Source organism: Magnolia sinica, chromosome 6, assembly GCF_029962835.1.
Source record: "Magnolia sinica isolate HGM2019 chromosome 6, MsV1, whole genome shotgun sequence".
Taxonomy (NCBI): domain Eukaryota; kingdom Viridiplantae; phylum Streptophyta; class Magnoliopsida; order Magnoliales; family Magnoliaceae; genus Magnolia; species Magnolia sinica.
This window is the reverse complement of record NC_080578.1, coordinates 80,108,721-80,252,899: the sequence shown is the minus strand read 5'-3', so window position 1 is coordinate 80,252,899 and position 144,179 is coordinate 80,108,721. Positions and strand designations below refer to the sequence as shown.

Sequence of the window (144,179 nt, the reverse complement as noted above, 5' to 3'; positions counted from 1 at the left end):
ATCTGCGATGGCTCTAAGCATGTTCTATTCATTTTATGGATTATGAATGTGGGAGCCCTGTTGTTCACCATCGTCTCACGGGCATAGTTGGATGACGGAACCCTTCCCTATGTTCATAACTCTCTCAGGTTGAATGTGGATTGGTTAAATTCTGTTGTTTGCTTTGTCTCATGGGCATGGACTTGTGATGGAATCAATTCTAATTCTCATACATCTTATCCATTGATAACTAGATCAAAGGAAATTCAGATTTAGATTTTAATGAATTATTTTCCAACTGGATGAAGATGGGACTCTAAATCCAGTTGTGTTTAATCAAGCATAGATCTACCTGATCTCTACAAGTGGATCCTTGGCACCCTAGTTTCCCACCTTTGAATTTCACAAGCTTTAGTTTAATATTTCACCATTATCCTCTTAAAAATCCTTTGATTTAGATTACATCTTCGTCTAGTTCTAGTTCTAGTTCTAGTTACTTTCAGACTGTACAAGGTTCAGTCCCAATGGATTCGACCTCGATCTTACTGAGATTATTACAACATCATAACCCTATACTTAGGGTGTGAACACAATTTGACATAACAAGTTAACTCGTTGGGTTAACTCAAAAGAAGCTTCTCCTTCATTTCTTCTTCTTTCTTTTCCTTCCTTTTTCTTCTTCTTTCTTCTGATGAAGGAAAGAGTGCTTTTGGTAGACCCATATATGGGCTTCAAAACTGACAAGGCAAGCCTCCTTGATTGTGTGTATATAATTTTTTGGTGATGGCCCAAATATGGGTACTTGGAAGAGATATGCAGAAAAACTATGTAGAAATGGTTTTTGGCCATTTTGGGTGCATCCCCACAATCAAATGGGGCCACCTTTTGGTGTGTCGTTACGTACCCTTGTGTGGCCTTCAAAATTTATAAAGAGAGGTCCACTAGATGCGCTCATACAATTTTTAGCATGAGGCCAAACATAGGCATTTCAATTTTCTACACAACAATACATGGCTCCATTTTAAGATCCACTACCCGATCATGTTGGGTCTACTTTGGCCCAAGTAAAGTACTATTTATCCATTAATTGGTATAGGATAGAAGGTCTAGGTGGTGGCCCCCACATATCTTGTATGTGTGGCCCACCACAGACGCCCAAAGGTGGCCCAAAACCTCCAAAATTAGACTTGCTCATTCTCTCACATCCCATCATCTCTCTTAGATCTCTCTCGGCACTCTCTTGGAGGTGGCATTGGGTGTAAGAAGAAAAAAGGAAGAATAGAAGAAGGGGGAAGAAAGTTAGGACAGCTGGGGGGTTAGGCATCCGTGGGGGGCGTCCCTCTCATCTCTCTCTACCTTCTTTTTTTTCCTTCTTTTTTCAAGGGAGAAAATGTAGGGGAGAGAAGTGGAAGGAGAGTAGGGAGTTGGGCTGGCCATTAAGGCCATATGGGTTTTTAAGGAAAATGAAATGAATGTTAGGTGGAGTTCTCAAAGGAGAAATCAACGCTTTGCTTTGAAAATTCATAAATGAAATGAATGCTTACATGGGAGAAGGAAAGTGTAATAATGGCACTTGGGAGAGGGGAAAAACGTAATAAATGAAGGATGATGCCTGAGAGAACGTATTGGGCATGGCCCACTTAGGTGGGCCCCACAATAGGTGGGTCACGCACAAATTGCAGATTTCTAGAGTATTGATCAAATTGTCATAATTTTCTGCTCAGGTATTGGATCGATTGTTTTTGCCATTGCGACTATAGCAACTATATAGTCGACATGATAGAGGTTTCGAAGGCATCCAACTCAAATCACTTAGGTGTGTGTGCTGGGTGCACAAGTGTGAGGCCCATATCTTAGCCTGTACTGTTTTGTAGATTCCCGCAGTCCTCACGATCGAATTTCGGCGACCCGCGATCTGTTACCATTGGTTGCATGCGATTTTGAGTTATGTCTCATATATCAGAGTTGACTCGACTCAAAACTTGTACCAGTGCGACCGCGCCGTCGCCGCGGTTCCGATGCCGCGTCTCTCGTGCCGAGGCGATACCCGTGCCAGGAGATGTGGGCCCGCGTTCAATTCGAGAAAAAATGCCGCTCGTTGCAATCCCTAGAAAACATCACATTAATCCCATCAATCAAGTACACATCACTCCCATCACTCACACCCATCCCCAAGTACAACCACCCTCCCCAAAGTCAACTTTCTCTTACAATAAAGTACACCCATCCATCCCTCTCTCCCATCACTCCTCTCCTATCATCTCTCTCTCTCTCATTCTCTCTCTCCATTTTTCAAGCAACCCCATGAGAGGTGGACGTCTAGGCTTCCCATGAGAGCTAGTGTGGCCCACCTTCCTGCCTCCCATCTCCACCATCCAAAGTTCATCTCGATCATTGAATCCTACCCCTTGGAGCTCTAGATCGCATTGCCGGAAGAAGGAAGAGGAGATCAAAGGTGGATGTTTTCTAGGATTTAAATTGTTTCTTTTGCTTAGATTTGATGATTTAAGGGCCCGCTTGTGGTGGGAGCCATTTGATGTACAGTTTGTATCGTCTAGAGGGGCCCATAGTGGCGAGGTCCCTCCTCCATCCATCCTCTTTTTTTTGTCTTTCCCCTCTTTCTTCTCCCTATTTTGATGGCCCACCTTGATGATATATTACATCCATACCATCTAGCAGTTTGGTGTGTGTGAGACCCACCTAATGGATGTGTTGGATGGTGCCATGTGGGCCCTACCTTAATGGTGTTGGGAAAACACAAATGTTAGATTAATCTAAATCAGGTAGGCCATGTCTACGTGGGACCCACCAGCCATGACCCCCATACATAGGACCCACTAGCCATGGCCCCCACACGTGGGACCCACATGCATATCCATACTGTCCAGCGTCGTGCCTATACAGTGAAGTGTGAACTGGCAGTGGGGTGTACTAAAAAGCTAACAAAAAAATAATAAAATAAAATAAAATAATTTATATATTAGGGTATATGGTGGTGAGCCTTACGTGAGACCCACCTATACCTTCAGCAGCAGCTGACGCTGCATCTTACGCAGCGCAATAGCCGATGTATTGACGTCAGGTGTAGTGGGCCCACCTGTTGTGAGACCCACCATGATGTATGTAGATATCCACACCATCTATCGATTCTTCTAGACTGGTGGGCCACACATGTGGACCCACCTTGGAAAGAAGATTGGTCACACCAGCCATATAGCTGTTGTGCTGACGGTAGCAAGTTCTGTGGGTCCCACCTGTTTCATCCACGCCGTCCATCTATGGGACCCACCATGTTGCATGTGTTGTATCCATACAGTCCAACTATTTTGAGAAATAGTGGGGGACAGTGACATCCACCGTTAAAACTTCTAATGGCCACAGCAATTTCCACCAAGCTGATATATTGTGTTTTTCACTTCATCTATCTCTATGTTAACTTATGTATAGGTTGGAACTCAGATACATCATAGCGGGCCACACCATGATGTGTCCAGCCATTGATCAGGTGGACCACATCGCAAAAACAGTGGGGAATGAACGCCTACTATTGAAACCCCTTTTGGGAGTACAGAAGTTTTGGATAAGTATGAAATTTATTTTCCTCTTTATCCAGGTCCTTGTGACCTTGTGAACAGATTGGATGGAAAATAAACGTTATGGTAGGGTCCACCTTGATGTATGTGTTGTACATCCATGTTGTTCATTTGGTGGGCCCATTTGGGAGGTGCAGGCCCACCTACTGTGTGGCTCAGTGTGGTGTATGTGAGGCCCAGATGGAGAGGCCTATTGTGATGTACTTGAGGCCCATGGGATAGGGCCCATTATGATGGAATTGCGGCCCAGTTGGAGAGGCTCATTGTGATGTATATTGGGCCCATGAGTGAGGCCCGATGTGATGTATACAAGGCCCACATGATGGGGCCCACCTGCTTGAATCTGAGGCCCATGAGCAAGGCCCATTGTGATGTATTCATGGCCTATGGGCAAGGCCCATTGTGATATGTATTAGGCCCATTAGTGTGGCCCATTGATGCAGCCCAATTGATGTATATGAAGCCCACTGGTGTGGTCCGTAGATGTGGCCCACTTGATATATGAGGCCTAGTATTGAGGCCCATAGGCGTGGCCCATTGTGAAACATTTGTGGCCCATGAGTGAGGCCCAATGTAATGAATGTACGGCCCTAAAGTGAGGCCCATGGCGATGTATATTAGGCCCTTGTGTGAGACCGTGGGCCCACTGTATGTTTGGCCCTATGTAGGCCCCTCCTTGGGAGCAATGTTGGTTAAATGTCCACATTGATGGGAAATAATGGTTAGATGCAAACATTGTAACCTTCCCTTAAGCCTTGTTAGGTCCACTCTTACCATTCTGATTGTCGAGGCTGATTCCGTTTGTCGATACCAATTCTGATTGTCGAATCCGACTCTAATTGTCGAGAACGATTCTGATTGTCGATATCGATTCTGATTGTCGAGGCTGATTATTGAGGCCAATTCTGATTGTTGAGGCTGATTATTGAGGCCGATTCTGATTGTCGAGGCCGATTGTTGAGGCCGATTCCGATTGTCGAGGCTGATTATCAAGGTCAATTCCAATTGTCGATACCGATTCCTATTGTTGATTCTGACTCCGATTGTCGAGGCTAATTGTTGAGGCCAATTCTGATTTCAAGTGTCGATTCCGATTGTCGAGGCCGATTCTAATTCCGATTGTCGAGGTCGAGTATCGAGGCTGGTTCCAATTGTCGATTTCGACTCCAATTGTCGAGGCCGATTGTTGGGGTCGATTCTGATTTTGAGTGTCGAGGCCGATTGTTGAGGCCGATTCCGATTCCGATTGTCGAGGCCAATTTTGATTGTCGATTCTGACTCCGATTGTCGAGGCCGATTCTGATTTCGATTGTCGAGGCCGAATCTAATTGTCAATACCGATTCCGATTATCGAGGCCGATTCCAATTGTTAAGGCCGATTGTATAAGCCAAATATCGAAGCCGATTCTGATTATCAAGGCCAATTCTGATTGTCGAGGCCGATTCTGATTGTCAAGGCCAATTCCGATTATCAAAGCCGATTGTTGAGGCCGATTATCGAGGCCGATTCTGATTGTCGAAGCCGATTCTGATTATCGAGGCCGATTCCAATTGTTAAGGATGACTGTATAGGCCGATTGTCGAGGCTGAATCCGATTGTCGAGGCCGATTATTGAGGCCGATTCTGATTGTCGAAGCCGATTCTGATTATCGAGGCCGATTCCAATTGTTAAGGATGACTGTATAGGCCGATTATCGAGGCTGAATCCGATTGTCGAGGCCTAATGTGATGTATATGCGGTCCGTATTTGAGGTCTATTGTGATGTGTATTCAGCTCATGTTTAAGGCCCAATGTGATGTATATGAGGCCTATGTGATGAGGCACATTGTGATATATTTGAGGCCCAGGCGATGAAGCCCATTGTGATGTATATTAGGCCCATGTGAGAGGCCCATCATGATGTGTATTAAGCCCCTGAGTAAAGCCCATGATGTTGTATATTAGACCCTTGTGTGAGGCCATGGGTCCACTATATATTAGGCTCTATGTGGGTCATTCCTTGGGGGCAATGTTGGTTAAATGTCCACATTATCGAGGCCGATTGTTGATGCCGGTTATTGATACCGATTATGATTATATAACAGCATAGCATCATGATACATGCCCATACGCATCATCTGCATGTTAGTTATAAAATATGATTGACCATTGCATACGTCATAGTGTCGGTGGTTTATGGGACTCCCTGATAGGGAGAGTTATCCCACATAAGCATACGGTATGCGAAGGATTGATGCATGACTGGATTGTATGACTCATGCACCATGCATTGTGTGTTGTGATTACTGTGCGCCCTAGCGACATCAAGGCCGTAGCCTCCACAGGCATATCATGGATGGCTAGATGGGACACTGAAAATCTGTTACTAGCATCGGGCTGCCATAAATAGCCCTAGGTGAAAAGCCCTGAACCCTCTTGATAATAGAGGACGCCCCAATGTCGAGACCAAGTGGATATATATGAGCGTATGAGGGTCGTATATCAGTAAGCCGCGTCTCCCACTGTGTCGTGTTCGGTTGGGAGGGGGTGTGCCTTTACCCGCCTGAGGGAATAGGCAGATAGTGAAGTCTCTTCCACTTACCCAGTTGTGAATGGGTCCACTATCGACATGCTGAGTTTTACCAGCTCGTGAATGGGTCCACTATCGACGTGCTGGGTAGATATTGGCTAACTACTAGCCAGGCAAATAGTGAAGTCTCTTCCACTTACCCAGTTGTGCACTTGATGGGGCGGCAAGCTGGTGTAGAGTGTACTAGACCCCGATGATGATCCCAGAGATGAACAGTACTGATATGTGGACTTATTGGGCAGGAGTTTCATACTCATTCATTTATTCATTCACTATCCACTAAGGCTGGTGGTGCACAACTATTTATTACGTGTGCCTTCGCAATGGCCAGGATTTTGGTTAGGGCGCGCGACTAACCTAAGACCAGGAGTTTACCACATTGAGTTTGACTATCCAAATTTAGGTATGGGACTGGTTTGGATAGAAGTCCCTTATGGTGGACCCCGTAGCCTGCGATACCATGTATTATCATCCCGACTTCACACTCCAGCATGGTCATTCCATTCGCACCGCATATTACATTACATCCGCGACATATAGCATTTTGGGTTACTGTGTTTCTGCATTTATATGATCTAGATATGGCTAACGGTATTCATAAACTCATCAGGAATTATAATTACATTGCATCCTCGGCATCTGATATTTAGCTCTTTATGACTCCTCATTTGCATAACTGATCTGTATTGCGTACTCTAATATTGTTTGACTCATAGACTTGTCAGTATTTTCGCTTACTCTGATATCGTATGATTCATGATCTTACTAGTATTTCTGATATTGTATGATTATGGCATTGTATTGAATACTTGACATTTACCTTGTGCACACATTTACACTACCCTCTAAGCTTTCTATAAGCTTATGCATGATAGATGCGTGCAAGTGATGTTAGGTTGCAGCAACGTGGAGCTTGGAGTATGTAGCTGACTTCTGGAGCTTTGATTTTAACATATGTATTTCCCTTTTAGCATTGTATTCAAATGTTTATATTAGTGGATATGTGATGATGATGATGCCTTTGTGATTTTGGTAAACTTGTGGTTATGCTCATTATGAGTAAATGTACATTGGAAAATCCTCCTTGTAGGATCCCAAGATCGGAATCTAGCGTATAGACACTAGGAGCCGAGAATGGGGTACTACGGAAGCTGTCGACACCGGATTCGGCAATCGGGAATTTTGTGAGCCCGGTTTCCAAGTTTGGAGCTTGACAACAAGGGTGCGGCGTGCAGTCTGTTAATGATGCAGACCAGGACACACGAGCACTCAAGTCAAATTATAAAGGATCGGGGTCCCACATTCGATAAATAGCCATTACTTGAGTTAGTTTAGAGGATCAACACCATTGAATTTGAACAACACCTCAATTATTGCACTTACAAGTCCAAAGTCTTGAAATTAAACCCTCGTAACCACCGTACCATCACTAATATACTCACTAATACCTCTTGAGACTATGTTTCTCCATCACCCCTAGAATGATCGTTGTAATGTGGTATATATAGACGAACAAAGGTGGCTATTGAAGGACCACTTATAAGCTTATAGGCTATCATTATAGTTGTTGTTGAGATAAAATGTCAAAGTGCAGGCCTATGGGAGCATGGATTTTAGAAAACATGCAATTATTCAATGATCACATGTTAGTTGTTATTATTTTTAGGCCCCAACTATCATGTAAATAATTCCAAGATCATGGTCATTATGCTGTACGACTGAGATCTACTCTGCTTGGCCCAGTTTTAGGCTGATTAGACCCAGTAGTTGTAATTAGCAGGTGTCGAGGACCTGCCTAGATTAAATTTGGATGGGCCCCTGTTACTATTGGAACTGGGAGATGTGCCCCAATTAAGCATGCTTACTATCAACCCTTTCATATTGTCAGTTGTAAATCATTTTTGGACCCAAGTCAAGGACTCATTCTTGTCAAGGCATCTGGGCTTCTGGACCCCAAGCCTTGTATAGTTTTGATATTTGTAGGGTTGACGTTAGATAATTTTTGAAAAACCTTTTGATTGGATGGTTGAGCTTAGAGCAGTTTTGAAAAACCTTTCGATTGGATGATCCGGTCTGCTCGGTGTTCCCTTAATGGTCCAATCTTATGGAAGTGTTGTCAAGATGGGGAGTAGATGTATCTCATATCAAGTAGGGCATCTAAACCACACAAAACAATGATTATTAAACATTAAAAACCATTTGTAGGGAAAAAAAAAAAAACATTGATTATTAAACAGTGAAAGCCATTTGTGGGCTACAAAAGTTTTGGATCAAGCTAATATTTGTTTTTTTCTTTAATCCGGGACTATGTGGCCTCATGAACATTTTTTATGGCAAATAAATATTAAGGTAGTCCCTAAAAAGTTTTTAATTATGGGCGTTTAATGACCATTCTTTCCTATGGTGTGGTCCACCTGAAATTTTTATTTATTTCATTTTTTAAGAACATACCTAAAATGATCTACAAAAATAGATAGACGGTGTGGATATACAATGCATACATCGAGGTGGGCCCTACAGTTAGGGTCTCACTTACATCTCTGGTTCCGGGTCTCCAAAATAAGGCTGAAATGTGTCTCAATTTCCATCTCCTTTCTTAAAGGCAGGGCAGATCTGTAAAAAAAAAAATCTATCTCCCGGCGAAAGCTGAAGGTATGTTATGGGAAATCTCACAATTCGAGGTAATTTTCAAGGGAAAATCCCTTATCTGTTTAGATGCCTGAAAGTTATTTTAAGTTGTAAATGACTTGTCAGTTACAGGTAACCTGTTTGGATATAAGTTGTAAGTCACTTACAGGTAAGTTAGTTTTTTTGTTTGGGTAACTTACAACTTATAGGTAAAAAGTTATATATTCACACCAAGTAGAGCTTGGATTAGGGAATTATTCCAAAATAATATAATCATATAAGAATGCATGGGATCAAATATGTCATTTTATTAAGCCCATCAAGATGAATATTTAAGCTAATTCTTAAGCCAAACTAATCATCAAGTGGACTATAAAAGTGGGCCCACATAATCAAAATATATATAATATGAAGCAATAACTCAATTTTGAAATTGCTATGTTGGAAACCATAAGTTTAGTTAAATTTTGGTGTGCCAAACCAATTCGAGTTTGTGTCATGCTTATGTGTTTTATATATCAAGCTTGTTCTTTGATTTTCTTTGAATCTTCGACGATCGTGCTGAATCAATCTTGCTAATATCTACGTCAAACTTGCCGAGATCTTCAGGCTGAAGAAAGTGTATGAGTTTCAAGTGTTGGTTAAGGACTCAAATTTCAAGAACTCAATCGCAATATTGCGGTTCAAGTTTTGTAATCAAAAACATCCAAGAACTCAAGTCTTAATTGAAGACTAAGATCAATACGTTGAGTTCAAGCTTTGAATATCGCAAGAATTAAAGTTGTTGATGTGATCAATAGTCTGATGGTTCACACGTTCTATCTCACAAGTAAGGTATGAATGACCTAGATTGACCTTAGGGCATGTTACGTTCATTTTGTACTTGGTATCGGTCATTTTATAGGTTAAAATGTTATTTTTTTTTACTAGCCTTAGCACTAGCTCGACCAATCCAAGTATCTTCTCGACCAGTCCAGGATTTGTTACAATTTTTCAAATTTTTTCTGTTGGTCCTCGACCAGTCCTGGAATCTGCTCGACCAGTCGAGTGAACAGCGCTCGACCGGTCATGTAGGGCTCGACTCAAATTATAGCAAGCATTCTGACCCCACTCGACCAGTCGTGTGGAGTTCACGACCAGTCGAGCAGGCCACTCGACTAGTTGTGGGACCCATAAGGCCAGTTGAGCACTTGCCAAATCTTATCGCACCAGAATTTTTGAAAATCTGTTGGACCTAAGGCCAGTTGAAGCGAACCTAAGGCCAGTCAAGTGAACAAATTTTTCACCTATAAATAGCATTCGAATTTCAGAGTTTTTCATTCAATTCTAATTATTTTTAAGCAATCACTCTGAGATAATTTTGTGTTCATTCTAAGCTATTTTGTGCCTATTTTAGATTCTTTATAAGTAGCTCTTGTTATTTGATTTTAGATCTCTATTCCAATTTGATTTTGAAAAGGGACATTTGATTTACCCTTTCTTGAGATCGAAATCAAATCAAGCTAGCCCAGGTTGATTTAAATTAAAAATCATCTAGGCCTAGAACCCTATACACTTGTGGGACTGAACGTTGAACATCTACGTCGTCATCAAGTTGGTTCTACTAGGCTACTTCAAAATCTTCATACAGATAAGTGTTTCCTTTTCTGTAATTCCAGTTTGTTTGGTTTGTGAGATAAACCAGAAAATCTCATTTGGTTTTTCTGAGATCAACCAGAAAATCTCGGAGTGTGAGGTTGTGATTGTGTGAGCCCACTTAAAATACAATTGTGAAGGTTTTAGGTGAACCTTGAAAAACCTATTTGATTAGTGAACGCTAATATCCCGAGGGAGTGGATATTAGGAGTGGAGTAGTTGTGTGGCTGTTTTCAGACAGTTGGTGTGCACACACGAACCATTAAAATTCTCAGGTGTTTGATGGGTGTTTGATTTATTTCTTTATCATTTTATGGTTTAAGATCATAGGATGCATTTGTGGATGTGAATGTTGTAATCTTTATTTTTCAAGCATTGTGTCGTGAATGTTGTAATATATTAGTTCTTATTTCTTTCACCTCCATTTGAGTTTAAGTTTTTGATACTTACTCACGTTCTAGTAAGGTTGTCCTGCCATAAACCATAGGTTTTTGGTGTCAGGTTGTCCTTAGAACCAAGTTTGTATCAACCTCTCAATACTTATTTTTAGAGGTTTCTTTCTATTGTGCTATCAACTGCTTATTAAGTCTTTATTTTTGCACTTTATTTTTAAATTTGGTATTGTCCTATTCACCCCCCCCCCCTCCTCTAGGACATTTTGCTTGGCCTTTTCAAGTGGTATTAAAGCCTAATAGCTCGTTTTATTTTTATTATTTGGATTAAATTCCTGAGTTAATCGATCTGAGTTTTTTAAGATGTGAAATGTTGATAGCCTCTCAATCACTAAGCCTCCACCATTTGATGGCTCCAATTATGCCAATTAGAAAGCCAGAATGAGGATATTTTTAAAGTCCATGGATAAGAGCGTGTGGCAAGCCATAGTGACCAATTGGACCCCTCCTACCATTGAAGTGACTAGTACTGATGGATCTATAACTGTAAAAGTTTCACCTTATTTTTCTTGGACCACTCTTTAGAAAAGTGAGAGTAGTGCCAATGTAAAGGCTTTATATGCTATTACTTACTATCACCGGATGAATTCAAGAAAATTATATCCTGTGATACTGCAACACAAGCCTGGGATATTTTGGAAATGACACACGAGGGTACAACAATTGTCAAGAAATCTAAAGTTCAAATCCTCACAACCAAATTTGAAGAAATACATATGAAAGAAAGTGAAACTCTCATGGACTTCTATATAAGATTGAATGACATTGTCAACTCTATGTGGGGTCTTGGTGATAGGATCCCAAAAAGTAAAGTCTGTGCAAAGATATTGCACTCGTTGCCTGATCGGTTTAATTCAAAAGTGACCGTGATCCAGGAACTTTGTGATACAGATAATATGAGGGTAAAAGAGTTAGTTGGGTCTCTTCAAACCTATGAGTTAAATTTTAAGGCTCCCAAAGGTAAGTCAATCGCCCTTAAGTCTTCTAAAATTATTTCTCATGAAAATAGTAATAATTCTTATTTGGAAACTTCTGAAGATGATATGGCTCTTTTAGCAAAAAAGTTTTACAAGATTTTTAAGAGTAAAAAGAGGGTTGATTTGCAAAAATCTATTGAAAAGAAAAGACCTAGATCTAAAAATTGAAAATCTCTAAAAGACCGCCAATGCTACAATTGCCATGAATATGCGCATCTAGCATAAAAATGTCCTAAGAAGGACAAGTCTAAAAAGAAAGGTATGTTGGTTACATGGGATGAGTCTTCCTGCTCTGAAGTCTCTTCTAAGTTAGAAGATTCTGAAACCGAGTCAGCTAATGATGTTAAAGCCCTAATGACTCTAGCCAAGTTCACTTTCTCAGATAATGATTCAACTAGTGAAGAAAATCTGGGTAGTGACCATGAAAATGAAGAAAACCTTCAAGATGCTTATGATGCCCTATACAGGGAAAGTTACAAAATAGTTGTAAAGTTAAAACTTTAGAAAGAAAATTTTTCAAAACTAAAAGAGAATTTTGATTATCTAGTCTTAGAAAAATCACACTTTTCAGATTGTTTTGAAAAAACTAAGTGCGACTTAGATTTCAAAATATCCTAAGTTAAAAATTTAAAATCTAAAAATGAAAAGTTAAAACTAGAAGTCTCTTCGCTTTTGAGTTTGAAGGACACATGGAGGTATGCCTAAGGTGATCCTAAATTAGAAAAACTTTTATCCGGATCCAGAAAATGGGGCGATCGATCTGAATTGCTCTATGATAAAAGTATTCCTCCTAAATATAAGAATACTCCACCTAAATTTGTTAAAGGAGAGTCTTCTAACTCAAAAGGGAAAAGTCTGAATCAAAATAATTCTAAAAATACTAAAACTTTTCAAACTTTAAAACCTAAACGCAACCATATCAACTATAAAAATCAGAATCACTATCCTTTAGCTGAGAAAAGTGTAGACTTGCTTAAGGAGCTCTTAAAATCTAACTCAGTGGGTAGGACTTACAACAACTATAAACATAAGAAGACCAAATATGCTCCTAAACCAAAAACTGTAATGAAATGGGTCCCTAAGGTTGCTTGTTTGGTTGCCCACACCGCTTTTAAGGCTTCAAGCCATTCAAAGTGGTACCTAGATAGTGGTTGCTCCAGACATATGATAAGTGACAAAGGTCTGTTCACCAGTCTTAATGACATGACTGATGGTTCAGTCACACTCGGTGATAGTAGCAACTGCAGAATTGTTAGCCAAGGTACAGTTCAACTCTTTAACCTCCCTCTATTTGAGAATGTTTTGTATGTGAAAGGTTTAAAACATAATCTATTAAGCATCTCTCAAATATGCGATAATAATCATAATGTAAAATTTACCAATCAATAGTGTGAAATTTTAAATAAGAATGGTTCTGTATTATTAACTGGTCGCATAACTTCTGAGAACTACTACATAGTCAGTGATTCAAGCTCATCTAAGCTATCGTGTTACATGGTCTAAACCGATGAGACTGAATTATGGCATAAGCACCTAGGACATGTACACTACTGCAACTTGCATAGATTAAGCAAAAGTGAATTGGTAAAAGGTCTACCCAAAATAAAGAAAGTGGATAAAATATGTGGCGAGTGACAAATTGATAAACAAACTAGGAGTGCTCACAAAAAGGTGAACTCCAATGTCACATCTAAACCACTTAAACTTCTCCATATGGATCTCATTGGACCAACTAGAACGAAGAGTCAAGGTGGCAAGAAGTATATTATAGTCATTGTAGATGACTTTACCAGGTATACTTGGGTAGTCTTCTTAAGAGAGAAATCAGAAACTCTCGACGAAGTAAAAAGGGTACTTAAACGTATCCAAACTGAAAAATAATCACAAGTCACTAAAATCCGTAGTGATTATAGTTCTGAGTTTGAAAATAGCAGTTTTGAGAAACTTTGCAGTGACCAGAGAATATCACATGAATATTCTGTGCCCAAAACACCACAACAAAATGGGATAGTAGAAAGGAAAAATAGAGTGCTTCAATAAATGGCAAATGTAATGCTAAATAGTATGAAGCTTCCTAAAAATCTTTAGCCTGAAGCCGTAAATACTGCTTATTATATGATTAACCGCGTTTATACTAGAAAATCAAATAGTAAAACAGTTATGAAATGTGGTTTGATAAGAAGCCTACTGTCAAATACTCTCAAGTTTTTTACAGCAAGTGCTACATCTTGTGTGACCAAGAAAATCTGGGTAAATTTGACACCAAAAGTGATGAAGGGATATTTTTAGGGTATGCTCTGAATAGTCGAGCGTATCGGGTTCTTAACAAGAGGACTGGTGTAATTCAAGAGTCCATTAATGTGATTATAAATGATCACTTGAATACACCTGTCTTAAGTTTAGAAGATGATGAGGTCATTTTGTTTGATAAACCAGACTCTTCATCTAGTCAAAAGAATACTGAACTGCGGACAGTTAAAGACCATCCATCTGATCGAATCCTTATAAACTCTCTCACTGGTGTGTGCACTCGTAAACAACTAGAAGATATGTGCAACTATGTGTGTTTTACATCTCAGATGAAACCAGCTAATGTAAAAGAAGCCCTTACTGACGAAAACTGGATTGTAGCAATGCAAGAAGAGCTCAATCAGTTTGTTAGAAATTATGTTTGGTACTTAGTTCCAAGACCAAAAGATAAACACATGATCGGAACAAAATAGATTTTTAAAAATAAATCTGATGAACTTGGTAATATTATTAGAAACAAGGCTAGGCTGGTTGTATAAGGGTACACTCAAATTGAAGGCATTGATTATGATGAGCTCTTTGCTCCAGTAGCTCGTCTTGAATCAATCAGACTATTTATATCCATAGCGTGCTTTAAAAAATTCAAAATTTATCAAATGGATGTAAAGAGTGTGTTCTTAAATGGCGATTTGCATGAAGAAGTGTACATTGAATAACCAAAGGGTTGTGAAGACCCTAAGCATGTTAATCATGTCTATCGCCTGAAAAAGGTACTATGGTTGGAAACAGGCTCCCAGGGTATGGTACGAGAAATTGACTAAATTCTTGTTAAGTCATTACTTTGTTATGGAGAGTGTAGATAAAACATTATTTGTTAAAAAATATAATGATCATATACTAATAGTACAAATCTATGTTGATGACATTATCTATGGATCTACCTGTGCTAACATGACTGTTAAGTTTGCAAATCTTATGAAATTTAAATTTGAAATGAGCATGGTTAGAGAACTAAACTATTTCCTAGGGTTGCAAGTTAAACAGCTCCCTAATGGATTCTTTATCTCTCAAATCAAATATACTCTGAACTTAGTTAAAAAGTTTGAATTTCAGAGTGGAAAAATTTTTGATACTCCAATGAGTACTATTCTAAAACTCTCTAAGGATTTAACAGGTAAGAGTGTGGATCCAAAGTTGTATAGCAATATGATAGGTAGTTTACTTTATTTAACTGCGAGCTGACCCGATATTGCTTTTAGCGTAGGGATTTGTGCTAGATATCAATCGGACCCTAAAGAGTCCCACCTGATTGCTGTTAAGCGCATTTTGCAATATGTCGCTAGTTCAAATAATCTTGGTCTCCGGTATCCACAAAATACTATTGTGCAATTAGCTAGTTACACTGATGCTAATTGGGCTGGTAACATTGAGGATCGTAAATCAACCAGCGATGGTTGTTTCTATGTCGGGAACTGTTTGGTTTCTTGGCTAAGTAAGAAACAAAGTTCTGTATCGCTCTCCACAGCTGAGGCTAAATATATTGCTACTGGTAATGCATGCACTCAGTTAGTGTGGATGAAGAGAATGCTAAGCGATTACGGAATTACGCAAGAATCTATGGTTTTATATTGTGACAATTCAAGTGCAATTAATATTTTTAAAAATCCAATTCGGCATTCACGAACTAAACATATTGACATTAGATATCATTATATTTGTGAATTGGTGGAAGAAAAGATAATTTCATTGGAATATATTGAAAATGAGAATCAACTTGCAGACATATTCACAAAACCGCTCGACAAGAACAAGTTTGCAAAATTGAAATTTGATCTTGGTATGTATAATATAAACTGATAATTTGTGCCTATTTATATCATGATGTATATATTTATTATTTTAAAATTTTTAAAATTTAATTTAATGCAAAATTACAAATTTTCAATGATGCACGACCAGTCGAGTATGTACATGACCAGTTGTGAAACTCAAGTTTTGCCTTTTATTTGAGAAAAATACTTTTTTCTTCACTTGGTTCTTCTTCTCCAGCAAGCCCTACCAGAACCGGTCAAACCCATCTTCTATCCCTCTTTGATTAGTGTTTCATTTTCAAATTCCTTATAGATTTGAGTTCATTGATTCTCCTTTAACTTTATTTTACAACTTATTTCAAGTTTTATGGTGGTTTAAAAGGGTTTCTACATAAAAATCTGATTTCCTTGGAATCCTTTTTCTCCTTTTTGCAATCCTTATTTTCCTTAAGTTATTATTGCTATGGAAGGGCGAAGTAGGAAGAGAATCGTTCGTGGTCCCTCTTCATCTCGTTCTGCACCCATTTCTATGCGTCATCTTCGGTCACCCGAAGAGGACCCCGAGTATATGCGGGATATCCGACATATGAATGTCATTGTTGAGCGTGCTGCTAATGTTGATCATATTGAACGCTTCAACATCGTCACACTCCTTTAAGCCGTAAGATGGGAGAACATATTATCTTGGGGCGGTTGGGTATACCGGTCCATTACGCAAGCTATGTATGCATGTATTACTGACTTTTCTCTAAAAAATTTGACATTTTTTGTATCAACTAGAGAAGGTCCAATCGAAGTAGACCGTCATTTGATTTCTTCTATCATGAATATACCTGTTGTTGACAACGGAGTTCCCATATCTACTTTGACCACTAGGCCTTCTGCTAATGTAAAACGTTTGATTACAAGAGTTATTTGCAACATGGATGCAGAGTGGAACGATGGTGTGCTCGGTTCTAAATTTATGTTACCCAGATACAAGTTCCTTCATCGCATTTTCATTTCAAATGTATATCCTCGCTTTGGTAACAAGACCGAGTTGACTTCTTTCATGGCCTGTATTATACATTCTGTTGTGTCTGGTATCCATATATGTCTTCCTTTTCTTATCTGTCATCTTATCATTCAGTTTCTTCTCCATCCCGGTCATAGCGATATTCCTTTGACTTATCTTATGACTGCCCTAGCTACCCATACTTTGGTAGCTATGCCTGTTGAAGAAGGTTCCATTATTCTCCGTCCCTTCAATAATTCAAATATCAACAAGATGAACTTGGACCTGTTACCCAGTCAAGTTGTTGGGGATGCCGGAGAGGTGAAGAAGCTGAAGAAGGTAATGCTTTGCAACAAGAAGATGTAAACATGAATGATTTGTTTAATGAGCTAGATTCAGATTCTGAGGCTGATTCTGATTATTAGTCTTCTGATTTTGATGAGAGACTGCGTGGTCTTGAGGAACAGGTGGCTCAGATTCATATAACCCAACAATCGCATTTCAAATATATGTGTATATATATGAGGCGCATCAATAGGGGTTTACATAAGATTGATCCATCTATTCCTGCTCCTTCATCAAGATCTGACTAGTTGTTCTATTTGCTTTAGTTCTGTATTAATTACTTTTAACTATCTTTACCGTCTGTGAGTTTGGATGACAACTACTTGAACTACTTACCTCTTGTGACATGATACTTGATAGTTATCTGATATTTATCTTTTTATCATGTTCTTTTCTATCTTATTTACTCTCTTATTTTCTACATTCATCATTGATCATCTATTTCTTTCCTTTGTCATGTTGTAACAAAAAGGGAGAGAATATTATGGAGAATATTACTTGATTTGATATGATGATGTGGTAAATTTTTACCAATTTGCTTCTCCTAGTTTAAAGGGAATAATGGATTAAGGGGGAGAGTTTCATGGTTGCACAGATGGTGCATGATTCTTTATTGATCGTATGTTGTTGATCAATTGTTGACTAAATTGTGCATGATTCTTTAATGAGCATGTGTTCTTATTGAATATCTATTGCATGAGCATGTGTTCTTATTGAATATCTATTGCATGACTCGTATTTTTGTTTTGTCACAAATTTGACAAAGGGGGAGATTGAAATTGCTATGTTGGAAACCCTAAATTTAGTCAAATTTTGGTGTGCCAAACCAATTTGAGTTTGTGTCATGCTTATGTGTTTTATGTATCAAGCTTGTGCTTTGATTTGATTTGAATCTTCGACGATCGTGCTGAATCAATCTTATCGATATTTACAACGAACTTGCTGAGATCTTCAAGCTAAAGAAAGTGTATGAGTTTCAAGTGTTGGTTGAAGACTCAAATTTCAAGAACTCAATCGCAATATTGCGGTTCAAGTTCTGTAACCGGAAACGTCCAAGAACTCAAGTCCTAATCAAAGACTAAGTTCGATACGTTGAGTTCAAGCTTCGAATATTGCAAGAATTAAAGTTGCCGATGTGATCGATAGTCTGATGCTTCACACGTTCTATCTCATAAACCTAGATTGACCTTAGGACATGTTACGTTCATTTCGTACTTGGTATCGGTCACTTTATAGGTTAAAATGTTAATTTTTTCGATTAGCCCTAGCACTGGCTCGACCAATCCTAGTATCTTCTCGACCAGTCCAGGATTTGTTATAATTTTTTAAAAAAATATTGTTGGTCCTCGACCAATCCTGAAATCTGCTCGACCAGTCGAGTGAACAGTACTCGACTAATCATGCAGAGCTTGACTCAAATTACAGCAAGTATTCTGGCCCCACTCGACCAATCGTGTGGAGTCCACGACCAGTTGAGCAGGCTACTCGATGTGGGACCCACAAGGCAAGTCGAGCACTTGCCAAATCTTATCGCAATAGAATTTTCAAAAATCTGTTGGACCTAAAGCCAGTTGAAGTGAACCTAAGGCCAGTTGAGTGAACAGATTTTTCACCTATAAATAGCACTCAAATTTCAGAGTTTTCCATTCAATTCTAATTATTTTTAAGCAATCACTTTGAGATAATTTTGTGTTCATTCTAAGCTATTTTGTGCCTATTTTAGATTCTTTATAAGTAGCTCTTGTTATTTGATTTTAGATCTCTATTCCAATCTGATTTTGAAAAGGGACATTTGATTTACCCTTTCTTGAGATCGAAATCAAATCAAGCTAGTCCAGGTTGATTTAAATTAAAAATCATCTAGACCTAGAACCCTATATACTTGTGGGACTGAACGTTGAACATATACGTTGTCATCAGGTTGGTTCTACCGGGCTACTTCAGAATCTTCATACAGATAAGTATTTCCTTTTTTGTAATTCCAGTTTGTTTGATTTATGAGATAAACTAGAAAATCTCATTTGATTTTTTCTGAGATCAACCAGAAAATCTTGGAGTTTGGGGTTGTGATTGTGTGAGCCCACTTAAAATACAATTGTGAAGGTTTTAGGTGAACCTTGAAAAACATATTTGATTAGTGAACGCTAGTATCCCAAGGGAGTGGATATTAGGAGTGGAGTAGTTGTATGGCTGTTTTCAAACAGTTGGTGTACACACACGAACCACTATAATTCGCAGGTGTTTGATGGGTGTTTGATTTATTTCTTTATCATTTTATGGTTTAAGTTCATGGGATGTTTAAGTTTTTGATACTCACCCACGTTCTAGTAAGGTTGTTCTATCATAAACCGTAAGTTTTTGGTGTCAAGTTGTCCTTAGAACCAAGTTTGTATCAACCTCTCAATACTTGTTTTTAGAGGTTGCTTTCTATTGTGCTATCAACTGCTTATTGAGTCTTTATTTCCACACGTTATTTTTAAATTTGGCATTGTCCTATTCACCCCTCCCCCCCCCCCCCCCCCTTAAAAACATTAATAATCATAGTACATTAATAGTGTCTTATTTAATTATAAAAAGTACATTTAAAACTTATCACTTGGGAATCATCCTCTCTAACCATTCATTCATTTGGATAAGACTTACATGATCAAGGAACGTAGAAGCAAAATGCAGTCTTTCAGCAAGGAATGTGTAGGCTATGTACATCATGTCAGAATCAATGGTTGTCATATTCTCCAACTCATCCCACAAGCTCCCTGCCGTTTTAGTTTTGAATGAAACATATTCATCCATTATTTTCTTAATGCTTTTGAACTTTTCAATAATAGTTGATACAAGATAGACATTCTTCTTTTAATTATTTGGTGCCCTTTAAGTGGAGGTTCTTAAATTCCTTTGACTACTTCCTCCATCATATTGATATAAAAGTTGTATTTCGTCGAAATATGTATCATCGAGTGGTGCAAATGGTGTATATGATGTAGAGGGGTATGGGGATAATGTGATGTCATCCATGTAATGAGATGGATGGAAGACTTCTTCCTCAAGATCAGTTGTAGTTCATGCTGCATTCCTTGTAGCAGAATCGTCACCGCATATTCTATCAAACTGAGCTAGCAGTGGGAATAGCTTGTTTCTGATATGAACAATTTCAGGTTTTGCCTATAAAACAAAAATAATTTAGTCAGTTTTCACTGTATATGAATGGCTTCAAATTTTGAATGAACTTCACCTTAATAAATTCATCCCAAACGTCTAGTTCAGTAGTAACACATTTACTTTCTTCATCCTAATCGAAGTCACTTTTGCTAAGTACAAGCTTTATTAAGTTATATTTATTTTTAAGCATTCGTAACTGATTCCTACACTTATTGTCATCCACTTGCATACAAAATGTCTTCACCACTATTTTTGTTACTTTATTCGTACTAGTTTTTCTAAAAGCGTTGTCACATTTTTTTCCCAATGATACTTCCTCAAATAAAGTGTTTGTCATACATTCGTCCATGTATTAAGTCCAATTAACTTGTGCATTTCGACTGTTATTGCTGCTTGGCTTCTCATTTTGTGACATACCTTAAAACATTGTACATTTAAACATTATAAATTTGTAAAGCCAGATAAGATATATTAGAAGTAAGTGCGAATAGATGTAGACATATTATTTAAATTGCATTAATAAAATAGTGCATTCATATGTTAAGCAATAATATTTTTATCAGTATCTACATTCTCAAGTCGTATAGTTGATACAATTAATGATTTGTTCTGACTTATATGATTCCTACATTGCTGAGGCAAGTCTAAGTTGAAATTCCCTTCATCTTTGTTTTTCCCTCCTAGCAGCCACAAATTTATTTCACAAGTCGCATTCATTCTCCTCCTCACTACTCTCGATTTCCCTCTCAGTACCTTCATCTTCACCCATCTCACTTTCATCTTCATCATCACCATTATCATTAGTATTCTCGAAATTAGCTTCGTGATCGCGTATCTTATTGATAATATGATTATGTAGGATACAACATGTGACACTATATTGACTTGTGTATTTAAAGGGTAACCTGAAACAATCTTCAATATGGGAAATCGTGCCTTTAATACTCTAAAAGTGTGTTCTATAGCATTTCGCAATGAGGAATGACGAAGATTAAACAACTCTTCTTTTATTCTAAGTTGACAACCATGCTTATATTCTTTTAGATGATACCGTATGCCGCGGAATGGTGCTAAAAAACTAGACGCATTCATAAAACCAGCATCTAATAAGTAATATTTTCCTATAAAAAAATACAGCTTGAAAGTCATTTAAATTTAATTTACTTATCAATAAATAAATACATATCTATAGGTATACTTAGATTAGTATCTGTCGGAATAATCAATTTGTGCTGTCAGTTAAGAGCGTTTGCTAGTATTCGTGAATCTGATGTTGATCTCTCCCACCTCGCTAGTACATATTGAAATGTTAAATTAAAAGAGTAGCTTGCTAACATATTTTTTAAATAAATCCTTTTCGATTACACCACTTGGCTTGCTCATTTATACTGATCATCACTAGAATATGTGGTAGTATATGACTCCAACACAATCTTTAAAGTTGGGGAAAAACCTCGTACTATTCATTATTTCGGGTGATACCATTTTTGGGTGGTTTTATAATATTATGTTGTAGAAGTAAAATTGCATTAAGCATTCTGTTAAAGTGACGACTAATTGTTTCTCCGGAATGATTAAAATGATGCTGCATAAGACGGTTCTTAATATTATGGATAATTATATGAAGAAAAATTATTAACTCTTCTTTTACTAATACGCTAAATGTGTCTCGTGGGTTACTCCTTTCTTATATCATGTTGTAAAGGCAAAAGAAAGCATCTTTTTCCATGCGAATGTAGTTGAAGCACGTTGGCCCCGATCCATTAATAATTGCATTCGCAACCTGTGCGCCGATCAAATTTCGTTTATGCTATTGTGATTCTTCTAACATGTTATTTTTATTAAGCCAAATAATCATTAATACACAAGCTGTAGTCATCGTAGACATCATATGAAAATCCATCTCGAAATCCAAATCCATTTTGCAAATAAATCTAAAAATCAAGGAATTATTAAATTAATAAATATAAAAACTAAATAAAATAGCACAATTTCATCAAGTAATAAAAAGTACTGGACCTAATTGAGTAATATCACAATTTCTGATAGGTGCAATTATTGATGGTCCACATAGATCATTAGATCTCAAGGCAGCCTATGTAAAATGCATTGGATCTAATTGACGGTCCACATAGATAATATGGATGGATAGTTACCATACATTTATAAGCTGATCTGTTCCCATACAATTATTATGTATGTCCATCACGACATTTCGTAAAAGCTTATTCATCAAGTTTCCATATTATATAGGTGGGCCATATTTCATGATATTTATTGACAATCACATGGCCTATGTTGGTTATCACATGTTTCTCTAATTTTTCCCGGAGCCAAGAAGCTCTTATCATTAAACTGAAAAAAAAAAAACATAAGGAAAATGACAAAGGCCATGTTATAGGGTGGATGAGATGTTTATATACAATAGGAATGTTGTTGAGACTTAAATAATTCTTAATTTTCCCCATTTATATCTTGGTTTTATGAACATGAATCAGCTTAATGTTCTATTTTACTCATGTTTATGTTGCAGGTGAATTTAAGAGCTTTAATTGAAAAAGGGTGCTAAAAGCATGGATTTGATGCTCAAGAATCACCAAGGCAAGGGATGGATCTTAGGAGACCAAGATTGAAGAATTCACATGCCAAAGATCTAAGAAAACCAAGTGAAGAATCCTAAAATCGGCCTAAAAAAATGTATTCTGAAACTTTGAAGTCTATTTTGGAAAACTGCGCAGAGTGAAGTCTATTTTAATAAACTGTATAAATTTGAGGCGGTTTCTAAAGTTTTCCAACTTTGTGTGAAAGTTGGAGTTTCCCACTTATAAATAGGGCTTTCCTTAGTATTCTTAAGCATCATTCAAGGCATCTCAAAGCAAGATCTAGGGTTTTTATAGAGTTTTATAGTTTTAATTTGTTATTCGTTACAAGCTTTTAAATATTTATTCTTTCTTATTACTTTCTTTCTCTATTCTAGTTATGTTTTTTTAAGTTTCCTCTAACCCAAGATAGAAGAGAAGCACATTGGTTTAATGTTTTCATAGTTATAATGATTGATTATTTTAATGATGATAAGAATGGTGTATGCATGTTATCTAGTGTTTAGGTTTAGTTTTTTATCCTAATGAGATTCATATTTTTCCATCATATGAGATCCATATTGATGGATAGGCTTACCTTGAATCAATTAGATTTTCTAGATAAGAGAGATTCTCAACCTGCTACATTTCTTTGATATTCATTATCTTATAAATATGAATTCTTAAAATCACTGGCGCTTGAGAATATATATCAATGGTGTAAATCCATGATTTTTTAATCTTTTATATCATTTATTTAAAATGTTTAAATTATTTTATTTTCTGATTAGGCCGACTATAGTGCTCGGATCTTAGTTGTATTATCTAAGTCATCATAATTTTGGAACATTAACCTTTGTGTGGAACTTTAAAGCTTGGGTGTTGTTTTAATTCAGTTGAATTACATCCATTCAAAACTCCCAAAATCAAATCATCAGTTTAATTTTTATTAGTTGTTTGTTTTGCATTTGATTTTCTCCTTCTTGCAATTCATCTCCCTGTGGGATCGACCCTGTATTCACGGGATATTACTACAAACATCTTTTTGGCGTTGTTGCCGAGGAGAGACTGAGATAAATTAGATCTGTGCAAGATAGTTAAAGTAAGTTCTTTTCTAAGGTAAGTTTTCTTCTAAACCCTCTAAAATTTCTGTAGATTTTCTGTTTTTCTTTGAAAGTAAATTTAGTTGGGTCTTTCAAGCACTAACTGTGACATAAGGTTTCCCTGCTTAGGATTTTATCACCCAAGTGCTATGGTTGTCCTACAGTTGCTGTTTGATCACAAAAATCATCCGCTGAATGTATTTTTCAGATTAGCATAATTAAATTTCTGCATTAGTTTTACTTTTGTTGATTTATTTTTTATTTTTGCTTTATAGTTTGAACCCTTATGGTCAGTTTTACTGCCTAGGTTATTGATTTATTTTTTATTTGTGGATGAACCCTCATTGTCGGCCCTACCGCCTGGGTTGTTAATTTATTTTTGCATTGTAGATTGAACCCTCATGGTTGGCCCTGCCGCTTGGGTTGTTGGTTAAGTTTTTATTTTTATTTTAAGTATCATACTTGCTAATTGAATTAGTGGTATTCATTGTGTGGTGTAGATGGTTTATGTCCCGTTGGAGTAGAGATCAAAACAATCGACTCTCCTCTGAAGGCGGACTAATTCCAGGCCTTGATCATTCACTCAGAAGAGGACTCAACATCACTTGGATTCCATGGAAGACCCAGTTGATAATCCAAATCCAAATCTGTTAAATCCAACTATAAATCAAAACAGAGCAAATCAACGTAATCCTCCTCTTAAGGATGAAAATGAAGTTCATAGGAATGTGTTAAACCAACCACGAACTTTACATGAACGTCTACACTTTAAGAGATCAACTTTACCATCTTCCATAGTGTTCCCTGTTCACACAGGGAACATTGATTTTAAACCAGGTGTGATTCAATTGATTCCTAAATTTCATAGCTTGGATTCTGAAAGCCCCTATTTACACTCAAGGACTTTGAGAAAGTAATTGCAACATTACAAGTAAACAATGGCAATAGGGATGCACCTAAGCTTAGGTTATTCTTATTTTCTCTAAAGGATAGGGCCAAAGCATGGCTCAACTCTCTAAGACCTAACATCATCACTACATGGCAAGCCTTAAGTAGAGACTTTTTAAAAAAATTCTTTCCCGAGCACAAAACAAATGCAGTTAAATAGGAAATTATGTCGTTCTCCCAAAAGGGGAATGAACTATTTTTCTAAGCTTGGGATCGCTTTAAAGACCTTATACTTGTCCACATCATGGTTATGAACTATGACATGTGATTGATGCGTTCCGAAAAGGGCTGACCATAGATACCCGTCATTTCATAGAGATGATGTGTGGTGGAACCTTTCTTGATAATAATCATAATAAGGCTTGGGATTTTCTAGACATGTTACCAAAGAATAGGCAGACATGGGATGTCTCTGCTATACCAGACCAAACTAGACCCATTCCTAGAGAGAAAGTGGGGATGTATTTCCTAAGAGAGAAAGACGACCTTAATGTAAAATTCGCTGCATTGGTTAGAAAGGTCGAAGCCTTGAAAATTAAGAAGGTTGATATGGTTAAAGAAAACACTTAGATAATTTTTGTAGCATTTGTGGTGGTGCAGGCTATGACACAAAGGATTGTCCAATAATCCTAGTTATACAAAATATCACGATGAGTATGAACTAGCAAATGCTATAAATAACTACTAAAGGTCAGTTATGCAACCAATGAGAAACACGTATAATCCAAATTGGTGTAACCATCCTAATCTTAATTGGAGGAATGGACCATAAATTAATGTGCTCAATGCATCTCAAATGCCTCCACAAAACTTCTTTAGGGCATCTAACAATGTACCATATGTGCCCCCATCAAAGTGATCATCTGTGGAGGATACATTAACCGCATTCATGAACTCTCAAGCTCAAATGAATCAGTCTCTAATCCATTCAAATCAGGAATTAAAGATGGCCATGGCTAGGATTGAGACTTAACTAAATGCTAGGGAAAAAGGCACCCTTCCTTCTCAACCTGTGCCAAATCCTAGAAACACGCATTTCATTAGAAACTCAAATCCAAGTGAGCTACATCATAAACAAGTTAAGGCCATCATTACCTTGAGAAGTGGAAAATAGGTCAATAACAAGATAATGCAACTGGTAAAAATATCAGATGATGAGCCACCATCTCAAAAGAATGATGAATCGGTTATGGTTCAAGAGCCGTAAAAACAAAAGGATAAAGAGACTAACTTATATGAACCTCCAGTTCCGTTCCCATCTAGGCTTCGGAACCTAATTGGCCCCATGAAATATCAAAAGGTGTTGGGTCTGCTTCAAAAGGTTACTGTTAATATTCCTCTGCTTGATGTTATTAGACAAATTCCATCATATGTTAAATATCTCAAGGACTTGTGCACTGTAAAGAAGAAATTAAATGTGCACAAAAAGGCCTTCCTTACTGAGAAAGTGAGCCCTATCATTCAACAAAGGGCCATACCCAAACAAAAGGACGTACCCAAATATAAAGACCTAGAAAGTCCCACTATTCCTTGTATTATTAGGAATTTCTAAATTGAGTGTGTTTTACTAGATTTGGGTCTAAGTGTCAATTTAGTACCTTATTCGGTTTACCAACAAATGGGGTTAGGCGAGTTTAAACCAACCAAGATTACACTCTAACTCGTTGACCGCACCATTAAGGTACCAAGGGGAATTTTAGAGGACGTGTTAGTTTAAGTGGAGAAATTCTACTTTCCCGTGGATTTTATTGTACTAGACACTGAACCATGTGTAAATGCAAGCGCTCAAGTTCCCATCATTTTAAGCCGCCCATTCCTAACAACTTTAAATGCAATCATAAATTGCATGAATTAAATAATGAACTTATCTTTTGGTAACATGACTCTAGAGCTAAATATTTTCAATCTATGTAAGCAGCCCATTGGCAATAATGAGATCCATGAGCTGAGTTTCATGAACTGCTTGATAGAAGAAGAGGAATCGGAACCTAGTCTGACTAAGGAATTGATTCAAGTCTTTGAGGACTTAAAAAATTCTGATTTAAAAAAGTGCTTGCTGAAATTTGTGATGATAATGAGAACACTACCACCCAGGACATTGGTATGTACTAATGGATACTGCGCACTCAAATCCTATCTATCGAGGTCCGCGACCTCTGTCATCACCAACCAATGTTCAAAAGCTTGATCTAAAACCACTACCAAATGAGCTAAAGTATGTATACTTATGTGAAAATAAAACTTATCCTATGGTGATCTCTTTATTTTTAGACAAGGATCAAGAGATTAAATTGTTTAATGTTCTAAGGGATCACAAAGGAGCCTTGGGTTGGACCATTTCTGACATCAAGGGTATAAGCCCTTCCATATGTACCCATCGAATCCACCTCGATGAGGACGCTAAACCAATTAGACAACCTCAAAGGTGTCTCAATCCAAACACGATGGAAGTTGTAAAAAATGAGGTGATTAAATTGTTAGATGTGGGAATCATCTACCTAATATCCGATAGTGTTTGGATGAATACAACTCAAGTAGTCCCAAAGAAATCTTGAATGATTATCGTGTAAAATTCTAATAATAAACTCATACCAACACGTGTCACCACAGGTTAGCGTGTTTGCATTGACTATAGAAAATTGAACTAGGTCACAAAAAAGGATCATTTCTCTCTATCATTCATTGATCAAGTTTTAGAGAGGGTAGCAGGTCACTCCTTTTATAGTTTTCTTGATGGATATTCCGGATATAACCAAATAGAGATAGCCCTGGAAGACCAAGAGAAAACCACATTCACTTGACCATTTGACACGTTTGCTTTCAAACGGATGCCATTTGAATTGTGTAATGCCCTAGCAACTTTCCAACGGTGTATGTTAAATATTTTTTTCAAATATGGTTGGGCAGTTTCTTGAAGTTTTCATGGACAACTTCTCTGTATTTGGGAGTAGTTTTGCGGAATGCCTTAACAATTTATCTCTTATCTTGTCTAGGTGTGAAGAGAAGCACATTGTCTTAAATTGGGAGAAATGTCATTTCATGGTTCAAAAAGAAATTATTTTGGGCCATGTTATCTCCAAAAATGGAATCGAGGTAGATCGCTCAAAACTCGACATTATTGCTAATCTAACTATCCTCTGAACTGTTAGAGATATTAAATCACTTCTAGGGCACACCAGTTTCTATAGAAGATTCATCAAAGACTTTAGTGCCATTACTAGACCCTTGATTGATCTTCTCCAAAAAGATGTCCCATTTAAGTGGACAAATGAGTTTGCAAGTGCCTTTAATAAAATTAAATCATCCCTTACCACTGCACCTATCATGTGTCCACTAGGTTGGACACTTCATTTTGAACTAATGTGCGATGCAAGTGATTATGTCATAGGGGCTGTTTTAGGCCAAAGGAAAGATAAACGGCCCTACGTTATTCACTATGCGAGTAGAACTCTAAACTCGGCCCAAGTAAACTACTCAACAATCGAAAAAGAGTTACTTGCATTAGTTTTTACTTTGGATAAGTTTATATCGTACTTGCTGGGATCCAAAGTGGTTATTTTCACGTACCACTCGGCTCTGAAATATTAGTTATCTAAGAAGGATGACAAGCCGATACTTTTTAGATGGATCCTCCTACTCCAAGAATTTGACTTAGAGATAAAAGAAGAAAACGTAGTGGCTGATCACCTTTCTAGATTGGTGTTAGATGATTCTACTGAGGAGATGCATATCTAGGACACTTTCCCTTATGAACAATTATTTGCGATCTCTAAATTGACATGGTATGCGGATATAATGAACTATCTTGTAATGGAAAAAATGTCATATCATTGGAAGTCACAAGATAGGAAACGTTTTGAAACCGAGGTTAGGAACTTCTTCTGGAATGACCCGTATTTATATAAATATGGGACTGATCAGATTTCTAGACGTTGTGTCTTAGAGGATGAAGCTTAGAGTATTATTTCCTTTTGCCACATGGAAGTATGTGGTGGCCATTTTTCTGCTAAGAAAACCACTGCAAAAATCCTACAGCGTGGTTTTTACTGGCCCACCATGTTTAAAGACACTCATGCTTTCTGTGTTGTTTGTGATAGATGTCCAAGGTTGGGAAGAGTGTCCCAACACAACATGATGCCTTTATCCCCAATTTTACCATTGGAGATATTTGATTATTGGGTTATTGATTTTATGGGCTCATTTCTATCTTCTTTTAGATTTCTTTATATATTGGTTAGTATAGACTATGTTTCAAAGTAGATTGAGGCAGTTCCAAGTAGGACCAATGTCAACAAAGTGGTCATATGATTCCTCAAGGAATATATTTTTTCTACATTTAGAACTTCAAAGGCCATCATTAATGATGACGGATCTCACTTTTGCAATAGGACATTTGAGGCTTTGATGAATAAATATGGCATCAAGCATAAAGTGAGCACCCCATACTACTCACAAACAAGTGGGTAAGTTGAGATTTCTAATCAAGAAATCAAACACATTTTAGAGAAAACTATAAGGTCAGATAGGAAGATTGGTCCCTCAGATTATCCGATGCTTGATGGGCTTATAGGACTACTTATAAGACCCCAATTGGAATATCCCCATACAGATTAGTGTATGGGAAGGCTTGTCACTTGCCTGCGGAATTGGAACATAGAATCTACTGGGCAATAAAGAAATTAAACTTTGATATAAACCAAGTAAGTGGACAAATGAAATTAGAGTTAAATGAATTAGGGGAGCTGAGGAGAGACTCTTATGAAAATTCTAAAATCTACAAAGAGAGGACTAAAGCTTTTCATGACAAAAACATCCTGAGGAAAAGTTTTGAACCTCAACAAAAGGTCCTATTATACAATTTTCGTCTCCAGTTCTTTTCAAGAAAATTAAGATTAAGATGGACAGGCCCCTTCATTGTGAAGAATATTTATACTCATGGGGCTGTTGAAATTGAGAATTCACGTAGTGGCAATGTGTACAAGGTTAATAGTTAGAGATTGAAGCCTTATGTGGAAAACTTTCGTTTAAGAGAGGAATTCATCCCTCTTCATGAGCCAAAATATTCATATTGATGGTCCTAGTCTGATAGAGCATTTATGTAGGACTTGTATCATATTCAATTTTTTTAGTGTCATCTAGTAGGTGAGTGTTTCATGGTAGATACTATCCACCATTTCTTTTATTTTTATTGTTCTCTGCATTACATTATCATTATATTGGAGACAACATAGATTTTAAGTTGGGGGGTGTGGATAGTCGTCCATGTGAATTTTATTTATTTATTTAGGTTTCAATTTATTTTTTTAGGTTTAAGTTTATTTTTTAGGTTTCTGAGGAAATTTTTTTCAACATTTTCAAAATAATATGTTTATATACAAGAATGTGAACATGATATTATGCGAATTCCAAAGGTAAAGTTAATACTTAGTATAAGTAGATAGTAGTCAGAATTATGATAAATGAAAATTATAGACTTGAGTTTGATTATCTAATCACTAGTTTAAAGTGAGTTGTAATTTGACATATTGAATTCACAATACACCCTAGCTAACTAAGTGAGGAATATGATATGTGAACTAGAATAACAAATTTTAATTCAAACAAGGTTGAATGAACTAGTACCATTGATATATGTTTAAAAGAGAACATATTGAAGGAAAAAAGTGATGGAAAAAGAAATTTTTATTATAAAGCATGAATGTAATAAACATAACAATCGTGTCAGTAATCCGAACTAAGGATATTTAAATATCCATTACTGTTACCATTACAAGTACAATACCTTAGGTTATAAAGCAAACTCAATAGGAATCTTCATTTAAGGGTGGTCTATAATAATGAGGATATGATAATAAAAGAAGAAATGACATGAAGAAAATGAGATAACTAGAGATTTCATATTCTTGGAATGATTGAATGGAGTTAGGATATGGAACATGCATATTTCTTAAAATCAGACTAGTGTCACTGAGCACTTGAGTATATTGGATCATAATTATTCTAAATTTTGATTGGGTCTCTGAACTTAAGGATGTAATGGATTAGGATATTGAGATTCTAACTAATTTCAGACTTAGGGTAAGTTATGTTTTGTTTTAGAATTCATATGATAAATGGAGACATAATTGTATACATTTCTAAGTGTTGAACTACTTTTCATGTTTTCAATGTTTGTAGGTAACATTTCTAGAAACCCTCATGAGACTATAACTCGTCCACTAAGAGAAATCTAGGAGTTTAAAGGCTTGTTGCATATGCTAAATGTAATTGAGATTACCTGCGAAAGTGATGTACTTAGAATTTTTTTTGTTTTAATTTTGCTTTTAGAATTAATTTTTATTTTTATTTTTATTTTTATTTTTATTTGCTTATTTTGCTTGGGACTAGCAAAATGCTGGTTGGGGGGTGTGTTGAGACTCAAATAATGCATAATTTCTCCCATTTATATCTTGGTTTTATGAACATGAATCAACTTAATGTTCTATTTTACTCATGTTTGTGTTGCAAGGTGAATTTAAGAGCTTTGATTGAAAAAGGGTGCTAAAAGCATGAATTCAATGCTCAAGAATCATCAAGGCAAGGGATGCATCTTAGGAGACTAAGATTGAAGAATTCACATGCCAAAGATCCAAGAAAACGAAATGAGGAATGAAGAGAATCAAAGATTTGAAGTGAAAAATCCTGAAATCATCCTAAAAAGCGTATTTTGAAACTTTGAAGTCTATTTTAGGAAACTACACAGAGTGAAGTCTATTTTAGTAAACTGCGTAAATTTTAGGCGGTTTCTAGAGTTTTTCAACTTGGTGCAAAAGTTGGAGTTCCCTACTTATAAATAGGGCTTCCCAGGACATTCATAAGCTTCATTTAAGGCATTTCAAAGCAAGATTTAGGATTTTTAGTGATTTTTATAATTTTAATTTGTTATTCTTTAGAAGCTTTTAAATATTTATTCTTTCTTATTGCTTTCTTTTTTTATTCTAGTTATGTTTTTCTAAGTTCCCTCTAGCCCAAGATAAAAGGGAAGAATATTGGTTTAATGTTTTCATAATTATGATGATTGATTATTTTAATGATGAGAAGAATGGTATATACATGCTATCTAGTGTTTAGATTTAGTTTTTTATCCTAATGAGATTCATATGTTTTCATCATATGAGATCCACATTGATGGATAGGCTTACCTTAAATCAATTAGATTTCCTAGATATGAGAGATTCTCAACCTATTATATTTCTTTAATATTCATTATCTTATAAATATGAATTCTTAAAGTCACTGGCGCTTGAGAATATATATCAATGGTGCAAATTCATGATTTTCTAATCTTTTATATTATTTATTTAAAATGTTTAAATTGTTTTATTTTCCGATTAGGCCGACCATAGTGCTCAGATCCTAGTTGTGTTATTCAAGTCATCCTGATTTTGGAACATTAATGTAACGCCCTGACTTTTCAGGACCCGAGTATATGAATCGTTTCCCAAAAACCCAGGTGTTAACCTTAGAGGATGGTCAAATTCGAGGATATTTTTTTCTTTCATTCATCAGAGTAAGCAGATGATCGTAGAATGGACAAATCATACATAATGGAAAATTTCATTTATGTTTAGGATATACAAGAGGTTGCCCATAATGACTTATACAAACTAATGTCTCGATATAACAAATACAAGAATTCAGATAATTTAATACATGAAAAATAACAGAAGAATGTAAACATAAGTCGCAAGACCTCGCAGCTCCTCTTAGTAATACAGTCATGCATCCCTGGCACTTGTGCCCGGCTCCTCATCAGTCTGAACCTGAAAATCACTTAAACCACCTGTGTTACCTGTACGGTTATATATTTGATGAATGAGTGACCAACTCAGTGTGAATTTCCCTCAAGATTATACACCGCCGTATTAGGTAAGCATAGTTATAAAAGAAACAAGGCAAGAATCCAAAACAGACAAAATGCAGTCTTATTAAATGCATGGATGTATGAATGCAATCATCGCCCTAGGGATACTTATCCATGCGGACAGTGGGCTCGTCACCCATGCAAATCATCGACCTGTGAAAATCATTCAGTAGGAACAATAGATCGATAGTTGGTGGTCTGGGAGCTAGCGAAACGATACCCCGATGATCCTAAGGGCACATGCTTTAGCATCCAGAATTAGCCACCCATCATCACTAATATGCTATGGATGCATGATTAGCCAAACCATTATTAGTCCAGTTACAATCAGTCAATTTAAATAAGCTCAAGGTCACTACGGGGGCTCGTCACTAACGTAGGCCGACAACTCGAGCATAAGCCCCATATCACCATCCCCAGCTCATGAGACTACCATCTTAGGATGTTTAATGGAATCCCATCGACTAGTGGCCAGTCATATTACAATATATGGGGCTTACCATCGCACGGTTGCATAGTATAGAACATCGAACCCATATAGGAAAAATACCCAAAACAAAACCACATAAGGCGATATTAAAACAAGCCACATAGGGCAAATATCAAAATAGCCCACATAGGGCAAATATTAAAACCATGCGATAAAAGACCATCCTTGAAAAGCACTTAGACACAACAACCCCGGATGGTAGGCCCACATCAATAATCCATCTAGACCAACCACTCAATAACCACTAGATCAAAGGTCCATTGCAATCACCATCAATCGAGTTACATCTCAAGATGGGTGTACATTTATAAGTGGGGCTTTTCCACTAATGTACCAGTTTAAGTTCCATAAGCGATCTACAAATAATCCACAAGCATGAACAAATATACAGGATGAATATTAAGCATGTAATATAGCAATTCAATTTCCACCAGCTAACACATGTGATTATGAAAGGGAGATATCAATTATAAATTAAAATAACAACTATAACTTAAGCTAATAGGAAGATAGAAAGCTCAAGGGGAAGAATTATCACCTTATTTGTCGACTTGCCTTCTAATGTTATTAGGAAGTGTGCACGCCCTTAGATTTGGATCCTATCATAAGTTATGAAATTGTATTGTTAGATTAACTTCACCATTTGTGTTCAAAGTATTGTCCTAGGGTTTAGGTTACTTAGGGTCTTGATGTAGAATTAGAGTTTCATTCTAGAGTCTAGTCCCATACTTAGATTTTAGGATTTAAATCCTAAATTATTATTAATACTGTTATTATTATTATTATTATTATTATTATTATTGTACAATGGGTCGAATAATATCCATAAGGGCCCATTTGGACGGGTGGATTGGAAGCGATTGGATGGTATAGGAAGGGATTGGAAGTTAAATCCTGGGATTGGCCGCGCGTGCCAAACAGACTGGGTGATCTGATCCCGGGATATAGCAATCCCATGGATCTTAAGACAATCCACTGACAACACCATCATTACCTTTAAATCCCATCCAATCCACCCTAATCCGTTCAAATTTGCCTAGGACGTGTTTGGTTCGAGGGATTGGAAGGGATGGGAAGGTTTAATCCCAGGATTGGTCGGGCGTGCCAAACAGACTCGATATAACAATCCAGGGATATAGCAATCCCATGGATCTTAAGACAATCCACTTACAACACCATCATTACCTTGAAATCCATGCCATCCACCCTAATACCATTCAATCCCGTCCAATCCACCCGTCCAAACGGGCCCTAATGAGAGTATTAACCCATCAATATTAATAATGATGGTTTATAAGTTCATACCTGAATGTGCTAACATTATCTAATATTTTTACAATGACTAATAATCTCTTAGATAATAAAAGTAATAATAGTAGGATATTTACTAATGATAATATAATAAGGACTAATACTAGTGAGTATATTCATAAGTGTTATACTAATCCCATGGTAACTATTTTCTAATGTTAATAGTCATAACTATCAATGGTGAATCTCGCCATCATACTAGATACTATGATCCACCATGAATTATGAAATTCTATACTTAGATCCAAACCCAACACGCCATCTAAAATATTGACCTACCATTAATGATAACAAAACACTAATAGTTAACAATGAAAATTTTGTTTTATATGAAACTCTAATATCGATATAAATAATTTACTAACTGTTATTTATTCCTAATATTCATCATCCTAATAATGATAGAATAACAAAAATGAAGATTGCGGTCGAAAGAATTTCAATATGGAGGAGAGATGTGGGCTCACCTTAGCCGACTCGGTTGAGTCAACTCGACTCACCGTTGCTTGCCTCTTACTTCTTTCTCTTCTTCTCCTTTTTTCCTCTTTTTTCTTCTTCTTCTATTGTCTTCTACATGCTGGAAATCTAGCAATGTATGGACCAGGCCCAGACCCAACTTGGCCGAGTCAAACTCGATTTTAGCCGAGTTGACTCGGCAGCAACCCTTTCTCAACCTCCCTCTCTCTCCTTTGTGTCTCTCTTCTTTCTTTTTCTACTTCACTCAGGCCTACACACCAGCAAGTTTGCTGGGTTAAACCAGACCCAACCCAACTTGACCGAGTCAAACTCAGTTTTAGCTGAGTTGAGTTCAATGCAACTCTCCTCTCTCCTTTCCTCCTCCCTGCTACTGCTTTCTCCCTACATTTCTTTTCTTTTTTTCTTACTCTCCTCATCTCCTTTCTCATAACCTAGCAACCCAACGCCTAACGACCAGCAATGGGGCCAGGCTTGGCCTAGCTCTGCCCGAACTCAGTTCGGTTTGAACAGTTGTCGCAGAGTGCAGCCACACCACCCGCACTCTCTCTCACTCTCCAATTCTTTCTTTCTTCTCATTTTCTCTTTCTGCTTCTCTGCCCCTCTTTCTCTTTCTTCCAGCTTCTTTCTTTTAGCTGGGAAGAACAGTCATGGACGCTCAGTTTGGATAGACTCGATCCAATCGGCGGGGAAGATGATGGCCATTAATGGCGTCCTTGGACATGGAGCTCCTTTCTCTGAAATGAAGGCATTAGAGGGCCTGAACCGATGTGAGAGAGCTAGAGGACGCTAGGTTTCGAAGCTTAGATGAGGTTTGAGTGGTGGGTTCGGAGTGAGGAAGAAACGGCTGCTCCCTCACTCACACTCTTTCTTTCTCTAAAAACTTAGCTGGGACGGTCAGGATCTCTCTGTTTGGGATGGTTTAGATCGGATCTAGCTGGCTCACACGGAGTGCCAAGCTGTCAAATGAAAGGAGAAACGGAAGCTTTCTGTTTTTAGAAAGTATGTGTTTATAGGACTGTTTTGTGCTGGTTCTCGTGTGCATGTGGGTGCACTCTATCAGGTGAAACCACTTAGGGTTTGTTCAGACGTGGACCCCCTTTCAGATGGACAATTAAGATCTCCTAGTTGGGCGATCACAATGGGCCATGGACGTTTCAAATGTCCGTCCATCTGTCCGCTGTTGGAAGACAAAAACTGATAGGTGTTTCTCTGTTTTGGGAAATTTTCGTGCTAGTGCAGACTGGCCGAGCCTCTTAGCTCCATGCATTGCGAGTGCACGCCCCTGGTGCGCACACACTCCATTAAGTGGGGCCAACAGGGCAGGTCTTAATAGATCCGAGTCGTTCGTCGAGTTCTATGGGTCCTATTAGGACATTAAGTCAAGGATGAGGCAGACCCAAGGCTTAGGTGAGCCATACCAATCGAATCAAGGTCTTTAGGTGTCGATTACATCGACCCGACGGTCGGATCACCCTGAAATTGAACGTCAACGGTTGGAAAGGTCCAAGGGACCATTTTAGCTATAAATCAATGCCTAGCTTATGCATTATATGACCTATTATGCTCTTATAATATTAAATATTATGTTATAATGCTTTGAATAATCTCATTTATTATTATTATTATTATTATTATTATATTTTGTCATGTTGTGGAACACTTAAGCAAGGATGGGGCATATCTAAACCACAAGTGGGCCATGCAACAAGGACTTTAGTGCTTAGTTGATGGCAACGGAAAATTCAACGGTCAGTTTTAGGATCTGATAGTTTGATCATTTCCTACTTACTCCTTCACGGTCCTACGCATTGTTTGAGTGATCGGGACGCTTTATGGTCCACCATGGATGGTCAGATGGTCATGCTTGTGATCAAGTAGGTCCATAATTTGAACCATTGGATGACCTCAAGAGTCAATGACTGATTTTAAGGTTCAAATTATCGATCAACGACCTTGGATCGGTTCACACGATTAACTACTCGACGATATCGGCCCCAAGGTGGATCATGTGGATAAGTGGGCCATAAATGATTCTAGTTTTAATCCTTAGTAGTTGATTATAAGTTTTAGAATTCGACGGTCCCATAGGTTTCAATTTGTTAATCCACACCTACCCCATGGTTGGATAACTTTCACTGTTAGTTACGGATTAGTTGATTAGTAGATTTATGGGTTTGGTCCGATTCTGGTGCGTTGCATTCTAGCTTAGGTATGGCATGATGGTCCGTCCTGAGAGTCAATGGTCAGATGACTTAATATTTAAATGAGATTGTGTAAGTGCTATAGTTTTATGCTCCTTTGGTTGTCAAATTTTGTGGTGCCAAAACATCAATATATGTCTTGTGTAGCTCATTGGTATATATGATCAAGACAATGCATCACCTCTCTAAATACTTTACTTCAAGTTAAGAACGAAGAACTATTCAAACCATTTCAAGAAATGCAAGTACAAGCTACAACGAAAGAAGTGATCTTGTTCAAAGACTCAAGTTAGTGTACAATGCAAGATGAAGTGTAATTCAAGCTCTAGAAGATCTCAAGCTCAATGTTACATCAAGTAGAGAGATCTCAAGCTTCACAATCTTCAAAGGTCAACTATCATCTGAAGAAATGAAGTCTCAATGTTCATACCTCACTTTCAAGGTATGATTGACCTTAGATTGACCTTAGGGTAGGTCATTTTATATACATAATTCAAATTGAATTACTTTATATGTATTTGGACTATTCTAAGACTAGTCCTGAACTCTGTTCAACTAGTCCTACCTCTGGCTCGACCAGTCCAAGAAATTCCTAGACCAGTCCTAAGTTGTTGCAATTTTTCAGAATTTTTTGGTTGAGCTACGACCAGTCCTGGAGACTGCTCGACCGGTCGTAGGAACAGTGACGACTCATTCCAGGACCAGTCGTGCACCTTCAACTCAAACTCTAGCAACAAAATCTGGTGCCTCACGACCAGTCGTGGAGGGCTCACGACCAGTCGTAGACACCCTATGACCAGTCGTGAAACGGTTTTATCCGATCGCGCTTAAAATTTCAAAAATATGTTCAGTCTACGACCAGTTATAGTGTCCTCAGGACCAGTCATAGATGCAATTTCTACAACTATAAATAGAACACGAATTTCAGAGTTTCATATCGAATTTCAAGTAAAATCAAGGCATCACTCTGAGATAAGTTTGTGTTCATTTTTAAGTTACATTGTGCATATTTAATATTCTCTTTTGTTAGCTTTATTAATTTGATTTTGTTTCTATATTCCAATCTGAATTGAAAAGAGGAATTGTTATATTCATTCTTCTTGGAGTCAAAATCAAATATAGTTAGCCCAACTGGTTTAATTTAAAATCAATTAGAATCTAGAACCATTTCAAAGTGAGTATTGGACATTGAACTTCCACATTCAAACTTCTACTCCGATTGGTTCTTCCAGGCTGCTAGAAAAGGAGAAATCCAGGTATTTTACTATATTGTAAATTTTCTTCATTTTGATTTTTGTTTGAGTTAAGCTAGAAAAATCACAATCTATTAGTTATTTGAGGAGAGCCAGGAAAACTCAGAAAGTGGGGTTTTTGAATTGTGTAAACCCATTGAAAGACACAATTATGAAGGTTTTAGGTGAACCTGTGAAACCTATTTTCATAGTGAATGCTGATATCCCCTGTGTGAAGATATTATGAGTGGAGTAACAATCTGTATGGCTATTGTTTAACAGTTGGTGAACACACAAGCAAACCACTATAATTCTTTATGTATTGTAGTTTGAATGTTTACTTAATTCCTATATCATTTATCATTCAAAATTGTGGGATGTATGTGTACGGATGTGAATGTTGTAATATTTACATTTCAAGCACTGTGGGGAATGTTGTAATAGTTTAGATTTCAATTCTTACTATTTCCTTTCTGTTCCTTTACAGTTTTAGCTTTTATTTCTCTAATTGTTCTAGTAAGGTTGTCCTGCCATAAACCCTTGATTTTTATGATGAAAGGTTGTCCTTAGAATAACTAGATTTTGTGATTGCTTTACATTCTGTATTGTGAATTATTATCTTTCATTTTCTTGGCTATCTTATTGTTTTATTCCGCTGTTATTATTTTAAATTTAGCATAGCCCTATTCACTCCCCCTCTAGGACATATAACTAGGCCTTTTCAAGTGGTATCAGAGCCTAATAGCTCGTTCTAATTCTTTATATTTGGATTTATTTCCTAAGTTAATCGATCTAAGCTATTGATAAGATGTCAAATTTTGATAGCCTCTCAGTCACTAGGCCTCCACCATTTGATGGCTCCAATTATACCTATTGGAAAGCCAGGATGAGGATTTTCCTTAAATCCATAGATGAGAGCATGTGGCAAACCACAGTAACTGAGTGGAACCCCCTACCACTGAAGTAATTGGTATCGATGGTTCAAAATCAATAAAAGTTTCACCATATTTCACTTGGACCACAGTTCAGAAAAGTAAGAGTAGTGCCAATGCAAAAGTACTAAATGCAATCACTTGCGCACTATCACCGGATGAATTCAAAAGAATTATATCCCGTGATACTGCAAAGCAAGCTTGGGATATTTTTAAAATGACACACGAGGGTACTTTAATTGTCAAGAAATCTAAAGTCCAACTCCTCACAACCAAATTTGAGGAAATTCATATAGAAAAAAATGAAATGTTTATGGACTTTTATATAAGATTAAATGACATTGTAAACTCTATGTAGAGTCTTGGCGATAAAATCCCAGAAAATAAAGTGTGTGCAAAAATACTACGCTCACTTCCTGAACGGTTCAATTCTAAGGTAACCGCGATCCAGGAACTTCGTGATACGGACAATATGAGGGTAGAAGAACTAGTTGGTTCTTTACAAACCTATGAGTTAAACTTTAAAGTTCCTAAAGGTAAATCTATTGCTGTTAAATCTTCTAAATGTATTTCTCAAGAAAATTCTGATTTAGAAAATTCTGAAGACGATATGGCTCTTTTAGCGAAAAAGTTTTACAAGATTTTTAAAAGTAAAAAGAGGGTTGACTTTCAAAAATCAAATGATAAGAAAAGATCTAAAACCATGAAAATCTTTAAAAGATAGTCAATGTTACAACTGTCAACAATATGGGCATTTAGCAAACAAGTGTCCTAAAAAGGACAAACCCAAAAAGAAGAGTATGTTGCCTACTTGGGAAGAATCCTGTGATTATGAAGCCTCGTCTGAATCAGAAGATTCTGAAACTAAGTCGGGCAATGAAGTTAAAGCCCTTATGACTCTAACCAAATTCACTTTTTCAAATAACGATGATTCAACAAGTGAAGAAAATCTAAACAGTGATTGTGAAAATGAAGAAGATCTTCAAGATGCTTACAATACCCTATACAAGGAAAGTTGTAAAATTGCCGTAAAACTAAAACTTTAAAAAGAAAAGTTTTTAAAACTTAAAGAAAATTTTGAATCACTTGTTTTAGAAAAATCCCATATTTCAGATTATTTTGAAAAATCGAAATGTAATTTAGAGTTCAAAACTTCCCTGATTGAAAACCTAAAATCTGAAAATGAAAAACTTAAACTCGAAGTCTCTTCACTTTTGAGGTTAAAGGATACATGAAGATATACCCAAGGTGATCCAAAGTTAGAAAAACTTTTGTCTGGATTAAGAAAATGTGGCAACTGATCTTGTTTGGGCTACGATAAAAGTGTTCCTCCTAAACAGAAGAATACTTTTCCTAAGTTTGTGAAAGGAGAATCTTCAAACTCAAAAGGAAATGCTTCAAATCAAAAGTTTTCTAAAAATGTTAAAACTTTTTAATCTTTCAAACCTAAAAGTAATTATATCAACTATAAAAATCAAAATCAAAATCAAAACCCTTTGGCTAAAAAGATAGTTGATTTGCTTGAAGAGCTCTTAAAATCTAACTCAGTGGGTCATTCCTACAACAATTACAAATACATGAAGACCAACTATACTCCTAAACCCAAAACAGTTATGAAATGGGTTCCTAAGGTTACTTGTTTGGTTGCTCACATGGCTTTCAAAGCTTCAAGCCATTAAAAGTGGTACTTAGACAGTGGATGTTTAAGGCACATGACTGGTGATAAAGGTCTATTCACCAATCTTAAAGACATGACTGATAGTTCAGTCACATTCGGTGATGGCAGCAACTGTAGGATTATTGGCAAAGGTACGGTTCAACTTTCTAACCTCCCCTTATTTGAGAACGTTTTGTACGTTGAAGGGTTAAAACATTTAGGCATTTCTCAAATATGTGATAAAAATCATAGTGTTAAATTTTATAACCTAGGGTGTGAAATTTTAAACAAAAATGGTTCAGTAATATTAACTGGTCGTAGAACGTCTGAAAACGGCTACATCATAAGTGATTCTAACTCATCTAATCAATTGTGTTACATGGTCCATACCGATGAGACTGAATTATGGCATAAACGCCTTGGACATGTACACTACCGTAATATATATAGATTGAGTAAAGGAGAACTAATAAGAGGTCTACCTAAAATACAGAAAGGAGAAAAAATATGTGGCGAATGTCAGATTGGCAAACAAACTAGGAGTACTCACAAAAAGGTAAACTCTAATGTCACATCAAAACCACTCGAGCTTCTTCATATGGATCTAGTAGGACCAACGAGGATGGAGAGTCGAGGTGGTAAAAAATACATACTGGTGATCGTATATGATTATACCAGATTCACTTGGGTAGCTTTCTTAAGGGATAAATTAGAAACCCTTGATGAAGTAAAAAGGATTCTTAAATGGATCCAAACTGAAAAAGGTTCTCATGCTAATAAGATCCGTAGTGATCATGGGTCAGAATTCAAAAATAGTAGTTTTGAAAAGTTCTGTAGCGATTAGGGGATATTACATGAATTCTCTGCACCTAAAACTCTACAACAAAATGAAATTGTAGAAAGAAAAAATAGAGTGCTTCAAGAAATGGCTAATGTAATGTTGAATAATATGAAGTTATCTAAAGTTCTTTGGGCTGAAGCCATAAATATGGCCTGCTATATAATCAACCGGGTTTATATTAGTAAATCTAATAATAAAACTAATAATAAAACAGCGTATGAAATGTGGTTCGATAAGAAGCCTACTATCAAACACTTTCGAGTTTTTGGTAGCAAGTGTTATATTTTACTTGACTGTGAAAATCTGAAAAAGTTTGACACTAAAAGTGATGAAGGAATCTTTTTAAGATATTCTTTAACCGGTCGCGCATATTGTGTACTGAATAAAAGGACTGGTGTTATTCAAGAATCTTTTAATGTGGTCATAGACGATCACTTGAATACACCTGCCCTAAGTTCAGATAATGATGGAGTTCTTTTAATTGACAAACCAGATACTTCATTAAATCAAACTGTCTCTGAACTGAGGACTGTTAAAGATCATCCAACCACTCAGATTCTTGGAAACCCTCTCACTAGTGTACGCACTCGTAGACAACTAGAAGATATATGTAATTACATATGTTTTACATCCCAGATTGAACCGGCAAACGTAAAACAAGCTCTTACTGACGAAAACTGGATTGTTGCAATGCAAGAAGAGCTTAACCAATTTGTGAGAAATGATGTTTGGTATCTTATTCCTAGACCTAAAGATAAACATATTATCGGAACAAAGTGGATTTTCAAAAATAAGTTTGATGAACTTGGTAATATAATTCGCAGCAAGGCTAGACTGGTTGTACAAGGGTACACTCAAATTAAGGATATTGATTATGATGAAACCTTTGCCCCAGTAGCTCGTCTTAAGTTAATCAGACTATTTATATCCATTGCTTGCTTTAGAAAATTCAACATTAATCAAATGGATGTGAAGAGTGCCTTCTTAAATGATGATCTACATGAAGAAGTATATGTTGAACAACCAATGGGTTTTGAAGACCTTAAGAACACTGATCATGTCTATCACCTTAAAAAGGCTCTCTACAGGTTAAAACAAGCTCCCTGACCATGGTACGAGAAATTGACTAAGTTTTTATTAAGTCATGATTTTCAAATGGAAAGTGTAGATAAGACTCTCTTTGTTAAGAAACTTAATGATCACATCTTAATAGTGTAGATTTATGTTGATGATATTATTTATGGATCTACCTGTTCTAACATGACTGTTGAGTTTGCAGATTTAATGAAATCTAAGTTTGAAATGAGCATGGTTGGGGAATTGAATTATTTCCTAGGATTGCAAGTGAAACAACAATCTGATGGCATTTTTATTTCTCAAACCAAATATGCTCTGAACTTAATCAAAAAGTTCAGATTTGAGAACGGTAAGAATTTTAATACTCCTATGAGTACAACTTTAAGACTCTCAAAGGACTCTACAGGTAAAAATGTGGATCCTAAATTATATCGTAATATAATTGACAGTTTACTTTATTTAACTGCAAGTAGACCTGATATTGCTTTAAGTATTGGTATTTGTGCTAGATATCAATCTAACCCTAAAGAGTCACATCTATCTGCTGTTAAGCGGATAATGCGATATGTTGCAAGTACTGCTAAATTGGGTCTCTGGTATCCATATGAAACTAGTGTTCAATTGGCTAGGTACTTATATGCTGATTGGGCTGGTAATATTGATGACAGAAAATCAACCAATAGTGGTTGTTTCTATATTGAAAATTGTTTAGTTTCTTGGTTTAGTAAGAAATAAAGTTCTATATCACTCTCAACTGCTGAGGCTGAATATATTACAGTAGGAAATGCATGTACTCAACTTGTTTGGATAAATCGTATGTTAAGCGATTATGGAATTACACAAGAATCAATGATATTATATAGTGATAATTTTAGTGCTATAAATATTTCAAAAAACCCAATCCAGCATTCATATACCAAGCACATTGACATTAGGTATCATTACATTCGTGAATTAGTGGAAGAAAAGCTGATATCTTTGGAATAAATTCCTACCGAGACTCAACTTGCTGACATTTTCACTAAACCGCTCGACAAAAGCAGGTTTAATAAATTAAAATTTAATCTTGGTATGTGCAATCTAAATTGAATATTCATGCTTATTTATGTCATAATGTATATATATTTGATAATTTATTAATTTAAATTTCAAATTTTTATGAAAATTGCATGTTTATGTTGATACATGACCAGTCGAGGGCGTGCTTGACCAGTTGTGATACGACTGGTCGAGGACGGTCCAAGACTGGTCGTGGAGCGTGCTGATCTCTTTAATTTGGGGAAAACCATCATCTTCCTTATTTCTTCTTTTCTCTCCAACAAGTCGTGGCACGACTAGTCGAACCCTACTGTTTGATTCATCAAGGTTAGTGCATTTTTTCAGTCAATCTTGTACATTCATGTTTTATTCTCTTCATTTTTGTTATTGGAGTACTTGATTTCAAGCTTTGTTGAGATTTTAGGGTTTTTCTTCTCCATTTGCTGATATAGAAAAACCCATCTCTACTTCCTTTGTGATTTCTTGTTGCTTTGAGTAAATGGATGCTAGAGGGAAAAAGAAAACATCCTGTGGTCCATCTTCTTCTCGATTAACTCCTATTATTCAGCGCCATCTTCGGTCACCAGAAGATGATCCCTCATATGTGCAAGATTTGCGATTGCGCAATGTCATTGTTGAACGACTTGTTGATCTTGACCACATCGCTCCTTTTGGTATTCTTTCTCTTCTCAAAACTGTAGGTGTAACGTCTCGAAAAAATCCGTATAAAGACCCAAGTACCACCTCAGGCAGAAATCGCACAAGACCAGATCCTTTAGAAATTAGGCAGAAATTAATTAGTGCTAAACTAGTTTATCTGTGAAATTAGTACTAACTACTTTAAATATGACCTGCAGGACCCAAACCGTGCAGTATCATTGACGCTACATTACCCTGAAATCTAGAATCTATCCATAAACCCGGTTGCTCTCGGGAGTACACCGAAACTCCATATCGGACCTGGACCGTACGTCGAAAGTCCGATAATCGCAAAACTATACACTAATAACCGTATTACTGGACTTGACAACCCCCTCGTAAATCAAGTCTAAATTGCGTCTAGAAATGTAGAACTTGAGCCCGAAGAAAAGTGTGTGAGAAACGTGAATATCTTTATAAATGAAATCCGAATTTAAGTAATCTGAGTCGTGTTACTTGCGGGCCAAATATAAGGATTCAGACCGTCAGAATCTGACCCAAATACACCCTCAGATCAAGGGAAATGTCTCATACATGGCCATGTACTTGTGGCCCTGATCGAGTGATCGTGACCATTGAACTGAAACTGGTCCGCCACGGCTGATCTGTAAACCCAATCGGAACGAAAACTCAGCCTGACCTAAATCCAATGTTAGGGAACTTAAGTTCGACCGCACATGGAAAAGGGGCAACCAGAAGTGCTCTGATGGGCTGAAACAGACGCCTTTTGGATACAGCTTAAGTATACCTTGGCCCTAGGGCCATTCCCATTAGTTCTGGGCCTATATAAGGGCCTTAAACTCTCTCTCTTATATTCCATACGAATTCTAAAATCCTAAGAAAGAGAGAAGAGGAAAAGGAAAGGAAAGAGAGAGAAAGTGAGAGAGTGAATTGGAGATTCCTCCTCGGATTCGATCACATTGCTCCTCGGGTTTAACTACCGCTTCTACATCGCTATTCTGGCGATTCTGACTCCGACTTGGGTAAGAAAACCTAACCCTAACTTGTCTTAGGGTTTCCGACTAGCGTAATAGATGAAGTAGCTAACATATTCCCTGTTATAGGTTATTGTGGTGTCGTAGACAAAGATTTAGCTTTTAAAACTGAGTTCGCTACGAGTCTACCGGCGAAAGGTGCGGACTATAAACGTATATGTTATGGTTTTCAAGGCTTTTAATGTTGGCTAATGATTTATTATTGACATGGGTGTCATGTCATATGCCTAATGCGTTGTCTGTTTCGCCTTACATGTACATATGAACTATGTCGAAGTAGTGCAATTCATGTGTTTGTTAAAATGTTTGTGAGTATGGAATCTAGAGTTGGGTTTACCATGATTAACTGTTGTAGACATATGGTTGAGGTATACGTGATAATTCCTTAATGAAAGGATTTGCCCTAATACGTGCTATCACCAACATACGTCATGTATGTTAGAATATGTAGTCTAAGTGTTTGTAGAAATGTCTGAATGAACAAGTGTATAGTAAATTATACTTTATATGGACGTTGAGATGAGATTCTCAACTACCTTAACGATGTGTATGATTTCCTCCATGTAACTTATATTCTTAATCTGTTTTACTTAGGGACTGCATTTGTGTGAATTCATGTTTAAGTTGAAATCCATCAAATGCTCACATGCTTGTATGATTGAAATTGTTGATCCATTACTGCTTTGATTATCTTATATGATTATCTGTTATAATTGAATGTGTTTAGGACTACGGAATAGTCCAGGCAATCAGTAACAGGTACTGAATAGGTGGTTGAGGTTGTTTCGCCACATAGGACGTGATCGATGAATCTGAGCCGTACTTGAGATGTCGGTAGTGGTTAGGCCACATGGAGTACTTACGCGCTTCATGTCGATCAACTCAACGTGCGCTCATACTAGTCGAGCTCGTCAAGTAACCCGTTTGACCCGATGTATGTTCACCATGTATGGATGCTACTGCTTGAATCTAAGGTACCAAACTTACCAGTGAAAATCCCTTTAACCATGGTACCTCAATTCGCTAAGACTTATGAGCCGGGCATGGTGGTATGGGACACCATGGTCAAGCTGTCGGCTTACGTTGGGGTGACGAGTCTCCCCGTAGTGTCCAGTGAGCAACACAACCTCGTGAGCCGAATACAGTGGTATGGGACACTATATTCGAGCTGTCGGCCTACACTGATAAGGTAACGAGCCCTTTGTAGTGACCTCGAGCATACGCTAAGACTCCGTAGAGGCGACGAGCCTTTCCTTAGCAACAAGAGTACAAACTAGGCCTACACTGATAAGGTGACGAGCCTTTTGTAGCGACCTATAACCGTAACATCGTATGAGATTTACTAGGATTGACGACCGTAGAATGGATCATCGTTTGAGAATTGATATAAGAGAGGTACCTTAGCTTCTCAATCCTGCTATATGAAACGGACTAATAAGAACTTGATAATCACATTCATGCACCACACTGCATGTGCCGTTTGGCGTTGGGCAGAGCACTGAGGAAGTGACTGACATGCATGACTGTTAGATGAAGATCGTAGAGGGAGTGCAGGCGAGGGCATGCATCATTTATACATACCATTCTTGTATTAATCAAAGTACTTAGGGATGTTTGATTGTATTACTGCTTGACTGAATTGAGAACATGTTAACCTTTGCTTTATTGTTCCACTGAGTTGATCACTAACTCCCACGTTACGGGACGGTGTTTTAAACACCAACCAGACTGTCTTAGTTGCAGATGGAGACCCGACCGATGAGGTAGAGGCGGACTTCGCAGACGATGAGGATGCTTTCTCATATATGCAGTATTCATGAGGGTTTATATAGGTCGTTCTGATCGGCGGGGCTTCAGGGTCATACTTGTAGTGGACTATTACATTTTTGTCATTTTGTATTTTGAAACAATACATGTAATTATTGACCTGACAATGCATACATACTTTGGGGACCTATACTGATTTATAAAACTATACATATTTGAGTCAGTCTTCCGCTTGTGTATTACAACTGTCCCTGGATTATGTTTTGCTAATTTGGCTTAATCTCATTCATATTTTATGCACTAATACAGACAATATTTAACCATAATTAAATATGTTGCATAAGTAATGCGTTGGAACTCGGGAATTGGACTTCTATTCGACCCCCAATTTTCAAGGCGTTACAGTAGGATCGGCTAACATCTTACAATGGGGTGGGCTTGCATACCAATCTATTGTACAGGCTATGTTTGTGTGTATCTCTGAATTTTCATCTAAGAATTTAACATTTAAAATTGATACTAGAGAAGGTCCATTTGATGTAGACCGCCATCTAATTTCGAGTCTTATGGACATACCTGTCAACGATGAGGGTATTCTTATTCATAATTTAGTTGAAAAACCCCTCAGAATAGAAAAAATGCATGCTTACTAGAGATCTATGTAATATGAATGTGCAATGGACTCATAAAGGGAATGCGCTCCCCTCAAAGTATTTGTTACCCAGATACAGAGTTCTCAAGAGAATCTTTATTTCAAATCTGTATCCTCATTTAGGTAACAAAACTGAACTGACTAAATTTATGGTTTGAGTTTTGCATTCTGTTATCTCTGGTATTAAAGTTTGTCTTCCTTCATTGATATGTCATTCTGTCATTCAGTTTCGTCTCCATCTAGGTCATAGTGATATTCCATTTGCCTATCTTATGACTATGTTAGCTAATCACATGTTAGTTGCTATGCCGGTTGGAGAGGCTCCTATCCATCATCTTATTTTTAACAATTCGAATATTAACAAGATAAAGTTGGAATTGGCTCTTGGCTAAGTGTATGATGATGTTGGAGGAGCTGAAGCAGGGAATGAAGATGATGCTGGCGATCTTCTTGATGATATTAATATGAATGATATCTTTGATGAACTTAAATCTGATTCTACTAATGTGCCCGTGATCTTCGGTTTAAATATATACGCAAGTATCTTAGGCGCTTAAAAAAGGGCTTTCATCAATTTGATCCTACCATACCTGCTCATTCATCTGAATCTGATTAAGTGTTTTATCCTTTGGTCTGTATTAACTCTAACACTATTTTACCTTTGTTGGTGTATGAACTTTGTTTTTACTTCAGTTTGGTTGACTGACCTATTTTGTGGAATTTGAACTGGTTAATGGTTTGTGGACTTTAATTTGCTTAAATCTTGACTAGTTAATCCTTTTCTTACTCTGTTTATTATCATTTTTCATTTATTTTTTTGCTTCCTTTGTCATATTGTGACAAAAAGGGGGAGAAGATTTCAAGTAGTTTGGATTGATTGGAATGGATATGGTTTGAAGGGTAATAACATTAAATTTTAAGTTATATATGTGTGTGCTACTCAGGGGGAGTAAATAAGTAAGGAATAATTTGTGCTAGTTAATGACAACTGGTGCATGATTCTTTAACCAAGCTATAACTGGTTCTCTTATATATATCTGGTGCATGATTCTTTATTGAGCATGTTGTGCTTCTCTTATTTTTTTTTGGAGTGTGTTTTGTCACAAATTTGACAAAGGGGGAGATTGTAAGTGCTATAGTTTTGTGCTCCTTTGGTTGTCAAATTTTGTGATGCAAAAACATCAATCTATATCTTATGTAGCTCAATAGTATATATGATCAAGACATTGCATCACCTCTCTAAACACTTTGCTTCAAGTTAAGAATGAAGAACTACTTCAAACCATTTCAAGAAATGCAAGAACAAGCGACAACGAAAGAAGTGATCTTGTTGAAAGACTCAAGTTAGTGTATAACGTAAGATGAAGTGTAATTCAAACTCTAAAAGATCTCAAGCTCAATGTTACATCAAGTAGAGAGATCTCAAGCTTCACAATCTTTAAAGGTCAACTATCATCTGAAGAAATGAAGTCTCAATGTTCATACTTCACTTTCAAGGTATGATTGACCTTCAATTGACCTTAGGGTAAGTCATTTTGTATACATAATTCTAATTGAATTACTTTACATGCATTTGGACTGTTCTAAGACTAGTCCTAAACTCTGTTCGACTAGTCCTACCTCTGGCACGACAAGTCCAAGAAATTCATAAACCAGTCCTAAGTTGTTACAGTTTTTCGAAATTTTTTCGTTGAACTACGACCAGTCCTGGAGACTGCTTGACCGGTCGTAAGAACAGTGATGACTCGTTCTAGGACCAGTCGTGCACCTTAGACTCAAACTCCAACAACTAAATCTGGTGCCTTACGACCAGTCGTAGGATGCTCACGACCAGTCATGGAGGGCTCACGACCGGTCGTGGACACCCTACGACCAGTCGTGAAACAGTTTTATCCGATCGCGCTTAAAATTTCAAAAATCTGTTCGGTTTACGACCAGTCGTAATGTCCTTAGGACCAGTCGTAGATGCGACTTCTAAAACTATAAATAGAACACGAATTTCAGAGTTTCATATCGAATTTCAAGTAAAATCAAGGCATCACTCTGAGATAAGTTTGTGTTCATTTTTAAGCTACATTGTACATATTTAATATTCTTTTTTGTTAACTTTATTAGTTTGATTTTGTTTCTATATTTCAATCTGAATTGAAAAGATGAATTGTTATATTCATTCTTCTTGGAATCAAAATCAAATATAGCTAGCTCAACTGGTTTAATTTAAAATCAATTAGAACCTAAAACCATTTCAAAGTGAGTATTGGACATTGAACTTCCACATTCGAACTTTTACTCCGATTGGTTCTTCCGGGCTGCTACAAAAGGAGAAATCCAGGTATTTTACTGTATTGTAAATTTCCTTCATTTTGGTTTTTATTTGAGATTAAGCTAGAAAAATCTCAATCTATTAGTTATCTGAGAAGACCTAGAAAAACTTAGAAGTGAGGTTTTTGAATTGTGAAAGTCCATTGAAAGACACAATTGTGAAGGTTTTAGGTGAACCTGTGAAACCTATTTTCATAATGAACGCTGATATTCCCTGTGTAAGGATATTAGGAGTGGAGTAGCAATCTGTGTGGCTGTTGTTTAACAGTTGGTGAACATACAGGCGAATCATTATCATTTTTTGTGTATTGTAGTTTGAATGTTTGCTTAATTTCTATATCATTTATTATTCAAAATTATGGGATGTATGTGTGGATGTAAATGTTGTAATATTTACATTTCAAGCACTGTGGGGAATGTTATAATAGCTTAGATTTCAATTCTTGCTATTTCCTTTCTATTCCTTTGCAGTTTTAGCTTTTATTTCTCTAATTGTTCTAGTAAAGTTGTCCTGCCATAAACCCTTGGTTTTTATGGTGAAAGGTTATCCTTAGAACAACTAGATTTTGTGATTGCTTTACATTCTGTATTGTGAATTATTATCTTTCCTTTTCTTGGTTATCTTATTGTTTTATTCCGTTGTTATTATCTTAAATTTGGCATAGTCCTATTCACCCCCCTCTAGGACATATAGCTAGGCCTTTTCAGATTGTATCAGATGGTCGAGATGGATAGACTGAGGACCACTAGATGACTGATGTGTAAGGTAAGTTACGTGTGTTCCCACACTTTTTAGTAAATTTATTTCTTCTTGACAATTGCCTGAGCACTAAAAGTACAGGGTGTTACAATTAACTTATGTGTGGAACTTTGAAGCTTGGGTGTTAGTTTAATTTAGTTAAATTACATCCATTCAAAACTCCCAAAATCAAATCATCAGTTTAGTTTTTATTACTTATTTGTTTTACATTTGGTTTTCTTCTTTTCACAATTCATCTCTTTGTGGGATCGACCCTTTATTCACGAAATATTACTTACGAACCTATATACTTGGAGGCAAGCAATCAATTGTATATAATAAAAAATTGCATGCTAACATGCATGAGTATGAAGAAGAACAATATTATATTTTTCAACTAAAAGCTACTTCAAGAATCCATAGGTGGCCCACCTTAATATTATTATTTTTATACCCAGGCCAACTATCTATTTTTCCACCTCATTTAGGATGAAATCCTAAAACTCGAGCAGAACCAAATCTTAGGTGAACCACACTATTAGAAACAGGCAACACAGCCAATGACTCCATTACATTTGTTACAACTGTTTGCTGTAGTGGGGTCCACATTAGATTCGGATGTGCTTAATTTTTGGGACTACGTCCTAGATGAGCAGGAGAAACGGTCGTACAGAGTGAATGTATAACACATCATCAAGGTGAGGGGTAACACTCACTGAAGAATGGGCCGGTAACGAAATCAGAATGCCTGCCTGGCTACACTTTTATTGTACTGACTAAACTCATTTAGCCCATTGGAAATGTGTGCGGTTTATCCAATTCGTTCACGTGACGTAAAATCCAATGAAATCCCGTAACCCAACTTTTACTTTGATACAAAACTTAGGTGGGCCATGGAAAAAGTTATGGTTTACTCCCTTGATTTGCATCTCTTCTCTAAGGCCCACTAGAGTTTTGGATCAGGGTGAACATCGGTCTTCGAGGGTTTCATGGTACGCTGGATCACATGGACCGTTCGGATTAGAGTCCATCATACTCGCGTAAAGTTGCACCTGCGCAGGCTTGCATGCGTCCACATTTGTAACGCCTAATCTACTCCCGTTTTTAAAGCAAAAAAAAAAATAGCTTGCGATGAAAACCCTACCGTTTTGGGGTGGAGCAGAGACGGAGGGCGGTAGTTGCAGAGGGAGAGGGATTGCAGAGAGGGAGAGAGAGAGAGAAATTGCAGAGAGGGAGAGAGGGATTGGGATGGAGAGACGAAAGCTTCAATCCCCTCTTATAGACGCTTATCAATGGTGGTCGTTGGTGTAGTAAATGGCGGTCGTTGGTGCGGTAAATGAAGCTCTGATGCGGTAATAGTGTTCTAGTATGTGGATTGGCTGCACTGCTGCAAGGAGTGCTGGAGTTCCTTCAATGGCTGGTGCTCCTTCTTCATTGGCTGGAGCTTAATGGTGGTTGGTGAGTTGGTGCGTTTCTCCCTCTTCCCCTCTTTTTAAAAATCCGACCGTTGAGCCTGTAAGTGACTTACAGGGAAGTGACTTCTACCCCATCCCCCTGCACTTTTTTGGTAGATTTGCCTGTAAGTGACTTACAGGCTGTAAGTTACTTACAGGTGAATTTTCTCCCCCAAACACCACCTGTAAGTGACTTCCCACTTACCCAACTTACAGGCATCCAAACAGGCCCAACTTACAAGCAAAAACATACCTAAAATGATCTGCAAAAACATATGGACGGCGTGGATATACAATGCATACATCGAGGTGGGCCCTACGGTTAGGGTCCCACCTGCATCTCTGGTTCCGGGTCTCCAAAATAAGTCTGAAATGTGTCCCGATTTCCATCGCCAGGGCAGATCTGAATAAAATTCTGTATCCCGGCAAAAGCTGAAGGTATGTTCTGGGAAATCTCGCAATTCGGGGTAATTTTCGGGGGGAAAATCCCTTATCTAAGAAAAGATATAATTTTCTTTTGGGATTTTTTTTCTTCATATTTTCCAATTCCGGCCCAACTGAGCTTCAATCGCAGATTTTGGCCCAAAATTTTTGCTCGAATCCACTAATTTTGGAAAGTAGTTTCTGATTTTGTCTTTTCAACTTAGATCTGAAGAGCGATTTTGGAAATTCTTTGTTTTCTTTTTTCTTTTTTATTTGAATTTTGAGTATTTACGCAAGCTGCGATATCCACTGAGTTTAGAAAATTTCGGTGATAGTTTAGAATATCGACTTTTTCGGGCGATATCTTGGTGATTTCCGTAAGAGAAACGATACCAGAGCATTGATTGGGGCCTAGTCCACATCTAATCCACATTTAATCCCTTTAGATGAATGGTGTTGATTGAGGCCTGACTTGCTGAAAATTATAACAGTTGCAAGTAGCCACATTTTATCTTTGGTTGACATTTGACAATAATGAGAAATTTATTAATGGACTGCTCAAGTAATGCAATTCTCTTTCACTTTCTAATGCTAAATTATTATATATTATGTTATGAAAAGTCAATTATTTATACTTGTTACACAAAAATATTACTTGTTATAACTTTGCTAATGATTATTTTGGTTTTATGTCTTGTGATTCTCTTTCACTTTCTAATGCTAAATTATTATAGATTATGTTATGAAAATTCAATTATTTATGCTTGATTCGTTCCACAGCCTTTTCTCTGTGTCCTGACACCGATAGACTCCTTTTGCTTGTAAGCTGGACCTGTTTGGATGCCTGTAGGAAGCATGTGCTGGATAATGTTTATATCTGATTTGTGAATTCATGAAATTTGTTTTCTGTACCCAAGAGCTATAATTTGGAAAGATATTGGAGCTTTTCTTGTTGAGGTTGTGGAATTTTCACTGTAAATTTGCAGATACTTTTGTGAGGAACGATGAATTTTCTGCTGCGGACTGCACATTCTGCAGCTCCAGATCAGCCAATTATTCAAGAACTCCCTTCAGACACCCAATTGTTACCCAAACCAGCAACTACTCTAGAGGGTCTTATTGCTGAAGATCCATTTCCAAAGTCTGGTACAGAGGAAGATGATGATAGAGACATTGATGGAGTCGGAGTTTCAAATGGGAGTGTTGCTGCTCCAGTTGCAAAGAACTATGTTCCAATTGAAAACCACTCTGATGTTACTGAAGATGAAGGATGGATAACCATTCCATACAGTATTATCCTCTACCCTCTACCCTCTACCCAATTTTATTATCTCTAAATTAGATTATGAACACATTTTAGAGGAAATATACAATGATCTAGTAAAGAAATCTGTGTTTTTAATTTGGCCAGCAAACATTCAGGTGGCCCTCACTTTTTGATGTTCCAGACTTTTCTTTTGGTTGGAGTCCTTGGATACATCGTGGAATGATCCTGACCGAAAATATCTATCATATAAGAAATCTTATCTAAGCTTATCCTAAATAGAAGGTACACGGCTATGGTGATGACAGTGACAATTATGATGAGAATCTTACCCATACAATCTTTGGAATTTTTCCTTGTTAATGTGGACCGATGGCTCAACACTGCGCTTGTATGCCATTTGTTAGACAGTTAACATCTTTTGATGGAGGGTTTATTTGCATTGCTGGTAAGAGTAGAGGCTACCCAAAGAATCGTGTGGATCACTGAAATGTGTCCATTGAGCTGCTGGGTCAAACAAAAAAATGCTATTTGTTTCAACCAATCTGAATGGTCTTTGTATGCATTGGAGCGAAAAGATATATTCCCATTTGAATGTGAACTAGAGCATGCATTTTAGAAAGTGAACTGATCGCCTGCAACCATTTGTATGGTACAAACCATTTTTATGCCTTCAGAATGTTGCTGTCCAATTTTCCCTTGAAACCATCATACATTTCAAGGCCAAAATGCTTGTTGAGAAGGCTGCAAGTTACCTATGAGTGGGTGTAGGTGGTCAGTTCTCTAAGAGAAATGAGGATGGTGTGCTTTGTCAGTGAGTATTTTACTGGCAAAAGAATTGTACAAAGATTAAACAACCTAGCAGAATTACAAAATCAGGAATTGACCTGATCACCAAGATTTAGCAGCTTCATCTTTGGTAAGTGAATCTCTCCATGTTAAAATTATGATGAGTGGCAGGTGATCTATAGCTAATATGAACCATATTATGCTGAGCAATTTACATTTTGGACTCAGTTGATCATTGATCTGGGCTGTTCATTTGATGGGTCTAATTCCTGATGGATCACCGTTGAAAGTTACAGAAGTTGGATGATCCTAAAGATTTTCCTGCAAACAGTTGATTGCCAGCTGTTACAGCTGTCCATCTTCAAGCTACCAATTGAGTGGCTAGGATTGTCAAACCCGTGCAAATTTTAAGCCTTAAACATTCTAACATGGTTTCTGCTGGATTGTTGATTATGCCAAAAATGTGTTCAGGAGCTTGAGTTGCTCCAAACAGTGCAAGTTTCCATTGCTCCATTATGGGTTTTATTTTTTTTCTCTCTACTACTGATTGGTTTTGCTCAATAATGATTATTTCTGCACAATGTTTTGAGACCTGGCCTGGACCTTGACCTGTGTTTGTGGGTTGTTTGGTCAAATCACCATTCCAACTGGTCAGACCTGCTCTGGCCTGTCTCTTCCTGGAAGTCTATTTAGTTGAAAATTGGAAAGAATGAGCAATTTACTAGTCTTTTTATCCTAACTTATTGTTTAGAGCATTTAATTTTCATATAGAAGTTGTGGGGTGGAGTTTCAGCTGATGTAGTCACATTTCTTTTACAAAATATGACTGGGTTTTACAGTGACCTGGCTGTTTTGGTGACCTGCTCCATTCCAAACCAGTCCAACCACCCAGTCCGGTCCGGGTTTTAAAACACTGTATCTGCAGAAAGGGTTGCTGTTCTTGGCATAAACATCTGCTTTCCAGGATTTGAACTTGATTACTATGGCAGGTATATATTTGAGAGGTTTTAAGACATAGGTGTAGAATTTGACTTACCAGTCAAATAGCGGATGATACTAAAATCTGGTTTTCCATGTTGAAAACAATTTCATCAGATCCAGAAAATTTATAGACATATCTAAGTTTTCTCATGGATGACACTATCTGGTCTTTGTTTGATCTTCAAGTTCGAACTTCTAGCTACTAATTTCTTTGAAGGTTCGATGACTGAATTCAGTGATACTTCTAGCAATCTGACCATTTATTTTGGTTTTCAATTTATGCATCTTGATGATGCACATGCAGAGGAGCTTCCTGAAAATTGGAGCGATGCTGAAGATATATGGTCATTTTGCCACTTGGACCGTTCCTTCATTTTTCCTGGTAACCATATCTATATTGAATATTTTGGTTCTGCTTTCAGTTTGACATGTACCTATGGCAGTACATTCGGAGTTATTGCTTTCATTGCTAGTGAACTTACTTGTTTCTCCTCTCAGGTGAACAGCTTCATATACTAGCATGTCTGTCAGCATCCAAACAGGATACAGAAGTTATAACTCCATTTAGGATTGCTGCAGTGTTGAGTAAAAATGGCATTCTCGGACACAATGCCAAGCAGCCAAAGGAAATTGTGGGAAGTGAGTCGAAATCTATTGCAGAAAGAGGGGACTTGAATGGCATGCGTCAAGGTCCCGCTTGTCAAAGTGTAGAAGATGATGGTGAAACTTTATTAGCTACAGATAAAGTTGATCCAAAGAAGGATATTTCTGTGAGTGAATCTCTTCTTCAGATGGAAGACCACAAACAACAGACAGAGTCACTGTTGCAAAGATTTAAGAACTCACATTTCTTTGTTAGAATTGCGGAGTCTGGTGAGCCACTTTGGTCAAAAAGAAATGCAGCAGAATCATCATTGCTTAATCCTGAGGTTGTGGGAGAAAAGTTTACTGCCAGTGATGCTGGAAAGAGACAGACTTCAAGAATGGATTCTCATCTCAGTGCAGTTATTGATAGAGGACATTTTGATGCCAATGCATCTGGTGGAATTGCTAGAAATACTGTCAGATGCTGCTCTCTACGTAATGGAGATGTAGTGGTATGTTTCAGAAGACTTATTACTGCCTATGGAATTAGCCTTTCCATTTGAGTTGAAAGATATTTCATGAGTGTTGGGAAATTTCCTTTGGACTTGTTTGATTATGATTTCAATTTAATGGAATTAATTTTGGAGTATGCAGGAGCTTCTTTGGCATTGCATGCTTTATTTTGTGATATTTATTTTCTTATAAACGATGGCTGGAAGCACCAGTTATCCATGACACTGATTCTCACCTGATTTCTGTTGTTGCTAGGATGCAGGTACTTTTACAAGTAAATGTTGGGAATAATTTCATGAAAGATGCTGTTCTAGAGGTTCTTCAATTTGAGAAGTATGAGTCCAGTAATAGAGCTTCTGAGAAACATGAAAACCTAGTTGATTCAAATTACGAGGATCCATGCGGGGAGCTTCTTAAGTGGTTGCTTCCTTTGGATCATACCTTGCCCCCTCCAACTCGTCCACTATCTCCCCCTACTTTGAGTTCAAGTTTAGGTGTAGGAAGTACATCTCACAGATATACTGCCCCTTCCTTGTCGGGTTCCCAGCTCTTCTCTTTTGGTCATTTTAGAAGTTACTCTATGTCTTCACTTCCTCCAAATAATGCACCACCAACCTCTGTTGTTGCTTCCTCCCCTGCTAAACCCACCTTTGAACTTGAAGATTGGGATCGCTTCTCATCGCAGAAACCTGTAAAGAGTCAAGAAATAGGGAGTGAGGGGTTGCTATCTTTTCGAGGCGTCTCACTTGAGCCAGAGAGATATTCTGTTCATTGTGGGTTGGAAGGCATCTATATACCTGGAAAGAGGTGGAGAAGGAAACTTGAAATTATCCAACCTGTAGAAATCCATTCTTTTGCTGCTGACTGCAACACAGAGGACCTCCTTTGTGTTCAGATAAAGGTATCACTTCTGCTTTTCCACATTATGAGCTCCATGTGAGTTGTGAATAGTTTTTCAGTACTATAACATGTTATTGGAGGTGGTGTCTGGTTTTAGTGCCTGTTTGTTTTGACAAGTTCCACGGTAAAGTAGTGTAATGCATGGTAAATGAGTAATAATTATCATTACCTCGGTATTTGGAAGTAAACAAGTTTTACTACCGTACGTAATATGCCTCTCACAGTTTCCCATCCAGACATGTAAAGTAATTTTTTCTGATTAGATGCGCTTAGATATAATTTCATCAATACATGTTATATCTACACCGTCTGTCCATTTTGTAATATCATTTTAGGGCATGTCCCGAAAAATGAGGAAGATCCAAAGCTCACGTGAACCACACCACAAAAAACGTTGGGATAATAATGCCCATCGTTGAAACCTTCCTATGGGCCACATCCTGGGATGTTTATTTTCCATCCAACTTGTTCATAAGGTCAAACAAACCTGGATGAAGGGAAAACACAAATATCAGCTTATTCCAACATTTCTGTGGACCCCAAAATTTTTTCAATGGCAGGTGTTCAATCCCCACTGCTAGCTGTGGTGTGGTCCATTTCCGCTTTGGATCTACCTCATTTTTTGTCTCATACCATACAATAATCGCGCAAGATGGATGGACGGTGTGGATATAACACATGCATCATGGTGGCCCCCACAAAACTATGCCAGGTAAAATGTCTTTCCACCTATCCATGTCCACTGGGATTCGGAAGGATTATAGTGATGGGACAGTTGGCAATGTCCAACCACAGTGAAGATGTAATGTTCTGAATTTTACTATACATTACCGTGGTAGTTCACAGAAACAAACTGGCCCTTAAGTACATGGTTCTTTATTCAAATTCTTTCATAGATGCCAACAATGATATCACCTTGTTTTGCAGAATGTATCTCCTTCACATATACCGGATATTGTGATATTTTTAGATGCTATAACCATTGTCTTTGAGAAGGCTCCAAAAGGTGGACCACCCCTATCTTTACCAGTTGCGTGCATTGAAGCTGGAAATGATCACAGCTTGCCAAATCTTGCCCTCAGGTTATTGCCGGGTCTCCTCCCCACCATTTACAGTTTTCGGTTGTTACCCTGGATATATGTAGTGGCATTACTGTTGCTTCTGTGGCCTGTCGGTTTTCATCGTGATCTTAAAAGGCTGTTGAATTGCAAGAACTGTTATTCACTTTTTAATTATTCTACTTTGAATAGTGTTGGCTGTTGATCTATTTCTCTGGCGTAATGCGTAAAAAGTCCTGTAGTAGGCTTATCTTGAATACTATTCATTAAGAAAGTAGCGAATCCCAAGTTTTGTACATAAGGATGCATGTGGATGGACTACTGAATTCAATTCCAAGTTTGCAACCACTAGTCCAATAAAGTTTTAATAATCAAATTTATCAAACAAAGGTATACATGGCCAAACTGTGATTTCCTATTGTGGATATGGGACATAGCCAAACTGTGATTTCCTATGTGGATATGGGACATAGCTAAACTGTCATTTCCTATTGTGGATATGGGCTCCAACTCCAAATTGCTGTTGGATTAATCTCAAATTGGACTAGGAAGAAAGAGTCACTTCCACTGTTGTTAAATGAGACCGCATATTCGCATATGCGAATTCTCCCATGCATTTCGCATATGCCATGATGGCATATGCAATTGCAGTGCATATGTGATCGCATATGCCAAAAATGCGAGAATATGCGATCGAATATGCGATGTATGATCGCATACAACATATGCGATCGCATATTGGCATCCACAAATTATTTTATTATTATTATTTTGCAAAAAAAAAAGACCTTTTGCCTATTAAAAGACATCCAAACCTCCTTCATTTGCAACATTCTCATTTCAAAACTCTCTTCCTCATTTTTTCTCTTACATTCTTACTTCCAAGTGCAATCAATCTCTCTTACATAGTTCCTATCCTACTTCCAACCAAGTTCCAATTTCCTAGTTCCTACTTCTTTACAAGATTAAAGCAAGGAGATCATTTATTCATTTAAGAAGATAAGTTTACCTCTCTTGGAAGATCCAGATTCAAGCTTCAAGCACTCTCGAGGAAGATTCAACTTTCAAGATTCAAGCACTCTCATTCTACAATTTACATTTCCCTCTCTTACACAATAATCCCAATTCTTGAATGTTAATGACTTGATGTATACTCAATTCATTGTTTAATTGATTTTAGTTCTCTTAAATGTATTTTAAATATGTAAAATTAAATATCTATTTACTCAAGAAAGTTCCCCTAATTTCTTATAGCTTTTCACATTTTTTTCTCCTATTTTTTTGATTTTTTTAAATTTTTCAAAAAAAAAAAAAAAAAAAAAAAAAATGCAGTCGCATATGCGATCGCACATGATCGCATATGCGATTTAACAACATTGGCCACTTCCCTTTATGAATGCTAGGAAATGCCATTGATCTTTTGCATTTCCTCTTGATTGTCATATTGTTTGGTTTCATGTTGGAAGTTATGGCATAAGTTTGACGCTGCCTGCCAATCGGATGCAACCCTCCTTTATCTGGGCTGGGAACTAGCAATGACAGCATAAAACTCCCACATGTGCTATGTAATAGATTATTACATGGGTAGATTACAATCAAGCGTTATCTAATAGTCTATTAGTTGGGATAGAATTAGAAATGAATGCACTTGAGGGCAGTGTTCAAAATATTGGTATCGTGTTACGTATCGCATCCTTGGGATACAAAAAGGTATCGGTTATCGCATGGGATATATCGTTTATATTAGGTAATTTATCGCACTTTTTGAGAAACATGGGGAAACATTGGGAAAATGGTTGAATTTTTCAATGAAACTTCAAGGATTGTTAAAAAAGACCTTAATATACATTTTTAAATCATAACATCTCTAAAAAGAAGTGCACATAATAGGTTTCTTTAGTATAGGGTCCTAAGCTTTTCACTGTCTAACTAAACTAATGCAACTATATTCAAATTGAATGCATACAATTTAGAGTGTATGTGATGATCATTTCATCAAACACTCCTAAATACTTCGAAATTAGTCTCAATTGACAGCTAGTAGAAGGGAAATTTCGAAAAAAAATAATATTTTAATAAATTTTAATTAAAAAATAAATTTTATTTCTCAAAAATTGACAAAGACTTAACAAATCAGTTGATCAACCCTCATACATGCTTGATTTCATGTTTGGAGTAACATTGCAAGCAATTTGGGAGGAATTTGAATTTTTTTTAATTTCCTCAATTTTCCCCAAATCAGACCACCTACACTCAAATTTTGAAATGAGAATATATGTGATGATCATTTCATGAAATACTCCTAAATACTTCAAAATTAGTCTCAATTGACAGTTGGTTGAAGGAAAATTTCAAAAAATAATGGAGAACATGAAGAACCAATGGGTATTGAAATCGAAGCTCCCACTCCATGATTTTTCATGCAAAACATGAAGAACTAATGGATTTATAACAAATTGACACTAATTTAACATAATTTCAACAAAAAAGGGATTGAAAATTGAAAATGCTCACCGGATCGAATGTGGGATATATTGGCACTACCTATGCATTTCATATCGCACATGTGGGATACAAGATATATCATGGGATATATCGGCCGATATCGTCGATATTTGAAACATTGCATGAGGGTACTTAGGAGTAGGTATTATGAGTAGGTAATGAGATGAGGGAAAGTACATTAGATGGTTTGGTCTTGTGCAATGAAGACAAAACTTTTCTGGTCAGGAGCGAGTTGTTACAAGTTGAAGGCTCTAAAAAGGCAAGGGGAAGTCCCAAAAGGATGTGGGTGGAACTAGTAAAAAAAGACTTGACCTATTGTTTAACTGAACTTATGGCCCATGATAGAGTGGAATAGCGGGAAATGATTCATGTATTCGGCCCCATTTAGTTGGGATGAGGCTTAGATGATGATGATGATTTCCTCTTGATTTCACTGTATTTTTGCAATTCAAAATTATATTCCTCTAAGTAGAAGATACTCTTTCCCATAAGCAGAAGATCATACTTGTCATAGTCATCATCATCTAAGCCTTATCACAATTAATTTTCGTTGGCTACAATAGAGCATACTTGTGCTAGATTTAATCACATCATAGTGGGCCTTGCAGCTTTTGTTGTTCTTACTCCCGACAGCTTCACGGTGTGGATTAGTTAAAGAACCATGCTGTCGTACCTTGCGTAGCTGTGGATCTCATGAAAGTTCCACCTACGTGGCACTCAATTAGTGGTAGGTACCTAAGCGAGATTACCCCTAGGTACCTCTGCGAGGTACGTAAGCACGATTCTTTAACTAATCCTCCATGTTAATTTCCTACCATACTCGCTATAGGGAGCTAGAACAACAAAAGCTACGAGGCCCACCATGGTGTATTTGTGACATCAATGTGGTCTATCAATTGTGCCAGCTCAACTTAAGTTGTGACCTAGAAATGAGGCTAATCCAAAGCCTAAGTGGGCCACACCACATGGAACAATAGGAATGGGAATTTCCACCATCGGAACCTATCTGGGCACACCGTGATTTTTATATTCCATCATGCACACTATCCTTCGTTTGGTCATGGGCCAAAAAATCAGGCCAATCAATGAACTTGGTGAGCTGTATGCCACACCATAAAAGAACACTTGAAAGGGGGACTCGCACCTTTGATTCTTGTAGAGGGCCCACCATGTTGTGTATACACCACCAAATACATTGGTATGAAACATCTACGATAGATGATGGCATACCTTATAGATCAAGCCATTCTGAAACTTGCGTGGGCCCCAATGCAAATCAACAGTTGGCATCCCCCTTCCAACTGTTCCTACTTGCGTGTCTCACCTGAGTCATGGATTGGCTTGACTATAATGGGGTGATGTATCTGATGGTGGGAGTAGATGTCACATGCACTATACAATGGGGCCCATGAAAAATCAAGGGTGGATGTCCCCCTTCCAATTGTTTCCTATCATGTCTCCACTGGAATCATGGCTCAGGCTGATTTTTGGGATGTAGGCCTAACATGGGTGATGCATTTGATTTTTGGACCCAAGTAGATGACACGAATGCTTGCTTGCAAGTGAACATTTCACCACAGAGAGAGAGAGAGAGAGAGAGAGAAGTGGGAGCAGGAGCACGAGTCCGAACCGTGATTGATGCAGGAGCAACATGTAGCAAGAAGGAACTTGTGACTAAGATTCATACTATTGGTGCCAATGGTGAAAAAAATCATGCCAATTGGATGAGCCTAACCTTCTCAATGTGGGCCATTTTTTTAATAGCCATATGTTTTTTTTTTTTTTTTTTAAATGAGCCATAGATTGGATGGTTAGAATCATCAAATCAAAGTGCTTCTTTGGAATAATAAGCAATTCAAGGTGGGGCCTAGGAATTGACATTTCAACATGATGATTGGAAATATTTTGTTTCTCCATTGAATCTTGAGTGTCCATTTCTAATGCTATTGATTGGATGGTTAGGCTCATTGGATTGGCATGATTTTTGCCCCCTATTGGATGAAGGATTGGACGGTCAACATTGATGATTGACCTTGTGGTATAGGACGGCTTAATCCAACCCTAAACGAATGTGGTATTTAAAAGGAACAGATTTAGGCAAAGCATTAACAATAAAAATTTAGCATTACATATCATAAAACAAGAAGGAACTAAGGAAAATTCAACAATGATCATGTCTATCCATCACAAACACGTTGTGTTGAACTTTAAAATCTGAATTTAGTTGGATCCGGCGAAAGATAGGATTTTTGTCTTGCAATAGGTCCATCTGACGAACCAAGTAGATATTCTAATCTAAGAAATAGGAATTTTCTGGATTGTGAAATCTGGAAAATTCAGAAAAATTGATGGTTCTTTGATTTTAGTTCAAATCTAGGGCCTTAGGTGATGGGATTTGAAGAAGATCAAAATATGTATGTGGTAATAAAGATCTTCTAAGATCTAATGATTTGGATTGAAAAGAAAAGGGTTCGACTTTTAGATCTAGAGAATTTAGAAGAAAAAGGAAAAAAAAAGAGGTTTAAAGAAGAGAATACCTTGATAAAAGAAAGAAGGAGAGAATGAGAAGATGAGAAATCGCTTCCCTATGCTGCACGCCATCTTTCAATCTCTGGAAGTCGAAGACGGAATTGTCCGGTCTTGAAGAAGCAAGAACTCTTTTTTTTTTTTTCATAAATATAATATAGCATTCCTCCTGATGTTTAGGGCAAAATACTCTTATAAATTCGGAATTACATTAAATGACCAAAATACCCCTACTAAAAAAGTTTTTTTAAAAAAAGAAATTTGCATAAAAAATTATGTGTGCACTATCTTAAAACTCAAATAAATGAAATATTCATAAAATAAATTCAAATCTAAGATGCCTGATGGGCTCTAATGATAGCGCAATGAAGGTGGGCTGCGACAATCCAACGGTCCAATTATACCATCCTCACAATCTAACGGTCTAAATATCTCATTCAAGCAAGTTACATGTCGCGAACGCATGTGTAAGGTCTTCAACCTCGTGAGACCTGACTCGTACCCATAATCTAACTATATTGACACAAGTAACGCACGCCTCCCGCGTTGATATACTTTGAATGGTTTGATGTCCGCATCACCTTGCCTCATGTGATTTAAAAGTTTTACATTAGAATTTTCCATATGCGTGTGTGGGTGGGTGCGTGCATATGTCTAGGTAATGATCTCCTTTGAATTGGTCTGTACCATGACATCCAACTTGTTTATTAGATTCATCCCCTGATGATGCGTATCTGGCCCAGAAATCAACCTGATCCAAAACTTAAATGGGCCACAACAAAGGGAACAAAGTGCGAGGGGACGCCCACCCTTGTTTTCGTTGGGGCCCACTAAAGTTGCAAAACAACTTGATTTTTTGCATGACCCTTCATCCAAGCCTGGATTGTATGGCCTGGATTTCATATGCGCAACACGGGGGGATAAGTTTTGAAGCCGCACACACACACACACACAAAAAACCTATGCTCCACATCTCAAGAGTACTATTAATTTTAGTGCTCCTAGTAGCATTTTGTTCACTGGGACAATCCAATCAATTGATTTGAACTGCCCATTAAGTTTAGGACACATTTTGTGGTCTACCCTTTTAAAGCGTATGGTGTGAGCTACACATCTACTTCTAGATTTTTAATTAAGTTGTGGTTGGTTGCATCAAATATCATGAAATTTTATGATATTTTGCACCAAATTAGACTGACTAATAATGAAATTTCATGATACTTGGTGGCTGGTGCAACCAAACATGATATAAAATAATAGGAAAAATAGGGTGAAGATTAACTATAAAGATAAAGGAAGAGCAACAACATTGGTTTAATACTGTTACTTTTATTGATTTTTCTAAGATCATTGAAAAGATAAACTAATTTTTATTGAAAAAAAAATGTAACAAATCATTGAATACGTAAATTGATTTTTGTTTCAATGAAAAATAGTGTAGTGTGAGCTACATAGCATGATATCTAGTGGCCGGTGCAACCAAACATGATATAAAATAATAGGAAAAATAGGGTGAAGATTAACTGTAAAGATAAAGGAAGAGCAACAACATTGGTTTAATATTGTTACTTTTATTGATTTTTCTAAGATCACTTAAAAGATAAACTAATTTTTATTGAAAAAAAAACATAACAAATCATTGAATACGTAAATTGATTTTTGTTTCAATGAAAAATAGTATAGTGTGAGCTACATAGCATGTAGCGTGAGCTATGTAGCATGTAGCATAGGTTATATGCGACTTAAGCTATTTTCATGAGTTGTGTAGCGTTAAGTCTAAGCTACGCTATGTAGCATAAGCTACATGCTACGTAGTGTATCTATTTAAAACACTAATTGGATGATCCAATGCGTTCATTATTTGGCCTTATTTTCTATAGCCATCCTTTTTCTAGGCCATGGATGGGATGGTCATGATTGCCATACAAAGTGATTCTTTAGAATTAGAAGCAGGGTATTTAAAATCGGTTACGTATCGGCCGATACGTAATGGTAGCGGTTGATACCGTTATGCGATACGGCCTCGAAACAGGGTACCTTCATTTTTTGGGTTTGTAACAGCCGTTACGGTACCGTAACAATTGTTATGGGCCATAACCCTAAAGAAAACAAGAAAAAATGAAAAAAAATATACCTTTTCTTTCCTTCTTCTTCTTCTTGGGCTGCTGCAGCTGTTGCGGTTGCGGGGTTGCTGCGGCTGTGGCGGTAGCAGTTGTTGTTGCCCTTCTTCTTCTTCCTCCTGTTCCTCTCTCTCTCTCTCTCTCTCTTTTTCCGTTCCCTCTCTTCTTTCCCACTTTTCTTTTCGGTTTTCCTCTCTCTTTTCTTTTCATTTCCGATCTTGGAAAAACGAATGGACTACGTGGCTATTTCACAGCCACATACTTCAATTTTTTTTTTAATGCTCTGCGGTGCACGCAACACTGTTTTGTTATGTGGGGCCCACCTTGATTTATGTGTAGTATATCCATGCCGTCCATCAATTTTTCAGGTTCATTTTAGGGCACGATCCTTGAAATGAAGGGATCTAAATTTCAATTGGACCACACAGTTGGGATTGAATGCCCACTGTTAAAATCTTCATAGGGCCCACTATAATGTTTATTTTACATCGAACCTATTGATAAGGTCACATAGACCTTGACCTTGATGAAGGGAGAACACAAATAACAGCTTGATCCCCAAAAAAAAAGTCTTAAGAAATTTTTAATGTTGGGAATTAAATCCTTATTTTGTGGTCCACCTAAGATTTGGATCAGCCTCATTTTTTGGACCATGCCCTAAAATAAGTTGGCAAAAAGGATGGACTACATGGATATAGAACAAATGCATTGAGGTGGGCCACACTTTGATAGGGATACTCAATAATGGTGCACCAAAGATTTAGATCTACTTGAATTTTTGGATCATGCCTTAAAATGAGTTGGCAAAACAGATTGATGGCATGGATATACAATACATTGAGGTGGCCCGCCTGGCCCACTAGTGGTCCACTTGAGATATGGATTTTCCTTATTTTTTTCCAATGCCCTTAAATGAGTTGCCAAAACGGATGGATGACATGGATATATAATACATAATCGAGTGGACCCCAATACATGGCCCTAAAAATTTATACATGAGGTATATATCAACTCAAAATTAACCAATTAAATTTTAGGACCATTGTTGCTAAGTCACAATCCCAAAATTAAATAACTCCTATAATTTTCACCATTAGCTTGTAGACATTTGTTTTTTGAAATAGGACCATTTGATATTTTTCATTTTTCACTGTCTAATAAATGTCCACCAATCCATTAGTGGGATAAGTGAATAGATTGCATTAATTTGAGGCTAGTTTGGGGCATCAAATGGTCCCCAAATCAGCCCCGAATCGACAACACTATTTACCTCAATTTAATTTTATTTTTTAAAAGATCTATGGGGGAAAATGATATCAAATTGTTAGGTATATGAATTACATAATAGAATACAAAAGTTCCTAAACTCTATATATTGAAATGAAATGTATATGAGTCATGAAGTATGCAATGCATTAGCACTATAAATAAAAGGAAAACTTGAAAATATAAGATGTTTTGGTATTACATTTATTATAGTAAATTTATATAGATATTATATAGTTAGAAAACTAAATATAAAAGGTTTGCAATTAATTCTAGGTTGTCAGGTTCATAAATCCATCAGACAGCCTGATATAACATTCTCACCAAAGATTGGACCGTTACACCACCATAAACATGTTCAAAATTATAAATGAATGCATATTTGGAATATTTAGAATATTCCGGATTTAATGAATATTTTTCCAGATTTTTTTGACAAAAAAAAATTTCAACCGTTACACACCCCGTATCAGCCGATACGGGGCGTATCCATATCGGTAACGGTGGGGACCGTTATGCCCACCGTTACTGTAATGGAACACCTTGATCATAAGCCATATGTAATGGTCTCTAACAAATAGATGGATCAAGTTGTTGCTTAGACCTATTATTTTGCAACTTCTATTGATTTTTCTAAGATCACTGAAAAGGTAAACTAATTTTTATTGGAAAAAAAATGTATCAAATCATTGAATACGTAAATTGATTTTTGTTTCAATGAAAAATAGTGCAGTGTGAGCAAAGTAGCATGTAGCGTGAGCTATGTAGCATGTAGCATAGGTTATATGTGACTTAAGCTATTTTCATGAGCTGTGTAGCGTTAAGTCTAAGCTATGCTATGTAGCATAAGCTACATGCTACGTAGTGTTTCTATTTAAAACACTAATTGGATGATCCAATGCATTCATTATTTGGCCTTATTTTCTATTGCCATCCTTTCTCTAGGCCATGGATGGGATGGCCATGATTGCCATGGAAAGTGATTCTTTAGAATCATAGGCCATATGTAATGGTCCCTAACAAATAGATGGATCAACTTTTTGCTTAGACCTATTATTTTGCAAATGATCTTGACCATCCATATTGAAGGCCATTGATCAAATTGTGAATATTTGTCATATTAGTGTGATGTTTTCAAGGTAGCCCATGAAATGTGCCTTTGCCTAACGAGCATTCTAGATCAATGGATTGGATTGTCTAATTGTCCCAATGCAACAAGGAGCACTATAACTTATTTTGCTCTGAAAGCACTGGAGCATCTCTGTGCGCGGGTGTGTGTGAGCACACGTGCACGTGTTGCGTGTGTCATGTAAAAGAAATGGTCACATCCAACCAGTTGGATGATAAGTTAACGTCCACCCAGCAGATAACTTTCAGCATGTCATGTGCGTGCAGCATCTCCAATAGGTTGGCTCACTATGAGGATAACCATGTCTAAAAGTCAGCCCCATCCACTTATCAAGCGCACCACACTTGTATTTGGTTGTTTATCAGTGGCTATACATTACTTTCTTTGTGGCCCACCTGATGAGTGGATGGGGCTGATTTTTGCACAAGGTGATCATTATGGTGGGGCCAACCTATTGGATGGGGTGGATGTCACCTACATATGATAGGTTTGGAAGTTATCTGCTGGGCCAAAAGTAATTATCGTCCAACAGCCTATTGGTATGAACATTTCTCTGTCTTTGTATGTACACATATAGATGTACACTCACAAATCTTGACGAGTTATCTGCGTGCTTGCCTATGTCTGGGTGTATGTTTTATGGGTATGTATGTATGTATGGGTACAGCTGGTTTTGTTTCTAAAGGCATACATTAATATATAAACTCTTTCTCATCTAGAAACATGAATATGGGTGCCGTGATGAAAGAGAATTAGTAGAGCTATGATATGCATGCTGATATGGACATGGATATCTGAATGGGGATACAACTTCTTAAAAAAGTTCGTAACGTGACTGTCACATTTGGTTTTCTATGAAATATTTGACCCATTTTATCAGGTTTTAGTTTTATTAAATTGGGTAATGTTTTTAATCCTTCTAACATCCTACATTTAACGAAATTGTCGAAATTGTTAATGTTTATAATTTTACAGCACAGACACTCAAATATTTGGACAAGAATGCAAAATAAAATTGTCAAAATTTTGGAAATAATGATTCTAATATAACATGTTTCAGTTAAAACATTTCCAACAAGTATCCAACAGTATCCGGTACCAGTATCAGTATTGTGCTGTGTCCAGCATTATATGTTTTGCATATGCAAGTGTGGGGTAGCGTCAAGGTGTCCCGTATCGGTATCGGTTGGCGTAACGGTGACCTCCAAAACCGATACGGATACGGGGGCGTAACGGTGATACGGGGGCGTAACGGCCCGTAACGGTGCAAAAATTTTTTTTTGTCAAAAAAATATGAAAAAATACGGATTAAATCCGGAATATTCTAAGCATTCCAAATATGCATTCATTTATAAATTGGAACATGTTTATGGTGGTGTAACGGTCCACTCTTTGGTGAGAAGTTGTATCGGACTATCTGATGAATTTATGAACCAGATAACCTGAATTTGACTACAAAATTCATATATTTAATTTTCTAACTATCTACTATCAATGATAGATATATTAGAATGAATGTAATATGAAAATATCTTACATTTAGGTGTTTGCAATTATTTTTGAGGGCCAAAATTCATGCGTAAATAGAAAAAAAATATAAAAATAAATAATAAAATGGCACCCCAAATATGTAAAATGCATATTAACATGTTCTACTATGATTAACACATCATATGGCATCATTAAAACAGCAAAAGAATCATTAAAAAATGATTTTTCGAATTTTCAAAAAACGGGCGAAATAAATGCGTAAATAGAAAAAAATATAAAAAAATATAAAATGGCACCCCAAATATGTAAATTGCACAGTAACATGTTCTACTATGATTAACACATCATATGACATCATTAAAACAGCAAAAGAATCATTAAAAAATGATTTTTCGAATTTTCAAAAAAAGGGACGAAATAAATGCGTAAATAGAAAAAAATATTAAAAAAATATAAAATGGCACCCCAAATCTGTAAAATGCACATTAACATGTTCTACTATGATTAACACATCATATGATGTCATTAAAACAGCAAAAGAATCATTAAAAATGATTTTTCGAATTTTCAAAAAAGGGCCAAAATAAATGCGTAAATAGAAAAAAATATAAAAATATATAAAATGGCACCCCAAATCTGTAAAATGCACATTAACATGTTCTACTATGATTAACACATCATATGATGTCATTAAAACAGCAAAAGAATCATTAAAAATGATTTTTCGAATTTTCAAAAAAAGGGCCAAAATAAATGCGTAAATAGAAAAAATATTAAAAAATATAAAATGGCACCCCAAATCTGTAAAATGCACATTAACATGTTCTACTATGATTAACACATCATATGATGTCATTAAAACAGCAAAAGAATCATTAAAAATGATTTTTCGAATTTTCAAAAAAAGGGCCAAAATAAATGCGTAAATAGAAAAAAATATTAAAAAAATATAAAATGGCACCCCAAATCTGTAAAATGCACATTAACATGTTCTACTATGATTAACACATCAAATGGCATGATTAAAACAGCAAAACAACCATTAAAATTTGATTTTTCGAATTTTATAAAAGGGGCCAAAATTCATGCGTAAATAGAAAAAATATTAAAAAATTATTAAATGGCACCCCAAATCTGTAAAATGTACATTAACATGTTCTACTATGATTAACACATCATATGACATGATTAAAACAGCAAAACATATTAAAAAAAGTATAAATACCTATTTTTGACGAATTTCTGAAAAATGGCCCACCGAGCTTTGATTCAAAAAAATCTATGATATAATGTGTTTTCATCTCAAATACCTAGCTAAGGTTGGTCGAAATTAGTAGTAGAAGGAGTGAAAAACAGTTTGGAAGCAAAAGGTTTCAAAAAAACAGCAAAAAATGAGCTAAAAATAAAATAAAAAAAAAGTTACCGGTTCGCACCGTTACCGTTACGTATCGGCCGATACGGCCGATACGTAACCGATTCGGCACACCCTGGGTAGCGTTGCTGTAGAGAACTCCCTAACCTGTTAACCGTAATTGGTGGTTCCTTGACACATGCATAGACCTACTTGCATTTTATACAACCTATGTGGTATAAGAATGTCTGAAAATGCTACACCTATAATGATATTAGAGTTTCTATAAATAAAAAATAAATAAAAAAATGTGGTATAAGAGTGTCTGAAAATGCTATTACCTATAATGATATTAAAGTTTCTATATATATATATATATGTATATATATAACACAATTTGTTGGTGATAGTTATCAATTACAGATGTGCAGGTTCGGCACTTCCTTTAAACTGAGAATCTGTCCCCGGGGCATCCTCCCACATGCCATCATGTGGGGCGTATGGAAGGTGCATAACAGAAGAACTTTTGATAACTTTTCTTTGTGGATGTGTTGTGAAGGAGAGGACCATGTTCTTGATAATAAATCCTGGTCTCTCTAAGGAGTTTTCAGGCAGTTCAGGTTCCACAGTGATGCGGACATCAGTGGTGCACCGTTTTGAGTGTACCAGAGGAGGAGACATTACCGATAGAGTACCAGAGCGGAGGAGTTCATGTGGATGGATACTGCAAGTGCAGGAGCGGCATGACCGCACCCCGACCATCAATATATGGGTCGGATTTCACACCCTACCACATGAGTGTTTTAGTTTTAGACTTTTTTATTCTTTTTTCTTGTTTCAGGGCCTTTAGTGCAACTTTATTTATTTTTCGTCATTTTGTTATTTTTCTTGTTTCCAGGGGCTTTAGTGCACTTTTACTTTTTTTATACCTTATATATACGTTGTGAGAAACCTTATTTTCGTTATTATTGAATGAATAGAAATTTGTCTCCTTTCTTTTTCTTTATTCAAGAGATTAGAGTTTTAGGATTGATCCTTGGGTGTTGAGGATTCCACCCCGATTTCAGGTTTCCTTCTTTCTAGATCTTGAGGTGTAGGAAAAGGTAAAAATCATCCTCATTCTTTTCTTTTGACGACAAAAGGACCTGTACTTTCTTCATCTCGAACCCTTCATTCTTCACCCCTTTCGTTCTTCTCTGGATATCCCTTTTTTAGTTTGAACAGAAAAGAGGGATGGTTAGTCAATAGAATCAGATCCAAATTTGACTGTGGACTGACTTATGCTAGATCTGAGATATTCTCATATCTCTAGGTCCTCCCTTTTTATGGTTTACGCGATTTTATGCTAAGGGGCATGATCCTGACGGAATGATCTCGTATTTGTTTTGAAGTTTACCTAATCCCCTTGACTGGAAACGGTTAGTTAATTGGTGTATTTGTTTGAACATTCTTTAACCTGATTGTACATGCATCTGAGATTAGGTCATCACATGTCCCTGCATCACACAGTTTTCAGTAGCAACTAACTCTTGGTCATCCAAGATAAAAGAAAGGCCTAGAAGAAGTTTGCCTCATGGATCAATCTCCTACTGGTCAGGAAATTGAACTTTGACAGTAGCTCCATGCGGTAAGCGCATCGTTAATCCTTGACTTTCCCTGGTGGCTGTGATGTGGTGCATACTAGTGGGACGTATGAGGTGGGACATGCAAAATTTGGTGGGATCTCGTGGGAGGGACCTGTGAATGGTCAATGGATGAGACCAAGGGAGGTCAAAGCAGTCCACACTTAGGGGGTTTCTTAAGAATAATAATATTGTATTTCCTAAGCATACATGGGCAATAGATTCATTGGTAAGGGTGGTAGACTCTGATAGTGTGTGCTTATCAAAGGTGTTAGTTTTTTTTTACCTATGTGGGGTTTTAGGGTCATTTTTTCTTGAACTTGTGGTTTTAGTGTGATTGCAAGTGTTTCCAAGGTCGCTATTTAATGGGCATGCATTCTTGGGAGGTATTATGGTGTGAATGTTGATGTGGAGAGCTTTATATAAGACCAATAGCGATATGAAGGACGAATATGAGGAATACAATCTCGATTCTCTTAGAAAAAATATATTGTTTTTACTTGAGCTTTGCTCCTGTGTGATAGCCCTAGTTTGGGTGTTTATCTTCAAAGTGAAAGCTTCATTATCCTAATTAGTTCTTGTGACTTGCCTCTCTTCTTTTAGCATCTTCTTCTCAGCCTCTTCCTCATCGGGTTGTCACCATCTTCTTCTCGGCCTCTTCTCCATCAGGTTGTCACAATCCTAGCACGGCTAGCATGAATGCATCTCACAGTAAACCCTACTAGGAATAGTGATTACTGCTACAAGATATTGCATCCGACTTTTACTGACTATAGTCATTTTAATGGCCTTGTCGATCTAAACAGCTTTAATAGTAAGGGACCGGCCTTATTCAAAAGTAGTGTGGTATATTCATAGTCTTAATACATAAAGAGTTAGAACTAGAAATCTTATTGATACTATAAGTCACAAGGAAGACAATGGATTTACAGATGGAATCAAATATGAGGTCTGCACCAAAAAATCAAAAATAAAAATAATAACAAAAATAAAAAATGAAAATAAAAAAATTAGTTACTAGAGAACAATCAATACTGCTTCTAATTCAAATCGCATGAATGCCAAAATCAGTGGCGAATTAGGGATTAGGAAGGCACAATTTCTCCTACTTTCTATGGTCCTGTGGGAACTGTGACTCTAATTATGTTAAAATGATGGTGCTAAATGTCGAGCGCAATTTGTTTCTGGATTCTGTCAGCTGTCCACTAATTGTGGTTGACTTGAAAATCATTATTACTTTGGTAGCCAACAGTTGTCCTGCGCTGAGGATGCATGTGTCGCTTGTATATGAAATACGGCCACTGTTGCTATTTTTGCATTCTTTTGTGGCATGCTTCAAGGGAGGCCTACCCTTTACTATTTCTCTTGCTAAGGAAGGTCTTTGGGGGCTGACTCTCCGTTCTGCTTCTTTTTTATCTATTGCCTTAATCGATATTTGTTTTCATATTTACTTTTAGTAAAAAAGTGGCCACTCATCTAAGACAAACGTAGATGCACATATCTGTTTGAATTATCTATGTAGCATATATTTGTTAAAAAAAGGATAAAAGAAACTCTAGTTCAAAGAAGCATACAAGAAAACATGTTGTGTTATTTCATTTAGAGAATAAACAGAAGGGAATGATTGCCAAAGTGCATCTGTAGATTCCTTTTTTTTCTTCTTCTTCTTCAAATCGTTGATAATACAAACTCAACTTTTCTGGGGAACGGTATTGGAGTGGTGGTTAATGATGAGAATGACGATATTTATCTTTGCTTCCAAAGTCCAATGGCAAGTGGTACTTCAAATGGGGCTGAAATTATGGGGATTAAAATTGGGTTGAATTATTTTTAGATTGCTTTGAAGGACTGCTTATTGTTGAAGGCATTATCTCCATGTTCATTAGCATTTGTTCTAAAGACTAAATGACATTAGAATGTGTTGTTGGTATTTTTCTATTTCCTTCAATCAGGTCCTGACCAAAGCTAACTCTGTCACCAACTATCTTGTGAAGGAGTCCATAGAGCTAATCTTGTATAGAAGTCTGTTATCCACCGTCTTGGTGGATTGTATTTCTTTGTCTTATTTGCTTTAGTAAAACATTTAACCATTAAAAAAACTCGATGTTTTATGATGGTGTCTTTACCTTGAGCGGTTTGCCCCACATTGAGTTTTTTGTTGGAATATGGGTTCTCAATCTTGTCTTTTTTAAAAGGGTTTATTCCATCTAGTTGAGGAGAAGAGAGGGTGTTAACAATGTGGCCATTTGGGCATTTGGAGCTCTATTTGAGTAAGAGTGCCCCAGCCCTTTAATAGAAGTCTCTTCTGTCCCTTGTTTTCTAATTCCTTAACATGTTATTGTAGTGGGTTAGATCTTGTTTATTTTGTGTATTCTTTTTGTTCTTCTCCCTCACATTTGTGAAACTGGTTGATCTTCGGGGTCACCGGAATATATCCATGATAGACTCCTTTCTTCATCATCCTTGATATCTGCAGCTTCTCCAACCCCCAATAGTTACTTGTCTAATGACCAATGAGAGTTCCGACATATGATTGCAGAAGCAAAGATCATGCCCCCATTTTCCATGGCGATTGAAGTGTTCTTCGGCGTGATCGCTTTTAACTTATGCTCCTTCTCATGGTGATGGTGGTGCTTTTTGTTGTGTTAGGATCTCGAAGGAGACGATAGCGTGGGATTGTGCAGCAAGGTTGTCGACCTCACTGTTAAAGTCCACATTGTGGTGCCTCATCAGGGCCTTTTGGGAATTGAGGATCAATGTAAATGTGGTACATGTGTTGCATGTTGATGTTGGAGTGGATGATCAGGCCATGGATTAGACTTTTGCCCAGCTTAGCAACTCCAAATACAGGAGTTCAAACTTTGTTGCTGGAAACATGCAAATTGTTTGACGTGATGCTCAACCCAATGTGACAATGGGGATTCCAATCACGGAAGTAGAGGAAATAGCAAATTACTCGGGAACAAAACTTGATAAAGTGATTGACCATCTAAAATAAATGAGGGCATCTGATTTATCAGAAAACATGCTGTGAGCAGTGTTCAAAATATTGGTATCGTGTTATGTATCGTATCCTTGGGATATAAATATGTATCGGTTATCGCATGGGATATATCGTTTGTATCGGGTAATTTATCGCACTTTTTGGGAAACATGGGGAAACATTGGGAAAATGGTTGAATTTTTCAATGAAACTTCAAGAATTGTTAAAAAAGACCTTAATACCTTAAAAAAGATCTAAAAAAAGTGTATATAATAGGTTTCCTTTGTATAGGAGCTATGTGCTGTCTGGCTGAACTAATGCAACTATATTCAAATTGAATGCATAACATTTAGAGTGTACGTGATGATCATTTCATCAAACACTTCTAAATACTTCGAAATTGTCTCAATTGACAACTAGTTAAAGGTAAATTTTGAAAAAAAAAAATAAATAATTTTTTTTAAAAAACTTTTTTAATTAAAAATGATTTTTATTTTTCAAAAATTTACAAGGACTTAACAAAGCAGTAAATCAGCCCTCATACATGCTTGACTTTATGTTTGGAGTGCAACCAGTGTTCGAAATATTGGTATCGCATTACGTATCACACCCTTGGGATACAGACATGTATCGGTTATCGCATGGGATATATCGTTTGTATCGTGTAGTTTATCGCAGTTTTTGGGAAACATGGGGAACATTGGGAAAATGGTTGAATTTTTCAATGAAATTTCAAGGATTTTAAAAAGACCTTAATCCACACTTTTAAATCTTAAAATGTATGCGATGATCATTTCATCAAACACTCCTAAATACTTCGAAATTAGTCTCAATTGACAATTGGTTGAAGGAAAATTTCAAAATAAAATTAATATTTTAATTTTTTTATTAATTTTTAATTAAAAATGTTTTTTATTTTTCAAAAATTTACAAGGACTTAACAAATCAATAAATCAGCCCTCATACATGCTTGACTTTATGTTCGGAGTGCAACCAGTGTTTGAAATATTGGTATCGCATTACGTATCACACCCTTGGGATACAGATACATATTGGTTATCGCATGAGATATAGTTTGTATCGTGTAGTTTATCGCAGTTTTTATTGCAGTTTTTGGGAAACATGGGGAACATTGGGAAAATGGTTGAAATTTTCAATGAAATTTCAAGGATTTTAAAAAGACCTTAATCCACACTTTTAAATCTTAAAATTTATGCGATGATCATTTCATCAAACACTCCTAAATACTTTGAAATTATTCTCAATTGACAATTAGTTGAAGGAAAATTTCAAAATAAAATTAATATTTTAATATTTTTTATTAATTTTTAATTAAAATGATTTTTATTTTTCGAAAATTGACAAGGAATTAACAAATCAGTAGATCAACCCTCATACATGCTTGATTTCATGTTTGGAGTGTAACATCGCAAGCAATTTGGGAGAAAATGGGGAAATTTCAAATTTCCTCCAATTTTCCCTAAATCGGACCACCTAATTGAAATTTCAAAATTAGAGTATTTGTGATGATCATTTCATTAAATATTCCTAAATACTTCGAAACTATTCTCAATTGACAGTTGGTTGAAGTAAAATTTTGAAAAAAAAAAACAAAACATGGAGAACATGGAGAACCAATGGGTATCGAAATCAAAGCTTCAACTCCATGACTTTTCATGCTAAACATGAAGAACCAATGAATTTGTAACCATTTGACATTGATTTAACATAATTTCAACAAAAAAAGGGGATTGGAAATTGAAAATGCTCACTGGATCGAACATGTGGGATATATCAGCACTACTCGTGCGTTTCATATTGCACGGGTGGGATACAAGATATATCGTGGGATATATCGGCCAATATCATTGATATTTAAAACATTGGTTATGGCTACCTCCCATTTCATCACGACCACTTCTTCCACCATGGCCACCACCGTAACCTTGTCTAGAGAATGATGCTAGAGTTGAGCTGTCATTAGCTCCACTTGTAGAGCCCAAAGATACATGATGGAGGCATGTGTACACCTCATTTAAAAATGACACATCTTTCCCACCCAAATTCGTGCACGAACTGGTCCATACTCACGTTTCAACCTAGATAGGAACTTGGCCACTCGGAAGTTCTCATGTTACTGACTAGTTTTTCTAAAGTCAGGGGCTGATACACATTTAACTCTCTCCACATTCCTTTGAGTTTGGAATAGTATCGAATCAACAATTTATTTCTTTGTTGAAGCCTGAATATTTCTTTATAACTGATAAGTGTGAGAGATGTTTTTATCAGATGAATATTCCTCATGTAGGGCATTCCATACTTCTTTAGCCGTACCCAAAAACATGACATTTACACTTATTAAGGGTTCTATACTCTTTCATAACCAGGTCATAATTTGGATGTTTTCTTGGATCCATTTATCATAAGTACTGGATTCTTCATTAGGCTTCTCTATCGTCAGATATCTTAATTTTCCTTTGGTCGTGAGAAAAACTTGGATTGACTTAGACCACTCTAAATAATTATCTCATCTGACTTAATAGAGGTTATGTGGACCCCTAAAAAATCAAATGGGTTTATAAATACAAGTTTCGGATAACTTTTTATCTCCATAATAAATAAACGAAAGAGTACTTCACAACCATAATCATTGGCTGACTTAGCACAATCGATGAGCACCATACTTGAATGCTTCACACGATGCGCATGTTACCTCAGGCAGAAGAATCAGTGACACGTCCACTACTTCCAACTGGCTACGAAGAAATATAGTCAGGAATACAACATCCAACACAAGTAAACAACCCGTATTTAGCAACGGTCACACGTGGGGTGATATCATTCAAGAAGCCGATCCCTTCATTCCTCCACGCATAGACGGGCCATTATGAAAAGTTCGATATACAAAAGAAGTAAAAAAAAAAAAAAAAAAACCCTAGGTTTCTTAAAAAAATTTCAGCACAAGCAAGATAAGGGACACCAAGAGATAAGAGAAAAGAAGAATTAAGAAGATTTGGAGAAGAAAATGTCATCGCATGCTAAAGGCATGACATGAACCCCTAAATACTCCCTCCCTGTCAGTTACTCCCCCAGTCCCACTGCTCCCAAGTTATGAATTGAATCGGTCTTCCCAAACGTTCGATGTCGCCAATCATCATCATGAGCAATTCAATATACTTTCCCTCTTTGCCGTTGTAATCTCTCTATTAGAGCCCTTTCTTGACTTAATGTTCTCTTCAACGTCTTGTGTAGGAACACCAAACATTTCTGCTCGACATGCATCAAGGATAGCTGTCTCCTTTTCCATCATTGCCTTTTTTCCTTTAATTTCTTTTATTGTTGTCCATTTGCTTTGTTACTTCTTTAGGGACACTTGGACACCTAGAAACTTAAACCCTTTTTATGGTCCAAGTGTTGTGTTAATCAAGTTATGCCCCCGCTCACTCTTATTGTAGTACTTGCACATACTTAGCTGTGTACTCCCACCTATTCTTACCCTGTGCTGCTATCCTATATCTTTGTTTCATTTCGGGCATTTTCCTGAAGTCAGGTCATCAACTGCCAAGCCCAAGGTCCTAATCAGGAAGTCACCAACCCAAATCTCCAATGGACAATAGTCCAAGCTACCCAAGAAACACAATAACCACTAATAAGCCCACACTCCACGACAATTGCCCACCATACTACTAATCCACAGCTTACAGTCCACTCTTCAAAAACACCGAAATAAAGTGTGTCACAGATTTGTGTAATAAAGTAATGAATCAAACACATGAACTCATAAAATAACCACCATTCAATTAAAAATCCAATGATAACATCCAACTTTAATAAAATAAAAAACAAGAAAAATTACAAAAAATGATTAAAAAAAAACGAAGAAGAGGTGAAAATGAATGTATTCATCCATATTTCCATTTCCCCAAATTGATTTTTGAAAAAAAATACAAATAATTAAGAAATGGTCGAAAATACATAGAGAACAAAATTATAGATGATAGTCCAAACAACATAGATCTATGTTCAAACAACAATAATTTTTTCATTTCCTTAATTTGATTTGAAAAAAAAAAAACTAAAGTTTTAAAATTGCCAAAAATTGGTGAAAATATGTTAAAAATAAAATTATAGCTTATAAAAGAAATTAGATCTGTGTTTAAACAACATAGATCTATCACTCCCCTAGGTAAATTTTGGAAAAGAAAAAAAAAGAAAGAAAAGAAAATCTAAAAAAAGGTCCAAAAATAAGAAAATAATTTAAATCTAGTAATAAATTGTAGATCCATGTTCAAAACAAATATAGATTTACCCTTATATCTATCATTCGATTCATTTCCCTAAAATTATTTTAGAAATTTTTTTTTTTTCCTTCAGAAAATGCCCAAAACTATAACTCGAAAATACCAAAAAAAAAAAAAAAAGTGTCGATGCGTGTAAAATCTTTAGATCCATAGTATTGAAAGATCCTTCATGCATCATTACAAATATTAGGGGAGTGGATTAGGTGAGACCCTGAATCCACCAAGGTAGGTGGGACCCCTGATTGTGGGGCCCACTGTGATGTATGTGACTAAATCCATGTCATCCATCCGTATTTAAAGATCATTTTAGGGCATGATCCAAAAAGTGAAGCAGATCCAAATCTCAGGTGGACCATAATACAGGAAACAACGGTAATCGAGCATTAAAAACTTCTCGTGGGCCACAAAAGTTTTGGATTAAACTGATATTTGTGTGGTCTCCTCATCTAGATCTTTGCGACCTTATCAATTAGTTGGATGGCAAATAAACATTCTGCAGGCGCTCATGAAGTTTTTAATGGTGGGGATTCAATCACTATTTTTTCCTGTTGTATGTTCCACTAAGGATTTGGATCTCCTTCATTTTTGGTATCATGTCCTAAAGTGAGCTTTCAAAACGGTTGGACAGTGTAGATTTAAGGCACATACACATCACTTTGAGCCCCACAATCAGGGGTCCCACCCACCTCGGTATATCCGGAGTCTCACCTAATCCACTCCCAACAATTAGTTGATTTTTTAAAAAGAAACTATCAGAGAATTCTAGTGTAAATTGAAAAAAAAGAAGCAAAAAATTCCCAAATCGAAATCAATTCAAGCATGATTTGATCTATTTGGTGTTATGGTGTTGATTCGACTTGATTTCAGTAAGAATTAAAAAAAGAAAAGTTTTTTTCAATCTTAAAATTTAATTTTCCCAAATTGGATATACAATTTAATCCTTTGATTCGATGCAAAAAATCTTGTTTTGATCAAAGGTGCTGTATATATGGTTGGAAATGGGCCTAAAAGAGTCATTCACTTAAAATTTTTTGAAAGTAGAAGAAAGGAAGGTGGAAAAATGGAAAAAGGGGATCACCTGGGGCTATTTACGCCCATATCAGTTTGGCCGATATGGGTATGGCATGGCGGTGCCAATACGGTATCATTTTTCCAACACGGGCCAATATAGACCTGTGTTGCAATCATAACGTGTCAATACAAATACGATATGCCTGTATCGGTTGATACGATAACGGTTTTTAAATCCATGGTCTTCACATGCTATCGCAAGATCTAATTCAGCTAGATACCTCTCAACCAGTCTTTGAGAGGATTTTGCATGTGAGTGATGGTTTGATGGCTCAAGGTTGCCGAGTTTTAGAGGAGTTTGGGAATGTAATGTGAACTTTGGTTGTGATGTGGTGTCTTATGTTATTACCTTGAGAGTTCAGTCACACATAGGGTATCTGTGGGAATGTGGGTTCTCACTCTTATCCTTGTAAATGGACTCATTGGTCCTTTAATCTAAAAGAATAGAGGGTGTAAGCAATGTAACCATTTGAATACCTTGGCACTCTGATGTAGCAAGAATGCCCTAGCCCGCCCTTTAATGTAAACTCCTTTTGTTTTTTGTTTTCTATTTATTTAACATGTTGGCAATGCAAACTCAACTTTTATTGTGTTATGCATTATGGTATTGCCTTTGCCCCATGTCGCATAGTCGTGGGAATGTGAATTGTAACTCCTATGTATATAAAGGGCTCCAGTCTTCTATTCTATTTGACGGATAGCTGGGAGCTTTAATATAGTAAGATTGTCCAGCACTTCTTTGAGTATAAATATTGTGTGTTTATCTTTCTTTTTTTACTTTTATTAACACAAATTATGAATGCCTATTTGATTTTCACTGTGTCAGGAGAGGCGAAGAACATTCTTTCATTCTAAAACCAGCAACCTCGATGTCAAAGGATCTTAAGGCACATGGTGAAAGTTCTTTGCCAACATCTTCCCAGGCTGCAAGTGCAACATCAAATTTGCATCCAATTACGAGGGTTGGTGAAGGAAAAAAGGTTCCTACTAATGCTGATCAGTATGCAGTACTAGTTTCATGCCGCTGCAACTACACTGGTAACCTCTTCTTTTTTTTTTTGAAAGATTGGACTGGTGACTTTTTAACTGGGAATTGCAAGTAATCCTGAAATGAGCTTTGCTAGGTCCACATGCATGTGCAATAAAGGCTCATGTACATGCCACACGTGCCAGCATGACACGAAAGGTCCAAGATCAAATCCATCCATCAGAATGGCTCCACGATATTGATGCCCTAGCCCAAGAATCAGGTCGATCCAGTGGTCAGGTAGGCGACAGTTTGCAAAACAAACGTACGGCTCTGAAAAACTTGGATTAAGTTTTCTAACCACCTGCATTTCCAATATTGGGGCCCACATGCTGATTGGACCATTTTTTTTTGGAAACAAGTAAAAGGTTGGACCAACTTGATGTATGGATTAGATCTTGAACTTATGGGCCATGCCAACATGTGTGGCGTGTGCATGAGCTTTATTGCCTGCACACACGTGTGCGCTTAGCAAAGTTCTCCTGAAATACTTCAGTAGAGGATATTCAATCTCATCTTGTGCTTTCAGAATCGAGGCTTTTCTTCAAGAAGCCTACTAGTTGGCGTCCCCGTCTGCCTAGGGATCTCATGATCTCTGTTGCATCAGAAATATCTGAACAAACTTTTGGACCTAATGGAGGGATATCTCAACTTCCAGTTCAGGTTTCATCCCATCTGAGAAAGTGATCCTGTTTCTTTGTCAAGCATAAGAAATTTAGGCCATTTCAAGTTTAAACCTATTCTCTAACTGGCACCCCTCGTTAAATGTTCAGGTGTTAACCATTCAGGCTTCAAATTTAACGTCAGAAGATTTAACCTTGACAGTTCTTGCTCCAGCATCATTTACTTCACCCCCTTCAGTGGTTTCATTAAATTCTGCTCCATCAACCCCAGCGAGCCCGTTTCTTGGTTCCTCCGAGTTCACAGCAAGAGCGAACGGGGAGAGACGTGTAACAGGCATGCAGAAGCTGAGTTCAATGCCTCTTGTACAAGAGAATCAAAAGGAGAAGGGCGGCAATGGGGGTAGATCCATTTCTCTTGATGAGCAGACTGTTTCCTCTGATGTCATTCCAAGTACTGATTTGGGCTGTACACATCTTTGGTTGCAGAGTACAGTTCCTCTAGGGTAGTATTCTGTACTGCTGTTTGCTTATTTATCTTAAACCAAGACATGATTTCGTACTTCTAAAATATCATCTGAGTGCTTTCTTTTTTCTTTTGTCCTCTCTTGTGGCATCAGATGTGTTCCTTCTCAATCAACAGCTCTTGTCAAGCTTGAGTTACTGCCACTGACTGATGGGGTAATCACACTTGATACTTTGCAGATTGCTGTTAAAGAGAAAGGTGTGCTTCTGTGCTCATTATCTTCATTTATTTTGCATTTCTGTCATTATTGTATATGGAAATAATATACAGGAGTCATCAATTTGGTCAACTACTTGGAAGCAAGGTATTCAATAACAGTAATGGTAGCCGTAACGGCCTTGTGACAATCGTTTTTATTTTTTTATTTTTTATTAAAGGAGGAAAATGTATGCCCCCCCTTTATTTTCAAGAATTGGCAGTATATCCTCGTATTGCTTAACGGGTCCCACCATTATTGTTACGGCCATTACATACCATTTTTGAATACCAAGCTTGGAAGTATAATTTTTTTTACCCAATAAAAAAACATTAATAACCACCAATCATGGCTGTGGGACTGGGTCTTGATAAACATAGATCCCTCCAAATTAGTCAGCCTTACTGTAACGCATTGCTTCGAAACATAAAGGATGTCTGTTAATTTTTCACTTGTGGTTTGGAGTATGACAGGTCTGACATATATTCCTGAACATTCCCTAAAGATCCATGCAGCTTCCAGCATTGCCACAGGGATTGTGTAGGATACTCCAAACACAATTCTCATTTCTTTTACATCGTCTGGTTGACACGTCTCGACTTCAACGAAGCAGCTTATTGAGTTCTCTGAGTTTGATTGGCCGTAGTGCCAAGGCATGTCATTTCTTCTTTCTTTAGCAGCGTGGAAGTAATCAGTTTGTTGAGTTCTTTTCATTTTGGAAGCAACTTATACATCATTCTGTAATGTACAAGCTATTGGGGATGGTTTCGATGTCCCTAGTTGACAAGCATTTCATGTTCTAAAGCATCATCAACCAATCATTTGTTTTGCTTCCATTCCCAAAGACAGGAGGAACTTAGAAATGCATATGATTCTGTAGGTGCAGTTCTTTAATTCTGGGAAAAATGTTTGCACTGCCAACGTAATGCTTCTTGAGATTATTCTTTTATTAGGAACCGAACAATGCAACGGGGACCACCATGTTTTAAATATTTCCATTCGTCTTTGTTGCTTATTCAAATAATAATAATATATAAAATAAAATAAAATAAAATAGACAATGTGTATGGTTGGTCTCTTCAACAGTTCATTTGATAGCCGCTGTCAATTTGAGTCATGACTCTGCTTGGCATTGGGTGGTTGGTCTAGAGTCTAAGCAATGTGATTTTGGGTTTGTACCTCATGGTTAGTGGTAGTGGGACCAACTGGATTGAATTGTATGCACGTCACCCCTACAGTAGGAGGTTGCATGCGTACCTGCAGTCAGAGCTAGGGTTGCAACTGGTCTGAGACAGTAATGGGCCTCGGGCCTGCTGTATTCTGTTTGTATTTGGGTGTAGTGGCTTAGTTCTTGGTTGTATGTATCTCTTGTTATAGTGCGTGTAGACCAGTGTGCCCTCTTTGTATTTTCTTTTTCTTGTTAATAATAAAAATTTTAGAGTGTGTTTGGTTGCGCCAAGTATATGACATTTTGCACCGCTTAGAGTGATTAATCATGAAATTTCATGGTATTTGGTGCAAGCAAACACACCCTTACCTAGTAAAAAAAGAAAAAAGGAAAATCAATTTTCACTTTTTCTTTAGGTCCTGCTTGGATTCGTGGAAAGTAGAGGAAAGAAACATTGTTTCCTATAAAACTCCATTCCCATTGTTTGTCAAGCCTTCCATGCGGTAATTTGTGGGAAACACCATTTCCGCTTTTGATCTTTGTTTGAAAATGAACAAATTTATTTTCCCTCCACCACTAAGAAAGACATTTTCCTACAATAGAAGGAAGATAGATTTCTCAAGGATTAAACACTAATGTACCACCATCTCAATTCGATCACCCCACGTGTGTCACATTTGTCTGTGCCAAATGAACCATATTCTATCTTCGTTGTGCCTCGCAAGTACCACTATGCCACATGTGCCAATGTGCCACATGTATCACCATCCATCTTCTCTTACACCCCACGTGTTATTGTGCCACATGTGACACCATCCATCTTCTCGTGCCCCACGTGCTAATGTGCCACATATACCACCATTCTTCTCTTGTGCCCTATGTGTGGAAAGCACTCCATATGTGCCATTTTCCATCTTCAATTGCTCCAAATATGCGTGCCAATGAGCATAATTGTTGCCGTCTACCTTCAAGTGCCCACATGTCAAATGTTCAAATGTGCCAATGCGTGTCTTATGCCTCGTGTTACCGTACGACTTTAAGCAACTCACATGTACCACGTGTGCCACAATTCAGCTTCAAGAACCCACATGTGCCACGTGCTACTATTCGTTTTCAAGCATCCCACATGCTACTTTGACACATGCCAGCAACTACCAAAATTTTTTTCTGTAATTTTTTTTGTTTTTGTGTTTCCTTTTTTGTTTTGCCAAACAACAAAATTGAAAATAGATCCCAAATTTCTAGGAAAATCTTTTTGAAAAACAAACAAGGAAAACAATGTTTCCTTTCCCACAGTTTGCAAGAAACAAGGGTTTTCAAGAAACACTATTTCCTTTCATATGCTATCCATTAATATGAACAGGCCCTTAATTGATATTTTGTTGTAATTAATGATGTTTTAAACTTTGGTAAAGTGACAGTGGTGGAAGAATGTTCATTTTGGTTGGTGCAGAAAACTGGAACCTGATTGGGTGGGATGTCAGGTCCCACCTTTTCTAAATCAAATCAGTTAGGTCCCTTAAACCATTTGGTATCTTAACATTCCACCATGGTCTGCAACATCCACATTTCTGTGATGGCACTCTGGACTTTTTTTTTCCAGGTAGACTTTTCCATCAATGGCAATTACACTCTGGTTGTCCAGATAGCCTTTTCAATACATTGTGGCCATAGTCTAAGTTGCCCTTCCAGAGATCGCTTCTTCTGCGACTCAAAATAACAGAACATTGTATTGGTTGTGACACCAAACGTTCAGAACCTAACCTATGCTCCAAAAACCCCAGGACTGGTGGAAGGCAGCTTGGCCCCAGGACTGGTGGAATGCATCAAGCTGCCTTGAACAATTGAGGGTCACAACGTGGAAGTGCCCCTTCGTGATCTCAGATTTACACCTGATCGGTGTCTTCAGAAGTTTGCTCCAATGCATCGGGACTTCTTTAGGCATTGAATGTGGGTCATCTTCCAACGCTCGAAACTATTTATATGATGAGTCTTAATTGTGCTGTTGAAAGTCAACAAACAAAAACTCTTAATTGAATTATTTCAATCCTTAGATAATTTGACCCTTTTGCTTTGAAGATGAATGGTGACTGTATAAACTTTGCATAATCAGCGGGTCGAAATATTAAATATGGGAGTTTTTATTCATATCGATCTGAAACACCGTAAAAATTTGAGGAACTAACAGCGCCGTTGTATATACATGTGAAACTCATAGCTTAAAAAATAAATTAAAAAAAAAAAAAATCCCTTGAGTTGACGTTCATTCCAGTTGGGTAAATTCGAAGACTTGACCCAGCTCAACTTGATATTTAATAATTATAAAACCCAAAAATTTAACTCAATGTTCATTCCAATTGGATTAGCTTGAAAACTTTACCCAGCTCCAACTTGATATGATAATTACAAAACACAGATGTTCATTCTGGCTTAACTTGATATTTAACAATTTTAAATCATTATATTTGTAACTATGTTCAAAAGAGAGATAGATGCTCCCCCCACTATTAGGAAGCTCACCTAGAAGATTTAACAGCCCTAGAAGCTCGGAAGCCCACCGCCCAAATACCGATTTCAGCCTTTTTGTCGGAAATATCCCCTTCGACAGCTCCAGCGAAGATCTGTGGGGCATCTTCAACAGATATGGATGAATATTGGATCACTATATCCCTACTCTCCCAGGCACTAAGAAACCCAGGGGATATGCATTTGTGCGATTCCTCTATGAGCAGGATGCTAAAGCAGCTATGGATATACTAAACGATAGGCGTATCGATGGCAGAGTAGTATCAGTCAGTTAGGCGAAAGTTATAAATAAGGCTACATCCGAGACGAATCAGGGATTTCGGAATCCAGAAGGAAACTCAAGGCGGGCAGATAAGCAAGCCTCCATCAAACATTCAGGCCCTCTGGACCCTTCGTATGCAGTAGCAGTAACTTCGGTAAGTCAAAGACGAGAGAATAAGGATACTTCCGATGATGATTGCATTTCCGTGGCCGACTCGAGAGCAGTGGCTCATAAATTGCAGGAACTCCAAATGGGGCTAGTGGGTACTGTGGCAAATCCAAATATATCCATTCTGAGATTAATAGGAGCTATTAGGGCATCTAAATTTGCATCCTCTGCAATAGATGTCACTAGAATTTCCCTAATCAGCTTCCTATTCATTCTCAAATCCAAATCAGAATACATAGATTTCTTGGCAAGCTTTTCATTACATGACCAAATGGGGATTGAGTCAATCTCTCCATGGTCCTCGGATGTTGTAATGGGAGGGAGGGGATTTGGTTCAGATTATTTGGCATCCCAGCCCATGCCTAGTTGGAAGCAGTTATCCTAGACTTAGGAAACTACTTCGGCAAGGTCATCCAAGTAGACTCTACTAGAAGACTCAGCATCTTCCAAGTTTTCACTCGCATCAAGATAATGATTCGTCCAGGGGTCAATTTGAAGCGGGTACTCAAATTGAAGATAGAAGATAAAGTGTTCCCGATCCATGCAGAAATGGAACCATTTGGAGATAGGAGGAGTCCGACAAAGCACATTACTAGAAATCAAGTTTTAGAGAGTATCAAAGAGTGGGTGGAAAGAAGGTTCCAAAAGAAAGCCTCAGAAAATGACTGCTACCTAGTAGATGTTTGTGATAAGGACAGACAGACAAACTCAACAGATGACAGTGTAGCCAGCCTATCCTACCTCAGATTAGAAGAGCAAGAACAAAGGAAATTCAACCTCGACCCCCTAATGTTCGATATAATGTCTCAGTGGATGACAATGATTTGAGGAGAGGTAATATTCGGTGCTCAAGTCTTATGTCCACTCCAGGACAAGAAGTCCGAACCAAGGGTCAGCCAACAACTACTCCAACTCTTCGGGATCTCAGGAATTCCCCCAACAAGAATACAAGACCAATGCTAATGCTAACTATGATCCCTCGAGGAGAGCAGGTTTCAAACAGTGATCTCTACAATCAGGAAGCCTTGTCAACGCAGGTAGAGGGATACCTCCTAGGAAAGGTGAGAAAGAAAAACATGTTATACCATTCTAGATCAGTAGGTAACTCACCCCTAGGCTCATCTATATGCAAGAGGGATCAGGGAGGGGATGAGACTCCACCCTTCTTTCCTCATTATGAGGTAGAGGAACTAATGCCATATCAATCTCTCCCTCCCACAACGTTCACTCAGGAGGTTCCAATCGAAGAGGAGTTATAAGCAGAGGAAGATATAAAGATACTCTCAAAGACCCATGCCCCGCCCCTCTCCAAGATAGTGCAACGAAGAGCAGGTATTGAAGTCGACCTCTCCCCCCTTTTCTCATCAGCTGTCAGGTTAGAGGGATAACAAGTCAATCGCCTAGTAGTAGTTACAGCAGATGCAAGAATCAGGACTACAATAGATCAATGTGGGATAAGCAGCTACTTGGAGACATACACGAGGGGAGAGAACCCTGCCCAGAACTTGTCAAATTCCAGGGAATCTGAAGAATACCAAGAACAGAGAAGGCTCGAAACTACTGTTCAACTACATCAACATTCCCCTAGCACAGGGAGAGGAACAAAACTGCTAAGAAGGTTTAAGGTGTTATACATAAGAGGAGATTGGGAATCCAGACTATGTAGGCTAAAGAGAAGGGCGGTGAATTCAGGTTGTATGATTGATGGATAAAATCTTAAAGTGGAATGCTCGTGGAATAGGAAATTAACGGATTGTTATGACAAAAAAAAAGACTTATCAGTAATCATGATCCATGGATAGTGGCCATCCTTGAGCCAATGCTAAGAGATGATAAGAGAGTAGGGTTAGGCCTATCTCTGGGCTTCCACTCATCCTGCTCAAACGCAGATAGGGCAGTACATCAAGCTGAGTCAAGTTAAGGTGGGTCAAGCTTGGCTTGGCTTGTCCGTGCTCTCCTCGAGTTCGAGCTGAAGCTCGAGCTCGGCATCGAGCTTACCTTTGGAGCTTGGCTTGTTTGCCAAACCTTTCGAGTTGAGCTCGAGGCGAGCTAGTGGATCGAGTCAAGTCAAGTTTGCTCCCAACCCAGCACCCAACTTGCACCTGACTCAACCCAGCAACTTGACACAACTGACCCAACTGACCCAACCTCCAAATCAAATATTCAATTAATAATGTGTGTGTGAGTGCGTGTGTGTGTGTGTGTGTGTGTGTGTGTGTGTGTGTGTGTGTGTGTGTGTGTGTGTGTGTGTGTATTAGATATAGCCATAGAGGGTACCTTGTTGTTTATGTTGTGAGAGAGAGAGAGAGAGGAGCTCAAGCGCGATGAGTTAGGTAAGGAAGAGAAATGGTAAGAAAGGGACGGACAGGTATGGTATGGTTTAAGTTTTATTTTTTAAAATTTTGAAATATAAGATATATTCGAGTTGAGCCGGGCTAGGTTCGATTCGAGTCGAGTCAAGCTTTACTATGTTCGAACTTGGCTTGTTTTCAAAACAAGCTAGGTCATATGAAGCTTGACTCGCCTTGAGTCATCGTTCAAGTCGAGTCAAGTCGAGCTAGATCGAGCCAAGCCGAGCAAGCTTTTTGAGCTAGCTTGGCTCGTGTACAGCCCTAAACGCAGAGGAGGGAGGGAAGATCTGGTTTTTTTTTTTTCTTTTCAAAAACATGATCTCCTTCATTGTTTTACAAATGACTAATCAGTTGCTATCTATTGCTATTTCTTTGCAGGCATTCCAATCTTTTATCAATATTACATTCATATATGCCAGTTGTGTCAGGATCTAAAGAAGGGCGCTTTGGGATGACTTGACATCCCTTTCCACTATAGTGTAGGGTCCCTGGGCAGTTTGCAGAATTTTAATGCCAGAGTTGAAGCCGTCGAGAGAAGGAGCCGTAGAGACGGATATAGATCAAGCTCTCTGGAATTTTTAGATGCAATAAACAATGTTGGCCTTCTTGATGTAGGGTTTTCAGGAAATTAATTCACTTGGAGTAACAATCAAGGTGGAACAGCTCGAGTGTGGGCTAGGCTAGACAGGGTACTCATCAATGCGGGCTGGTCTTCCTTGTTCCCGAGATTCCATGTGCATTATCTCTCTCGAATAAGCTCTGACCACGCCACGTTTCTCCTGGCATTCCCCCGTCAGTCAGCTGCTATGCAGAAACCATTCAAATTTCAACGAATGTGGATCCAACATGACTCATTCAACCAGTTAGTGAAGACAGCTTGGGAGAAAGAGGAATCAAATCAGCCCATATACAACATCTTGATCAAGATGAATAGCGTCAAGGTCCTCAGAGTGCGGAATAAAGAAGTCTTTAGAAACATCTTTACTTAGCTGAAACAAGTGGAGCGAACTCTGGAGGATATTGACCAAAAAAGGCAAGAATCAGTAGTAACCGTTGGGCCGAACAGTGAACTATAAAGTCTTTTCAATGAAGCTTTAACCAACCTATCACGTTTAGAGCTGATGGAAGAAACATTTTGGAAACAAAAAGCTAGGATCAGCTGTTTGGAAGCAGGAGACAGGAACACCAAGTTCTTTCATGCAATAACAACGGAGAGACAAAGAAGAGCCGAGATTAGATGTATTGAGTTGGAGTCGGGTTAGACAATAGAAGATATAACTGAGATTAAAAGGGCAACTGTGGGCATTTTGAAAATCAATTTAGAGAAAAGCCCTGCGTGACTAGAACTCTACTTCTAGATGTTCTCCCCTCCCTAGTCTCCTAGGAGGTAAATGACAATCTAATGACCATGCCTTCGTTATTGGAAGTCCAACAGGCTATCTCTTCTATCCCCTTGGATGGAGCAGCTGGTCCATATAGCTTTTCAGGTGTCTTTTTCTCTACCTATTGGACCATCGTGGGCCAAGACCTTCTCAAAGCTGCTTCGTTCTTTTTCCAAGGCAACAATCTTTCCAGGGAGGTCTCGGCCTCGCTGATATGTCTAGTCACTAAATCAGCCACCCCGAAGAGTTTCTCAAACTTCTGGCCGATCAGTCTCTGCAACTGTCTGTAAAAGATTTTCTCAAAGGTTATTATTGCCAGGTTGAGTCAGGTGCTACTTTTGCTGATCTTGTCTAAGCAAGGGGCCTTTATTCAGGGGAGGTCAATAGCGGAGAACATAGCCATCTCCTAGGAGTTATTTAGGGAGATAAATAGAAAGGTTCGGGGCGGTAACATAGTGCTGAAGCTAGATATGGAGAATGCTTACGATAGGTTGGACAGGTCATTCCTCAAGCAGGTATTGCAACAGTTCGGGTTTAGTCCCCCTTGGGTTGAGTTGGTGGAGAAATGTTGGGCTAATAGCTGGTTCTCTGTGTTAATCAATGGGGAGGCGGCATGGTTCTTTATATCTTCTATAGGTCTTCGACAGGGTGACTAGCTATCGCCCAACCTTTTCATCATCATCGCGGAAGTGTTGGATAGGGGGCTAAAAGTGCTGGTCTCTCAGGGCCATAGCCAGTCATTTAAGCTTAGAACAAGGTGCCCTTTAGTCTCTCACCTTCTTTATACGGATGATACTCTCCTCTTCCTAAATGAGGGGCTCGCTTCACTGTGGGCTACGAAGGCATTTCTGGATTCATACCAAGCTACCTCAGGTCAAAGCATGAACCTTCAGAAAAGCTCCTTCATCCATTCTCACAAACTCCCCGCTTCCAGAGTGAGGGCCATCGAGACAGTCCTCGAGATTTCCTAGTCTTTAGGAGCCTTTACATATCTTGGAGTCCCAATGGCCATGGGCAGGCTTAAACCCAACGATTTCTAGCCTCTTTTAGATAGAGTGGAGGGGGCGTATCAGAGGTTGACAAGTGAGATGCCTTTCCCAGGCAGGTAGGGTAGTGCTGGTGAAACATGTCTTGGGCAGCATTCCAGTTCCATGCATTGGCAGCAGCTCACATTCCTTTGCAAATTCTTGTTTCTTTAGAAAGGCGTTTTGCTAACTTCTTTTGGGGATGGGCTAATGGAAAGAGAAAATTACATTGGAAAAGTTGGAAGGCAATCACTGTGCCAAAAGAGGAAGGGGGTCTAGGCATCAGAAAATTGTCTGACACTATGGAAGCACTTCGTCTGAAGATGGCCTAGGCCATAAAATATAAGGAGGATAAAAGCCTGTGGAGCTCATTTATATCAGGAAAATATGCTCAGGATCTCTCTCCTTTTGGGCTTGGTAGACCGGCTGCATTTGCTCCCCCACTATGAAAGAGGATTCTTGCCCTATTCCCCACTTTGGATTCCCTTATGCAGTGGAAGCTTGGTGAGGGAGAGTACGGCTTATGAAACTCAAACTGGTCGGGGCTCGGCCCTCTCCAAAACATAGCTGTCAGTCCAATTCCTGTAGCCTTGTTATCGATGAAAGCTCTCCATTTTCTGGGTAAGGACGACCCTCTCCCTCCCTCAGTGGTCTTCATCTTTCTTCCTCAACGAGTAGTGGATTTCATTATCCAAGTTGGTTTCTGCTTATCGTAGGGGCCAGATGGTCCATTTTGGTCATTCACCTCCTTGTGAGCATTCTCGGTTAGTTCAACCTGGGAGAAGTGCAGAACATTCCTGCCTCAAAATGGTTGGGTGAGATGGGTTTGGCATGCAAAGCTAGCCTTAAGAATCTCTCTCTTTGTCTGGAAAGTGCTGAAGAAAGCAATTGCAGTGGATGAAGCAGTGCAAACTCGAGGCATCAACATGGCGTCTAAGTGCATCTGCTGTGGAGACAGAACAACCCAGGGCCACTCGGCTGAGTCGATTAATCATCTATTCCTTTATAGTTCCCTGGCAACAACAGTGTGGAATTATTTTGGGAGCTTATTTGGCATCAACGTCATGGGGGCCTCTTCGGTTGAGAGCAGATTAGCCCAATGGTGGAGTGCACCCGCTGTTGGGACAACCAAATCTACTGCTCAGAAGGTGGCCCCTTGCATGATCCTTTGGGAGATCTGGAAATCAAGAAATGCGGCGGTATTTGATGGAAAACCCACCTTCATAGTAGATATAATTACTTGAGGTAGGTGGTGGCTTTCCTTCATTAGTGGTCTCAATCTGGGGGCTAGGTTTTTCGCCATCAGTGCCTCTAACATGGGGGCCACCCCTCCTTCTCCCACTCTCAGAGGGAGCTCGGATCTTGCCCTGGCTTCGTATACTAAGGTAGTGAAATGGTGCAAACCAATCAGAGGCTGGGCAAAGATTAATGTGGACAGATAAGCCATGGGCAATCTAGGTAAATCCGGTGGAGGGGGCATATGCAGAGGAGACCAAGGAGAGTTTCTCTTCACTTTCTCAGAAGGTTACGGGGTAGGCTCAAGTGTCAATTCAGAACTTCGCGTAGTTTATGAGAGCATGTCTCTATGCTTAAATATGGGTCAGTCTGAAGTGGTCATGGAGTCTAACTTGCAGCTGGTGGTTAGTGTCTTGTTGGGAGCTTCCAGCCTTAGTTGGAAATGGGGGTACTAGATCTCCAGGATAGAGAGGCTCAAACTTAGAGGGCAGTTTGAGTTTGCTCATATTTTCAGAGAAGGTAATGCGCTGGTAGATGTCATGGCCTGTAAGGGCAGTGTCAGTCAATCCTCTTCTTTGGTGGTCTGTCTCGTCGACCTCCCACCTCAGGTCTGAGGGCTCTTATTCCTTGATAAGGTCGGGTTGGGAGCTATCAGGGAAGTAGCTAGGGGGGTGGATTGATGGGCAAAGGATATTTGTTTTGGTCTTAGGTTTGGGTTCCTCTCCCTACTTAGCAGGGATTCGAGTTTTCCTAGGGTCGTCGGTTTTCGTTTGGGATTCAGTTATGATAGGTTTCCCCCAGGTTCTTTTATTCCTTGGGGAAACCTGAATGTAAATTTCTGTCTGATATATACAAATCAGGGATGGAAGTTTTGTTAAAAAGAAAAAAAGAAAGAAAAAAAGGAGCATTATAAGTCATAGTGCTCCTAGTTGCATTCGGACTCTTAGGGCGTGTTCTGATGGTAAGTTACTTAACATAAGCTACTTATGCCACAAGTAGCTTATCTTGATTTCTACTCAATCAAATAAGTATGTTTAGTTGATATGTTTTTAAACACCTTAACAAAAACCCTCATGTTGCCATATTGAAACACCAGTTCAGTAATGCTGTGGAGCCCACTTGTTAACACTCACCATTAAAAACCTCCAACGGTCCACTGTAATATTTATTTTCGATTCAACCTGTTGATAAAGGTCACATAGATGAGGATGAAGGGAAACACAAATACCAGGTTGATCTAAAAATTTTGTGGCCCTAAGAAATTTTTAATTCAGGGCGTTCATTCACCATGTTTCTTATGGTGTAGTCCACTTGAGATTCGGATTTGCTTCATTTTTAGGCTCATGCCCTAAAGTGAGTTGGCAAAATGGATGGAATGCATGGATATACAACACATACATTAAGGCCAGTCCACAATCATAGCCTAACTGCACAGTTTGTTTCCCGTTTGCTCTGCTCCTCTTGCCGGAGGGGAATGGTGGGTGAACCCAACTCCACGTTCGTAGGTCCATTGTGATGTTTCTTAGAAATCCACCCTGTCCATCCATTTTACCAGATAATGTTAGAAGGTGGGCCCAAAAATGAGGCATATCCAAAGCTTAAGTGGGCCACATTGAAGGAAACAATGGAGATTGAACGACCACCATTGAAATCTTCCCGGGGCCTACTATGCGATTATATGCCATCCAAACCAGTCATAAAGTCATTCCTACACCCACAAGATTATATGAAACCGGTGGACAAGTGGATATTTCAAAAAATCAATGTAGGCCTCATGACTATTTCAACAGCGGAGGTGTGGCCCACTTGAGTGTTGGATCTATCTCATATTTGGCTCCACAACATAAAATGAGATGACAAAAATGGTGCACGGTGGATTTCTCAAAAACATCATGGTGGAACACTTGAAGGCCCGTTTGGCTAGGCGAATTGGAAGGGATTGGAAGTTAAATCCCGGGATTGGCCGGGCGTGCCAAACAGACTGGGTGACTTGATCCCAGGATATAGCAATCCCATGGATCTTAAGACAATCCACTGACAACACCATCATTACCTTTAAATCCCATCCAATCCACCCTAATCCATTCAAATTTGCCTGGGACGTGTTTGGTTCAAGCGATTAGAAGGGATGGGAAGGTTTAATCCCGGGATCGGCCGAGCGTGCCAAATAGACTCGATATAGCAATCCGGGGATATAGCAATCCCATGGATCTTAAGACAATCCACTGACAACACTATCATTACCTTGAAATCCATGTCATCCACCCTAATACCATTCAATCCCTTCCAATCCACCTGGCTAAACGAGCCCTTAGTGAAATTGCGGTGAGGACCGCTTTAGTTGAAGTAGGAATATGCCAATATGTCCTAAAGGGGGGTGAATAGGACTTTTTAAAGTTTTTATGATTTATTAAAAATCCTATTACACTAATCCTAACAGACTGTACTTATCATGATTACTCAAAAGTAACTCTACTGACTTCCAAGCCCGGTAGAGGATCCAATTACAAAGTATTTAAGAAATGAACAATATACAAACTAATTTATGATGGATATGACTGTGTATGTGTATGAGGTTTGATCTTAGATATGAAAGTATTAAAGTAAATCACACAATCAAAAGAATAACAATCTCAAACACAGTCATTTTTATAGTGGTTCGACTACTTGTCTACTCCACTCGTGGTAACCACACTCAACCCTTGAGTGTACCAGATTTCACTAAGGAGGTTTCACAGTGGTTCACTTCAAACCTAAGGTTTTAAATCAGGTTTACCTTTAACCTTTACAACCTACACTGAGGCTGACTGTTTATGCTCTCTGAGCAAGGGTCAACACATAACACCCAGTTTTTAGGCACACTGGCCAAGGATCCACACAAGGAACCTCTGTTTATGCTCTCATGAGCAACGGTCAACACATAGCACCCACTTTTAGGCACACTAGCCAAGGATCTTCCACAAGACCCTAATTGTTTATGCTTTCCACAGAGCAAGGGTCAACACAATGCACCCACCACGTACACTCCCGCCGGAAGCCTCTTATGAGGGCTTGCAAGGGTGAGAAACACCTTAGACCCAATCCTAAAAAGGAATGATCACAAGTGTCCTCTGGACTCTAATAACTTACAAATAAGTGGATGAGTCCCATTCAACACGTTGATGAAGTTCTCCTCCTTATTGATGAAGAATCTTAGACTTCCTTGATCCGTAACTCAGATGATGTACCAATTAGAGGCTTCGGGTTGGGTCAAGGTTAAGACGGAATCCTACTCTATAAAATGTTTTCTTATAAGGAAGATAGAGTGATTCTGATTATGCATTCAAGGCATCCTAACTTAATGATTTGCCATTAAGGTAGTAGCTGGAGGATCCTTGAATGTGGAAGTTCATTCCCCAATTTACTCTATTGAATATTAATGATGAGGGTGGATTGGAGGATGAACTTCCCTGAGAGAAAGGGCTTTGGGTATATGATCTAAGGTAAAACACTCAAAAGCACTCTCTTCTTTCTCTACCAGCAACAATAGACAAGCTCTCTTTATATAGACAAAAGGTTCTAATGGATATAAAAAAGTCACATTTATGACAGAGTTCGATATCATCGAGCGGGATCGATATCATCGAGCGTATACTCTCGATAGCATCGACGGTCCACTCGATGACACAAACTCAAATGTCATACGCTTTTGAAACTAATTGCCAGCTGGTCGAGGGAATCGAAACATGTATCGATGTCATTGGATTTTGAACTCCGATTCCATCGATGCGAGGTTCGATTCCTCGACATTTGAAAATGAGAGAGACTTGCTTTGAAATATTTCAGGTTTACAAGAAGGATTGAGGGACCTTCGAGATCATCGGAATTTGAATGTCGATGATATTGATAGCTGTGTCGAGGCATCGATAAATCCAAGGAATTTTCGTTTAAGCTTGCTGGACAGTTTCTGTCCCTGTTCAATGCCATCGAAACCGTACCGATATCATCGATATTTGAATATCGATTATATTAAGTGACTCTCGATCACAGATAAAAAACCCTGAAATAATTGCTGGAAGACTAGGCGCCCATGACCGATAATATCGAGAGCCCTCCGATATTATTGAGATTTGAACTTCGATGGTATCGAGAATGCTTTGATATATTGATGCACATGTGATTCTCTTAAGTAAAAATAGGGGCGTCGGATATCTGTGTGTCGATATTATCGAGTCAACTTCGATGGACATGAGATTCAAATATCGATGATATCGATAGGTATATCGATACATCGATAAATCCGTCCAGAGATATGTGTTTGCTGGACGTATTTTGTCCTCATTTCGATGATATTATTTAAGCATCGAGGACATCAACAGCACAGGTTGATTCTATCGAGAAGTATATCGATAAAATCGACAAAGCAAGAAAACTTAGAGAATTTTCTGATTTTGAAAAAGTTTTCTTAACTTAAAAATCCTATGATATTCTAGTTTGTTTTAAGGATTTTATATACCTGGTGTTTTGGGACATGGGATGTGAGGCTTAGATTTACCTGTGGCAAGCTTGCACACATCCGGTTGAGACAGATGCTTTGATTTGATCTTCATATGAGGCTATGTAGTCTAACTGACTCAACACTCACGCTAATTGACAAACTAGGGCACTCTCACTTACATTTTTTAGCTCCTCTATTCCCATGGTGGGGGTTTCAATAACATTGTTTCAAGCTACCTGGTCTACTTGTATTTTGGATCTTCATTATATTTGGCCCACTGATTAAAATTAACTGATAAACTGGTGGATAGTTGGATTCTAAGAAATATCATGGTGGGCCACACAGCAATGGGTGCAGTTCATTGGCGGGCATTCAATTCCACCGTTGTAAGTCATGTGGCCCACTTGAGTATTGGATCTACATCGTGTTTGGGCCCACTTCCTAAAATGAGATGAATAAAATAGTTGACAATGGATTTCTAAAAAACATCACGGTAGATTTTACAACATGGCACATCCATTCATGATTATTAGAGCGCACTCCTCATAGGTTATTTTTCATAAGCTAAAAAGCAATAAAAAAATAACTTATGAAAATAAATTACTTTATTTAATAAGCTACTTATTTAAGTTGATTAATCAAACTAACTTAATTAAGAAAAGTAGGTTGACTTACATAAGTTTTTAAGCTCTACAATCGAAGGTTGGGATTGTCATTGAAGCCCAGTTATGGGACAATATCATCTTTATGGTAGGAATGGTAATGTAGATGGCTGAAATTAGCTGACCACCTAATGGAATGAACGGATGGATACACCAGTAGTGTGCTGATGCACGGATGAAAGTAGCAGTCATGGGCCTCACGATGCACTATGGGTGGTGAAGAAGGTATCATGCACATTTTCCCCATGTGGCCCTTGGGATCCATAAATAGAGTGTTCTAAGGGGTCCCTACTCATGGATTAGTGGTAGATTCATGAGAGTTTCAACGCTAAGGTCATGGGTTCGGGTATCCATTGTGGTTTTGTGGGTCTGTGAGTGTGTGCATAAAATAAAAAAATAAAAAATAAAAATTGACTTTTCTTAACAAAACTCACACACCCTGTACGCACCTAACATAGGAATCAAAGACTTAAAAAAAAAAAAAAAAAACCTACATGTGTAAGCACATGTATGAATGACTTGTAATCCAACACAAACTATTAATCACCATATATCATGCCGACTCTATCCACTTGCTAGTATGGAATGGGTAGCATATGAATTATGGAAACTGCATAAGGATTAAGTGCTTGGTTAGTCCCACATTGGATAGAGTGGAAGAAAACTTTTGGTTTGTAAACTCTTGGGTGTTAATAATTCTTACTTGGAGAAAGGAAGAGAGAGATGCTTGGGCTACGTACATACTAGAACAAATGCACGCGCTCCCTCGAGCACAGTGGCAGTGTGGCTGTAGTTGGCAAACTTCGCATGTGTGCATTTGGTCGCTCCCTCGCGACCTTTTGTGAGACAGTGCGAGAGAGGTGTGAAGAGTGAGTGGTGGCTTGGCTTTATAGGCTGTTGGAGATGGTCACATAAATGATTAGAAACCATCGATCATTTTTAAGAATGGCTAGTAGCCTTAAGATTGTTGCATGCAGGACCTTATGAGGGCTTGTTGTATCCTGTAAGCGACTCGCCTATAACGCTATCAACAATCTCAAATCTATAGGAGGGGGCAAATTAAGCTTTAAGGCAGCGTATCATTTACGTGTTTTAGACTGGTGTAATTTTTTATTTTAATTTTTGGTTTCCAAAATTATTTCTGGGAAATAATCTCGAACAATCTTAAAGCTTAATTCTTGGATATCAAAAGTGATGTATCAATTAAACTGATGAACCACATGACCTAATAAAACTAGACCAATTTGACGGTACAAACTTCACCGGATGGCGAGACAAGTTGAAGTTTCTTCTCATCAACTTGAAAATATTTTATATCCTGGATTCCAACCTACACTGCTACCAGAAGTGACCAACAACGACACTCCAGAATAGATCGCTGCCGGAGTCAAACGATAAGAAGACAAACTGTTGTGTCGAAGTCACATCCTCAACGCCTTGTTTGATTAGCTATATGACCTGTACACGGGAACAATTTCAGCAAAAGAAATCTAGACTGTGTTGAAATACAATTACAAGGCCAAAGAAGCAACCCAAAAATTTCTAATCGCCAAGTACTTTGATTTCACAATGGTAGTCAATAAGTCGCAATTGGCCCAAATTCATGTATTATAGTTGATATTAAACAAAATAAAGGCACAAAAAATCAACTTACTTGAATCTTTCTAAGTTGGGGATGTTATAGCTAAACTGACACCCAGCTAGAAAGGTTATAGGAAGAAGCTACTGCATAAATTAGAAGATTTCACATTGGAACAAATTCAAAAATATTTTCATATTGAGGAAGAATCTTGCAACCAAGATAAGAAAGATGACGACAATGGTGCATCCTCGTCCAAGGTGAATGTAGTAGAAAAATCATTCCAAATCAATAACTCTGAGAAGAACGAATCCCTAAAACCTAACAAAGATTAAGAGAAATTTAAGAATATCCAAAAGAAAAAGAATGGAAAACCAAAGGGTCCTTACTATGTATGTGGGAAGAGACTAATGCAGTAGACGATGACATTGTAGCAATAGTCATGAAAGTGAACATAGGTCAAGGAAAAATCCCTGGTTAGTGGTATAATACAGGTGCCACAGTCCATGTATATTATAACAGATCTTCCTTCAAAACCTATGAAGATGTGACCAACAGTCAAGAGGTTCAAATGGGGAATAAAGGTCGGTTGAAGGTCGTTGACAAAGGAACACTGGAACTGATATTTACCTTAAAAAAAGGTAATCTTGATCAATGTGCTGTATGTTCCAAACATAAGAGGGATCTTTGTCGCAGGGGATCTTTTGGGCAAACTCAAGATCAGTGTTGTATATGAATCTGGTAAGTTGATCTTGTCAAAAAATGAAAACTTTGTGGGAAAGGGATATGCTTGTAATAGGATGATTAAATTTTCTTTGAATGAAAAGAATTCTTTTGCTTATATAGTTAAGTCTGTAACCTTGTGGCATGATAGATTAACACATATAAGCTATGGTACTGTAAGACTTGTGGCTAATAATGGCTTAATATTATACAATAAAAATTAGAATGATAAATTTGAAGTGTGTGCAAGGTAAAAAATGTCTAAGAAACTATTTCCAAGTGTTGAAAGATCGTTTGAGATGCTATACCTATTGCATACTGATATATGTGAGCTAAATGACATTCTTACCCGATGAGATAAAATATACTTGATAACATTCATAAATGATTGTTAAAGCTATATCTATGTGTATCTGCTAAAACTAAAGATGAGGCATTTAATGTATTCAAAACTTACAAATCTAAAGTAGAAAATCAATTGCATAAAAATGTGAAAATTCTTCACAGTGATAGAGGAGAAGAATACTTCTTTAATGAATTTTCTAACTATTATGAAGAACACAATATAGTAAACCAGTGCACAACGCCCTACACACCACAATAGAATGGTGTGGCCGAGAGAAAAAATAACACTTTGGTTGAAATGGTCAACTTAATGCTAATACAAGCAAAATTTCCATTAAACCTATGGGGAAAAGACTACTAGCAGCATGTCATGTCTTAAATATGATCACATCTAAGAAAACCAAGACCTCTCCATATGAGATATGAAAAGGAAGAAAATCAAACTTAGGATATCTTAGAGTGTAGGGGTGTCTCGCGTATTGTAGAACTCTTGACCCTAAAAGAACCAAGTTGTGACCAAGAGCTGTAAAGTGTGCTTTTGTAGGGTATGCACAACATAGTAAAACCTATAAACCCTTAGACTTAGAGTCCAATGTAAAGATAGAATCTAAAGATATAGAGTTCTTTGAGAACTCGCTATCCATAAAGACAAAAGATACTGAGATCCTAACTCCTAGTGATGAAATGATAGAAGAAACTTGATAAGAAGTTGAAACCCACATCGAAACTCATAGTAGCTAAAGAGCAAGGGTAGTAAAGAGTCTTGATCTTGATAAGATATGTTAGTACACTGATTTGTCAATCACCTGAGTCCATGTGTCATATAGTCGGTTGAGCCCTTAAAAACTGAAGACCAATGACGCAAGATAACATAAACATCAATGAGCAAAGAATAGGTAGATGAGATGCCTTGGTGACCTTAATCCTCAACCTAAAACAACATTTTGAACCTTAAATGATCTTGACTTAATAGGTAAACCTTGTTGATCATCCCTTAATTGTATGAGCGTAATTGAAACATGATAAGTAAGGTTAAAAGAGGTGCAAAGATGATGTGAAATCATATGCCCAAAATAGTAAACTTTCAAGTGGTGCTTGATCCCATTGAGTAGTCCTCAATGGGTTTTTAATGGAATTGAGGAACCTTTGATGACATCGAAGGGTCCCCTCGATGCCATTGAAGACCACTCGATGACATCAAATATCAGTGTGAAAACTGTCCAGCAACAATTTAACTAGAAATTTAATTTTTTTGATGTCATTGAAGCCCTGCTTAATACCATCGATAGAGTCATTATCTGCCCTTTAAAAATTTTTTATTAGAGCTTGGACTCCTTATAATGGACATTCGATTCTTGAGTATTTGGATAAGTTTTCGGTACAATAGAATCTTAGGTGATTCCATGATCATATCCCTCATCCCAAGCCTCTAAACCAATGAGTTCTAAGACATATTCCTTTAGATTAACACTCTAATGAGGATTCTAACCTCCACCTTGAAGATGTGCTTGAACTCCACCATTTTCTAGAGATTAGACTCAACTTCTATAGGTATATCCTTGTCTAAACCCTCTAAAACACCCATCTAAATGAATCCCTTAGGAATTATAACTTTCCATTAGTTGTAGGAGATTCTACCAACCTCCCATCACCTTCATCACTTCAAAAGAGCATCACATGTAAGGTGGTTAATCTTAAAGCTGAAGCATTGGCAATGCATCAACATTATGATCGGGGGAGTAAGGGGATGCACAGGAGAGCATCGATCAAGCAACACAAGATGACGCTACAAAAGGGCCTCAATGCGACATTAAAGTTATCATTTGTAAGAGTCCATGGACATTCCTTCATTGTGTAGGATTGAGTGTAGAGTTTGAATTGTCAAACTCTATTAGGTTCTTGTGTAAGACCTAAATCCAAGTCCTTATATAGGCCACCGGACATGGGTGTGTACGTGTTAGTTTTTGAGGGAGTTTCCGATGGGAGTAAATGTAGGTCCTTAGATTAGGACTGAGGTTGTTGGTTAGCCGATAAAAAACTACCTTAAGTCTCTTGGGGGAGCCTCTAGTGGGAATATATACTAGGGTCCTTGTGTAGGCTATAAATGTTATAGGTGAACCTCATTTAAAACTTCCGATAGTGAATTCGGTACACTCATGGGTTGAGTGCGTCCGCTGTGAGTGGAGTAGGAAAATTCAACCATTATATATACTTGTGTTTGGGATTGTCTTTGAGCACTTGTTTATTTATGCTTATGTAATGAATTGATTAATTATATTTCTGCATGATGAGATGAATATTAGGATTAGATAGGTAGTACATCCCACACACACGTGTACACTATCATGTTTATAGACTCGTTGCTTAATTGCCACATCCTTTGTAATCTATGTAATATGACCCTCTATTGGCTTGGAAGCCTTAGAGTTAATTTGCATATTAGTTTAAGTAACTATGTTTAAAAGGTAAAAATTTTATTTGATCCTAATTATCCCCTCTAATACAACCTTCATTTCATAGCTCTACTAAGCTTTTGCACGTAGCCCGTGGCCCACCACCACATACAATTTCAAGATAGACTCTCAACGTCTCTCATTTCATATAATAGAGAGTGATAGAGAGAATCTCATTAGAAAAATACCCATGATTTTGATTGTAGAAGATGAACCTAAAACCTTTAGTGAAGTTATGGCTATAAGTGATTTCACTTTTTGAAAAGACACCATTAATGATAAGATGGAATCTATTGTGTTAAATGTAGGAATTGGTAGATCTACCTCTAAGTTCTAAATATATAGGGTGTAAGTGAGTATTTAAGAAGAAATACTACACTGATGGTATAATTTAAACATTTAAGGATAGATTAGTAGCCAAGGAATTCCGTTAGAAAGAAGGAATCGATTATTTTGATACATATTCACCAGTGCCTATAATAACATCGGCTTGGATCTTATTCGCTTTAGCATATTCATATCAATGATGAGGTATACATGAAGCAACTGTAAGGGTTTGTTCTGTCAGATAATGAGAATAAAGTATGTAGACTCTATATTTGTATGGATTAAAACAAGCATCCAAACAATGACATGAAAAGTTTGATTTAAATCTACTATCCCATGGTTTCATACATAATGTAGCTGATAAATCCATATACTCGAAGGTGTGTAATGATTATATTATGATAATATGTTTACATGTAGATGACATGTTAATTATTAGCAACAAAATGGAAGGTGTAACTGAAACGAAGATGTTTCTATCCTTCGTTTTCAAAATGAAGGATCTTGGATAAGTGGACACCACATTAGGTATCAAAATAAAAAAAAGCATAGTGGGGGTTATGAGATGTGTCAATCTCATTACACTGAGAATAAATTAAAAAAGTTTAACTACTTAAAAATCAAAGAGGCAAAAACCCGTTTGATCCAAATATCAAGTTAAAAAAGTAATGGAAGAGAAATTGCACAACTAGATTATGCTAGTGATATAGGCAGTCTTATGTTTGATATGCAATACACAAGACTAGATACAGTATACGTTGTGAGTAAAGTAAGTAGGTTTACTAGTAATCCTACTATTGAACACTGGAAAGCTATTAGTAGAATTCTATGTTATCTAAAGGAAATTAAAGAACTAGGTCCATTCTACTAAGTGTTTCTGGTTGTATTGGAAGGGTATACTAATGCTAGTTAGATATCAAATCCATGGGATAACAAGTCCATAACATGGTAGATATTGACTTTAGGAGGTACAACTGTCTCTTAGGGATCCAAGAAACAAATCTACATAACGCACTCGATGATGGAGTCTGAGTTGATAGTCCTGGTTGCAACTGGCAACTAGGCTGAGTGGCTAAGGGATCTTCTGTTAGAAATTTCATTCTGTGCAAAGCTTATACCGACTGTCTCACTTCATTGTGACAGTGAAGCCACTTTAGTGAGAGCGTATAACATCACGTATAATAAAAAATCTAGATACATAAGTTTGAGACATGATTATGTAAGGCAGTTGATTCAAGATGGAATCATTGCGATCTCATATGTGAAGTCAATTAATAACTTGGCCAATCATTTTACTAAACCTCTAATAAGAGAAGTACTAAGGACAATATGTAGAAGGATGTGGTTGAAACTCTCTTTAACCAAAGTTCTAAAAATGATGGAAACCCAACCCAAAATTAGAAATCTCTAAGTTTGCGTTCAATGGATAAAAAAAAGACACTGATATGTGGAAAGCTTCAACACTAAGATCATAGAGAACGTAATCCAGAATGAATAGTGCTGGTTATTATAGATAGAAGGCCAAGTTTTGGAACTCTTAATGAAATCTGGTTTAAAGAACAAGTATTTTAATAGTAACAGAAATATTGAAAGAATTTCACCTATGTGAACGTAGAGGTGGTGCTGCCTCTCATGAGAGTTAAAGTTTCTCTTGGGATCATTCATGAAACAGGATAAGCACATGGCCATTATTTCTGTTAAGCGAGTAATATAAGGGAACTCATATAATGCTATTATGTGTATGATATCTTTAGTTCTGTCATTAAGGAATAACTAGTTCAAAGCTACAACTACTAGGGATTTCGATAACACTTTAAAACACTTATACTAAGGAAAGATTCAAATAAAAAATATAACTTTCTCTAAAGCATGTGGGGGATTGTTGAGAATTTTGGTTTAAAAATAAATAAAGTTTTTGAAAATTTTGATTCCCTCTAAAATGATTTTTGAAAAAAATAACGAAAAATGTGTTTTTATTTAGTCCCACATTGGATAGTGTCATGCCCCAAACTCGGAAACCGGGCTCACAAAATTCCCGATTGCCGAATCCAGCACTGATAGCCTCAATAGTAACCCATTCTCGGCTCCCGACACCCATATGCCAGATTCCAATCCTGGGGTCTAACAAGAAGGATTTTCAGTATGAATTTTTTTTGAACGGTTAATCTGTTTAGGCAGTAACACATTTTGTACATAGTATCAACGCATATCGAAGAGACGAACCTGTTCGACATGTCACACATAATATGGTACACCAGCTCATTAGTAATGAAGGAAATAATAGCAAACTCCAACAGTTCTTGTATGCATCCTGAAAAAGTGTAAGTCATATGTATGAGAAAACCACAGCTCGTGAGTTTACTGCGTGCCGAGAGTAAAATAAGTCTTATCGGGGCGCTCTCGTAAAGACATCCAAAACAACCATAGGCATGTTATCAACCAATCATGTTATCATAGGTGAGTAGGTTATCAATCAAGCATGTTGTATAACTATACAGGTTATCATGAACATGACATCAATAAAAGGCATGTCACTCAACAAGCGACCATGAACCATTAGAATAGCTAATCATCATGGATAAGATAATCAAATTTCATTTTCTACTATATGGCATACGATGGAAAGACAATGGTAAGGCTGGCGTGTAATCGTTCGAATACAAGGACACAATAAACCAAATGTCGTATGCTAGGATGCAATGTAATATGCAAATCCTGACGAATCCACGAATATGTGGGACAAGGTTCTGCCTTCACTGTGTGCACAATAGCCTGCCAGCACAGTAGCTTGCTAACCACTGGTAGCTTGCCCAGGCCTGCTAGGCCCCGCCCACATCAGCGTCCGCCTATGTGTGCCTGCCCACATGTGACCACAGTGACGGGGTGTCACAATATGTCATATGTAGAGGATGTAATGCAGTATGCAATGCAGAAGAAATGACAAGGCTGGAGTGTGTAGTCGGGATAATAGTATATGGTATTGCGAGTTGTGGGGTTCATCATAAGGGAATTCTATCCAACTCAGTCTCATACCTAAATTTGGATAGCTAGACTCAATGTGGCAAACTCCTGATCTCAGGTTGGTCACGCGCCCCAACCAAAATCCTGGCCATTGCAAAGGTACATATAATGATTTAGTTGCGCACCACCAACCCGAGTGGATAGTGAATGAATGGATGAATGAGTCAAATGCTGAGTACACAACTCTTGCTCAGTAAGTCCACATATTCATACTGTACATCTCTAGGATCATCACCGGGGTTTAGTACAATGTTGTTAGCCATACCAAGGCTATGTGATGCAAGGCCTACGTGGCCAATGTCATATGCAAGGTGCAATCGCAAGTTATGCCAGTCCTCATCTGAATCCACATATCACTACAGTTCCTCTCGGGACAATCACCGAGGTCTGATACACTATACAGCACATTGCCGCCCTGCACTGGATGCCCAACCATGTAAGCAGAAGAGACCTCACTACCCACCTGACTAGTAGTCTATCAATATCTACTCAGCACGTCAGTAGTAGACCCATTTACGAGCTGGTCAGATTTAACCTAACAATTGCCCCTACCCTCAGGTAGGTAAGGCCAAACCCCCTTCCAACCAACCATGACGTGAGAGACATGGCCTCCTGGTATTCGGTCCTCATGTGCTCATACATCCACTTGGTGTAGGCATTGGAGTATCCTCCATGGTACCATAAGGGTTTGGGGACTTTCACCCTAGGACATCCTTTGCGCCCCCGTACTTAACAAGAATTTCTGTTGTCCAATCCTGCCATCCACGCTATATCTGCGGAGGTTACAGCCCTGATGTCGCTAGAGCATACAGTAATCATAATCACATAATATAGGATGCATGAGTTACTCAGTTCAATTGTGAGACCCATATCCTAGCCTGTATCATTCCATAGGCTTTTACGGTCCTCCCGGTCGAATTTCGGTGACATACGATCTGTAACCGGTGTTTGCGCGTGATCCTGAGTTGTATCCCGTATTCTAGAGTCTGCTCGACCTGAGACTTGTATCCTTATGACCGCGCCGTCGCCGCAGTTTCGACGCCGTGTCTCGCGTGCTAAGGCGATACCCGGGCCAGGAGATGTGGACCCGCGTTCAGTTCGAGAAAAATGTTACGCATTTGTAAACCCTAAGAGAACATGTCCCGTCAGTCAATCACATCACATCCCATCATGTCAAGTACACGAACAACTCCAAAGTCAACTCTCTCTCTTACAACCCATACCTAGTCATGTACACCCATCCATCACTCACCATCCCTCTCTCCCATCACTTCCTTCCCATCACCTCTCTCTCTCTCTCATTTTCTCTCTCCATTTTCAAGCAACCCCAAGGAGAGGAGAAAACTCCAACGTCCAAGGAAGAGAAGCTAGGTGTGGCCCACTCCCTACCACCCAATCCCACCATCCAAAGTCCATCTCAACCGTTGAAATTCACCCCTTGGAGCTCTAGAACGCATCGGTGGAAGGAGGAGTCCAAGAAGATTAAAGGTGGGTGATTTTTATGTGATTTTGATGATTAGAGGGCCCACATATGGTGGGACCCATCTTGATGTATGCATTGTCTAAAGAGGGACCCATAGTGGCAGGGTCCCTCCGCTACTCACGTCTCTCTCTCTCTCTCTCTCTCTCTCCCTTTTGATGTGTGGCCCACCATGATTCATGTATTTTATCCATGCTCTGTGGGGTGGCCCATGTGTGAACCCCACGTTGAAAACGGATTGGCTGGGTACCTCACGCCAGTTATATAGCTGGTGTATTGACACCACCAAGCTTTGTGGGTCCCACTGATGTCAGCAGTGTTGTGGGTCCCACCATCCACACTGTCCAGCCACGTGGACGATGGATCCCACCACCGAGGTATATGTTATTAATATCCCACCGTCCATCATGGACCCACCTTTGATGTGCATAGATCCAAGCCGTTCATCTGTCGGGTCTTGTGTAGCAGACAGCAGCTATTGCTGATGACAGTAGTTTGTGGGGGCCCACCTTGATATTATGTGTTTTATCCCAGCCGTCCATCATCTGGATGGTGGGTGGCCACCCTGATGTCTGTGTCTTTGCCACACCGTCCGGCAGTGGATGGTGGGGCCCTGATGTATGTATTCAGATCACATCGTCCATTCATTTTTGGTGGGTCCCACAAGTGTCAACCCGCTTGGTATATGTATTTCATCCAGGCCATCCAACGTGGCCCACCCCACACATGTGGGTGGGACCCACAATGATGTATTTATTATATCTGCACGGTGGCCTCACCTCGATGTAAATGGGTTATATCCTCATCGTCCATTTGTTTTGCTATGACCCACCTCGGATGTATGTGATCTATTCAAGCCATCCATTTGTTTTGCCAGTATGGGACCACATGATGTATTTATTTTATCCACACCGTCCAGATTGTGTTGGATGGTGCTGTCCAATGTTTGGACGGTGCAGATTTACATGGATAATGTTTGGACGGTGTTGTCCAATGTTTGGACAGTGCAGATTTACATGGACAATGTTTGGATGTGTTGTCCAATGTTTGGACGATGCATATTTACATGGACAGTGTTTGGACGGTGTTGTCCAATGTTTGGACAGTGCCGATTTACATAGACAATGTTTGATAGTGCTGATCATCATTAGTGGCCATGTGCCCCATAGAATGATTGTGTACAGTGATACACATGTTGCACCTGCAACTATTGAAATGATTTTTGGTGTAACCCAAGCTCTCACTTGAGGCCCCATTTGATGTATTTGAGGCCCATTAATGCGGCCCATTTGTTGTATATGAGGCCCATTAGTGCGACCCATTAATGCGGCTCATCTGTTGTGTATATGAGGCCCATTGAGGTAGTTCACTTGAAGTATATGAGGCCCATTGGTGCGGCCCATTGATGCAGCCCACTTGTTGTATTTGAGGCCCATGGGTTGGGGCCCATTATGATGTACTGAGGCCCATGGGTTGGGGCCCATTGAGATGTATTTCCGGCCCATATGTCGTGGCCCATTGTGATATATTTCTGGCCGATATGGCGTGGCCATTGTGATGTTTTTGTAGCCCATTTAATGAGGCCCATTATGATGTGCATTAAGCCTATGGGTTGTGGCCTGTGTGATGTATCTAAGGCTCATGTGTAGGGCCCACCTGTTGTGTATACGAGGCCCATGAGTAAGGCCCATTGTGATGTATTTGAGGCCCATGTGATGCGACCCATCATGATGCGTGTTCGGCCCATGTCATGCGGCCCACCGTGATGTGCATTAGGCCCATGTCATGCCGCCCGTTGTAATGTATTTGAGGCCCCGGTATGTGGCCCGTTGTAATGTATTTGTGGCCCATTTGATAAGGCCCATTGTGATGTATTTGTGGCCCATATGGCGAGGCTAATGTGGTGTATGTGTGGCCCTCGAGTGAGGCCCAATGCGATGAATGTGTGGACTGATGTAATGTGTGATTTCACTATAATGTATGTAATGATGTTTATGTGAGCCACAGCTTGGAAGCAATGTTGGTTAAATGTCCACATTGATGGGTAATGATGGTTGAATGTCCACATTGTGATCTTCCCTTAAGCCCTTTATTAGGCCGATTCCAATTGTTGAGGCCGATTTCGATTGCTGACACTAATTCCGATTATCGAGGCCAATTTTGATTGTCGAGGCCAATTCTAATTGTCGAGGCCGATTCCGATTGTCGAGGCCGATTCCGATTGTCGAGGCCGATTTTGATTGTCGAGGCTGATTCTGATTGTCGAGGCCGATTCTGATTATCGAGGCCGATTGTCGAGGCAGATTCTGATTGTCGAGGCTAATTTCGATTATTGAGACCGATTCTGATTATCGAGGCTGATTCTGATTGTTGAGGCCGATTGTTAAGGCCGATTCCAATTGCCGAGACCGATTGTCGAGGCTGATTGTTTAGGCCGATTATCGATGCCGATTATCGGTGCCGATTGTCGATACCAATCATGAGTATGTGACAGTATAACATCATGTACATGTCCATATGCATCATCTGCCATTTTTTATGAGATATGGTTGACCATTACATATGTCATTGGGCAGGTTGTTATGAGACTCTTTGATAGGCAGAGATTGTCTCACATGGGCGCACAGTATGTGCAAGATTGCTGCATGACTGGATTATATGACTCATGCATCTTGCATTGTATGTTGTGATTACTGTATGCCCTAGCGACATCAGGGCCATAGCCTCCACAGGCATGTCGTGGATGGCTAGATGGGATACCGAAAATGTTTGGTTCGAGCATCTAGGCACTTTAGATGTCTGTGGGTGAAAGTCCCTAAACTTCCGTGGCCAAGAGACACCCCAACGTTTAGATCGAGTGGATACATGAGTGCCCGAGTGCCAAATATCAGTAGATCGCGTCTCCTACTGTGCTGTGGTTGGTTGGGAGGGGGTGTGGCCTTATCTGCCTGATTTGTAGTGGTCAAAACTAGGCTGAGTTTGACCAGCTCATAAATGGGTCCGCTATCGACATGCCGGGTAGGTATTGGTTGACTACTGGCCAGGCGAATAGTGAGGTTTCTTCCACTCACCTGGTTGAGCGCGATGGGGCAGCAATTTGGTTTGGAGTGTACTAGACCCCGGTGATGATCCAAGAGATGTACAGTACTGATATGTGGACTTATTGAGTAGGAATTGCATACTCATTCATTCATTCATTCACTATCCACTCAGGCTGGCGGTGCGCACTTAATTGTTGTGTACCTTCGCAATGACAAGGATTTTGGTTGGGGCGAGCGACTAACCTGAGATCAGGAGTTTACCACATTAAGTATGACTATCCAAATTTTGGTATAGGACTAGTTTGGATAGATGTCTCTTGTGATGGACCCCGTAACCTGCGATAGTACGTACTATCATCCCGACTTCATACTCCAGCTTGGTCATTTCATTCGCACCGCATATTACATTATATCTGTGACATATGACATTTTGGGTTGCTATGTTTCTGCATTTATATGGCCTAGATGAGGCTGATGGTAATTGTAGCTCTTTAGAATTGCATATTGTATTGCATCCTCGATATTTGATATTTGACTCATTATGTCTCCGCATTGCATAGTCGACCTACATTACTTTCTCAGTATATGTCGTTGGCTTATTATGTCTTTGCATCGCATATTCTGGATAAGGTTAATGATATTTTATGGACTTGTTAGTATTTTCACTTGCTCTGATATATTGTGTGCTTGACACTTATCTTATACACACACTTACACCACCCTTTAAGCTTTCTATAAGCCTATGTACGATAGATGCGTGCAGTTAGCGTTAGGTCGAGGCAGCATTGAGCTTGGAGCATGCAGCGGACTTCTGGAGCTTCAGATGTTGTTATTGTATTCCTTTTAGGCATTGTACTTAAAAAGTTTTGATATTAGTGGATATGTGATGATGATGTTGCCTTTGTGATTTAGGTAGACTTGTGGTTATGCTTATTATGAGTTAAATGTACGTTAGAAAATCCTCCTTGTAGGATCGTAGGATCGAAATTTGGTGTATAGGCACTGGGAGCTGAGCATGGGGGTACTATGGAGGCTGTCGGCACCAGATTTGGCGATCGAAAATTTTGTGAGCTCAGTTACCGAGTTTGGGGCGTGACATCAATCATGCATCAATCCTACGCATACCGTGCGCTTATGTGGGACAACTCCGCCTATCAGGGAGTCTCATAAACAACCTGCCCAATGGCATATGCAATGGTTAACCACATCTCATATTAAGCATGCAGATGATATGTATGGGCATGAATCATGGTGATGATGTACTCTCCTCATATCAAGGATGGGCTTAGACAACCTACTCATATTAAGAATGTGCCTAATAATTATGGGGGCCTAATGATTTGGGTTAGCCCATTAAGAGGAGATGAGAATGAGCTTAACAACGGGCCTTAGGGATGGTTACAATGCGGACATTTAACCACAATTGCCCTTACAATGTGGACATTTAACCATCATTGCTCCCAAGGCATGACCCATTTTAATACCAATTAGGAAGGCGAATGGGCATCATAAACATCTTTACATACATCATAGTGGAATCACACATCACAATTGGGCCTCACATAAGGGCCTCGCATACATCACATTGGGCCTCACTCATAGGCCTCACATACATCACTTTAGGCCTCACACAAGGGCCTCATATACATCACTTTGAGCCTCACTCATGGGCCTCATATACATCACTTTGAGCCTCACACAAGGGCCTCATATACATCACATGTCACGCCCTAAACTCGGAAAACGGGCTCACAAAATTTTCGATCGCCGAATCCGGTGCCGATAGCCTCCGTAGTACCCCATTCTCGGCTCCCAGCTTCCATATGTCAGATTTAAGGAGGATTTTCAGTATGATTTTTTTTTTGTAATGAAGCAAAACCACAAGCATAACCAAGTCACAAAACAACATCACCACATATCTACTAATATCAAAAACTTTAAATAGAATGCAGAAATGGAAATACAAGGTGATCAAAAAGCTCCAAAATGATCAGATGCGCGCTTCAAGCTTCACGCTGCTGCAACCTAACGCCACCTGTACGCATCTATCGTGCATAAGCTTATAAAAGCTTAGAGGGTGGTGTAAGTGTGTGCGCAAGGCAAGTGCCAAGTATATAATATCAGAGTAATGCGAAAATACGCGGTAAGTCCATGAATGCTATCAGCTGTTTCAAAGCTATGTGATGCAAGGCATGAATGCTATCAGTCATACCAAGACCATGCGATGCGAGGCCTATGTAGCCAAATGTCATATGTGAGATGCAAAGCAAGCATGCCAGTTCTCTTTAAGTATACATATCAATACAGTTCCTCTTTGGATATTACCGGGGGTCTAATACACCTCACACTGACTGCCTCCTCCCTAGCTGCACAGTCAAGCAAGTGGAAGAGACCACACTATACGCCTGACCAGTAGTCTGCCAATACCTACCTGACTCATCGATAGTGGACTCATTTACGAGCTAGTCAAACTTAGCCTAGCTTATAGCCCCCTTACTCGGGCGGATAAGGCCACATCCCCTTCCAACCGACCACGACATAGTGGGAGACGCGGCCTATTGGTATTTGGCACTCCGGCGCTCGTGTATCCACTAGGTCTAGACGTTGGAGCAACTCCTGGTACCAAAAAGGTTTTGGAATTTTCACTTAAGGACATCCTAAGTGCCCACAATGCTAGAGCCAATATTTCTGGTATCCGATACGACCATCCACGATGTGCCTGTGGAGGCCACAGCCCTGATGTCACTAGGGCGTGTAGTGATCAAGTCACACATATGCGAGATGCATGAGTCACACCGTACAATCATGCAGCAATCCTGCGTGTACCACATGATCATGTGGGGCACTCCGTCTCATAAGGAGTCCCGTAAATGTTTCAGCCCAACGACTTATGCTATGATCAAACATTCCTCATATCAAGCATACAGATGAAGCGTATGGGCATGAATCATGGAGCTATACTAAGCATGTTATAAAGTGATGAATTATCAACAAGTATGGGCCTATTAATAGGCCCTAAGGAGAGTTACAATGCAGACATTTAACCAACATTGCACTTATAATGTAGACGTCAAACAATCATTGTTCCTTAGGCACGGCTCGCAATAAAACATTATTACACAAACCATGGTGGAATCACATTACAATGGGCCTTATGTACATCCCATTGGGCCTCGACCCATGGGCCTCCAATACATCAAATGGGCCTCATAACTTGGGCCTCATATATATCAAGGTGGGCCTCAATGGATGGGCCACAAGTACATCAAGATGGGCCTCAAGAATGGGCCTTATGTATATAAAGATGGGCCTCGACAACGGGCCTTAATACATCACAATGGGCCTTAACCCATAGGCTCCAAATACATCACAATGGGCTTCAACCCATGGGCCCTAATACGTCACAATGGGCCTTCACCCATGGGCTCCAAATACATCACAATGAGCCTCAACCCATAGGTCCCAAATACATCATAATGGGCCTCAACCCATGAGCCTTGAATACGTCACAGGTGGGCCCTGCACCTGGGCCTCAAAACACATAGCAGGTGGGCCCCGTTCATGGGTCAAAGATACATCCTGATGAGTCACATGTATATCAAAGTGGGCCCCTCGATTGGGCCACAAAATACATCAAAGTGGGACTGATGGATGGGCCACAAAGTACATCAAGGTGGGCCTCACAGATGGCCACAAAACACATCAAAGTGGGCCTCAATGGATGATCATATCACGGAGTGGTCTACCGTGATGTGTTTGAGATCCAACCAAATTCATAAGTTAACATAAAGTAGATGAAGTGAAAGCAAAATATAAGCTTAATTGGAAGCTAATGTGGCTCCTAAGAGGTTTGAACGGTGAATGTCATTGTCTCCACTATTTTCAATGGTGGGGTCCACTTGAACCTTAGATTTGACTCATTCTTAGTCTCAAGCCATAAAATGATCTCTGAAAATGGTTGGAAGGTTTGGATACAACCCATGCATCATGGTGGGTCCCATAGGGATGGACGGCATAGATGAAGTACACACCTGATCATGGTGGAGTCCACACTAATGGAATGTGTGGATTATAAAACATACATCAATGGTCCCACGCGGGGCCCACCATAACATGTATCTACTATCCAATTTATTTAATAAGGTCACACAGACCAAAATAAATAACAAATAAATATTATATTTATCCAAAACTTGTAGAACTAGGGAGGTTCCAATGGCAGGTGTTCAATCCTCCATTGCTTTTGCAGTGTGGTCCACTTGATAGGCAAATCTGCCTCATTAGTCTCAAGTCTTAAGGCTAGCCTGCCAACTAGATGGACGGTTTAGGTGTAACACAGATACCAAGCGTGGGGTCCACTGCTGTCCAGGTAAATGGTTGGACGGCATAGATGAAACAAATACATCACGGCTGGGACCCACGGTCCCGGGCCAGCGCAGGACGTTGCACCACGCACCACAGTTGAGGACTTTATCCTCCATAAACATTCATAATTGTAAGTTGGGCCCACCAATCTTAGTTTGCAGATCCAACCCATCCATTATGTGTGTCCCACTAGATTAAGGGGTCAGACCAAATTTCAGGTGCATCCAAACCTCAGGTGGACCCCAACAAATGCTTTAATATGGTTTAACATATATTCACATGATTGAAGATGGTGTGGGCCACCTGAGATCTATATATGGCTGATTTTTGGGGTGACCCTCTGTTTAAAGGGGACCTAACAAATGCACGGTGGGGATGTTTAAGACACATCATGGTGGGGCCCACGCATGGGACCCCCTGCTTCTAGTGCCCAGGACGCAGCTGGGTGTCGTTACTTGTCAGCAGCAGCATCAGACGCTGTTGTTGCTTAAACTTGATTTTTCTGAGGTTTTTCTCAGGTGGGGCCCGCATCAGCAAAATCCACCCCAGCCATTGCATTTCCTGACTTAAGACCGACCAAATGAGTCCAATATTCAGCGTGTTTTGGGTCAAGGTGGGTCCTAGTCGATTTTTAATGGTAAAAATCAATATTTTCTATGCTATGGCCCTCCAGAAAAATTGGATTGGCCCCACTTTTCGGCTCAACGCCTAAAATGGTATGGGGAAAAGGATGGACGGCATGGATTGAATTTATACATCAAGGTGGGGCTTACACAAGCGCCCCACCTAAATAGCTCATGGAACCAAGCTAATATTAGTATTTTCCATTTCACATCACGCTGGACGATTTGACCTCAACACTTACATTTAAGGTGGGCCCCACCCATGGATGTGGGCCACCACAAAAAAGGGTTGGATGGCGTGGGTAATACATACATCAAGATGAGTTTCATCCGGGTGGGCCACATGGCCACATCATCTCACCACAAAACAAATGAAAAAGGGAAGGAGAGAGAGAAAGAAGAGGGATACATGTGATGGAGGGCTCCACCACTATGAGCCCTCCCTTGCATTTAATCATACATCAAGGGGGTCCCAATACATGTGGGTCCATTAAATCAAAGTTCAACGGTGGAGATTCCTTCTCCACTCAAAATGGACGGTCTAGATGACCTCTTTTCATGCAAGGAAAATAAACATCATCAAGGGGTCCATGGAGAATGACCCTATCATGGAATGATCATGAGAATCAAGGCGGGCCATCGGCCATATCTAGGGTCCAAAGTGAAATCCATACCATCAATCGGTAGGCCTCACTTGGCCATCATCAAAACATGAAAAATCTAGCCTATAGAAGCACCCACTGTTCGATCTTCTCGGTCCGTTGGAATGTTGGTCACCTTGTGCTTCACTTTGATGGAGGGTAATGAGAGTTGAATGACTAAGATAAAGGTTTTTGGGATGAGAAAGGTGGGCCACACAAAGTCATTTTTCTCTCTTGGAATGCATGGACGTGTGGTTTTTGGTTGCTTGGGAGGTTTTATGAAATGAGAGAGAGAGAAAGAGAGGATGGGATGATATGGTGGTTGTAAGGAAAGGAGATGGATGGGTATGGTTTGGTTTAAAAATTGGTAAAAGAGGGATAGGTAGGGGAGAGAGTGTTGACTTATGGAAAAGAGAGAGATGGGTTGCATGTACTTGGGGTATGGAGTGTACTTGATTGATTGATTAATTGATTGATGAGACATATTGTAGAGATTTCCTTGAAATTTGTAACTCGTGGCATTTTCTTCGAATTGAACGCGAGCCCACATCTTTTAACCTGGGTATCGGTTCGGTGCGCAAGTCACGGCGTTAGAACCGCGGTGACGGCGCGGTCGCTAAGGTATAAGTTTCGAATCGAGCCGATGTTGGTATGTGGGACCCGGCTTAGGATCGCACGCAAACATCGATTATAGGTCACGGATTGCTGGAATTCGCCGGGATGGATCGCGGGAGTTAACGGAACAGTACGAGCTAGGATACGGGTCTTACATCACATTGGGCCTCACTCATGGGCCTCATATACATCATTTTGGATATCAAGTATGGTGGTCAATTAGCATGTTTTGTCATCATGCATATATATATATATAATATCATCATCATTATACTATGAGGATCATTTTCACTTTATGATTAACATAAATAATGTCATAAGTGTTATAAATAATTACTCATCCATCATCAATGCATATGCTATAATCCACTATCCATTAAATCATATCTATCATTTCAACCAACAACTCACAATCATCATTATCATGTTACCATACATGTATCATCATCTCACCCATCACTAGGTGCGTCCTACTTAATGTGACTTCCACACTGGACTTGAACTATATGCAAAGAATGGGGTCGTATAGGTCAAGTGTGAGTCCCACTTGGTGAACCAATAGGCCAACCCAAGGGCATAAATGTCCAACCACAACGCTTTCAATGGTGTTGATCTAATTTTACAACTAAGTAGGCTCCACACATTCCACAACTAGAAACAATGCACAATCTCAAATACAAACGATAATACACTAACATCTTTCATATCATATATCATATTGGGCCTACTAGCCACATATACAACAAACGAAGAAAAAGCCCAATTATCCAGTTTATAAATTTAAAATAGGTCTCTTTAAGCGTGGTTTACTTAACTAGAGGTAGTATACAAGACACGCTGCCCAGTAGGTGATAAGCCTGCTCAACAGGCTCAAGGAAGGTTACCTTTGTGGGTTTCTCATTCTCCAATGATTTCTCCTAGTGTTGGGCTTACTTGAGCTTTAGGGTTGCATCATTTAGATGGGCCCAAGGCCACCTATGTCTTAAGAGAACATTTAGACAACAAGATCTGTCCACTAAATATTTTATAAGTTATACAATACCTATTTACAAAACATGCTAGGTGGACCTCATTACGTGAAAGGTAAGACCCATATAAGATAGCACATACTAGATAGCCCACATAAGGTTTTCAGCCTAACAACATCTGAGAGTTATTTTTTAGAGTTTAGATACTACATTAAATGCTTTGGAAAGGTGGTGGACCCCACTGATGTGGCCCCACATAAATTTTACATCAAACAGATTTTTGTGCAATGTTGGTTCTGAGCCATTTTAGAGTCAGATTCATGATCACATGGGGCCTACATATGGTGAAAGAGAATAACCACTTGGTAGCTCTATGTATGGGCTTTCAAATTATAAGGTAGGCCTCATTGCTTAGGTGAGTACAATTTACGGTGATGGCCTAAATATGGGTGTGGAGAAACTGTGCAGGAAATATAGTGCATAATTAGTTTTGGCCCAATCTTGAGTACGTCCCATGATCACAGGGGACCACCTTTCAGTGTCCCATCAGGTGACCTTGGTTGTACTATATATGTACTTCAAAAAATATAAGCTGGGACCAACTAGTTGTGTACACGTAATATTTGGTATAGGGCCAAACATAGGTACTTTGATTTTCTGCACAATTTTCTACACAACACAACCATGCCTGACCACATTTTGAGATCCACTCCTTGATCATGTGAAGTCTGATTTAGCCTGAGTAAAATATTATTTATCTATTAATTGGTATAGGTTAAAGGTTCCAAGTGGTGGTTTACTCATATCTCCAGCGTGTGGTCCACTACAGAGGCCCAAAGTTGGTACAAAACACAAATAATCAGACAGTTTTCAGCAATGAGGTCTGTCACAACTTAGGGCCCAATTTTCAAACACTTAGGGAATCATTCCTGACAAAAAGGTGGGACATCCTAGCTCACTTATATAAGGATTAAACATCCCCCAAAGTGCAACCCTTAACTACAAAGTGTGGGGTCCACTACTAGGTATCAAAGAGGCCTACATGCAATACAGTTAAAGGCCTACATGCAATACAGTTAAGTACTTAGAAAATTTTCAGCAAACAGAAAGCGTAAAGGGAATGAAATAGATCCAATGGGAAGTGGGGCCCACATACTAGCAAACCATAGATAAGAGACACAAAAATATATATGGGTTCCCCGATTGGATGAACTAATAAAATGCATAAATCACAAGTGATCCCACACCCAAGTGGGTCAATGAGAGGATAATTGTTATGTATAATATAGATCCATCATATTCATCAAGTAACACATAAAATATATATTGATGAAATCTCTATTATTAGATTCTCTGTTGAAGATGTGATCTAATGAATGGTTTGGGAACAAGTCATTCAGGCCGTTTATAGGTTTCTAACCATACAGAGCCTTGGATCCATCTGTACCACATACAGAAATTCAAGATCTGTCCTTACAGAAGTATCTACGGTCTAGAATTTTCTAAATTCTATCATGAAAGAATCTGACTATAGGGACCATACATATGATTATTAACTATCTCAAGTAAGTTAAGAGCAAATATCAAATACATCTGACCGTTGGAATCACAGATATGGCCCAAACAAGAATGGTCATAATATGCTCTTAAATATCTCTTTCATATAAGGCCAAGATCTCAGCCGTTTGAACTCCGATTGAGGCTTATTATATACTGTTGGAAAGCTAGTTCAATTTCTACGAATCCAATAGAACATATGTTTTTAATACATTCATTAAAGGAATTAAAAATGAGTCCTTTTAGGCAAATCGGAATCCTGCATATGCTGCTAGATAGAAGCCAAGTAAACTTGATGTTACTGATGATTGGACTGTTGGATAGCTATGAAATTTGGTCTAGAGTTAGTTCATATTGTGATTCATAATATCCCCATGTTGCAACTTCGATCTTAGCATGGTTGATTTCATATGATTTTTAGAACTTTCTATCCAGAAACAAAAACAAGATTACAAATGAAGGGTGTAGATATGATGTTCATCATGGTGGACCATACTAACATAGGCCACTTTGCCGACCACCATAGATATAAATATATGTACACAAGAACTCCACACCAGTGGGCCCACACATATCAAGAAAATAAAAAGAGGAAGAAAGAGGAGGATGAGGAGGAGGGGTGTAGACTCACCTCAATGGATGGATGGTTGGATAATTATGTGTGGTCCACTCCCTCTGGGATTAATGGTGGGCCACACCTTGGCCCCACTCTCCCTCATTCTCTCTTAAAATCTCAGAATTTTTCTAAGTATAAGAAAAGAATAAGTGCAAGAGAGCTCCTACTCTTATATAAGGAATTGGGGGTTGAGGTGGCAAGATGATATGACAAGTTTATAGGATCTTATTGGTGCTAAAAGTGAGGTGGAAGGTAGTGTATGGCATGGGTAGTGGATAGATGGGGTGGATGGTGCTAAGCATACATTGGTTAAAGTGGAAGAAATCTAAACATGCATTGGCTAATGGATGAATAAGGGTTATGGGTTGTAGGTGATGCATAGTAGATGATGAAGTGGAGTATTGCAATTGGTTGTTTGAAGTGATGTAGCACAAATCAAGACATGCATTGGATGCATGTATAGGATGAGATGAACATGGGTTATGATTAGTTTCTAAGGTATGGGGAGAGAGCTAATGATGAGTTTTGAGATAAAATTCAATTTTGTCTTATAGTGCTTGTCTTATATGTGCCAGGTTCTTATTTTGTTATGTAGCAATTGTCCTATTTGTTAGTAATTTTCATGTTCTAAAAGTGGGCTTTTGGCCCACATGGGCTCAAGTCCAATGGGCCTAGCCGAATAAAGGTTGCTTGTGTTACTGGATACATAATTTGGGCCTTACATTCGTTGGGTCATTTCTCACTAACGGAGCATCGGATTGATAAACGGTTTTCACCATTGCAACTGCAACAACGACGCGGTTCACATGATAGAGGTCTCAAGATCATCTGGAATAAATCACTTTGGTGAGTTTTCTAGGTGCACTAGGGTGCAGTGTATGGTCTATCAACGGTGCGAGTTGGTACATGTGTGCATTCGAGCAGTGTTGCAAAAGACCGAGATCCCACAGATAGAGTGGGAGAAAGCTTTTGGTTTATAAACTATTGGGTGTTAAGTATTCTTACTTAAAGAAAAGGAGAGGGAGATGTGGGTTATGTGTTCTAGTGCGTAGCATTGAAACACACGCACGCATGCACACATGCAGGCATGGGCGAGGGCATGGGTAGTGAGGTAGTGTGACTGTAGTGGCTCTAGTTGACGCACTTTGCACTTCGCACGTGTCATAGAGTGGTCGCTCCCTCGCAAAATATCGTGAGATGGTGCGATCGCAATGCGAGAGAGGTGCGAAGAGTGAGTGATGGCTTGGATTTAAAGGCTGCTGGAAACTGTCAGATCAATGATCAGAAACGTCGACCATTTCTAAGAACGGCTAGTAGCCTTAATAGCCAAAATGGTCCGAAAATAGACGATCGGTGATGATTCAACAGTCAGATTGTTGATCTGATGGTCTAAATGTTCGGAATATAGTGCCAATGGTCAAAAATGTTTCACAAATGTTATAAATCATTGATGACCACCTAGCAATAGTCCACACCTCAGATGCTATATAAACTGGACCCTCCAGGTCCAGAAACCTTCCAACATAAACAAATTCAATCATAATCCAATTTGAGCTCTCTAAACAGTTTCTTTTTAAGATTACTCAAGAACAATTAAGTCGCTCAAATTTTTTAAGTCAGCGAGTTCGAGCACTCAAATTTTTTAAGTCAGCGAGTTCGAGCACTCAACCCGTCTACCAGAGCTGCCAGAGAAAAGAACCATGTGAACTAAGTCCCTATGAAGGTCCCTTTGTGATTGTTGCACACAAAACTTTACGAAGGCTTGCCCTATCCTAGAAGTGATTCGCGATGTCAAATCAATAGGAGAGGGGGAGAATTAAGCTTTAAGGACAACGTATCATTTATGCGCTTCATCCTTCATCCTGGTGTGATTTTTTATTTTCGGTTTCCAAAATTATTTTTGAGAAAGAATCTCCAACACCTAGATTATTTATAGCCAGCTATGTATGCGTTTAATGCTGAAAAAAGAGAGAAGTTCTATAACTATTCATGAGAGTAGAGATCAAAGCCTGGGTTTGGCAAAAATCAAAACTTTAAATAGGTCTTACCCAAACAGTTCAAAATCTGGGCCAAATCCAATTCAGGCCCAAGTTATTGACAACCCTAATCATGATGGTATGACACATGTGTGTTCTTATGGGCTTAACATGAACGTGTCCTCGCCTAGAACACACGTGGGTTTACTCATCAGGTGGTCCATGTGTGTAGGTATGTGAAATTCAGTCCTTTAAAAATAATCCCTGTTTCAAGATATTGAATGAGGTGCCCACCATGTAACATGCACATATTTTTTAACATATGCTTATGCACGTGCCACACCCTCCCTAGTTAAGTAAATGCTGAATCCAAACATAATTAGACATGGACGTCCACATCTCTGTTATCTATGCATCCAAACACTTAACATATTCCCACTTTTTTAATTATTATTATTATTATTATTATTTTTTAATGTTTTTTCTTTTTGGGTTCGGCTCCATAACTCAGTGGTAGACAGACTCTTTTTTAACAATTGACATTCGGGATCGAGTGCCCATGTATGGTGTTGGTGGGTGTGTGACTGTGTGGGGGTGTGGGACTGTGTATAAAAAATATATTCCCACTTTTTGGGATTGTGTTTCACTACAAACGTGAGTTTATTATACTATTATACCATTTGTATCTGGTTGGTAGTTATTAGGTTTCAAGTACTTACTACTCAAATCATCAAGCCTTGGGTATGACTCAGTTATAAATAGTAAACAATCATCCAAAGTCGACATTCCAAATCATATAACCATAATCATCAAATCCTGGGTGTGACTCAGTTATAAATACTAAACAATCATCCAAAGTTGACATTCCATATCATATAATCATTATATTAGAAAATTAAAGAAGATTGATTAAAATGAACAACCAAAGTACATCACTGATTAAAAGAAAACTAAATTTACTCTAAAACTCTTGTAAAATCAATAAAAATAAGTTTTTATTGAATGTCGAATTTTCTCATAGATAGGTTCAACATTCTCCTAGAGCTTCCTTTGATCGCATTTCTCTATCAATATTCTTGCCTTTTCCACTTCTTCTGAAAGGATATTATAAGAATCGCAAGGCCATTCTTGAATACGACATATATACTCTTTATCCTGGATGATCAATTTTCAACAGAGTGAGGTATATAAGCTCAGCAAGCAGACATACACCTGCTTTCACAACTTACGCATATAACAAGTGTCATTTCATATAGGATTCACAAGTAATAGAAATCAATGCATAAACATGTTGAATACATGGAATCTTTCACACATTTTTAGTATTGTTAACCATTTGAACCACTAAGGCCCAAGCTATCAGATCTCAGCATACCAACACACACTTGGCCTGCATAGGCTGATTCCCATCTCTAGAGGTGGTCCCAATATCAGGTGCAAAAGCCTCATATATCGACTCACTTTCCCACGGTAGGCAATCACCTAGCCTAGCTCCATGGGTAATTTATTACGAGCTAGTTATACTCCTTCCCAATCCGACCTTCAGTTTGAGGCAGAGAGCCTAATGGTGCCAATTAAGGTTGGGGATTTGCACATCAAAACCTTTCCTCCCATCTATTTAAGGGACACCTTATTTCCCGAGTTGCATGATGTTCACACTTAGGGAATGACACTCCACATTCCCACATCTTTTCATATTAATGGTAATGTACGTGAACGAGCATAATAATTTAAGGCAATAAAAAATAACTATTATTGATATAAAGTTATGATATGCACACGAAGAAAACATCAAATAACTAACCACTTACCCCCAAATTGAGTAGTTGGTGTGCGTAAAGCATTTTTTCTTTATGTTTAATTAACAATGTCTCAATATAGCCTCTTTAGATGACTTCTCGGTCCAACGAGCCCTTCTCTTAGTCATAAATTAAAGTTCAAGTATTGGCTAGTAAACACAGAGAATGAAGAAATTATTGACTTTAGTTAAATCAAAATCATTAATTTGATAAAATTTTCGATTCAACCCTTAATGTGATACCTAATTTTTATAGCATTTCCATAATGAGGGAAGAATTATGTTCATGAGACAAGATCGGTGGATCTAACTGAAATTGCACATGGCGGCCTATGGGCTATACGCGGACTCTTGGTGGAACTACGGAATGAAGGTTATATCCTAGAGGGGCTGATTAAGATCAAATAAAATTTTCACCTTTTAAATATGATTGCCCACTTAAACTAATATGTAAATTAAATTAAATACGACAATTAACTTTGAGGCTTCCAAGCCAATAGTCGGTCCTATCACATAGACCACAAAAGATGTGTTAATTAAATAACTAGTCTAAAAACATGAGAGTGCACATGTGTGTGTGGGATTTGCTAATTATCAACACCTAACATTTATCTAAGAATGCATATATATAATTCATTTAAACAATCACGTAAGCATAATTAAATAAGTGCTCAAATAACAATTCCAAATACAAGCATGTATAATGGTTTGGTTTCCCTAATCTACTCCTGACGGACACACTCAACCCATGAGTGTACTAGATTTCACTATCAGAGGTTTTAAATTAGATTTACCTCTAACCTTTATAATCCTACATAAGGACAGTCTCCCTTGGAGACTTATGTGCTTTTCTATATGCTTACCACAAACCTTGGTTCTAATCCAATGACCTATATTTACTTATGTTGGAAGCTCCCTTGGAGGCTAACACATACACACACATGTCCAGTGGCCTACGCAAAGACTCTAATTTAGGTCCTACACAAGAACTTAATCGAATTTGACAATTAGAACTCTACACTTAATCCTACATATGGAAGGAGTGTACATAGACTCTTACCACTGACAACTTATTGGATTCAACCCATTTTTTACTGCCTTCTTGATTTGCTTAATCGATGCTCTCTCACGTTTCGATTAACTTCCCTTTGCTCGATCATAATGTTAATGCGTAGCCAATGCTTTAGCTTCAAGATCAAATACCTTACATGCGATACTCCTTTCGGTGACCAAGGTGATAGGATGTTAGATGAATCTTTTACAATTAATGGAAGGTTATAATCTTAGAAGATTCACCTAGATGAGTCTTCTAGAGGATTTAGATGAGGATATAGCTCTAGAAGTTGGGTCTAAACTCTAGAAAATAGTTGAGTTCAAGCACATCTTCAAGGTGGAGGTTGGAATCCTTATTAGAGTGTAAATCTCAAGGAAGATGACTTAGATCTCATTGATTTAGAGGCTTGGGATGAGGGATATGATCATGAAATCACCTAAGCTTCTATTACACTAAAAACCCATTAAAATGGCCAAAGAGTGGATCTTTTATATAAAGGAATTCAGTTCCATTGGTCATAAAATGGATAAAAATGGCTAGTCTTTGATCACACCAAATAAGGGTTCGGTCACATCGAATTAGAAGGAAGGTTATTGGATAGACTTGGGCACATTCGATCGCACTAAATGTGGTCTTCGGTCGCATCGATCATGGCCATCGGTGGGACTGAATGTGGCATTTAGTTGCAACCGAATTACCTAAAATTCTACTACGACATATTGTCCTATTTTAACCGATTTTGATCAAACCGAGGTGGGTTCAGTGGCATCGAGGGTTGTTAAAATTGTATAGTTTTTCCAACAACATGGGACCTTTAAAGCCAATCCAAGGATGGTCAGTTTAGGGTCCAATGGCTTAAGGGATGATCAAGAAAATGTTTACCTATTAGGGTTAAGATCATTTAGAGGTTTAAATTGTTTTGGGTCAAGGGTTAGGGTCACCAAGGTACCTCATATACCTGTTCTTTGCTCCTTGATTCTCCACCTCCACTTGTGTCTTTAGTCTTCAGCATCCAAGGGCTCTCAACCTACTACATGACACAATATACTCACATGATTGAGAAATAAGGTGCAGAAATTAGTGCACTAACAATCTACCTCTTTGTCAATTCGTGACAAGAATCTAACCTAGATAATGTCATGGTCCATACCGATGACATACTAAAACAAGTCAAAATATTACATGTCAAATATAAATGATTTACAACTTGATATAACAAGACATTAACATTAGCAATGCTCCCCCATAATTGCTCCCCTTATCTCATCAATTCATGTAACAAGAAACAAACCCCGTAAAATAAAATTCATTATTTTGATGGGACTTGATCTTTCTCTCCCTTTTTGTCACTATTTGACAAAGAGTTAGTTTCAATAAATATACCATGGAATAACTTTATATATAAGTCATAGATTTGCCAATTATACGGCACATACTAACAGTCGATTAAAGGGTGAATATTAACATTAAAACATGGAGCATGCTTATTATGGTCATTCAAAAGATATACCAATTAACATAAGAGTGACCAATGATACTATCAAAATGAATGGGGCTTACTTCTCGAATTTAACTATTAAGCACAAGATGAGGCAAAATCCTTAGGTTTTCCTATGGTACTCACTAAAGAGGCTTAATCATTTTATTTAAATATAGAGAACATTAATGAGGCTGAATCCTCTGATTTTTCTTTTAACTTATAGGGACCTTCTAAGGTCACATATATAAGGTATTATGGTCTTCGATATCTTTAGGGAAGGGACACCATAATGGAGGCCGTAAAGACACGTAAGCGGCTAGCTAAGGTCTTTATCACTAAAGGAGTATCTTAAATTGGATTGAGACTCCTCCGTATCATCCCATATTGTCGCCATAGCCTTCCCTTTGGATCTTGTTTTGCTAGGGCAATTGGTGGAAATATGTAACACCACATACTTTTTAGTTCTCGGGTATTACCGTGTAACTTAGTATAAATATAAATCTAGCTTATTTGAACATTCACCTTCATTCTAGTCTAAATATGACCATTAAAAGTAATCTCCATTCATAAATCAAGCTATCCATCTGTTATTATTCAAGATGGACCACCACATCATGAGACAAACCTATTTTTAGGATTTTAATCTCGTTGATAGAAAAATCTAACCAACCATCTTAGATTTAGAATCTTGAAACACAAGATCCACCATTCATCATGTCCACAACATCCTGTATAGGGATCCACCACTTGAACACACTATTCAAATAATCTAGGTGTTAAATCAAGCATTAAAGTCCACTTAGATGGTTCTTAGGATCACTGAGATCGTTGATAAATGATCTTGAATTAATCTGACCATTGATTTATAGAGCAAACGTTGTCGTCGAGCATACAACTACAAAGATGCACATTCGCTCAAAATAACTTAATCGAATGGTTGGATTGAGATATGCACCATAGTTTGTGAATTGAATGACTTAAGAATTGTGTGGAATCATTCAAATTAACATCTGAAGCCAATTCGACTGGTAGATTGTCAAAGATTAGTAGAAATCATCGATTAGAACCCAAAAATCACTTGGTGTGGCCCACCTAAGCTTTGGATGTACCTCAGCTGCGGTCAGATGACCAAGTTGGACCTAGGGGGTCTTATGGTCAGAGTGGATTTCACTAAGCATCACAGTGGACCCCACTTTTGACCTATGTTTGTGCACCAGTGCAAGTGCACACGCAATGCACTGAATCCTCAGCCGGTCAAATTGAGTGTTGACTCGATACAAGTTGAAAAAGGACGAGAAATATCTCTCTTTCGTGTTTTCTAGCTCGGTTGTAGGTCAAAATGAAGAACTGTCTGTGTCTGATAATGGCCCACCATCAAGGACCACTTCGATGATCCAAACCGTCCATCATTTGTAGCCATCAGATCCGACCAAACCTTAGGTCTTATTGCATGTCTGTACGCATGTACGTGCATACGAAATCAAGTGCAGATCAAGATGTAGGTGCGACATTTTCTAAGATCAAAAATCTCAATTTCAAGTCTGCCAAGCTAGCAATCTGCATGTGATCTCGTCTCTCCATCTAAGCCCTCTATCCCCTCATATCTCAGCCCTCTATTTTTACCTCCATTTTAGGGTTCCCATGACTAGCAAAAGGCAGAGAGAATCTTACTGTTTCGAGATGTGGTTTAATCTTGGTCACTTAAGAGCTTCTAAAGACTCTACCAACATACCATGTGCGTTGGATGTAGGCCATCCAATAGCTCCCTTCATGGGGAAAAAAGATCTCATGAGAATATCTCTCTAACACGCGAGTTATTGTCTGCAGTAGAAAATCTCGAAGTTCAGGGTATTTTCATAAGCACCCAGATGAATGGTGGGTCCCACAATGATCAATGGACCAATCTAGTCGATCCAAAAGTAATGGACCAAAAGGTTTGACTATAGATAAGAAGTTGCCATGATTGGCCACTTCATCTTCTCCGTATGGCAAGGAAACCCATCTCCCTTTGGTGGGCCCCATTTCCTAATGTGAGTTGTTCATCTGGTGTCTCATAGCCTTAGATGTTCATCCAGATAACTGGATTGCAGCCATCCAATCCGGATTCGAGCATATCGCCTCAAAAAATCATTTACTTGGGCATTCAACTTGTAACTAATCTCATGAATTAGTTATTTTCAAACCCTCTAGAATGAGATTAATACAGCCTATAGAAGGCTATACTTTCTAGGACAAGCATTTCCTAAAATAGAAAGGTTATAGGAGAGAGAAGGTGCATCATTTCTTCCTTGGCACATTAGGTGACTCAGACCGAGTCTTGAGTTAGTCCTAGTTTGTGCAAGTCGGGTCAAGTTTGCCAGTCTGGCTATTGGATGTAAGTTACAGAAAGAAGGAGAAAGAGAGCAAGAGAAGATAGATAGATGAAAGAGTATGAAGAATGGGAGAAGAAGAAAAATGGTAGTTGTTATTGCTCGAATTCAAACATTGAGTGGACTTGACCGAGTCACGGTTTGAGTCAGAGGGGTCCAGACGCTATCTGGATGAGTAGAGAAGAGGAAGAGAATGGAAAAGAGAGAAGAAGAAAAGAGAAGAAAGAAGAGATCAGAGAGAGAGAGAGAGAGGGGCTTGGCTGTCTCATTCTTGTCAGGTTTCACCAACACTAAGTCAACTCAATGAGTTGCACACATTGTTCAGCTTGCTGGTGGGTCGAGTTAGGGTTGGGTTTGTTCCAAAATTCTTGGCTAGTCAAACCAAAAAGAAAGAAGAAGAAGAAGAAGAGAGTCGGGTTGTTGAGTTGACTCAATCTAAAATCGAGTCAAGTCGTTGACTTATTAACTTGTGGCGAGTCCAACCAAGTTCTATGGGTTTTATTGTCCCTACTGGTCATGGGATTAAGTGAGGAGGAAAATAACGAAGAAAGAAGAAAAAATAAAGAGAATAAGAAGAAGAAGGAGAAAGGGGTGAGTATGGGTAAGTTGAACCATTGATCGACTCAAGCCGAGCTCAGCTTGGGTTCGGGTCAAGACAAATTCCAAGGCGTCAAGGTTTCCGCTAGATCATGCATGTTTAAATCAGTTTGTGGAATCCCTGGGATGATACCGAGTTCACTTGTGTTCAAAACTAGGTGCTATCGGGCCGTTCCATGTTGATTCTGAGTTGACACAGTACATTTTGCTGAGTTTATATTCATTTAGGTGGCTATTGTTGGTCTAGTCACGCAACTTGGTAAGTGGACCTTCATTTCTTGCATAGCATTTGATTAGTCGTATTTCAGTTTGATTGTCCATATCATCATTATTAGAGATATCATCGTTACTGTTTAAGTTAATATTACATTATTATTCTTTATTTAAGAATTTTAGTGAATGCTAGTAAAACCTTTTATTAGAATTTTATTAAGATTAATCTAAACCCTAGACCATTTGCCCTAGTTCAACATCAAAACTCTAAATCTAAGTAATCCAAACCCTAGGTTACAATCTTAACCATAGATATTGTGTAAAACTATAACCGTACAATTTTATAATTCATGGTAGGATTCAATTCTAAGGGTGCTCGCATTCCCTAGAAACATTGGTAGGCGATTCGACTCCCTTGGGCTTTTCGCTTTTATGTTAGTTTAAATGATAGTTCCTGTTTAAATTCTTGACTGATCATTGATATCCTTATTTCATGATTTATGTTGCTATTGGGATAGATCCTCAAATTATATGTTAAACATTTATCTCGTATAAACACTTACATATTGCACTTGAATATATTCTCATACTTATGGATTGTTTATGAAACTTAGATTGCTACATTAATTTATGAAAAATTTCACTCATATTTGTATATCCTAATTTGAGATGTAACTTGATTAATTGTGATTACAATGAACCATCGAATTAGTGGCCATTTTGCGTGTTGAATTAAATGAAATTTTTTCGTGGACTTACTGTCTTGTGGATCGTTTGTGAGTATGTGGCTTTTGGGGATAATCCCTTTTTATCACATTATTTAATGAAATATTTGCCCCATGTGGCTTTGATTAATATTTACCTCATGTGGCTTCGATTGAATATTTGCCCTATGTGGCTTGATGAATTATTTTAATATAACCCTGAGATGGTAAGTTCCACTTGTTGAACTATGATTGGCCACTAGTTGATAAGGTTACCATTAAACATCCTAGTGTTGGAGTCTCTTGAGCCGGGGATGGTAGTATGAGACACTATGCCTAAGCTGTTGGCCTATGTTGGGTGACAAGCATGCCATAGTGACCTTCGAACTTTTTTAAATTAACCGTTTACAATTGGAATAATAATGATTGGGCTAATCATGCATTCATGGCATACGGAATTTACTGAGTAGCCGATGTAAGACATGGGGTTCCTTGGTTACTATGGGCCATACTATAGAGTACTTTATCGGGTGATCCTAAGTTAATGTCATGTGCATTCGAATTACTATGGGTTGTCCTTTTTGCATGGACTTTTTCGGGTGTCTAGTTCTCCTAAGGCGTATCTTATAATACTTTTTTAGGAGACTAGTTCGCCTTAAATGTCCTCGTTGCATTATCCTTTCTGGGTAACTAGTATTCATTCGGTGACTTTTTGCTAGCTAGATGTGCATCCCCAGGTCTGTGAGTATGTGCACACATTTATACATTTAAACAAAACTTCTCAAATATTTCATACGATGTGAACTGCTATTTTCGCTTGTTTTAACTATACTTAACTGATGCGGTAATGTGTAATCTTGAGGGAAATTTACACTGAGCTGGCCACTCATTCTTTGAATATATAAGTGTGCAAGTAGTGCATGTGGTTTAAATGATACTCATGTTCACATTAATGAGGATCAAAGTATAAATATCAAGGATGTATGATTATATTTGCTCAAGAGAAGTTGCGTGATATTGCATCTCAAGCCTAACTGGATTTTATTCTATTTCATGTGTTAAATAATTTATTTCATGTATTTATTAGTATTGAGACATTGGTTTATATAAGCCCTATAGGTAGCCGCTCGTATATCTTGAATGTGCATTCAGAGTTTTCTTTATGCTAAATTTATTTCTCTTTCGCTGAACTGCTGACTCTGAAAAGAAAATAAAGAAAAAAATATACACATGGAATTTTGGGCTATCTTTAAAGGTTAACACTCATGTTTCGAAAAACATGTACTAAACTCAGGTTATGAGAACCAGGGTGTTGCAAAATATGTTAATAACTCTTACAATAATAACATTGGACTTGCTAGGTTGTTTAACAAATTTTCCTTTTTGATTCTTGACCGTCTTGTTCCTCTTGTCATAACTCTTTCCTCTACTCAATTTGAGGAATTTTTTGAATTTTCTTTAGAATTCCTCATCCTCATCCTCAATATCACTATTACCTTTAGATTTAATGGGTTTAAACTTATGTGAATGCCTATGCGATGTTTTAAGGATTGTTACTTTCTTTGCACTAGAGGGGCCTTAAAGTATAGTTCATATGTTTGTACTAAGAGTTCTTCTACTTTCATCTCATCTATATTTATACACTCTTCTATCGAGGTTATCTTGGGAGTGAACCTATTCGGTATAGATCTAGGTATTTTCGTACATATATGCCTTTCTGAAATCCTCTCCTAAACCCCACATAGAATTACAAATGTCATTCAATTTAGAGTAGAATTCCATGAAAGTTTCAAATTCTTCCATTTTAATGTTTTCAAAATAGGTCATTAAGAGCTGAAACTTTGATCTCTTTACTATGAAAGTTCCCTTGTGGGAGACTTTTAATATGTCCCATGCTTCTTTCCCAATTTCACATTTGCAAATGTGTTTAAATTCATCAAGGAAAACCACAAAGTAAATAACATTGAGAGCTTTGACATGAAAGGTATATTGTGCTATCTCATCGGCACTCAATTGGATTTATTTTTGGGAGCGCTAATGGTTCTACCATCAACAATGACTTATTACATGGGTATCGTCCATCCTTGTTTGACAATAGTCCAAACCATAAGGTCAATGGATCTTATAAAGACCCTCATCCTAGCCTTCTAATAGACGTAATTAGACGTGTCAAAATAAGGTGGTCGTGAAGCACGCTCCTCTTAGGTAGACATTATTCTTAAGCCTATTAGATCACCACAAGACGGTTAAGCTTTTCAAGAGCTACTCACTCTGATACCAACTAAAATTACGTGTGGTGGCCCATGGGCTATCCACGGAAGCTTGGTAGAGCTAAGGAATGAGGGTTATGTCTTAGAGGAGGGGGGTGATTAGGACCAAATACGATTTTTTCCTTTTAAACAAAATTACCAACTTAAACTAATATGTAAATTAAACTAAATAAGGAAATTAACTCTAAGGCTTCCAAGCCAATAGTGTAACGCCCTGAACTTTCCACCACCTTAATATGGAAAGTTTCAGCGTTACCCTAGAGTTCAACATAAAATACGTGGAGTATCCTACACCAATCCAACAATCCGGACCTACAAATTTAACCATTGGGAATGATCCTCATTTATAAATCATGTCATCCGACCGTTAATCATGTGGATTAGCACATGTACATTCCCTTAAATTAAATCGATGTATCATCCTGCATACATAAGGATTTGGATATAAGTTCTTTCATAAGAAATACTTAGAAATGCAACCACAACCATGTAGAACCGTTAGATTTCACAAAACTCTTATACCCGCAATAATTATGAAAATGCCACTACACTAACCCCTGAATTCAAGATCACATGGTTCCCACGATCCTTTTGTCATGAAACCTTATATAAAGCTTAAGTATCATGAATGGACCGTACATAACAAAGATCAGTCGTTGGATCAGTGTGATCAGTGTTAAAATGGATATTCAATCAAATAGGGGCCACCTGATCTTTGCATACGTCTCAAAATTAGGACTTAGCCCTTAAAATGGATGGAAAAATAAATGTACAGAGTGGATTTCCAAGAAACATCATAGTGGACCCCACCCTACGTTGTACAAGTGCACAACGAGTGATCGTCCGCCACGCACCGAGTCTCTCCCTCGAATCCCGCCAGCAAACGGCTCTTTAAACATTAACCGTCCGCTCGACGAATGGTGGGCCATCAAAATTAATCCGGAGGATCAATTGGAACCATCCATTTGAAGTGGAAGGGACTGCCGACCAAGTCTCGTCGAAAACAGGCTAGGAGTCATCCCCAATCTTCCACTGTGTCCAAGCCAGCGCCGAGAATTTGATTCGATGGGCCACACCGAACTTGGATCGATAACCTCTCCCTCTAGGTTAGATCTTCATGGGGAACCCAATGGAAGGTTCAAATTTAACAAAAGCTCAGGAATGTAGGCCCCACTGATATCGCTGCAACCGGCTTTGCGCAAGGAGTGTGCGTCTGAGCGATCCGGACAAACCTATAAGATAGACGATTAAACCTGGGACCATGACGACGATCCAGACCATCCAAGCTTTGAAAGAGGAGGTTTTGATCGTCGTTAAGAGGTCGAATTAGTTGGACTGGACAACCATCCACGCTAAACGCAGATTAAAAGCAGGTATGTTCGCGGCGCAAGAATAGAGTTGCGTAGAGATTCGGCTTGGGAAGGGTCTCGCTAGAAGAATCTGGAATGAGCACCCCACCCTATAAAAGGGCGTGCTATCCAGTGGCTGGAAGAGGCATGCAAAAAGGGAAAAAAGAGAGAGAACGTGAGAGAGAAAGAGTAGAGTTTTCAGGGTGACTTGGTGAAATCACTAAGTTCAACTGCTAGTCGAGTCTAGTTGTAGAAACCTCAGCCAGCCTTCTTATCGGGTAAGATCTCTTTACTGATTTTCTTTTTAATCTAGATCATGTATCAGATTTTTTCTATCAGGATTTCGAGTTAGATTGATCATTTAATGAGTCAAACCGAGTTAACTCGTGTAGAGACCTGCTAAACCTTGAGAATTAGAGGAATAAGGATTGTTGCTGATCTAAGTAGATAAATAACCATGATTACTCGAATTGAAATTCTCAATTAGGATGGAAACTACTCTCTACACTCATACTAAATCTTAGGCAAAGTGTTGAACAACCATTATAAGGCCCGTATCCTAAACCGTACCGTTCCTTAGACTTCCGCGATCCTCCTTGTCGAATTCCGCCAACCGGCGACCTGTAATCGACGTTTGTGCGTGACCCTAAGTTGTATCCTGTAAATTTAAGTCGACTTGACCCGAGACTTGTACTGTTGTGACCGTACCGCTGCCACGGTTCCAACGCCATATCTTGCCCATCGATGCGATGCCTTGGTCAGGAGTTGTGGGCCCAGGTTTATTTTAAGGAAATGCCATGCATTTGCGAATCCCAAGAGAATCTCTACCCAAACATCACATCAATCAATCAATCACTAGTCAAGTACAAATTGCATCACAACTTATCCCTCTCTTATACAAGACATCTCCAAAGTCAACCCTCATGTCACTCACACCTATCACTCACCTATCCCTTTTCATCCCATCACCTTCTCTCTCTCTCTCTCTCATTCTCTCTACCATTCCAAGCAACCAAGGAGTGGACGTCCAAGCTTCCCCAAGGAGAACCACAAGTGTGGCCCACTTCCTACCCCCTTATCTCTCATCCTAGCCCTTCAATCTTCATCATCTTCTATCAATGTTGAAGCTAAGGAGCTTAGCATTCCAAGGAGCCTAGAAGAAGTAAAATCGGTGGGTGATCTTAGGATTTCCATCATTGATCTTGATGATTTGAGGGCTCACATGTGGTGGGACCCATTTGATGTATGCATTGTAAGATAGGGAGGGCTCATAGTGGCGGAGTCCCTCCCCTCCACACGTCTCTTTCTCTCTCTTTCTCTTTTCCTGGTTTGCTGGCCCACCTAATCGGCCCTTGTTTGGACGATCTAGACCGTCCAGTAGGTGGGATGTCTTTACTGTCCACCCTGCTGGATCGACTGTCTAGTTGGACGGTCTGGATGATGGGAAAACATGAATATCAGCTTGATTCAGTGGTTATGTGGTCCATCCACGTGGACCCCACTGTGAAGTATGGGTTTTATCTCCACCGTCCAGCCCTGATCATCCAAGAAATGGGTCGGACAGACCACATTTGTAAGACCCGTATCTTAATCTGTATTGTTCCGTTGACTCCCGCGATCCTTCCCGTCAAAGTTTGACAATCTGTGACCTATAATCGATGTTTGCACGCAACCCTAAGTTGTATCCTGTAGATTTGAGTCAGCTTAATCTGAGCTTGTACCATTGTGACCACACCGTCGCCGCAGTTCCAATGCCGCGTCTTACATACCGATCCGATACCCTGGCAGGGAGATATGGGCCGGCGTTTATTTCGAAGAAAATGCCACACGTTTGCAGTCCCAAGGGAATCTCTACAACATGTCCCATCAATCAATCAATCAATCACCTCATGTCAAGTACATACAACCCATGCTTTCTTTCTCCCCAAGTCAAGCAACCACCAAGTCAACTCTCTCTCACCCTCTCTCTTACACACCCATACATGTCAAGTACACCATCACCTCACCCATCACTCACATCCATCACACATCTCTCATCTTTTTCATCTCTCTTACATTTCTCATCTCTCTCATTCTCAAGCAACAAGCATCGTACTCCCAAGCTCTTCCATGAGAGAAAAAGTGTGAGTTGTGTGGCCCACTTCCTATCCCAAAAACCTTCATCCTAGCCATTCATTTTTCATCTTCCACCATCAAAGTGAGACATAAGGAGATCGGCTTTCCATCGGACCAAGAAGATCGAACGGTGGGTGCTTCTATAGGCTAGTTTCATGTTTTTATGATGGGCCAAGCGAGGCTTACCGATCGATGGTATGGATGTCACTTTGGACCCTAAGATGTGGCCGATGGCCCACCTTGATCCTCATGATCATTCCATGATGGGGCCATTCTCCATGGACCCCATCATGATGTTTATTTTCCTTATATGGATAGGGTCATATCGACCTTACATTTGGTGGAGAAAGGATCTCCACTGTTGATTTTCGGTTTGATGGGCCCACATGTATTGGGACCCACTTGATGTATGATTGAATGCAAGGGAGGGCTCATAGTGGTGGAACCCTCCATCACACGTGTCCCACTCTCTTTCTCTCTCTCTCTCTCTCTCTTTCCCTCTCTTTTTCATTTCTTTTCATGTGATGATGTGGCTGTGTGGTCCACCCGCATGGACCCCACCATGAAGCATGTATTTTAGCCAAGCCATTTGAAGGTGGGACCCACTTCATATGTGTTGTATCCACACCATCCGTGCATTTGGTGGCCCACCTTAAATGCATGTGTTATGGCCAAGTCGTCCAGCGTCCAGAGACGCTGGACGTGAAATGAAACCAAATGTAAGCTTGACTCAATGAGCTTTTGAGTGGACCACTTGTGTAGGCCCCACCTTGATGTATGCACCCAATCCACACTGTCCATCCCTTTCCCCAGACCATTTTAGGCGTTTAGTCGAAAAATGGGGCCAATCCGACTTTCTGTTGGGCCATAGCATAGAAAACAGTGTCTGTCATCGTTAAAAATCCACATGATGTTTCCACACCCCAAAATATATTGAATATTAGGCTTGTTTAGCTTGTCTTGGGCTATGGGAAGCAGTGGATGGGGTGGATTCTTTTGATGTGGACCCCACACATGAAAAACCTCAAAAAAATGAGATTTTAAAAAATAAAAATAAAATTAGGTGCAGCGCCTGCTGCTACTTTGCAGTAGGACGCTGTTGGCATTACCGTGAAATGGGCAGGGACCCACGGTCCCAGCCATAGGCACCACCATGATGTTTGTTCATCATCCAACCCGTTCATTAGGTGGCCCCCTTCCTAAAGTAGGCCCCACCCAAATATCAGCCCCATCTAAAGCTCAGGTGGCCCACATCATAAGAAACAGTGGGGTTGAACTATCTGCCATTGAAACCCATTTAGGTCTTCACAGTAGTTTTGGGCCAATATGAAATTTGTTTTTCCTTCCATCCAGGTCAGCGTGACCTTGTCAGCATGTTGGACGACATATAACATTATGGTGGGCCCCACGTGGGACCCCAAGATGCATGTATTCTATCTACATCGTCCACAGCATTGGACGGTGGAACCCACTATGATGTATGTGTTCTAGTCACACCATCCACAGCAGTGGATGGTGGAAACCACCCTGATTTATGTATTTTATCCACACCGTCCACACCTAGATGGTGGGACCCACCATGATGCATGTGCTGCATCCAAACTGTCCAGCCACTTGAAAGCTCATATTTTGGCATGAGCTAAAGAATGAGTCAGATCCATAGTTCAGTGGACCCCACCCTTGATGCATGTGTTGCATCCAAATCGTCCAACCACTTGGCGAGCTTGTCTTAACAGGCTTGAGACTAAAAATAAGTCAGATCTAAAGTTCAAGTGGACCCCAACATTTAATGTAGTGGACAATGACGTCCACCATTTAAAATTTCTAAGGGCCATAGTAGTTTCCTATTAAGCTAATATTTGTTTCCACTTCATCTATCACTATGATAACCTATGAATAGGTTGGATGGGAAACATATGTTATGATGGGCCTTAGGAACTTTAAATGGTGGAAATCATTATCACAACTCTTATTTGGTTGTGGCCCATTTGATGTACATATAGGGTCCGTTGGTGAGGCCCATCTGATATACATAAGGCCCATGTGATTAAGCCCATCTTGATGTATTTGTGGCACGTTGTTGAGGCCCACTTTAATATATTTGAGGCCCATGTTACGAGTCCCATTGTGATGTATTTAAAGGCCCATAGGATATGGCCCATTGCAATGTACATAAGGCCCATCGATGCAGCCCACTTGATTTATATAAGGCCCATATGAGGCGGCCCATTTGATGTATCTGAGGCCCATGGGTCGAGGCCCAATGGGATGTCCTTAGGGTCCATTGCAATGTATGATTCTTCCATGGTTTGTGTAATGATGTTTTATGGTAGGCCATGCCTTGGGAGCAATATTGGTTTGATGTCCACATTGTAAGAATAATGTTGGTATAATGTCCGTATTATAAATCTCCCTAGGGCCCATTGATAGGCCCATACTTATTATGCGTAGGCCATCTAGGCCCACCTTCGTTGTGAGGATAGTTCATCACCTTATAACGTGCTTAGTGTAACTCCACGACTCATGCCCATACGCATCATTTGTATGCTTGATATAAGGAATGTTTGATCATAGCATAAGCTAGTTAAGCTGAGACATTTACGGGACTCCTTATGAGACAGAGTACCCCATATGATCGCGCGGTACGCGCTGGATTGCTACACGATTTGACGGTGTGATTCATGCATCTCACATTTGTGTGTCATGATCATTATACACCCTAACGACATTAGGGCCGTGACTCCACAGGCACATCGTGGATGGCCCTATCGGATACTGAAAATACTTGGTTCTAGCACTGTGGGCACTTAGGATGTCCTTGGGTGAAAGTCCCAGAACCTTTTTGGTACCAGGAGTTGCTCCAACGTCTAGACCGAGTGGATACACGAGCGCCCGAGTGCCGAATACCAGTAGGCCGCGTCTCCCACTGTGTCATGGTCGGTTGGAAGGAGGTGTGGCCTTATCCGCCTGAGTGAGGGGGCTATAAACTAGGCTGAGTTTGACTAGCTCGCAAATGAGTCCACTATCGATAAGCTGGGTAGGTATTGACAGACACTAGTCAGGCAGATAGTGAGGTCTCTTCCACTTGCTTGGCTGTGCAGCTAGGGAGGAGGTAGTCAGTGTGAAGTGTATTAGACCTCGGTGATATCCCAGAGAGGAATTGTACTGATATGTGTACTGGATGAGTACTGGCATGCTTGCTTCGCATCTTGCATATGACATTTGGCTACATAGGCTTCTCATCGCATAGCCTTGGTATGGCCGATAGCATTCATGCCTTGCATCACATAGCCTTGGTATGGCTGGTTGTATTCATGGACTTACCACATATTTCCACATTACTCTGATATTGTACACTTGGCGCTTGCCTTGCGCACACACTTACACCACCCTCTAAGCTTTTGTAAGCTTATGCACGACCGTTGCGTGCAGGTGGCATTGGATCGTAGCAGTGCTGAGCCAGGTGCGCACATCAGATCATTTTGGAGTTTTTAATCACCCTGTATTTCCCTTTCCGCATTGTACTTAAAGTTTTGATATAGTGGATATGTGGTGATGTTGTTTTGTCACTTGGTTATGCTTGTGGTTATGCTCCTTTACAAAAAAAATCATACTGAAAATCCTCCTTGTAGGATCCCAGGATCGGAATCTGGCATGTGAGTGCCGAGATCCGAGAATGGGGCACTACGAAGGCTGTCGACACCGGATTCGGCAATCGAAAATTTTGTGAGCCCGGTTTCCAACTTTGGGGCGTGACAACGTTCTTGCTAGACAGACTGCTATCCAACAGCAACCCCTAACCTGTGTATATATATATATATTATAAATATTATGGTGGGCCCCACGTGGGACCCACCTGCTGTGGTAGCCGGATTGGCTGGTGTTAATTACACAGCTATATAGTTGTTGTTTTGACGTCAGCTAGTTCTGTGGGTCTGACCATAAGGTATGTGTATATCCACACCGTCCATTAACGGTGGGACCCACCTTAGATGTATGTGTTTTATCCACCGTCCATCTCTGGACGGTGGGGACCACCGTTATGTATGTGTTTTATCCTTGCTGTCTAAAGGTTTGTGATAGTGCGGCCTGATGGTGGTGTGATTGTCCACGCTGTCCACACATGGATAGTGGGACCCGCATGATGTAGGTGTTGTATCTACACCATCCACCATATTTCCAAATCATTTCAAGGCCCATGATGATATGTATGTTTTATCTTAGCAGTCCATCGCGTGGACCCCATGATGTATGTGTTCTTCCAATCGTCCATCTGTATGGACGTCAACAAGTTCAGTGGGTCCCATCTGATACATGTGTTGTATCCACCGTCCATCTGTATAGACCACATGTGATGTATGAGTTTTATCTGTACCGTCTATTTGTTGAGGACCCCACCTGTATAACTGCTGTATTGACGTCAGCAAGATATGTGGGTCTGATCATGATGTATATGTTATATCTACGCCATCCAAAGGCCGGACACGAGACCCACTAATGTATCTGTTTCATTCAGGCTGTCCATCCATGAGGCCTAGATATGAGGCCGATTATGATGTATTTGAGGCCCATGGGTTGTGGCCTATTGTGATGTATTGAGGCCCATGGGATGTAACCCATTGTGATGTATTTGAGGCCAATGGGTGAGGCCCAATGTGATGTGTATGAGCACCATGAGTGAGGCCCTTGTATGAGGCCCAACGTGATGTATGTGAGGCATTTGTGTGAGGCCTAATGTGATGTATATGAGGCCCATTGTGATATGCGATTCCACCATGACGTATGTAATAATGTTTATGATGCCTATTCATCTTCCTAGTTGGTTCTAAATGGGTCATGCCTTGGAAGCAATGATGGTTTATTATTTACATTGTAAGAGCAATGATGGTTAAATGTCCGCATTGTAACCCTTCCCAAGGTCCATTGTTAGGCCCATTCTCATCTTCCCTTAGTGGGCAAACCCAAACCGTTGGGCCCCCATAATTGTTAGGCCCATTCTTGATATGAGTAGCCCATCTTTGATATAAGGAATACATCGTCATCATATAGCATGCTCAGTATAACTTCATGATACATGCCCATACACATCATATGTATCCTTGATACCGGGAGTAACTGATCATAGCATATGCCCTTGGGCAGATTGTTTGTAGGACTCCCTGATAGGCGGAGTTGCCCCACATAAGCACGTGGTACAAGCAGGATTGCTGCATGACTGATAGTGTGATTCATGCATCTCGCATTTGTATGACATGATTACTGTACGCCCTAGCGATATCATGGTTGTAGCCTCCACAGGCATATCGTGGATAACAAGATTGGACATTGGAAATCTCTTTCTCTACATGGGGTGTGATAGATATCCCTGGGTGAAATTTCCTAAACCCTTATGGTACTAAGAGGTTGCTCAAATGTCTAGACTAAGTGGATGCATGAGCGCTAAGTGCCGAATACCAAAAGGCCACGCTTCCCACTGTGTCGTGGTCGGTTGGAAGGGGGTGCGACCTTACCTGCTCGAGAGAAGGGGGTAAAGCTAGGTTGAGTTTGACCAGATCGAGTAATGGGTCCGCTATCTATCACGCCCCAAACTCAGAAACCGGGCTTACAAAATTCCTGATCGCCGAATCCGGCACTAACAGCCTCCGTAACCCCATTGTAGTCTCCCAGCACCCATATACCAGGTTTTGATCTTGGGATCCTAAAAGGAGGATTTTGAACATGAATTTAATTCCTAATAAGCATAATTATAAGCATAACCCACAAACAATAATGAGAACACCATCATAAAAATCCACTATGAAGTACAATGCGCATAAAGGGAAATACAATGATAATAATGACAAAACTCAAGAAGCTCTACGACATACTCCTGCTCTTGCTCCTGCTCAGCTACGGCCCAGTGTCACCTACACGCAACGGTCGTGCATAAGCTTATAAAAAGCTTAGAGGGTGGTGAAAGTGTGTGCGCTCGGTAAAAATATAAGTATGCAATATCAGAGTAATGCGAAAATGCTGGTAAGTCTATAAATGCCATTAGTCGTACCAAAGCTATGTGTTGCAAGGCATGAATGCTATCGGCCATACCAAGGCCATGAGATGTGAGGCATGAATGCTATCGGCCATACCAAGGCAATGCGATGCAAAGCCTACAGGACCAATGTCATATGCGAGGTGCAACTCAAGCATACCAATCCTCATCTGAATCCACATATCAATACAGTCAACTCTGAAATATATATCACCGGGGTCTAGTACACTGTATACCAGATCGCCGCCCACTAGACGTGCAACCATGCAAGTGAAAGAGACCTCACTATCCACATACCAGTATCTGCCTGACACGTCGATAGCGGACCCATTTATGAGCTGGTCAAACTCAGCCTAGTCATGCCCCCTACTCTCGGGTGGATAAGGCCACACACCCTTCCAACTGACCACGACACAGTGGAAGACGCAGCCTACTGGTATACGGTCCTCGTGCGCTCATGTATCCACTCAGTCTCGACGTCGGAGTTATCCTCTGGTACCATCGGGTTTAAGAATTTTCACCCAGGGACATCTATGGCGCCTTGATGCTAGTAATAG

General features: G+C 38.7%; 1 protein-coding gene across 15 annotated transcripts; it reads left to right on the top strand.

Moving 5' to 3' along the window:
* The first annotated feature begins 52,487 nt into the window (after nt 1-52,487).
* LOC131248915 (uncharacterized) lies at nt 52,488-94,132 on the top strand. Of its 15 annotated transcripts, none has more exons than XR_009172549.1 (11): nt 52,491-52,823; nt 54,221-54,524; nt 56,573-56,650; nt 56,767-57,365; nt 57,629-58,267; nt 59,194-59,348; nt 82,516-82,727; nt 83,246-83,379; nt 83,490-83,739; nt 83,957-84,060; nt 90,912-94,132. XR_009172549.1 is itself a non-coding variant. In XM_058249432.1 (11 exons), the coding sequence occupies exons 2-11, from the start codon at nt 54,239-54,241 to the stop codon at nt 90,986-90,988; spliced, it is 2,631 nt and encodes an 876-aa protein (XP_058105415.1). In that variant the 5' UTR covers nt 52,491-52,823; nt 54,221-54,238; the 3' UTR covers nt 90,989-94,132. The 15 variants fall into 15 exon arrangements, 9 of the variants coding, with proteins under 9 accessions (XP_058105417.1, XP_058105419.1, XP_058105418.1 ...); XR_009172547.1 differs by lacking the exon at nt 90,912-94,132 and adding an exon at nt 84,532-84,950; XR_009172548.1 differs by lacking the exon at nt 90,912-94,132 and adding an exon at nt 84,524-84,950.
* The last annotated feature ends 50,047 nt before the right edge of the window (nt 94,133-144,179 follow it).

Coding starts and splice junctions, on each gene's coding strand:
- LOC131248915 (XM_058249430.1), top strand. CDS start 54,239: ATGAATTTTCTGCTGCGGACTGCACATTCTGCAGCTCCAGATCAGCCA. Junction 54,525..56,572: donor ATGGATAACCATTCCATACA/GTATTATCCTCT, acceptor ATGCACATGCAG/AGGAGCTTCCTGAAAATTGG. Junction 59,349..82,515: donor TTGCCAAATCTTGCCCTCAG/GTTATTGCCGGG, acceptor TCACTGTGTCAG/GAGAGGCGAAGAACATTCTT.